General features: G+C 35.2%; 13 protein-coding genes, 1 long non-coding RNA gene and 2 pseudogenes across 23 annotated transcripts; 9 read left to right on the top strand and 7 right to left on the bottom strand.

Moving 5' to 3' along the window:
- Positions 1-8,336: 8,336 nt before the first annotated feature.
- On the bottom strand, positions 8,337-10,461 carry LOC110726478 (transcription factor TCP14-like). The gene has a single exon (XM_021905957.1). The coding sequence runs from the start codon at positions 10,013-10,015 to the stop codon at positions 8,663-8,665; it is 1,353 nt and encodes a 450-aa protein (XP_021761649.1). The 5' UTR covers positions 10,016-10,461; the 3' UTR covers positions 8,337-8,662.
- Positions 10,462-30,934: 20,473 nt separating this feature from the next.
- On the bottom strand, positions 30,935-37,204 carry LOC110726477 (NAP1-related protein 2-like). Of its 2 annotated transcripts, none has more exons than XM_021905953.1 (10): positions 36,935-37,204; positions 34,707-34,829; positions 34,489-34,539; positions 34,254-34,325; positions 34,008-34,121; positions 33,853-33,914; positions 33,125-33,179; positions 32,951-33,022; positions 32,803-32,847; positions 30,935-31,281 (listed from the first exon to the last, which is right to left on the bottom strand). In XM_021905953.1, the coding sequence occupies exons 1-10, from the start codon at positions 37,061-37,063 to the stop codon at positions 31,222-31,224; spliced, it is 783 nt and encodes a 260-aa protein (XP_021761645.1). In that variant the 5' UTR covers positions 37,064-37,204; the 3' UTR covers positions 30,935-31,221. The 2 variants fall into 2 exon arrangements, with proteins under 2 accessions (XP_021761645.1, XP_021761646.1); XM_021905954.1 differs by having other exon boundaries at positions 32,951-33,007; positions 36,935-37,202.
- Positions 37,205-53,848: 16,644 nt separating this feature from the next.
- On the top strand, positions 53,849-55,976 carry LOC110726568. Its single transcript, XM_021906051.1, has 4 exons — positions 53,849-54,120; positions 54,220-54,919; positions 55,002-55,326; positions 55,417-55,976. Exons 1-4 carry the CDS (start codon positions 53,849-53,851, stop codon positions 55,974-55,976), a joined length of 1,857 nt encoding a protein of 618 aa, XP_021761743.1.
- Positions 55,977-59,690: 3,714 nt separating this feature from the next.
- Positions 59,691-69,811, top strand: LOC110726476 (annotated as a pseudogene).
- On the top strand, positions 68,980-71,203 carry LOC110726567 (annotated as a pseudogene).
- A 3,184-nt stretch (positions 71,204-74,387) lies between these two features.
- Positions 74,388-79,769, top strand: LOC110726305 (2-isopropylmalate synthase 1, chloroplastic-like; the record flags this gene model as incomplete). The annotated part of the gene is given in 13 exon segments (XM_021905757.1): positions 74,388-74,899; positions 75,525-75,738; positions 75,826-75,906; positions 76,040-76,129; positions 76,221-76,307; positions 77,006-77,106; positions 77,904-77,937; positions 78,022-78,096; positions 78,383-78,466; positions 78,574-78,631; positions 78,634-78,707; positions 79,053-79,198; positions 79,287-79,769. Coding segments are annotated over 13 exon segments (1,716 nt in total), but the record flags the coding sequence as incomplete, so codon positions are not given.
- A 988-nt stretch (positions 79,770-80,757) lies between these two features.
- LOC110726304 lies at positions 80,758-83,986 on the bottom strand. The gene is made up of 5 exons (XM_021905756.1): positions 83,938-83,986; positions 82,516-82,592; positions 81,930-82,146; positions 81,656-81,720; positions 80,758-81,162 (listed from the first exon to the last, which is right to left on the bottom strand). The coding sequence occupies exons 1-5, from the start codon at positions 83,984-83,986 to the stop codon at positions 80,908-80,910; spliced, it is 663 nt and encodes a 220-aa protein (XP_021761448.1). The 3' UTR covers positions 80,758-80,907.
- A 2,288-nt stretch (positions 83,987-86,274) lies between these two features.
- On the top strand, positions 86,275-94,768 carry LOC110726474. 8 transcript variants are annotated; one of them, XR_002512374.1, is made up of 9 exons: positions 86,275-86,694; positions 89,738-89,819; positions 90,324-90,407; positions 90,479-90,604; positions 91,011-91,036; positions 91,758-93,044; positions 94,069-94,151; positions 94,238-94,326; positions 94,424-94,768. It is a non-coding gene; the product is annotated as an uncharacterized LOC110726474 (long non-coding RNA). The 8 variants fall into 8 exon arrangements; XR_002512376.1 differs by lacking the exon at positions 86,275-86,694 and having other exon boundaries at positions 89,262-89,819; positions 91,758-92,926; positions 93,010-93,044; XR_002512375.1 differs by lacking the exon at positions 86,275-86,694 and having other exon boundaries at positions 89,274-89,819; positions 91,758-91,889; positions 92,806-93,044.
- A 4,093-nt stretch (positions 94,769-98,861) lies between these two features.
- On the bottom strand, positions 98,862-100,762 carry LOC110726473 (protein PHYTOCHROME KINASE SUBSTRATE 3-like). Its single transcript, XM_021905952.1, has one exon. The coding sequence runs from the start codon at positions 100,297-100,299 to the stop codon at positions 99,094-99,096; it is 1,206 nt and encodes a 401-aa protein (XP_021761644.1). The 5' UTR covers positions 100,300-100,762; the 3' UTR covers positions 98,862-99,093.
- Positions 100,763-102,784: 2,022 nt separating this feature from the next.
- LOC110726241 (probable methyltransferase PMT2) lies at positions 102,785-106,282 on the bottom strand. Its single transcript, XM_021905700.1, has 6 exons — positions 105,656-106,282; positions 105,260-105,470; positions 104,818-105,097; positions 104,020-104,409; positions 103,732-103,809; positions 102,785-103,376 (listed from the first exon to the last, which is right to left on the bottom strand). Exons 1-6 carry the CDS (start codon positions 106,280-106,282, stop codon positions 103,178-103,180), a joined length of 1,785 nt encoding a protein of 594 aa, XP_021761392.1. The 3' UTR covers positions 102,785-103,177.
- Positions 106,283-107,939: 1,657 nt separating this feature from the next.
- Positions 107,940-111,573, top strand: LOC110726240 (cation/H(+) antiporter 14-like). The gene is made up of 4 exons (XM_021905699.1): positions 107,940-108,560; positions 108,965-109,933; positions 110,270-110,882; positions 111,001-111,573. Exons 1-4 carry the CDS (start codon positions 108,291-108,293, stop codon positions 111,525-111,527), a joined length of 2,379 nt encoding a protein of 792 aa, XP_021761391.1. The 5' UTR covers positions 107,940-108,290; the 3' UTR covers positions 111,528-111,573.
- Positions 111,574-113,881: 2,308 nt separating this feature from the next.
- LOC110726303 (cation/H(+) antiporter 14-like) lies at positions 113,882-116,870 on the top strand. Its single transcript, XM_021905755.1, has 3 exons — positions 113,882-114,124; positions 114,432-115,400; positions 115,658-116,870. Exons 1-3 carry the CDS (start codon positions 113,882-113,884, stop codon positions 116,804-116,806), a joined length of 2,361 nt encoding a protein of 786 aa, XP_021761447.1. The 3' UTR covers positions 116,807-116,870.
- Positions 116,871-117,363: 493 nt separating this feature from the next.
- On the bottom strand, positions 117,364-122,081 carry LOC110726472 (activating signal cointegrator 1-like). Of its 2 annotated transcripts, XM_021905951.1 has the most exons (5): positions 121,800-122,081; positions 120,154-120,786; positions 119,958-120,056; positions 119,244-119,632; positions 117,364-117,666 (listed from the first exon to the last, which is right to left on the bottom strand). In XM_021905951.1, the coding sequence occupies exons 1-4, from the start codon at positions 121,947-121,949 to the stop codon at positions 119,282-119,284; spliced, it is 1,233 nt and encodes a 410-aa protein (XP_021761643.1). In that variant the 5' UTR covers positions 121,950-122,081; the 3' UTR covers positions 117,364-117,666; positions 119,244-119,281. The 2 variants fall into 2 exon arrangements, with proteins under 2 accessions (XP_021761643.1, XP_021761642.1); XM_021905950.1 differs by lacking the exon at positions 117,364-117,666 and having other exon boundaries at positions 119,064-119,632.
- A 3,331-nt stretch (positions 122,082-125,412) lies between these two features.
- LOC110726471 (cytochrome P450 704C1-like) lies at positions 125,413-126,497 on the top strand. The gene is made up of 3 exons (XM_021905949.1): positions 125,413-125,504; positions 125,617-125,907; positions 125,990-126,497. Exons 1-3 carry the CDS (start codon positions 125,493-125,495, stop codon positions 126,362-126,364), a joined length of 678 nt encoding a protein of 225 aa, XP_021761641.1. The 5' UTR covers positions 125,413-125,492; the 3' UTR covers positions 126,365-126,497.
- A 1,241-nt stretch (positions 126,498-127,738) lies between these two features.
- LOC110726470 (putative pentatricopeptide repeat-containing protein At1g74580) lies at positions 127,739-134,120 on the top strand. The gene is made up of 4 exons (XM_021905948.1): positions 127,739-131,649; positions 131,757-131,854; positions 132,264-132,337; positions 132,624-134,120. The coding sequence occupies exon 1, from the start codon at positions 129,240-129,242 to the stop codon at positions 131,514-131,516; it is 2,277 nt and encodes a 758-aa protein (XP_021761640.1). The 5' UTR covers positions 127,739-129,239; the 3' UTR covers positions 131,517-131,649; positions 131,757-131,854; positions 132,264-132,337; positions 132,624-134,120.
- A 4,033-nt stretch (positions 134,121-138,153) lies between these two features.
- On the bottom strand, positions 138,154-142,114 carry LOC110726302. Its single transcript, XM_021905754.1, has 6 exons — positions 141,462-142,114; positions 141,044-141,377; positions 139,643-140,845; positions 139,086-139,490; positions 138,904-138,938; positions 138,154-138,793 (listed from the first exon to the last, which is right to left on the bottom strand). Exons 1-6 carry the CDS (start codon positions 142,112-142,114, stop codon positions 138,154-138,156), a joined length of 3,270 nt encoding a protein of 1,089 aa, XP_021761446.1.
- Between the last annotated feature and the right edge of the window lie 2,065 nt (positions 142,115-144,179).

The following is a 144,179-nucleotide window of genomic DNA, read 5'->3' as shown; positions in this document are numbered from 1 at the left end:
TATGGTGATTTTAGTGTAAATGGTGTAGAAAAGTTGTCTGGAAAGCATCATTTAAGCCAGAATAATCATTGTCAAAGATGAACGTCTAGTTATCTACAACCTATATGTTTGTTGGAACACTATGAGCTTGACTATGTCTATTGACTTCAATTTGCTTCACTTCACAATAATAATCAAACAATAATAATCAAGAGTAGCGCTGAAATTACCTAATATCGCTAAAATTCGAACACTAAAACCGCTGAAACCAAAAAATTAGCAATATTCAAACAAAAATAGGGAGAAAAAATACCTAAAATAGATGAAAATCACTGAAATTTCGAACCTAAATTCGAAAAAAATCTGAACCTAAATTCGAAAAAAAAATCACTGAAATTTCGAACCTAAAATCTGAACCTAAATTCGAAAAAAAAAATCACTGAAATTTCGAAAAAAAATCGCAGAAATTCGAATGAAAATCGCCGAAAATAAATGAAAATCATATTAGAAAAATAAAAAATCGACTTTAACTCATGCGAAATTCATGAAAATCAAATCAGAAAATTGCATGAATCAAATCGCAAAAATCAAATCACAAAAATCGCAAAAAATAAAATCGCAAAAATCAAATCGAAAAATCGCAAAATCTACTTGAACATCATGCGTTTTTCATGAAAATTTGAACAAAATCGGAAAAAAAGTACCTACTTTGAGCAATTTAGGTTGTTTATGCGAAATTTGAACAAAAATTCTTCAATTTGTAGCAATTTGTGTTCGATTTTGGGATTTGAGGAGAGAGAAAGATAAGAGGTTTGAAAGTTTGAGGAGAGAGAAAATTTTGGACGGTGGGTTAGGGGTTTGAGGGAGGATATATGTTTTAATCTTAACCATCCAAAGTAACTTAATCTTACGGCTGAGATTGGTTCCTATATAACTAGGGTTCTTATATAAGGAGGGGTTCTTACCGGATCCCTCCCCTATATATATAATGTACAGCTTTTAATCCAAGAGTCACTATTTTGCAAACAATAATTAATCAAGATAATCTGACTTTTAATGAATAGTCACGATTATCTTAGTCAATTATCCTTAGGAAAGTAACTACTTACACTCGCCCGATTGGGCAAATAAACAAACAAAACTTCCAACTTGGCTCGCGCCCGACCGGGCAAAGCACGCCCGATCACGCCATCAATTCTTTAGAAAATAAGTTTGCTTTCACGCCCGACCAGACTAACTTAGCCCTATCGGGCGAGCAAACATTAATTTTCTAAATATATGTTCATGGCCTGACCGAGGCAAAGCTCACCCGATCGGGCCCGTGGTCATAGTCTTTGACTCACGTTAAAATTTGTTATGCTCCAAATATTAAACTTGTACACTAGCTCCAAGCTAAACTTTTCATATTTAACCAATGTTGGAGTTTCTTCCCAACATCAAGTTAAATAGAATAGAGTAAGCTAATTTCCTCTATTCAACCAATTGTGGGACTTTTTCCCCAACAACAAGCTAAATAGAATTGAACAATCTAACTTCTTCTATTCTACCAATGTGAGACTTTCATCCCAACATTAAGCTATATAGACTAACCTATATAATCAACTTCTATTCTACTAATGTGGGACTAATTTTCCATCATTCACAACGCCTATTATGAAGACTACTCTAACATCTACGATGAACATATGCCTTAGGTTTAATTATAGTTAATCTAAAGTTAGAATTATTCTAATAAACAAATTAGAATTATTATCTTTGAAGTATATTGCGATATTATATTCAAAGTACTATTATTAATCTAAATTTTTCAATAAGGTCAAGCTTAGTAAGTATGGAATATGTTTTGATCATTAGAAATTTAGAATTACACATGATCTGCTCCAGCCGTACGTAATATCGTTTAGGAATGAATCTCATGCATGTGAAAGGAGTAAGGGGTAGGAAGAAAATTCAAGCCAAATTAATTAATAGATGAAGTTAATTGGTTAGATCTATTAAGCCATTGTAAGCTTGGTACGTAGATCCTTTTTTGTGCTAGAAAATTATCCAACAATACCAAGCAAGGTGCATTATGTAATGTTTGCCTTGTAGATTGTTTCAAGCAAGGTGCACGTAGTACGTACGTCCTATATTATTGGTTCTAAGCTTATAGCTTTCACTCTCTTTGATCTTATGGGTATCATTTATTTGTAACACTTTCCTTTATGATTTTGTTAGCTACGAATACTATACTCTTTAAATATCAATAAAGGCATGTTAAATTATTATTTTTTGTAAGTTAAGGGATTGTAAAAATGCGTAAGTATATAGAAATTTTCATGTACAAAATGGCCGGAATGAAACCAAGGATTTACGAATCAATTTTACATTCAAAATTATTTTTAACATTATTCATATTTAGGGTCTTCTAAAATTATAACGCAAAATAACGATAAAAGCGATGCAAAGTTGCTCACTTTTTACACCAGACGACACCAAAAAAATCTAGCTAGTGTCTTTGAAACGAGGGATGGTTACTATTATTAGACCACCCATGAAGACGAACTACCAAACGATATGTAGGTGTTGCCTTCATTTAGTCAACCTCAGTCTTATCAGATCTACTTCCTAATCCAACGAGTACATTTTAAATGGTCCTAACTTCAATATATTTTGACACGTAAAACTTTCATAAAATGATGTTCAAAAGATTTTTGTAATTTTTGAGATAAAATCCAACAATCTTTTGACCAATTATTATAGCTCCTTTAAACAAACACGACCAATTACTCTAGTGTTACATACCCATTGAAATCTTTAAACTTAAGAATTTTTCGAGTTGTAATAATGCCGTAAAAGTGGCAAACATATCAAGCTAATAAGAAAAAAAAAAAGTCAGTTTCACAGCGTAAAACTACACAATTAATCAATAATATTTTGAGTGCATTTGTAGATTTTACTCAATTGGGCACAACTTTGATCCGTCTAAAGTAACACGGTAGAATTGGTACAAAAGCAAAATTAATCAATAAGTGAGCATCAATGACAAAATTAATCAATGACAAAAGAAGTGTTTTAACTTTTAAGTATGATACAAAAAGCGTCAAACTAAAGTTTGATTCGATCATCTTCATAGCAATCGACTGTGAACGAAGCTCATATAAGTTACTAGTATCTAATGAGTCACTAAGATTTTATTAGATGGATATTAAGACGTGTATAATTTTTATTCCAAGTAGCTAGAATCACTTTAAGATATTATAAGACCGACTACATTGAAAATTTCTAGCAAGTGGTTAACTACGTTTATGATGATTTATCCAAGTGATACATAAGAATTATATGACGACTTTTCTTGTGTATGTGATGCAATAGGCCTCACTGTTGACCTCGATTAGTTTTGGTGACGACAAGCAAACTCGATTTGATAAAAGTGTATTAAGTGTGCAGGTTGTTTAGGCAAGTTCTTGTTAAGAACAAAGTTTTGGGGTTGGAACAAAGATAAGTCCTTAATCTACATATGGCATACACTATGGATAATTTGAAGTGAAGAAAGCAACGAAGGTTTTATACTTGGATGCTCTATTTGAAAAGATAGAGTTATCAAAGGTCCAATTGGAATATCGTATAAAGCAATGAGTATTACATGAAGACTAAAAAGTATGAGTTATTAGTTTTAGGCTTTATGTAAGTGTTTGATATTTTATGATTGGTTGGAACATAAGGAATATGAGAGTCAATTGGAATTAAAATTGAAACGATCAGTTTTATAAAATTGGATTTTATTTTATCTTATAGTTGGTTTTGGTTAAAATTATAAAAAGATATTTTTTTGTAAAATACAATTTTTAGATATTTTCTTTTTAACAAAATAAATATCTTTTCTGTAAAAAGATTTTAACTGATTCCTTAAATTACTTTCCAAGAAAAATATTTATTCAAACTCTCTAGCCACGTTCTATTGAACGACTCTTCCTAACCTCTCTCTGTTGCTTGAGTTAGTTCCTAATTTTTAGGAACACCACCTCAAGTAGTAGAAAATGTGGGGAAGGTGGTTGGGATGTTGAATCAGTATAAAAAGGGAGTTGAGTTTCAGTTTTAAGGCATCCTGATCGACAATCGTACAATATTCGAGTAAGAAATATATTTGTGTCAGTGAGAGTATTCCTTTGTTCCAACTATTGTAAGATCATCTAAACACGTAGAGTTCAAATTACTGAGTTGTAATTTGGGAAAGGGTTGAGTGATCCTTGTAAAGGCTTAGTGATAAGTCTTGAGTGCAGGCTTCGGAGTAGAAGCTAGAGTGAGCATTTGGGGTTGGCTTAGGTTCTTATTGGAACTTAAGTTTTGTCAGTTCCTTATAGGTTGTAACGGAGTAGTTGCCCTATTTAGTGAAGTCGTGTTCGAAAATTCCAAGTGATCGTGGTTTTTCTCCTTGTTAGGCACAAGGAGTTTCCACGTAAAAATCTTTTTGCATCTCTTTATTTCGTTCTACTTTTTTTATTTCCGCAAAATTTAGATATAAGTACGTTGAGAATTTGAGATACATCATAATTCATGATCATACTAGTAAAACCTACACAATTCAAACCCCCCTCCCCCTCCTGTGTGTTCCATCTGAGTTAACACTCACCAACAAGAATCGTATTGTCCACCACAATATAAGTACGTTGAGAATTTGAGATACATCATAATTCATGATCATACTAGTAAAACCTCTTAATTAGGCCTTATTCATTATTAATTAGCTAAACTAAACTCGGTCCCATTTATTATTGAATCTTAAGAAGTTCAAGACAATTAATCAGGTTTGGTCCACATGTTAATACAGGACTAACCATGTCTTACAATTTATGCTTAATTAGATATATATATGCATGGTCCCCTAGCTAAGCCCTAGGTCATTAACTTAGCTTAAGTGTAAATACGAGCTAGAGTGGCCAACTAAAATAAGTGATACGTGCGACAGTGTTACGCAGTTGTCAATGAGAGCTCATTTATTTTGGATAATGAATTTTGGAGTACAATAATAATTATGCTTAAAAATATAATTTTGTATGTTACTTTTAATATAGCACATCGATTTCAAATAAACCTAATCAATCTTATTAATATTTCACTTCATCGTTATAAAAGTTTTAGCAAACTAAATACATAGATATGGCCTAGGGCATTGTTTAGACCAAGAACTAGTTTATACAAATTATATATATACTTTACCAAGTAAAGTAATAATTAATTAAGTTATATTTAAAGATGACCTTAAATATTTACAGAGTATATTTTTAGCTAAATGTATTGTTTTTAACTCTCTATAAATCTAACTAAACTTAGGGTTAATTAATTCATTTATTTTTTTAAGTTTCTTTTTTTACATTCCAATAGGATTGATCACTAAGGAGCGAATTAAACTAGCTCAATTTGATTTAATTTTACCAACTTTGAACTTGAGCTTGCCTAGCTTGATCGATCTTTAATAATGCTCTATTCAAACTTAGCTTGATAAGAAATATTATTTGTGTTCAAACTCAATTCTAAGCTAGATCGATTCAGTAATATATAAAACATGTTTTAAATAATGTTTTAAATAATGCATATATAATAAAATATTATGCTGTTATTTGGCTTAATTAATTGTAATTTTATTCGACTTGACAAGTTGTGTTAAAATTCTCATTTCATTTAGGTTTTTGGGTGAAGGAAATGTAACATTCTCGCAACAACAAGTATTTTTCTTTACCTAACAAGCTTATGAGTTGAATATAATTGAGATAGAATTTGATTAAATTGATAGTCGAATTATAGTTTAAACGCAAACCAACTTATCAATAAACAAATTAATCAAGATCAAACTATATTTTGACTGGATCGGACCAACTTAGAATTGGTTATTAGACGTACGTTTTGTTCATGTCCACCTTTATGTCTAATAACTTCGTTCACACGTATGTACCTTCATGATACCGAAAAATAACTATGTTACATAAACATTGTACTATTCAATTACTATATATGCTGAAATCCGTAAATTTATTACTCCGTATATAAACTGTCGTGTAAATGTAATTCTATAATTTGAGTACTTAAACTTATATGCATCACTTACATCAAGCTCAAGGACACCAAAAAACTACAACCAACATGTGGACTCTACATAACATAAATGAGCACACCCTATAATTGGTTAAGGACATGAAGACAACTATATTTTTTATCATTTAGCATTTGTTTTAACATTATTATTTCTCAAAAACTATCATGCAAGTTAAAATTATTCAAACCCACAATACATGTGTTATATTTGTAAATTTCCAAAAAAATAAAAAATAATAAAAATTTATGAGTTGGCTCTCTATCTGCATCAGATAGATTTTTCAAACCCAATAATGCAATTTTTGTCTGTAAAGGATAACACTCAAGTTGCCAACTTCATACAAAAAAATAAAGTGAAATTTATAATAGTGTTACATACATAACTTTATGTTATTTTACTATTTGATTTTTTAAGGGAGCTTTAGATTATGTAAGTATGTAACATAAAATGCAGTAGTATTTTACCAGAGTGACCCCAACCCAATCATTCAGTGAGCCCATCAATACATGGCCCACAAAATTGATGGTATATACATGGGCCCATTATGGGCCCACCAAAGTAGGGTGATTTATAAACCCACCATTGATATCTAATTGTGCCAGCAAAACCCAAATCATAATATATTTTATTTTATATTTTTCAAAAAATAACCAAAAAGTAAATTTCTTTTCCTTATTTTAACCATTTTTTTTAATTAATTTTATTTTTAAAAAAGGTGAAGGAATTAATAAAAAGGGTGAAAGAATGATCCACCTGTTTGTCAGTGACAATGTACATTGGTTTAGGCAATGAGCAGCAAGCTGGGTCTCACCACCTGAGCAATACCTGGAACTGATAAGGTTGTGGGCCCTACCTTTTCTCTCTTTTTTACCCTTTTTTCTCTCACATTTTCATCATAGACCAGCTGTAATTGTAAACGTGTGATTCATTTTAACTGTAAATTCACTAAATATCACACATGATTTTTAGAGCATGCAGTAATTTTTGACAACGATAAGTTACTGTTCATGATTTGTTTTACCTTAATAATACTCTCTATAAGGGTTCATAATGGGACAAGTTTATGTTCTATGTCTGAGTCCTCCGTTGAGTGTACCGTACATTCAAGACTATACGTACATATATTTTAAAGAGAGTTACAAGACTCACAACATTTATATTTGTTTGAGTCTTATCGAATGCATAAAGCTCTTGTTGAGAGACTCACCCACCATAAGTTTGGTGTACAACCTGAGTCTAATTCGGATGTAATTGGAGCTAAACTCTGGTGAATTAGGTGGGGCAAACTCAAAATAACATTCATATTTGTTCAAAAGGAGGTTGTTAATATACAACTTTTTGTAGACTATTGGTCAAACTCTTTTGATCAACCAATGTGTTTAGGAAAAAATGTAGAATTGGTACAACTTTACAATGTATCAAAACTACTTTTCATTCTAAACTTGTACATCTTCATAAATGTATTAATGTAGACGGTGGAATAAATAGGGAAGGTTATTATCATACTACGGATATAAATAGTTGTACAGTTGTACATACACGGAAAATTTAAATTTAAATTTATTAAATGTAGAAAGTGACATGCTTTGTAATATTTTAGAATACAAAGAATTAATAATCATTATGTTTCTTCTTAGAAGTAATATTTTTGTAAGGTTATTTAGAAAAAATTATAAATCAAAACATGCTAGTTAAAATGCTTTAATGTCTAAAACTAACTAACAAAGTAACATGTACTAGCACATTTATGATAATTATTTTCGATCAACCAAATAAAGACTTCAACAATAGTACTGTAACGCAACGTAAAAAGCTAGTTAAATGATAGGATAACATAGAACACTATATGATACTTGAACTCAAATAATTGATACGTAAATACGCAATACTTAGTACTAAATTCATTTTTGGAGCGAGGAAATAAAGGGGTACTTTGGGGATTATAAATTTATTGATAAATATAAGGGTTCTTGAATTGGAATTAGCTCTATTTAGCAAATGGAATACCAACCCTAGCTTGGAAAGAGGCATAATTGGAGATATGTCATCTTCATCAAATTAATAAAAAGCCAAAAATTACAAAGTTTTCCTTTAGAAAGAATTGCACAAACAATGATGACTATTTTGGTTATGGAGGGACCAAAAGGAAAATAAAAAATAAAAATTAAACATAAATAATTAAGGAGATAGATAATTGATTTTTCCCTTGGGCAAAATATAAAAATTGTAATTACTAAAAAAATTAAAGCATAATCACTCACAACCAAGGGGAAAAAAATAAAAATTAAAAGGCCAAATGTAAAATATTATGCCTTCTTATCAAACCCTAATTAAACCTCTCATCATATTAATCACACTTTAAAAAATAAAAAATCAAAACCTCAAATTAATTTCCAAAAAAAGAAAAACAAAAATCAAACCTCACGTGTGCTACACATCAAATTAATAGCTACACAAATTCTTCTTCCCGGCGATGGTTGTTGTTGTTGTAGTATGGATGGTGCTTGAAATGGAGTAGTAGTGATAATAGAGTGATAATGGCTAAAAATGTTGATATACTTAGAGCTGTTTATCATCACAAAAAAAAAATAAAAATAGTATGGCCCCTTCTCAAGAATGATGACTATGACTGGTTGTATCGTGTCGGTCGTCGCCATGATGGGAGTGGGACCCGCTTGCTTGTGAGTCGGAGATCCCTCCTCCTTGTACGCTCCGATAAGGGTTGAGTCCGGTGAGCAGGCCCAGATGATGAGCCTGCTCACCAGGACTCATATTATTATGACCACTTCCACCGCCACCACCACTATTATTATTATTACCGGCCCCAGAACCCATTTGGGGGCCCAGTTGTTGACTAGGCAATAGTGCCATAGGAGTAGCAAAATTCATGAAATGTAACCCACTTGGAACACTCCCTCTATACAACCCTGCACTATTATTCACCGATGGAATTGTCCATATTGGATCACCACTCATTACAGCTGCTGCTGCACCTTGATTACCACCATTTGTTACCATCCAAAAATTAGGTATTTGACCGTACCCTCCTGCCCCCGCCGCTGCCGCCGCCCCGTATTCGCCTTCTAGCCTCCTCTTTCTACCTCCCCCGCCTTCGTCGGCCGCTTCCGAAAGATCAAGCTGATTGTTATTATTATTATTACTATTATTCTGACTGTTGTTATTATTACTGCTTGGACTGCCAGCGTTGTTGTTATGATGTGAATGGTGGTGGCTCGAACTCGTAGTAGTCGTACATTCCTGCTTAGCTTGGAGTAACCCCGGATTTAAGTTCAAAGTAGCGGTCTGAAAATTGAGGAGTGCGGAGGAGGGTGACGTGTCGGAGGATAACCCAATGCCGGCAAAGAAATTACGGCGAGAAGCCGACGCCGCGGTGGTGAAATTGGGGCTAAAGTAAGATGATGAGGATCGAAGTTGTGAAGGTACGGAAAGAGAAGAACCGGAACTTCGGAGAGAAATGTTAAGGGAAGTAAAATTGGCGGGGATAGTACCAGTACCAGTAGCAGCAATAACAGCTGGTTCAGCTTGTTGTAGAAGCCATTCGATTGTTTCGCCATCAGACTTATGCCCTAGCTCCCTCGTAAGTTGGAAAACCCGGGCAGCGCAAAGCGCTGGCATCCGGATTCTCCGGCCCCGCCCGTCTACTTTCGTGTGACGATCCTTGGTGGAGGTTCGTTTCGGGGCCGCTTTTTTAGAGTTCGGCCCCGAAGACGATTCCCCACCTCCAACAGGGGGCTGGGCCTGGGGAGGCCCAGCTGAAGTAGACGGGCCGGGGCCTGAACTACCCGAGGGAGCTATGGCTAGAGAAGGGTTAAACGGGGTAGAACTCGAACACGCTTCTTCCTCTTTCTTTTCTAATAACTGAAACGGGAAATTTGGCCGGTGGTGGTTGTGGAATTCGTGATGATGGTGGTGTTGATGCTGATGATGATGATCTCCATCCATAATTTTCTTTTGTTGATGTATAAATGAAGATAAGTAGTAGTAATGCTCTTAATTATCTCCAACTTCACACACTTTTTTTTTTTTTTTTTTTTTTTGGGTAATACCCTAATAAGAAGAGAAGGGGTTATAGTATAATTCCTATACAAATGGTGGGACTAATGGGATCTCTTAGATTATAAATATAAAAAATATTTATGTATCTATACCTTTCTCTTTCTATGTCATAATACAAGTGGTTTTGTTTGAGAATTGGAGGTGATGAGTGAGTGAGGTAAGGTAGGAGGGAAGAAGAATTGAAGAGAGAGAAAGAGGAGATAAGGAAGGGAGGAAGCTTTAAGGAGCAAAGATAATGAGTGGGAATTATGGAGGGTGAGCTTTAAAAAGCAAAATTTTTTTAGAAAGGAAATTGCTTTATTTGTTGTTGGGTATGGAGTTATATAATTCCCTTCAATCAATTCAATTTCTATTAAATCATTAAAAAAAAAAAATAACCTTATTATATATCAATAAAATTGGACAAATTATTTGAATTGACCAATACTCGTATGAGAAATTACACAAAAATATATTTCCAGATGAAAATAATGACTTCAAGACAGTAAGAACGAATGAGACCAATGATGGAATTTTATGAATTTTATTTTATTAATAAGGATATTTTTTTTTTAAACAAAATGATAATTAAAAAAATAAAAAAGATTTCCTGAAATTGAAAAAAAAAATGAAATAGAGAGGGGTGGTAATCAGGGAGGTATCCTTTAAATTGTGGTTGGACAGGCCCTTTGGTTCAGAATCCACGTGAGGTGCTCTTTTTATCATTCAATCCATAAAGACAATGGTGGCCGGGTAAGGGAAGGGTAATGGGCCCCATTTCCCAAGTCAAGTAATTTAATTTTTCAAAATTATTATTTGGAAAGATTATTAGGTGGGCCCAATCTCCATTCAAGTAATCATTTCAATCTACCTTTGGCCCTTTCTCCTTTGTTCTGCACCTTTGTTAGGGTAGGACCTTTTGTGAATTGTGTGATTCTTCTCTTTCTCTCTCTACAATTTCAACTTTCTCTTTCTAGACCCTCCAATTTTCTGGGCCTTTATTGGGCCTCCACTCTCAGGTGATTTTAAGGGAAGTTGCCCATATTTTTTGGGATACTTCAAGTTTAGATTTGCTTACTCTTATTAAGTCTTAAGCTATACCCTACTTAATTGATTGATTATTAGCAAAAACAAAAACCTAACATTATGTTAGATGGATGTTAACCTTTCACTAATTCTCTTCTTCTTCAAAAAAAAAAAGTTATCATTTTGGCCTTTCTTATTGATCTACTAAGGGACATGACTAGCTTGATTGCTAGTACTAATTGTGATTCTCTTTTTGTACCTTTTTTCTTGGGATACTTTAACTATGCTTTGACTATAGATTACAACTTTTTAATTTTTTGTTTTTAAGAGACAGGGTGGGGGTGGTTAGGTTGTATTAATCTCCCTAGATTAAGCTTTGATGTTCATTAATCATTATTATTGGTTGGTGTTGTACATACACATCATGCTATGTACGCCGACCACTGTCAAAGCCTAATAGGCCAACTATTCTCAATCTTTCTCGGAGTTCTTTGCTAATTATCTATACTGTTATTAGGTAGCTGACAAGAGGCCAAGTACTAATAGTAGTCACTCCACATAATTTACAATTTAATGAAAAATAATAAGTTAGGCAAGTATTCTATTAAAAGCAATATGAAATATGAAATTTCTAATTATTTATTGTAAGTCATGTCGTCATGTGACTCATGTCCATGTAGCTCTCCTACAACATGGGAATTATAAGATTACGAAGGAGAAAAAAAATTAGTATGAATAAATATGTATAGTACTAGCTTAGTATTTGAAACTTTTATTGTTAGTTATATCATTGTCAAATAAAAGGACAAATATAGTAAAATTAACATTAAATTAAATTAAATCCCACAATTAAAAAATGAAAAAGAAAGGTGGGCATGAGAGTAAACCTGGGCACGGGCCGGATTGGCCCGCGTGCCACCCGACACGGCCCGCCGTTCGGCGCAGTCCGGCACGGCCCGAATTCAAGCACGACACGGCACGAAGTTCAACTCCCGTGCCACGGGCCGTGCCACGGACAGGGTTGAGAATTCCCAGGCACGGCCCGGCACGAGCACGGGCATGGCCCGCCGTGCTGGCCCGTCGTGCCGGCCCGCAGGCACGGCCCGCGGGCCAACAGTAATGTTACCGTTTATTCTAGCTCCTTAATAAGCCTAAAAAACGGCTAGTTTTTTGCCCATTTGCTCCCCAAAAATTCTATAAATACTCACCTCCATTTCATTCCCAAATCACAAAATCACAATCTCTTCTTCTTATCTCTTATATTCTCTAAATCTCTAATAATCCTTATTTTCTTAAATTCTCTAATTATTCTCTTAAATTCTCTAATTATTTTCCTAATATCGGAAAAAATTAAAAAGTTCGTAATCGTAATTAGTGGAGCGTTGAAGCACGGTTGTAAGATCTAAACTAATCTTAAATTTATTATTGTTTTATTGTTATTATTAGAATAATCTTGTTTAATTATTATTGTTGTTAATTGTTATTGTTGTTGTTATAATTGTTGTTATTAATTATTATTATTGTTACAATTGTTGTTATTATTTATTTTTGTTGTTATTGTTATTGTTATAGTTGTTGTTATTAATTAATATTATTGATATTTTTATTGTTAAAATTGTTGTTATTAATTATTATTATTATAGTTAACCACTTTTTATTAAAAAATTAATTGTTAATTATGGCATCGAACAACCCATCATCTAGGTCTAGGGGGAAAGGCCGACTTATCCGTAGTAGTAGTTCTAGGGAACCACCAAATACAACGAGCCCCCAAATTACGAGTCAAACCAATGACCCCATTTACTTCCCCCTGGGCTATGAGCCATATAACACGTCGGGATTTCCAGCACCACCACTAAACCAATTTCCACTACCACCATACCAATTTCCACCTAATTATATCGGTGATCAACAAAACTATTGTTCTAGCCAAGGTAGTCAAGAAAGTACCCGAATTCCCTCCGGTTCTACCCCTTCTACTGCCACTCCCACTAGTCCCACTACTAACCATCACACACATCATGAATGGTTAACCGAAACTGAGATGCTACTTTTGAAAAACCGAAGGAGTGAGGTATGGCGTTATTTTGTCCTAAGTAAAGATGGTGAACAATGGGCAAAATGTAAAACATGTAATAGTGTATTCACGGCAGTTACCAAAAACGGGACGGGACACTTATCTAGACACATGAAAGCTTGTGCAAAACCAGCTAGTGATCCAATCCAGCCCAAAATTTCCCAATTCCATCCATACGGCTTTACATACAACTATGAGAGGGATAGGGATGAACTAGGAAAAATGATAGTACATGCCGAACAACCTTTTCTTTTCTCGGAAAGTGACGCATTCAACACCTACATTAACAAAGCACTACAACCCCAACATAAAAGAATCTCTAGGAAAACCGTTCGTTCCGCCGCAATGAAAAATTTCCTAGAGTACAAAGTCCGGTTACAAGCCGAATTGAGTAACCTTAACTGTAGAGTATCTTTAACAGCCGATTCTTGGGATAGTGGTTATAAATATCACTATTTATGTGTGACTTGCCATTGGGTAGATGATCAATGGATGTTACAAAAAAGAATAATACATTTCAAAATGCTGGAATACCCACACACCGGCATTAACATTGCTCACCATTTAATGCAAGCAATAGACGAATACAACCTTCGAGATAAAATGATGTCTATGACTTTTGATAATGCAACCTCTATGACATACACAGCTAATCTTATCAAACAAAACTTAACCGATGTACTATTAGACGGTGAAGCTCTTCATACTAGATGTGTTTGTCATGTACTTAACTTATGTGTACAGGATGGAGTTCGGGCAATTGGCCCATACTACAACAAAATCAGAGATGCTATTATGTCTATTAATAGCTCTAACATGAGATACCAAGAATGGAAGAGTTTTCTAAAACAACAAAAGATAAGGGTAATAAAAATTAGAACCGATTGCCCAACTAGGTGGAATTCCACCTATGACATGTTAACAAAGGCAATTGAGTACAAGGGCCCGTTAACATTATTTTACAACCAAAAATTTCCACAAAATGCTTTGTATGATGATGATTGGAATAACTGTGAAAGATATATGCAATTTTTACAGTTATTATATAACATGACGTATTGTTTTTCTACTGTTTACAATCCTTGTGCTCAAAACTTTCTTTCTAATGCATGCTTACTCGCCCAACTTTTCGCTGATCATCGCCATCAAAGTGATTATGATCAGTATCTTCCAGCAATGGAAAAAAAGTGGCGTAAATATTATAGTGAGATTCCTTTGATTTATATTTTTGCTTCCATATTAGATCCTAGGCAAAAGTATGAAAACACATTTATGTTAGTTGACATTTACTTTCAATGCATGTTTCTTGACGATGATGTAGAAAACTATAAGACTAATGTGAAGGATCAGTTTTTTGCTTTATATAGAGTCTATGAAGCCAAATATGGCACCGTTCCTCGCTCAGGGCCTTCCCAACCATCCAAAAACGTAAGTAAGAAGGCCAAACATTTATTTTCACAAGCTACTAACTTGATTTCAAGGTTTTCAGGTGATTCATCAATCAGGAAAACGCAAAGCGACGTCTCGGAGTTGCAGATGTACCTGAGTTACGACTTCACCAAAGGCATGGACGACGATGAGATAAACAGCCTCGACCTCCTTGCATGGTGGAAACAACAAAGCTCGAAGCATCCAACTTTGGCGGCAATGGCACGAGACATTCTTGCTATCCAAGTTTCCTCCGTCGCCTCCGAACGAGCTTTCAGCGCATCCGGAAGGGTTTTAGACGATAGAAGAACAAGTCTAAAACCCGAAACACTAGAAATGTGCGTGTGTTTCAAAGATTGTTTGGATGCGGAAAATCGCTCACAAGACCATTCTTACGACCACAACGACAACGAAGAAGGAACCTCCGCTTCCGGTTCGGGTTCGGCTAGTTCCCAATCTATGCAACTAGCCGATGACCTTGAAGGCGAAGGCGAAGACGAAGACGAAGACGAGCAAGAAGAAGGAGAAGAAGAATAGACAATTATTGTATATTGTACGATTTTAAAAATATCAATTTTATCATTTTCCAATTTTTGTTTAATACCATCATTGTATGATTTTTATCATTGTTATCATTGTACAATTTTCTCAACTCAAGTAATAATAATATAAAGTACGCATTATTCACATCCAAAGTCCAATTTGCCTTTTTTCCCCGTTTTGTTACAATTTGTAAATTCATATTAAAAAAAAATAAAATTATACCAATTACTAATAAATCATAAACATTAAATTTTAAAGTAATAGTATAAAGTAAATATATAAATATAAATATTGAATATACAAACTATAAAACATAAATATTCAACTTATAATTATAAAATTCATAACTTAATAACTTATAAGTTATAAACTTATAAGTTATAACCTTATAAAACTTATAATTATAATTTTATAACTTATATACATTATAAACTTATTAATTTATAATGTTGTCATATAAAAAAAATAAATAAATAAAAAATTATTTGAAAACTGCACCAGCCCGCAGGCCGGCACGTGGCCGGCACGGCACGAGCCCGCCAGGCACGAGGTCCGTGCCGTGCCGAGGGCTGGCCTGTGAAAATGGCCGGCACGACACGAAATCCTGGGCCCGCCGGCACGACGGGCACGGCACGAATCAGCCCGTGGCCCGCCAGGCACGGCCCGCGGCGGCCCGGCCCGGCACGGTGCCCAGGTTTACATGAGAGTGAGAAATAAAGTGGAGTGGTCATAGATGACAGCAAAGACAATAGTATAAATTGCATGTTGGATCAAGTGATAAGGTGATTAAATTGATCTGAAAACTTTGCCAGGTTTCAACTGTTTACTCCCACATGCTAATTATTTGTATGTACATATCTCACTATGTTATGTAATGTAATGTTATGGGGAAGAGAGAGAATATACATCCAATACAAAAATTGATCCCACATACCAACAATATACAGTATATTTGTGTATGTAAATTATTAATAATATAACCCAAAGTTTCAGCTGATCAAAGGGTTAGTTTGTTAGATTATACAAGTAGTATATTTTAGATTATAATTTTTATAAAATACATATAATATATACTGGCGGCCAGATATATATTTAAGGGAGGATCTTAAATTAGTTAAAACTTGGGTATATTATTATGCATGGTTTTTGTTTGCAGATAGATAGATCATAGATGAGATATTCCTTAAGTAGGGCCGTTTTTTTTTTTCTTTTTTTCTTTTTTTTTTTTTTTTAACATGCATGGCGGCTGGCCCCCTTAATCTGACCTCCTCAACCGTCGTAGCTAGTTCAACAACCTTTGCCTACAAAGACATCTTTTTTTTAGAATTGGAATACTACTACGATGACTAACTTAATCATTTTACTATATATAGAGATCCTCATATACATTGACATGGAAATATAATGGATTAATTAGTGTGTTTTTCTTTTAGATGGATAAGATTAAGAAAAAACAAAAGTAGAAATTCAAATAGTAAAATTACAATTTACGTTTATCCCTTCGATCTATGATTTAATACTTATGTATATTGAAAAATATTGTGACTTGTTCATAAACAATGATGTTATCATCAATAATGTTTATTTCATTCATTTTATATGATTGAATTTTCTAATACACCACCACTACGACGTAATTTAGGTATTTATAAGAAATTACAAAGGAATAGCTACTATAATGTATGAATGATGCATTTAAATATGTATTAAATCAAATTAACATAACGAAGTATATGTTTTAAAGCACAAGCTAGGGTTTTGGCGTTTTTCATTCTAGTCACAAGTTTTCCAATAGACTGTCTTATTACTTATTACATTGCAACCGATATAACTATTGTTTTTTTTTTTTTTTTTTTTTTTTTTTTTTATATATATATATTGGTTTAGCTAAGAATCAATATATTTCTTATATTTAGATGATATTTTTATATAAAGTAATAATATATTTAAAATATTGTGTTGATAATACTTTGATGAATAAGGAGGGAAAGAGGGAGCACAAATCAATCAAGAACAACTTTATTGAGTAGGAGGAGGTGGGGTGAATTGCTTTTTGTAGTGTCTAGAATGGATTGAAATAATTTAATTATTTGCTGTACAGATGGGTATCCCATGGGATCCAATAAGTGCACTTTTGTACCAGAAAGAAAGCATAACAAGGTAAAAATACAAAATATATAAAAGTTAATGGTAGATTTCATCATATTTATAATTTGTTAACTTGCTTCATCATGATCATGCATACTATAGGGAGGCCAAAAGGGGCCAACCTACTTGTTATTTATTTGCACGGTGTAATTTTTTATTTTTTGAAGATTTTAAGGTTTATATTTTTTTGATGTGCTCCTTTACCTCTCTTGTCCTTTTGCACTCACTTCTATCTACTCATACAGGAATTAATACTCACTTGCATGCATAATCAACTTGTTAATCTTATTAGGAAACACCAAACCCTACTTCTCCCACCCTTTGAAGAAAATGAGTTGTAAATTCAATCACATATAAAGTATAAATCTGTAATATAAGTACTTAGTTGTTTAAGGTAAGTAGCTAACAAGCTAAGACATTTATTGAAACTAACTACTAGTACGTATATGCTTGTAGTTTATTAAACATTAAAGACGTATGCACATACAGAAGTAAACATTACAAAAGTTGAATCGATGAATTAAAATGACACAAGCAGATTAGAGGCCATGATAATTAAGAAGTAGGATGCATGTTAAAAATCGTCAAATGATTTTTAACACCTAAGTACCTAGGGTTGTCTTGCCCATTGAGTACAAAATTCATTTATTTAACCATATGCAACATATATTAATGATAAAAAAAAGTTAAATTAGACAAATTATATGAAAACAAATAATGCATACATAAGTCCAATTTGAGCGAAACCGTCAATCACTATTACTTCTAGCTAGTTTGAATTGCCCTAATATGATGATGTTCATTGTTCAATTATGATTGTTGATATATGATGAAAACTTCCCTACCTTTAATTTTAATATGATAGTGACATTATGTGTCTTTATTTTAAGCATATACTTTGTATTAATCTTCGAATAGAACTATCTACAAATCTTAAATATTGCAATTATTTTTTTAAATGTACTTGTATATCCTCGTTAGTGTCTTATTGGGTATCAATCCATTGAATCCAAAAAATAAAAATAGCCGTAAGTCTTTCATATATAAATGTGAAGTGACAAGCTACAAAAATTAAATGGTGCGACTTGTCTATCTATGGTACCACAAACCTTAAGCCTGTAGATACATTGAAAAATAATATAGTAACTATTTCTTTTTGTTGAAATGTCTTACTTGGTGAAAGAATTAAACATCCCCTTAAAAATTGGGACCATTTAGGGAAACAGGCCCAAATAAATAGGGCACTATCACTTTCAACACTGAATTTTTCTGATATTTTTCTACCCATGACTTTTGTGAATTGTAACTTCTCCTAGCCTCAAATAATTCTCCTTCTGCCTTGCCCTCTTAATTCCTCGTGTGTTTTCCAGAGCTACTTCTGTCAATTAAAGCATATATCATAATCCCTAACTTACTATGAACTGCATGTAGTACTTGCAAAATTTTTACCGTAAATATTAGAGAATCTGTTGTGTCGGTGCGTGAGCTTCGCTTGATCTTTAAGGTCCGAATTTATTTATTGTGTTGTAACAGATGCAAGAAAGAGTAACATAAACTAACATTAAGAACAAACATTAACATATGTGGCTCATTGTTATTGTATTATTAGCTACGCTTACATGCATGTAAGAGGTTAAGAATTTGATTCTTATGACTTTTAAGTCTCCTTAAACCAAAATAAATAATTTAATTACGTACTCATCGAAATCGGATGTCAAGGTACGTGGTCCAAAAGGTTGAATAATCACACGTATATAAGATGGTATAATAATGGTAGGAAAATCAAATGTCTCCTAAACGTAAACTTAAACTCGTCAACTCTATGTTAATGAGGTTACACACTTAATAAGCTATCACCAAAATTAACAACATTTGTAGGCATTAGCTGCAAAAATGTTGATGTAGTCTGGGATCTAATTATTTGTAGGCCCTAATAAAATGGTGGCCTTTGTGCTTGAGATTATAAAACATAGAACATGGTAGTTGTTGACATGTTTGGAACTGTGTTTACAGCATAGATGATATTTTATGAGTAAGATGGGTTAACCACATTTGTTTATTTCAAGAGTAAGAACTAGTGGACTGTAATTATAAGTAATATATGGATCTGTCCTCTTCACCTGAATTTAAGGGCTTGCTATTATCTATTTATCTACTAGGGTATTTAATTGTTCAGTCTGGTTTGATGTCCGAGTTTAATTAAACTTAAAGTTTAATAAATTGGGATCGTTTGAATTGTTTCAATAAGTAATTTTCAAATATTTTATTTTCATTTATAAATTTTGCAATTATACAATAATCACCTATCATATACGAAAGTATATATGAATGAAGTAATGTTCTAGAGTAGAGTTGATACTCCAAATCTATATATAAGTGGTTATAATGTTATATATATACGGTGTATTGATTGCAGATCAATTCAAAAGACTTAATAGATAGGTATTTTTGTGAATCCTTGAATGATAGGTTTTATTTTGTTAGATATATCAAGTATTATATTAGATAAGAGAAAAACAATATAGGTTACAATAACAAACAGGATATGGTAAAATATTAGCCTTTAGATGATGATTTAAACTTATTTTGATGAACTAGAAAAATATTGATTGGATTGAGACTCAATTTTTTTAGTCCAAAATAATTTGAAATGAATTTGAACTTGATTTTTCACTCTATTTAAACTTATTTATGACTGTATCATAATTATTTTTACTATAATAGAATTAATCTGAATGTAATGTGTTTTAAATAAGTCAAAACAAGTTTGCACAATTCATGACCTTAGTCGATTGTAACTTAATCATCAATAATATTTGATTGATTTTGACTTACTCTAATATACAACTAATTAATTAAGAGGATTAGTTATAATTATTTTCATTAGGTTGGCAACGATCACATCAGAAGTGTATATATTGTATAAAACTTAGATTACGTTCTCATTACTTGAAAGCACCTTAATTATTTTGGCCCCAACTAAATTTAGACTATACATTATAGAGACATTTGTGATGCTCTTTGCTTTGCTGCTTAGCGAATCCCTTTGCTTTTATAAAAATTTAGTGTTAAGAGTCATGCCATTTTGATATGGAGTGCATCCATTAAAATGAATTAACATGTAAGTTCCGTTAAATACTAATCATGTTGTCATTATTTATCAAATTAATTAGAAAAGACATTTTAAAGATTGTAGTAAATTAATTAGTCTCTTTCATCCATGCTTAAGGTTGGAAATATGAGAATTTATGTTGACATTAAAAATTTCTTAACTGTCTAATTATGAGTTATATATATATATATATATATATATATATATATATATATATATATATATATATCCCACGTTGACAAAAAAATATTTAACGCCTCATTTAATATACTTCGTATTTTCTAAAAGTTAACCTGATACTATTTTGAAGTAAGAATCTTAAATAGACATCTAGTGTTACATGATAAATATACTAGTAGATAGAAAAGCACATTCGAATAAGAATCAATGAATCATACATTGTTTCACAAGTAAAATAACTTAGCGTTGTTTTTTCAAGCTGCATTGAACTGAGATAGAATAATGAACCAAACTTAGCTAAACTGAATCGAACTAAACTGAAAATATGTCCAAATGAAAAAAGTGTGGTGTAGAAAAATACTTGTATGAAAGAGAGTGTGGTGTAGAAGCATACAAAAAAAAGACGGGTGAGTGAGTATCCTAATTCCTAAAGCAGTAGGACTGAAACCCACGTGAGTGGTAACATTCTTGACTTATTGGCCAGTAATGGGTAATGGGTGTGGGACCCACTTTTTTAAGAGGAGGATAAGCTATTTATGGGCCCCCACTCCCCAACTCCTTACTGGCATACTGCTACCTTTTAAGAAACCACAGTGATAGAGAATGAATTTGAGAGGAGTGATTTTTTCTATGTTTATTTTTTTGAATGCGACGGCTTACCACAGTGAATTTCCCAATCAAAATTATTTGTACTTTCTCAAGTTTTTTTTGGTTTACATAATTTAATTGACTTTAATATTATAAGAGATGAGTCGGTAAGTGAAGTAATTGACATGTGAAAAAAATATAAGAAATAAAAATAATTGAGTTACAAGATCTATATTATTGAAAAGTAAGGAATGTTACGGAGTATGAGTGAAAAAAAAATACATGGTATAAAATATTTGTAGCTGAGTCTGAGTGGGATCATAAAGAAAAAAAAGTCTAATATCAGAATGTTGTGCTCCATGTTTGTCAAAAAGTTTTGACACTTTAGGCCCTGCCTGGATTGAGGGGAATGGAGGGTAAAATTTAAAGGAGTTATAGTCATGGGCTTGTAACCTTGGCCCTGTAAAAATTTCCCCTCAAATGGGGGTAATATATTACCAAGCCCCCCCTAGAGTAACAGTTTCCCGGTAAAATCATTTTCTCTGTTTCCCTCTTTTTGCAACCTGTTCCAAATTCTCTTTCTCCCTCCTTCCATACCCATGAAAGTGTTTTCAGATCTGGTATGTAAAATGAATTTTTTTTTTAATTCAATAATTTATTAATTTCAATTTTCATTTATTATCAGTTTACCTTAATTTTGACCTTGATTTTCAGTTTAAAAAAAATTATTAACTTGATTTTCAATAATCAGCTTATTTCCAAAAAAATTTACTTTAATTTTTTACTTGATTTCTTCAAATTTTTTTACTTATAAATTTTGAATTACTTTTCTTATTATGCTTTTTTTAATTTTTCTTTTGATGAGATCTTTTTTTCGTTTTATGCTTCTTTTTTTTTATATAATTTGTTTCTGTTTTTCTGTGAGATTTTTTTAAGTGATTTTGTTGAAAAAATGTAAAAATGTGATTCGTTTGTTTTGACTTCTTAATAATGTTGTGATAAATTTCATCTTTGTAAATCAGATTTAATTTATGATTTTTATTAATCAAATTTATAATGGAGAATATGCAGACTGCAGAGGAGGCAGTAGCAATACTAGCAGCTAGTGAGTGCTCCGTATAATACCAAACACAAGAATAAGTTTCCCTTGTAATGAGTTATCTTGTGTCAAACCTACTATAAATGAGTCCCCTTAAAAGTTTCCCTCCATTAATTACTTCCCCCTAACAAATCTTCTCCTAATCATTATCCCCCTAACAACTCTCTTTAATCCAGACAAGCCCTTAAAAAAGTCATATTTAATACTCAGAAGTGTAACACTTAAAAATATGGAAAAAATTAGAAATTTTGAGCTGTCAATATATATTATTTTTTGTGACCCGCTAACATTACCCAACCCAGATTTTCATTGGGGGTCCAATTGGTGAGTGTGTGTCGTTTTCATTAGCGGGGCTGGCTTGGTCTCTTTCTTGTTTTTTCTACTTTCTATTTGATGACAACTCCTCTTGGGTGTTTTGGTACTTGGGAGGCAGCATCTCCTCTTGTTTCTCAGATCCAGATTTGTATTCGGGTTTGCGTGTCGTACATTGGGTCATATTTATGCTACCGGCTTATGAATATACTCGAAAATTTGAGCTTGTTCAGGCTAATCTTCTCTCACAAATTAATACATTTGTTTTTGCGTCACTTTATAAGAAAAGTTTTTATTACGTAGTACTACAAAAATAAAAGAAAAAGATTAAACTGTGAGAAGAGATATGTTTGTAGGTTTGATATGTTTGTAGGTTTATCATAGAGATAAACTTTTGCCATAAATGAGTATCATAAATTAGTAAATACACTTCATCCGTTAGTGGAAAAACCAACATGAAGGTTAGTATGAAATGAATTATATCCACATACGTTTCAATTATAGTGACAATCTATGTCCAATTAAGTTTTGTTTTTTTTTTCTTTTTTTTTTTTTTTTTTTTTTTTTTTTTTTTTGAGGAAATTAAGTTTCTAGCACATTATTATTATTATTATTATTATTATTATTATTATTATTATTATTATTATTATTATTATTATTATTATTATTATTATTATTATTATTATAACAAACAAAGAGACTTACTTATATTCTATCACATTATTTTGGGATTGAAATTAATGTCACTATGTCTGTTTAAACTTCAATGGAATTAATTAATTCAAAAGACACTTCATAGTTAAGCAGTGCGAATAACATAATAACATCAATTTAAGAGTGGCTTTGAAAATTTGAACTTAATTAATTGACAAAAACAATTTGACAAATCTATATTACCTCTCTAAAAAAATAATTAAAATAAAAACACCAAAACAAGAAAAATCTTTTTTTGGTAGCTAGAGGAGATTTGTAATGTGTCTTGAATTTTGATGGGAAGAAAGGAACGTTGTCTAGAGAAGTTATGAAATAAACATGAAAAAGTCACATGAGTGAAGAACTATCATCATCGATATGGTTCGAACAACACCAATAATAATAGATTGATGGACAAAATACATGTTGATTATTTATTATAATATTTTTGTGAAGGGAATTGTATATGTCAAGAGGTTGTTTATTCATTTACAACCCTTCGAGCTTCAAAATATTATTGTTGTTATCTTATTCTCCACAAAAAACAAAGTAACAAATAAACATTAAATATACATATTGTTCAACACATAATTTGTCATACGCGAGTATTTCTATATTATTATATGAATAAAACATACGAATTATAATACTGATTTACAATCCTATATATTAACCTTTTATCTCTAGTTCCTTTTTTGTTGTAAGTCATAGAGTCAATTCACTAATTTCCAAAGTTAATGTTATAGGACTGCATGTAAGAAACTATATATTCTGTATAAGAAAAGATTGATAATAACGAAGCATTAATTAAACCCAATACATGTATGTTTGTTTTTGTCATAAATTCTTAGCATTGTGAGTAAGGATTGGAGCTTTAGTTGGATTCAAATTCAATGTTGTAGGATAAGTCCATCATATAGTGTTAGTTTTCAAATAGAAGCTTGTTGCCAAATGCCGCTCTTAATTGATTAGTTTATATATTTACACTAAACGTTGCTACTTTTTCAAATGGAAAACTCGTTGCCAAATACCGCTCTAAATTGATTAGTATGTACATTTGCACTAAACAATGCTACTTTTCAAAATGGAAAACTCGTTGGCAAATACCGCTCTAAATTGATTAATTTATTGCGCTAAACACTTCTACTTTTTAAAATGGAAAACTCATTGTCAAATACCATATAAATTGATTAGAAGTTAAAAATGATACTTCGTAACTAAATGTAAATAAGCTAGGTCGGAAACGTAATTAATTCAATTTAACAACTTATAAAAGATTGCACAATTTTAGTGTTGGGGAGAAAGGCCAAGGAAATCCCTTCAATATCTAAGTTGGTTAGTTGGTGGAATGGTGGATATTGGATAATCAATGTAAGAGGTATACGTGTTTACGCTAACAAAGTGATCATTCATACATGAAACTATAAAATGAAGGTATTTACATGGGCCATTATTGGGGTATGTGGCATAGTATGTGTTAGTATCTTTTTATTGAGCTTGTTTTTGGTGACCGTAAGATTGTTGATTCACAATATTATCAATTACAACTTTAGAATACATTAATATAAATAAACCAACGATTCACATAATCTAAAGAGCAAGACAAAGGTGGAATATTAAGCGAATGAAAATTACAATTTCATAGGCTATCACAAACAGATTTTTTTGCATGCATGATAGGTAAGGAAGACGTTATACACCTAATAAATATGTACATGCACTACATACGTTGATCAATAATCACACTATTCACACTTAATTGAAATTGCACTTATATTTATAAAATTAAATTTGAATCGGATATACAAGTACAAGTTTTTGTTTAACTAGAAATTTATAATTGAAAATTATTTTATTTTTAACTAGTTTCAATTTGAATTGAGTTTTATTTACTCTTCACACATGTTCATTTTGAAAAAAGATGTGTTCATTTAGGGGTTTTGAGAAGCTAAATATTAATCCACTCATCACTTAGAACGAGTTGAATATTCGGGTGTACGTATAATAGATGGTGTAGAAAACGACTTTGATGGAATGCACGGTGATTCAAAAGAAGTGGCCATACGCGTAAATAGTAATAGTGGCAAATGTCACATAAGTCATTTTCGTTGCCTTTTCTTTCCAAAAAAACTTGGCCTTCAGAATCAAAATTGCACCATGAAGATTAAAGACCACGTCAGAGTATCTTATCCTAACAACACCCTTTATTTTCCAATCAAAGTGCTCCATGTAGATCTCCTAAACAATGTAGGATAGACAGGATACATCTATATCCTAACTGCTCCCAACACTAATACTTTCCCGTTCCCGTTCCCGTTCCCATTACTAAAAAAAGTGCAACATTTTAATCAAACACATCTGTCAATAGTCAATACACAACTATGTCTATAATTAACGATGCAATTAACAAAAGTAATAAAAATCAATATTCACAAAAGTAATTCGGATTAAAATCGAACCGAACCGAAAACCAAATCGAGTTAGTAATTTTGTTTGGATTTTTTTTTTTTTTAATTCGGATTGGATCGATTTGATAAATTAAAAAAATATGGATTACGGTTTAGATTCGGTTTAGGGTTTAACAAAACCGAAAAACTGAATTACAAACCGAAATTTCGATCCATTACATTAAGCTCATTTCTTTTACAAAGTATCCCAACCCCTTTCCCCTTCTATATATAAACAAAAAAAAAACCCTAATTCTCAATTCTCCTTTCTCCTTATCTCATATCACTCTTTAACAAGAAAAATTTGAATGATTGCAGGAATTTTCTGGGTGAAGTTCGGGTTTTAGGTTTGAATGTTGCGGCGAAAGAAGGAAACAAATTTCGGTTTGGATTGGATTCGTACCGAACGGTTAGGTTTGGATTCTAATAAGAAAAACCGAATTAATTCGGTTTGGTTTGGATTGAACCGATCTTATTCGGTTTGAATTCGGTTTGCAAAATTCAAACCCGAATTAATTCGTATTGGATTCGATTTTAGCTAAAATCCAAACCGCAATCCAAACTTTCACCTCTAGATATTGTAAAACAAATAAGAAACAACTTTAAAAACACGCATGTCACTTTTTTTTTTTTTTTTTTGTTTGTAAAATAATGTAAGTATTACAGTATTACTCATGTCAATGTTTGAGAGTGGAAGAGTAACGAGGAAGATAAGAGAACCCCTACTCCTAAACATATAGAAACCATTTTCACTTGTCCACTAAACATGCTTGGTTATACTACTCGTAACATGCAATTAGTGTTGGGCATTAAATTCAGTTGATCATACATTCATACATGACCAAGTGGGTCCGAAATCAGGCTAAAAGCGGGCCATTGATCAGGTCATATTTGGTGGTGGATATTTCCAAAAATGTTGGTTTACCTTTTGTGTTCCATCTGGTAGATTGTGATAAATGATAAAATGATGGTAATACTATTGAAGGTATTGATGTGCTCGGTGCTCCAACATAATTTTGTAAATAAGTCTCTTGTCAATGTTCTCAGTAAGCGAACATGATCTCAAATAAGTTTTTCTATCCAAATACTTAATCTCTACAATTGGCATGCATAAAGACAATTGAAGAGAAAAATTGACCACTTTTATATGTACACATTATTCTTAAAATAAGAATATAATGCTCGTATTCCGTATTTTTTATGTCACTAAGTTAATGATATAATGTATCATTAAAATTAAGCAACTCATTGCTTTTTTGATGATTGAAAATTAAGCAACTAATTGCTAACAATAGTTACTGAAAATTATCATCCGCGGCACGAGACCAAACCTAGTTCATTATATTTTTTAGCGTAGTTCAAGTACCACTCTACATATCAATCCGAGTCTCAACATACTATTTCAAATTATTCATATTTAACTCAAGTTGAATTTTAAATGACCTAGTCTATCTTTAAGAGTATTGGATGATTAACCATACCCCAATCAAAGCAATCAACCTCAAATTGCTTAAAATAACTTTTATTATCTAAGGCAAAAGGGATTTATATCTAGGCTCATTATTGTAACCATGGGATAACTAGAGATTGAAAGCATTAACAAAGAAACAAAAATCAAGCGATAAATCTCATGATAGTCGGCCGTGAAAAAAAATAACACTAGATAGAGTTAGGTAAGAATACTACAAAAACAATCATAATTTGTCGAAATCTCTTTTTGATTTGCATCCCAATTAAGATTAGACTAAGAAAGAAGATAATGTATAATAAAAATTATAAATTAAAAAAAGAGCAAAAGAAATGAGTTGGTTAAGACCAAAAAGTAGTGAACAAGAAGAAAAGTTGTCAAAGTTAAGTATAATTTAGAAATCAAATCCTTTAAGCACTATCACTAGTAAGACTTTAAAAGATGAAGATCTTGTGTTTCTCTTTTTGGGGAAATTACGCTTCATTCCAGATTGAGACCCCAGAAAGTGACTTCTTTCTTTAAATTGAATGTTATTATTATAATTATTAATTATTTCAATTATGTTATTAATAATCTTGGTGGAACATCTGGATATACTTGCGGGAAAAATCATTACTAAGGCAACCTATAAATGGTTGTTCAACTTGCACCAAAAATATAAATAAATGAATGAATGTTTATTTTGCATTTATCCTGCTAAATAATTTATGAAGGAAAGTAGCTAGGGAGTTAATTTAATCGAGTATATGTCATGTATGATCGAGTGAGTGTGTTCAAATCGAGAGATGTTGGTTTGAGCCATGTACCTATAATAAGAACACGGTTCTCGGGATATGCTATGGAAAACCCTATTCAACACTCGACCTCTCGAGTTAATGTGAAGTATGAGGTAAACAGAGGTTTAAATTTGCTATGGTTCAAGACCTCGAGAATTAGGTGGTTTTACTTGAGATTTAGTCAAAGATTGACGTTAGGATATTCTAATATTTTCATCGAGGACAATTCGATAAATCTACCTGATGCAAATCCCATATATCTTTTATTTTTACTCAGATACGTAACATAGGTTACTTGTTACTTTTTCGTTTCACAATCTCACTCTAACTATTTAGAGCACGGCCAATGGATGACCAAAACACTTGGGTCATGAATTATTTTATGATTTCGCTCTCTTTCAACTCATTAATGACCAGTTATCCCTATCAATGTTATTAAAATCGCGATTCGGATCGTAAAATTGTACGATTCTACGATCCCAATCCACCTATATGATGTAAATCGTCGATAGAATCGCTATGTTGTATAATCGCTCATAGAATCAGTGGAATCCGTACCGATTCTACGATTCCATAACGATTCTAACGATTTCAGTCTTACAAAAAGTCTGATTTTCCGAAACACATAACTTTTAATTGCGAAGTCGGAATTGGGCTTGTAATATATCGTTGGAAAGCTCTTGAGGTCTACTTTCTAATAGAATTGGTACCATACCCATATCATTTATATATTTTATGTTATAGCCTAAAGAGTGTAAGGGTATCATAGTTGAGCCTAACTTTATTCAATGACTTATATATTATTCAATATAAATCATAATAAAGCTTATGAAACATCAATTTAAATAACTTTTATAATTCTATCCAGCCGTTTAGATTTTGTGGGCATAATAATGTATTCATGAGTCTTATGCACTCAACTTTGGACATATAAAAAACACGTTTACAACATGAGTTTGTTGTAGTTGTCATTTTTTAGTTATCTCGTTAAAACGAACTAACTTGACACTTAGTTTTCTATCATCATTGGATATTTTATTAGGGGAAATTTTTTATAATTTAACAACAATTGTCTTGTACTCTCGTGGTTAAGAATGTGTACCAATAATCTGACTTTATAGTTTATAGTGTACAATTTGAGTTATGCGCGTGCGAAATTACTTCTAAAATAATTTTATGTTTATATTGTCGATATTATGTTATCAACAATATTTATTATTATCATTCTCATTGCTTGAAAATTATGTATGTAGTCATTAGTTAGAAGCCCAATTTTACAATTTTGTACCATCGTACGATTGTACGATTTGATTTTACCGATTCAAGGTAGAATCCCGATTCTGATAACTATGATCCCTGTATAGTTGAACTTTAGTCACCATTTTTTCGCTCTTACTTTTACCATTGAGGAACTCGGCCCAAACAATATCTACTTTTGCTACCTCTACTTTCTCTACCTCTAGTTCCATCCACTTTTCTGATTGTGTATATATAGCTCAAGATAATCTAGGAATCTCAACCTTAGAGTTTTGCTAAAGATTTTAACTTTTGCTAGAATAAGGTAGCAGAACAAATATAGATTATTGGCCTTTTACACTTGCTTTGTTAAGAATGCCAAGCTTCAGTTTACGTTTGTCTTCATTTCGAAAGAGGTGCAACTGTGGCATACATGTTGCAAACTTGCAATGGTAATGTTAGGGATCAAGGCGAAGCCGAGGATCGCCTGAGTATGGTGCAGGAAAGATAGTCATTACTCAAGCTTTAAACTAAGACGTAGAATGCCGGAAATAATAACTTGATAAGGTAATTTATATTTTCTTCTGGGGAGATATTAAGTTGGAAGAGAAAGGCATCAAATTGGGCTTTACATATTAGAAGCAAGTATACTACATTTTACAAAGAGGTAAACATTATTTGACTAACAACACATGTAAAATGTAAAAACACAAATTCTTAGTTATTGTCTCTGTTGCCCATTTGCCCTTTCAATTGAGTATGATGCTCGCTACCTTTGGACTTTGGTAACTTGGGATCGTCACTAAAAAAAACAAGTAGTAATTTCATGTAAGTTGTTACGGCAGCCAACATTTTAGCTCATTGATCATGATGGTTTTCTTTTCACCATTTCGGTCTACAAATTCTTAGTTATTTCCAAGTACACATAGAGCTAAGCATACCCCAGCAAAAATTACTTCGTACTATTCATTTGGTTTGAATGAGCAGCAAATAGGCCCAAATGAGCAACTAATACAACATGTAAACTTTGTTAAGCCTTCTTCTCATCTTCAAAGGCCTTCCCTTCACGCATCTTCTTGACGGCAATGGAGTCTGTTTTGTGGAAAATTTTACCCCATTCTTTTGATAAAAACTTGGGTGATTTGTTTTCTTTACTAAGTTCAAAACTTTAAATTACACGTTATAACGTGTTTTCTTTACTATGTTCAAAACTTAAAGTTACACCGTATCAATTCTATCAACCAAAATTCTATTTGGTGAAGACCGAACTTTAAAATTCCAATTTCCGAAGTACATGCAACTGAATTAGCCTTTGAATACTTTTCGCGTTCACCATTAGCCTAGTTCATACGAAGTATAAGAAAAGTCAAATATCTCACCAAATCGATTTCGTGGTTCCCGTTTTAATCGGAGTAGAATAGAATGTTATAGGGCACTGAAAAAAATCATACCAAGCTTTAATCTCACAAGACGGGTGATTGGAGAGCTAGAAAGAGGAGCTATCACCTAGACCCGTACTCGAATAACCGCCACATCGAAAAACACATAATTTTTGCACTCAATGTCATTATATCCTATTCATTCATGAAGTATGATGAACATCATGTATGCAGACATGCAGTTCAGTCCTGCTAGCACAGCTACACAAACATCCAAGGAGATTGCAAAGAAAAAAGAGCACACTAAACACAAATATACCAGCATCAGGAAAAGCTTGCATATATATTATCGAGACAACAGACATATAAAGACTAGTAAACCCGATATGTTACTGTAGAAGTCAGATACCTATTTAAATTGAGCAGAACTAACACTGAAATAAAGCCACAATTTGTCATTTCTCAACCTATCAATTCAGTATCATCCCCACTAATAACCCACTTTACAAAAAAAGCTATAGTAATCCGAAAAGCAAAGCAAAGCAAAGCAAAATCTGCAATAGCATCTTCAAATCGAAGGCCCATCCACCACCAGCTACATTTACTCCTCATCCTCGTCATCATCCTGCTCGTCATCATCGTCGTCAGAGCCTTCTTTACCCTATGACATTTAAGAAAGATGTCAATTTCACAACATTGTCTAGATTTTCACAGTATGCTTTATATTATTGATTGTGCCCTGCTGTGTAATTCTTTACCCTTCCCCCTCTAAAAACAAGAACACTTAGCATATTAATGTCTATCCATCGCAGTATATACAGAGAGAGAGAGAGAGTACACACTGTGGTCAAGAGTTCTATATCTGAAACCAGAGTACACACTCCAGAGTAGTAGAAATTCGACCCTTATCAGTTTAGGACTGGGTTAGAACTTATGAAGTAGAATGTATATTTAAGTGATAAGTGTGAGAGGAAGGTGAAAGATGGTTAAGGTGAATAGAGTACATAAATGATAAGGTTGACAGTAATCAGGGAGTTGTTGACTTGTATTAAGGGGATTCTTATGTCTTGGTAAATTAATCAGTGAAGCAATTTAGGAATTTGGGGTAAATAAATTAGTGAGAAACGATTTAGGGATTTAGGGTAAATTAATCAGTGAGAAACAATTTAGGAATTTAGGGGAAATTATTTCTTGAGAGGAAGGTGGGAAGGTGGAAGATGCATATGGTGAATCAAGGACAACCATTATAGGGTTGACAGTAATCAGGGAGTTGTTGACTTGTTATCAAGGGGATTCTTATATCTTGGTAAATTAATCAGTAAGAAAGAATTAAGGAATTTATTTGTCTCCCCTTTTATCCCTTTCCTATTCATAGTGAATAGTCACCAAACATGTAAATTGGTGAATTTGATTTGTCAATATAATATTAATCCGATCCAAATTTCTTGCTTCTAAATGATGCAACTAAAAATAGAATGCGAAGCCAAAAGTAACGTAATTAACAACTCATGGCATGTAAATTCTGGAATAATAAGTGACAAAACCATACTTATGTTTGGTTTGATTATGGGATTAATGTTTTTTTTTTCTTTTATTTGATGAGATTTGATACCTAAAACTACTGGTATGAGCCAAACCCCACCCCCCCAACCCCCCCAAAGTTTCTAAACAGGGGTTTGAAACTCTTAAAATCATAAAACAAACTTAAGGGTATGGGTCTGAAACTCTTAAAATCATAACACAAATTTAAGGTATGAGTTTAAACCATTATAAACCCCTACTTCATACCAAAATTCGGTGAACCAAACACCCTCTCAATGAATGATAAGAAAGAAGATATCTTTGGCTGGGTCAAGTACGATATGGAAGGTGAACAATGTTGGGTCTTGGAGTAAAATTCTGTGAACCAAACACGCTCTTTGACGTGAGCGCACAATATAAAACAACAAAATTTGCCTATGTGCGCCTCAGGAGCACCTCATGCGCCTCTTTGAATGTGCCTCACCTAAAGCAAAAAAGGCACTCTACCCTAAATGCTTAGAGCCTCAGCGACTAGGCACGCCATTTTATACACTGAATATTATACGCCTTACGCCCTCATGGACCCATCATAAGCAATATTTCTACAGCTGAACAAGAATTCAATGAAGAAGGTGAACAAAATTAAATGTCAAAAATTTACCTCTTCGTCATCATCTTCAGCCTCAAAATCTTCTTCATCAGCCTCCTATAGTATAAATCAAAACGCACATTTTAAGTCATGATATGTACAAACATCATCAAATTTGGCCTATAACAAAACTAAAACTTAATGCAGGTTAAAATATTACATTGTTGAAGTACGTGAGAGGGTTAGGCCATAGGTCCTCCTTGATGATTTCAGCGACCTGCATATGAACCACCTAACTATCATAAGTTGCCAGTTCCATAAGAGAGGAGCTACTGATATATTTCAATTATTCTGGGCAAACTGACAAAAAAGGCCACCAAAATAACCCCGTTACCTCGTCATGGATGTCATCATCAGTTTGCTGAGTTTCACTGAACCAGCTGAAGAAGCTGCAAAGGTATAAAAAGTGAACTATAATGCATTGGCTTACAAAAATAACTAAATTACACAAAATGCAAATATCTCTGACTGTTAATTACTTTGACAGAAGACACAAACATAGTTTCATCAAGGCCAATTTAGTGATCATACACTGATACACCCAAGAGGCCAAGACTAAACAGTTATAATAAAGCACCAAAAGGAGTGTGAATCCCTCCCAATTACATAGCCAAGGAAGCATCAAACTAGATCCATCAATCAAAACATGATCAAGTTCAAATAGGGGTATAGAGAATATATACTGCCTCATGAAGGCTGGGGCTCAAACCATCAAAAGATCAGCTTATTGAGCCAAGCCAAGCATACTGCTTGAGCGACTCAGGTAGACCACTTATCAAAGCAAAAAATTTCCTCCTTAATTCACCATCTTAATTCACCAAGTCTACTCTCTCATTGCACTTAAGATCATCCACACAGATGCTTAGACATATAGACATCACTAAAAGATTAACCCCTCAAATCACGTCTACCACTCTTATGGCTCAACCAGTAACAGTCTAAGAAAACCAGAAAGCTAGAGTAGTAAAGCCACAAGTGTCCTGCTCAACAGAAAAAACAGGCAGAATACAACTAAAAGGCTAGTTTAAGAGTACAACTGAAGGTCATATAACAAAATCCTACCTTTCCTCAATATGGGCTCTCTTGTTCCCTTTCTTGTCATTGTCTACACCATTCGGGATTCCCTGCACATATGTGTCGCAACAAAATTAATTACTAAATCAGAGCATACTAAGCAGTGAAGCGCCTTTAGAAGAAAGACGGAAAAAGGACATTACCATGCCTTCTTTCCACTTAATGGAGGTTGCAGTCACTTTAGTAGTCCCTTCATCAAGAAATGTGAATGTTTTGGTAAGCTTTGTATCTTCAAAATAAGGATTGGGACTGAAATTCTGGATGCAACACAGAAGATATTACAGATGTTTAGTTGCTTTCCATAACGAGATGAGATTTATAGATAAAATCTAGAAGTCAGACATAATGCAATCAATGCCGCATTTAATACATGATTCACAAGTACTTACAAAGGTAATGGAGTATCCTGATTTCACATCTTTAGAATCTTCTACATCAATAGATGTTAGATGCTTGAAAACCTATCAGCAGAATGAAGTGAATTGAAATGAGCAACGCTATAAAATTTCTAAAAAGAAAACCGACATCCTCAAGAGATATATCTCAATAATTATCAACTTTTTATTTGCCTTTGAAGTATCCAAACATGTTAAAATATCCAGAAAGTTATATGATAATAGGTACCTTGTGATCTTCTTCAGTCACTAGCTCACTTAGAGCAGGATGACTAAGAAACTGCACCAGCATATAGAATAAGTTAGAATTAGTTATAAATTATAAAAGTAATGATCGGAAAGGGTTTTTCAAGGCAAAATTCTGGAAATTATATTAAAAAAAAAAAAAATAAAAAAAAAAAAAAAAATTAGAGGTCTAAAGAAGACTCAAGAAAGTAATGCACTTACAGCAGTCAACCAAAAGTCTGGAATGGACTTTATGATTTCATTTCTCCTATCATAAACTGGCTTTCGAACCTCATTGTACCTCTTTTCCACTTCTAATACTTCGTCACTAGCTTTCTCATTGATCTGGAAAAATAAACACAAGCATCTTTCTTTATAAGGTCTCCATTGTGCCACTCATATCAATCAATAACATCAAAAACGACAAATTTTTTTTAAACTGTTGCTGGCGTTGGCCACGTGATGATTAATGCTCACATATGACCAAATTATTATTGTGAGTTAATAAATGCATATTCAACCAATTAGATTTCTCTACTCACACTCTAGTAACATTAATTTAGCAGTATACTCTGCAAACTAACTATGTAGCACTTGTTCAAATCTTACTATCTGAGATTCTGAGGAAAGTATGCGAGGAAATAGTTTCTTGTTTTGAGACCATATTGATGGAATACATATCTGTCAAAAGACCACAGTATTCGTTGCTGCTCCAAGATCACAGCCAATAGTTTTAACTTTACCAACTACAAAGCACCATTTCAGAATATAGATCCTCAATTGGTGGGTGCTTAGTAAGGTAGCGTGTAGCCTGATACCTCACTAGTCAGTGAAAATTATATGACTTTTAACTACCACAATGTTTTTAAAATGAATGGCTGAGATTATTTCCTTTTTATTTATTTTTTGAGTAAAATTAAATCACTTTTTTCTTACAAAAAGCTGATTTTAAGAATCAAACCACTCTAATTTCAAAAAAAAAAAAATCATACCACTCTCCACTAAAACCACTCTTTCGTTTGCAGTTTTCCTACAATTTGGCTCTCATCCCTCCTTGCTCTTCTCTCCTTATTAATGGAGTCACAAATTCTGATGAATCCTCAACAACCATTTACAAATTGAACAAACATAAGATTTCGTTTTTTAGGGGTTTAAATTAAAATTACGTTGGGTAAATGTATTTTCAATTAGCAAACCATTTGAAACACAATTAATCACCAAATTGCAAGAGTAAAATTCCACTTAAAAAGTACAGCAATTGAATACTAAAAACTTTGTCTCACGTATTTACAATATTCGTTAAAATTAGAACATGTATCATATTCATAAACTAATTACTAACGAAATAGACAAATTTAATAGCCAAAAAAAATTGACTAACATTTGTGAACAATGTTGAAGATAGTTATGGTGATGGAATCTTTAGAACGATGGAGACGATGGAGAGTGATTTGATTTTTTTTTTTTTTTATTTTATAAAATAGAGTGGTTTGATTGAAATCAGTTTTTTGTAAGAAAAAAATGATTTATTTTTACTCAAAAAATAAATAAAAAAGGAAATAATCTCAGCCGTTCATTTTAAAAACATTTTAGTAGTCAAAAGTCATATGACTACAATAGAATCCCCTCACTAGTCAGTGGTCTAGACTAAAATGGGATACTTTCACCGTAACACAACGGGACAATGATCTAAGACATCGAAACAGAACTTTTTCCTATGAAACAGAACTTTTTGCTATATGTTAAAAGAGCATTAAAAGGCGCAAATCTATAATTACAAAACCGAATAAAAAGGATACAAAAGTATAAATACATTGACCCCTCCAGCTTGACAACATTTATGACTCTTTGGAATATCATAGTATTCCCAGTAACTCAGATATTAATCATGAAAATACAATATTTCAATTATTAATTCATGGTCATCCTACTCATCCAGCCCCTCAATCCAACCCCAATCAAATTCACTAACTAATTAATCAATCCAACTCAGTTGATTCACTAATATTCTTACACAAATGAGTCAAAATTCCAACCCTGTTACGAAGCGGATCATTTCCCAATCTATATATGAATTCAATGAACATCCACCACAGGACACAAAGAGAGAAAACCACTTTTATCTTACATCACTAAGGCAATCCCACATAAGCATCATCAAACAAATTGTCCTGTTTAAGCAAACAAGACGATTATACAGATAATAATTAGTTAATTTTCCACATAAATCAAGCCAATTAAACTTCAAAACAATCCACATGTACACAAAAATCAGCTAATCCTGATTACCCATCAACAGAAAACAAAACCCCATCAAAATTCCGAGCAAAAACCGGAACAAAAACACAAATTTAAACAAAAATGACATATTAAATCAAATACTGAAAACCCACATCAAAAATCCCTCATAAACCCTACAAAAAACCAAATTAGGGACAAAAAAATTGAACCTTTTCAAGATCATCTTGAATTTCCTGAAGCTTTTCGATGGAAAGTACAAGTTCGCTATCGATCTGTTCAGCATTCTCCTCATCATTCTTTTCAGTAGCCTTCAATTTCTTCCCTTTGTCGGCCACCATTTTTTGTTGTTGATGCTGCAGCTGCTCACTTTCTCTCTCCTCCGAAAAACCCTAAAACTGGATATCCTAAAACCCTAAAAAACGGTTTATGCAGGAGGCCCCTCTTCAATGAAAAGAAAAGAATAGAGGAGAGAGAAATTGGGTAACAAAGTTAGAAATTAGGGTTTTTGAGTTTGATTAGCTTGAACCCTAGCTAATGAAAAACTGACACGTGGTTAATCAAGGTTGTTTTTGTCATTACAAAATGTTTTGAAGGCGATTTTGGGTAATTTAGGGGGAGTTTAGTTGTTAAATTTTTTTAGCCGTTGGGTGATTTATGGAAAATTTTTGACACTTTTTAGGTGTTTTATTTATGTATGGGTTTGACACATGTTAAAATGTTTTATCTTTGGGTATGGAGCCCATTGAAAGAATTAGATTGAGCCCATAATTAGTTGTTTGCCATATGGCCCATATTTATAGGGTGAATTATTTATTTATTTTTTAGAATTTTGCTAACGAATGCCCGCAGGCGTTAGATAAGCATTTAAAATATTTTTTAAAATGGTGTAAATTTAAGATTGCATGCCAAAATCACGCATCGATTGGTGTAATTATTGTTCATTTGAATTTAATATTTCTACTTTTATTATCTTATCCAACGCCCCCGGGGCATTCATTAGCTTTTGCCTATTTTATATAATCCTTTCTTCGTTTTTTTAGTTAGCTATACTTTAACTAACTTTTGTGATTTATAGCTACGGCAAAACATACTCATGTGGGATCTTGTTTGAACCGTCCACTTTTTATGATTTTACAATGTTTATAATTAGATACTCCCTTCGTCCCTAAATATAGTTCTCATTTGACTTTTTACGATCTCCAAGACGTGTCTTAAAACGTCTATATCTCTATTTGCATATGCGTAAAAATTATAAAAACTTAATATTAATAAAATATACAATGTGACGAATCCAGCAAGATCCACATGAACATATAATCTATTATAAATTAATGGGATTTAAAATCAAAGTTATCAAAATTTGCCCAAATAAGTCAAATGGGAACTATATTTAGAGACGAATGGAGAACATAAATCTTTAAATTTGTGCATTGGCGAGCGTGATAATAGAATGGTGTCAACTAAAAAAAATAAAGGTAGTAGTTTTTTTTTATTTATTTATTTATGATGATCAGTGTAATGGGTCAAATATCTTTCTTTATTATATGCCCTAAGTATTTAGGCCGTCAAAAAATAATAAAAAAAATGTAATCATTTAGGCCTTTTATCTATAATTATAACTATAATTAAAATAAAACCGATGACATCACTTTCTCCCAAAATTGTACATGCATGTGTCGTTTTATTATGCAAATTTTTCCGCCTAAATGCACCAATGATGTCACTTTTTTTCTTTTCTAAGTGATGATGTTCTAATTTTTGGATAAGAAATATTACAAAACATAAAATGTGATGTTACTTTTCCCAATTATTTAACACATTCAAACTGCCCATAATTATTTGGCAAATTTGGCCTCAACAACACAAATTTTTAAAAGGTGTATGTAGGAACATAAACTTTAACTAGTAGCCACAACAATATTAACTTTTTCATTGGATGCACAAAATATCATAAATGAGATTCAGAACCAAAGATTACGTCAATGATGAGGTATCCTAATATTTTATTATTATCAAAAATCATCTTGGATTACGTGCTTTGATTTGCATGTAGGAAAAATGATCAAACAAGGTTTTTGGGGGTCATTTTAGTCTGTATGGGTCAATTTTGCGATCAAATTTAGCAAAATCGTACCTAAAACGCATTGATTTGCGTGTTATAAACATGTCGTGGTTAAGGTATTGGGTCAATTTGGATCTTAAGGACTAAATATGAGGTCAAAATTTGCAAAACGTTAATAAAGTGTTAAATATTTTGCGTCGTCGACAAAATCTTCAGTGTCGGGTTTCATTTTATGCTATATTGTGCAACTGATGAAGAACTTGGTGTTGTTCCGGCTACTAGTCAAATTTCATGCTGATACGTGCAACTTGTTAAAAGTTTGTGTTGTTGAGGTCAATGTTGCCTAATTATTTTAGTTGAAAGTCTTATATGTTTTATTTTTAATTTTTTTTTTAATTTTTTTTTTTTTTTGTAAAATAATAAATATAAAAAAAATCATATTGTTAGTCATTTCACTTGCTCATATATATTTTTTTTTTTGAAAGGACTTGCTCATATATTTTAATCATATGTGTTTTATATCTTTTCTTACTAGCACCTAATAAAATTATTTAAAAACATGCATTTCAATTAATTTTGCAAGTCGTGCATTGCACAAGAGTACAAGACTAATCTAATTATCTTTTAAAAAAATGTTATTTTTTAGAAAAATAATATTTTAAAAGATTTTAATGTCTTGTTTTAGGCCTTTTATTTATTGTTCCCTTTTATTATTGCACTAAAATCCTTATTAATGAGCTAAAATTTCGTTTAATAAAATTAATTTATTTTTAATGATTATATATATTATTTGGTCATGGTAACTAACCACTTATTTTTAATGTATTGAACTTATTTTTGTTAAATTTAACTTTTTTTAATTAAATTATTTTTACAGAATATTATTTGAATAATGTGAATAGATAGTCTTATACAATTTACATAAGTTATGAAAAATGCAGATGAGTAAAAATTATGTAAATAAACTATATTTATCGTAAACTGAATCAGTTCATGTCATCTATATGAAAAAAATTTCTAATATATATACTTACAAATAACCTAGATATTAGCTATAGTGTATACTTTTTTGTTTTTATTGTAAATAAGTTTAGTCACTTAATTTATTACACTATTAGATAGCTTTAGTTAATTTTAGAAAAACTTATATAAGTCTAAAATCTAAATAAAATAAATCGAATTTAACAAAGATAAAAGACTTTCTTTTTTAACAAAAGTCGACCTATTCAATTCAAATGTTCACGAGTATTGAATCAAATTGATCAACTATTCCTATTTCATTTTTCTTTAAAGACATGATGGCTGCTCCTCAACACAAGGCCCATGGCCAAACAAATTTCAAGGGTCCAAATTGAAATGCATAATATAATACTACGTTATTATATTTGTACAAAACATTAAATACACTACTTTGATGTTTGGTGGTAGAATACATAGACATTATAACTAGATAATTACATGAAATTATATATGAATTAACAATTTACGTAAAAACTTTTACAAAATGATTTTTCAAAAATCTATATACTATGTGATACTGCACATATTAAACTAGATTTTTTTGATTCAACTGAGATTCGAAATAATCAAGGAGAAGGAACAAACCAAACAACTAAAGCAGAAAGCAACAAATAAAAACGAAAAGCCAAAACAAAACTAGAAAAACAAACTAAACTACGGAGGAACTAGACGTGGTAAGGCAACACCCCTAGCATCCTCCTCTATAATACTCCCTAGCTCTGCCGGAATAGCAGTAAGAATAATCAACTGAGAGTCAAAAGTGACCCCGCGGTTGGCCAACCAATCCGCCGCTCTATTTCCTTCACGATACACATGTGCCACCTTAATTTGCCATTCTGTCTCCTTTATTAGCTTCTGACAATACTCGATAGTCTGAATTTTCCCCTCTCGGTACCTCCTGCTGTTGCAAGGCTTGCACACACGCTAAATTATCCAACTGAACCTCCAGACGTGACACTTGCAAGTTCTTGGCTAATTCCAGCCCCTTAGTAAGTGCCCTGATCTCAGCCTTGAAGGCTGAACATACACCGAAATTTGCTGCAAATGCTGAGACAAAACGACCCTCATGGTCTCGTATGATTCCTCCACCTCCTGCAGCTCCTGGGCATCCCTTTGCCGCTCCATCACAGTTTAGAACATACCAGCCAGGGTCAGGTGCATGCCATGTAACACTTGTTTGGACTCTTTGTCCCTTCCTGTATTCATGTTCATTAACATCTTCATGTATCACCCTTCTAGTTTCATCATAACGAACTAGTAGGAACGCACCAACATCTACTGGAATCTCTTCACCCCTATTGAAAACATTACAATTACGCCATCTCCAAATCCACCATACCACTACTCCAAAGTAGGTCGCCCAACATTCCCCATTTCGCAAATCAGATTGCTTTAAATTCTTCATGAGCCATTCTTTAAACGCACCATTAGCAAATTGCTCCCAAAGACTTTGTGGAACAACCTTTCGCCATATAATTCGAGCATTAGGGCAGTCCCTAAGGATGTGTAATGTGCTTTCTTCCCCTGCCCCGCAAACATAGCACTTTGCATCATTGGTAAGTCTTCTTTTATATCGATTTAAGTTGCCTAGGATTTGATCATGGCAAGCAAGCCATAAGAATGCACGTATTCGCTGTTGGACTGGAGCTTTCCATATTGTTTCCCAGCAATCATCATCAATTACATCTGTTTCGTGTCGCATAATACTCAAAGCAGACTTGATGGTGAATTTCCCGTGCTTGCTATCCTTCCAATAAATAAGGTCCCCTACATTCGAGTCCATCCTAAGCTCATAGCTCTGTATGATTTTCAATATGTCTGCCGAAAGGTAAGGGGCAAAGATAGCCCATCTCCAGCCTTCATTTTCTTCCCACATCTCCGCTATCGTCGCAGCTTCAAGCTCTAAAGGCAATGGCTGTGTAACTAGGTTGCTTAAAGGTTCATCCATACACCACAAATGATCCCAGAATAGTGTCTTCTCTCCATTTCCAACGGCCACTCTTGTGCCTCTCCCCAGAATGTTAGCGTTATCTGTAATTCCACCCCAAACATTCGAGCTTCCAGGCTTGGGCTCAAACATATCCACATCACAACGCCCCTTGCAGTACTTTGCTCTCAACACCCTCGCCCAAAGAGCATTAGGCTCGGTTAGCATTCTCCATCCCAATTTTGTTAGGAACGCAGCATTCGCCTGTTTTGCCGAATAAATACCAATCCCTCCTTGATTTTTCGGTCGTTGAAGTACTTCCCATGCCAGCAAATGCACTCCTCTTTTTTCTTCTTGACCACTCCATATAAACTTTCTGGATTTTCTATCAATTGCATCACAAGTTGATCGAGGAATTTTAGCGGTTTGCATAGAATAGAGGGCCATTGTAGAGATGGTAGATTTTGCTAGTGTAATTCTCCCTGCCAATGATAGGTATTTGGACTTCCAACCAGCAAGTCTCCGATCAATTTTCTCACAAAGATGCTTAAACGTTTCCTTAGTAACTCTACTAGTCAAAGTCGGCATACCTAGGTACATTCCAAGGTCATTAGTGGCCTCCATACACAATGCCTCGCTAATCTGAGTTTGCGTCTCGTATCCTACATTTGCCGAGAATAGACTCTGGATTTAGGGAGACTTACTTTTTGGCCTGAAGCCTTACAAAATCTGTCAAGACAGTTGCGGATCACATCAACTTGTTCTACACTAGCTTCTGCAAACAGTATAATATCATCTGCAAAGAAAAGGTTTGACAAGGAAGGTCCGTCCCAACTTGCACGAATTGGCTTCCATCTATTTTGAAAGATAGCCTCTTCAATGACTTGGTAAAATCGCTCCATGCACATAACAAACAAATAAGGGGAGAGAAGGTCTCCTTGACGAATTCCACGACTAGGCTTGAAACTTCGGGAAGGTTCACCATTCCAGAGGACTTGTAAGTTAGCTGAGGTTACACACTCCATTATTAGCTCGACCATAAAAATTGGGATGTTCATTTGCACTAGTGTATCTCGTATAAAGGACCATCATAGCTTGTCGTATGCCTTTTCAAAATCTATTTTGATGGCCATGTATCCCTTTACACCCTATTTTCTTCGCATAGTATGGATAAACTCCAGGACAATTACAATGTTATTTGTAATTTGTCGCCCCGGGACAAAGCTAGCTTGAGTGTTGGAGATCAAATGAGGTAACACAGGTTTAATTCTATTTACTATTACTTTGGTAATAGCCTTGTAAGCCACATTGCATAAGCCAATGGGCCTGAATTGCGAAGCTCCTTCTGGATTCTCAACTTTTGGAATTAGTGCAATGAACGCATCATTGAAGTGAGCAGGCATACCCTTGCCTTCCAAAATAGGCATAATTGTAGATACACGGTGTCCTCAACCAATTCCCAATTTTTCTGGTAAAATAGAGCTTGAAAGCCATCAGGGCCTGGCGCTTTTAAAGACCCTATTTCCTTTATTGCAGTCTCTATTTCAAGCTTTGTGTAAGGTCTCACCAACCCATTCAGTCACTAGTGGCCAACTCCGGGAATACATCTTGCGGTACCTCAAAACATTCTGGTTCCCCTTCTTCTGTGAACAACTTCGAGAAATAATTTACAATGTGTTCTTGGATCTCATCTTTATTCTGTAACCATTGACCCTCTTCATTTTTTATTGCAACGATTTTGTTTTTCCATCTTCGTACAATTGTACTTAGGTGGAAAAATCTGGTGTTGCGGTCTCCGGACTTAATCCAATCAACTCTCGACTTTTGATACCACAACATCTCCTCTCTATTGAGCACCTCATCAAGCTCCCTTCTAAGTCTTACTTCCAGTTTAATCATTCCTCTGTCAGCCTTCACAGTCATTTGTCTTTGAATCCCTGCAATCCGAGCCAAGAGTAATCTCTTTTGCCTGAAAATATTACCAAAGACATCCTTGTTCCAAGCCAAGAGTAATCTCTTAGACAGAGAAGTCATTAAATCCCTGCAATCTGAGCCAAGAGTAATCTCTTAGACAGAGAAGTCATTAAATCCCCTTGTGAATCCCATTTGTGTTCCACGAATTCTTTGAAGTTTTCATGGGTCATCCAGGATGCTTGAAAGCGAAAAGGTCTGTGAATAGACTGTAATGGGGTGAACCCATTTGGGGAGATAAAAATTGGGCAATGATCAGATTGAATGGCAGGGAGGTGTTTCATCGAGGCCTTTTCAACACGCATAGCCCATTCGTCATTGCAAAGTGCTCGGTCTAGTCTGGCACTTGCCTAGTTTCCGGGGTTTTTCCCCTAGCCCAAGTATGAGCAGCTCCTGTAAATTCTACTTCAATTAGGTCCATTTCCTCAACCCAGTTGTTGAAAAGAGTAGCTCTACGAGTAGTTTCATGGAAGCCTTGTTACGTTCTAAAGGAAATATCGTATCGTTAAAGTCTCCAGCCAACAACCAAGGTTTGTTGTGCAATGCAGCAAAACTTTTCAGCTCCTCCCACAGTTCCTTCCTTTTCATAGGTCCGGACTAGCATATATCGCAGAGAAGTACCACAGTAATGACCCTGTTCGAGATATTTCCATAGTGATATGCTGATTATGTTTCGTGATAGGGTTAACAGTCACACACTCAGGTCTCCAGAATATCCAGATACCCCCACTAAATCCCACAGCATCAACTTTTTCAAGCCCACTATATCTCAACATTTTTGCGATTTTGCGTGCATGATCCCCTCCCATGTGTGCCTCTAACAGAGCCAACACATTGGGTTGGCTTATTCTAACAATCTCTTTTAAAGCAGAGATAAATTTCGCATTACCTGCTCCTTGCACATTCCATATCATGCAAGTAATAGGTATCGAGTCATCCACAAAGTTTGGGAGTCTTTCCTCCATAGAAGATGGTATAGAGGGTAAGGAGGTCATATATGCTTGGCTTAGCAATGTTAGCAAACGCTGAATTTCAATTGACGGCTGCACCATCATCATTAAGTCTGGGGGGGTCGAGACCGGTGATAATAGTGACTCTATGTGAACCTCCATCATATGCACCAAGGGGTTCATTATTGCCATGTACAGCTGCTCCATTGGAAGTCCCACGCATAAGGTCTTCTCCGGGGGAATATTGACTGCGATTGGGGAAGGTGGACGAGACATGTGTGAGGGGCTTTATAAGGTCACTGACCTCCTGAGCTGGCTTCTCAGTTGCTTGTATGGTCTCCTTAATGCCTTGGTGATCTACAATATTGGTGTCTTCATATGCTGCTACGGAGTTTTCTTTGCCTTGTTTGGGGAGATTTACTTTTTCGGCAACAGGGGGTTCCGAATTAATTGAAGTTTACTTGAGTGGATAGGTTTGATTCAGGATTGATTTCTTCTTTTCTTCGTGGTAAGATTTTTAAGAAATCTTTTTTTATTTCGGTTGCTTTGCAAACATATCCCTTGCAGAGCGAGGATTTTTGATTGAACTAGAAAAATTATCTCGTTGAGATTTTTCACCCAAGTCAACTACACTTAGATCGTTTCCATCATTATCATGATTATCCTTTATCAAAAATTCTGTTTCCTTATTTATCTTTTCCATATTTTCCTCAGAATCTTCCTCTTGAATTTCCAAAATATTGAATCTTGACCCTCCCTCTTTCATCCTTGCTAGATTTCCCTGAAGTTTATCTTTTAATAAGCTGACTCCAATACCCGCGTCAACCCCTGGAAAAGCTCTTGCCACATTGGTAGTATCAGCTTTGTTACCCACTGCCCCTGGGATTTTGTCTTGCTTTGTAGTCCTTTGTCTACCCGGTTTTTTAACAAGCATCCATGAACCAAAATTCTCATGTTCCTCGGGGCGATGATCAGGTTTATGTAGTGGATTGTCATGGACTATCATATCAGAATGCACAGCATTTCCTGCTACAGGGTTACACTCGTCAGTTATGTGGCCAAGTTTCCCACAATTGAAACAAACCATTTTGATTCCCTCATATTGGATTCTCCATATTCGAACTTTGAGCCAAAATTTTGACAGTAGTGGCTTTGAAAGATCGATCTCCACGCTTAGTCTCGTAAATTGGCCTCGTTCTGCTTGTGTTGTAGTTTTATCCACCCTGATGACTTTTCCAATTTTCGAGCCAATTTTATTTAAAAAATTGACATCAAAATATTCCACCGGAAGATTTGGGATACGAACCCAGGCAGTAAGAACTTTGATTGGGGCATCATCCGGTATGAAATTTGGCACCCATTTTCTAATTGTTAAATAGTTGTCATCTAGGAACCAAGGGCCTTGTGTAAGCACATAGTTGTAATCGGCCTCGTTGGTGAATCTTGCAATATAGTAGCTGCATCCAATATCAGTAAGGGCTAGTTCTCCTTTTATGTTCCATTTTCTCTTTAAACGTCTCATTAGCCCCATATAGCCAAGTTTCCCACTAAACAGCTTAATAATTAGAGAGTTTTTCCATGGTTGTCTCAAGCGCTTCTTTTCATCCTTGGTGAGATAAATAATAAGGCATCTATCATCCTTCAAGATTTCCTCAGGGATGTCTTCCTCATCATCAGAGATATCAACATCTTCCTCTTTCTCCATCGAATCAACAGGTTGTTGCACCATCGGATTGCCATGCCCTTCTCTAATCATGTTGCAGAATGACAAGTTTCCCCGTTGGAGGTTATGACAATCATGATCTTCTTTTTCCCATTGATTTCCAGGAGGATGAAAATTCTCCCTAGTATTTGCTTCAGCCATTTCTTCATCTTGGGGGTTGCTTCCCCCAAAAATCACTTGAGTAATATTTCGTTTAGGTTTCTTATTTGATCGAATGAGTTGATCACGTTCCTCAGTAGAGGGATTGATTCCATGGATTTCCTTAGGGTTGAAATTAGGGTTTTCGCAAGGGTTTTCTCTAGAGAGCATTTTTTTTTATACTACATATTAAACTAGATGATTGGATAATTACATGAGATTGTATATAAAATAACAATTTACATGAAAACTTTTACAAAATAATAACTTATTCGAAACAAAATTATTTATGAATTATAATTCAAAAATCTTAGCAATGAAATATTTTTATTTTATCTTGAGCCTATAAAATGTCATGAATGACTCTTGTGGTACCCAAACTAATGCCGACGATTTGGTGTAATTGTTTCCACTGAGACAATCTCCACCATGCTTTCAGAACTTTTCCCACACTACATGCACCGATAGTTAAACACCACAACATTGTGTTTCTTATATTTTTTTCATTTGGACCCACGTTACCCGCAGCTTCACAATTGAGTATACCTGATTTGAAAGCTCTAAGAATATCCACACCCAAATCATCATCCTCAAAATATGTATGGTTCGCTTCGTCTAAGAAGCAGCATGATATAAAGAACGTGGATTCCATTACTGATGGCTTCATTGATAGCCAGTCGTAAAAGATTTGGGGTAGAAGTACAACAAGTACAAAAAAAGGCATATAAATGCAAATCTACTCTGGGAGTAACACTCCCGATTTGACCCTCACAAACATAAAAAGAGTCAACATCGCGTCTTCTATGCACACATATCCATGCATATTCAATGTCGCATTTTTATTGCATTTTTAATATGTTTTAACCTTTGGTAATCTGTTGGCATAAGAGGAAAGTAAATAAATCTGTTAGCTTTACCAAATAACGAGTATTTATACTATCGTAATTAGCATAATTTAAATAATCTATATTGCAATTGTTTGATTACAAACTAAAACTTTACAAGCATAAAATCGGATTGCTATGATTTTAGATAGAAAATTAAAAAAAATCATGATCAACGATTCAGAAAATTAAAGTACATCAATTACTGCGTATTATATATATGAATATTGCAAATTTACAATTATATACAAGAACTTAAATTATGAATACCTAAACGCTTTCTTCTTTATCTAATTGAGTGAATTAGGATCTAGCATTATTAAAAATTATAAATCATCGAGATATGAAATAATTGAAAATAGAATTTATAAGATCACAATTCTCTTCCCCACAAAAAAAAAAAAAAAAAAGGAAATAATCAAGATTCATCTTTTTTCATTATTACGGCGGCTGATGTGGCGTCGCACGCACCATAGTTAGCCAAGTTCAGGAGCTCTTTTGGTTCTAACTTATGTCACAAATTTAGTTATTGGCATCATTAATGGGGAAAATATGTAAACAAATATTTTATGGTATAAATATCTGCACACTATTCATAAGAGTTCAAAAAAAGAGGTAATTAATATTAATGAGGGCAAATAAATAAATATTTTAGAGGGTATAATTGTCCACACACTATTTATAGAAGTTATTTCAAACTTTTTAAAAGGTAGGGGAAAACAATAATCTAAATTCTTCTCCCCAATACTCATATGTCACACCTCACGTATTTAATTTTTTTTTCTTTCTTTTTATACCACGACCTCCACAAGGCCATATGATCCTCATTCCAGATTATATAATGAAGGGTAAAGAAATCATCAAGGGTTCTCATACAAGAACACTCCAACTCCAATGAACCCTCCACCACCACCACAACCCATTTTTCAATCAAGGGCACCTTTAAATCATCAACGACGCCAAAATTTGGCAGGCTAGTCGCGTACCTCTCAAAAATAAACCTAACTAGACCACTAACTATGTAGGCGGACAAGTAAGGGTCGGATCCCAAAAGTCTGTGGTTTAACTAATTATAATGACTCAAGCAATTACTAAGCAATAAATTAAACCAATTAAAAACAATGAGAATTCTAAACTAATAAATCAAATAGCACAATTAATCTAAATAATAAGAGAAATCAAATTATAAAAATATCCAAGATCAAGCATTACCACGAATATAGTCAATGTATAGTCGTTCTACCCCTAACATATAATTCAATCGACAAGAGGAAAAGTAATCCCTAGATAATACCAAAGGCCTCTCTCGAGTTATCAATGTCTTTCCTAATCACAATCAAGCATGGAATCATGCAAATTAAAGACATTAAGCACATTACTAAGCTTCCTAATCATTCATTCAACTATAATCTCGTGATGAACTTCAAACCCTTAAAGGCCTTAATTGATTTATTCAAACCCGTTAAAACCCAACTCTCGTTGTGATAAAAACAATGGACTAATAACAATACCAATTATTTCTAATCTAATATTGACATAAGCACAATCAATTAAGCACGTCAATTGCATCAATCATATTCGGGTTCCACAAGACCTTAGAATAAGGAAGCTACTCACTCGTGATGATAAAAATAATAACAAGAATTAAGGAAAATATAATTAGCAATGAAAGGAATTAAAGAGTATAAGAAAATACCGAATCTTGAAAGAGTAAAATGAAGAATCTTGAGTGTATAATCTTCAATTACAATGAAAAAAAAGTCTAGAGAGAAAACTAGGGTTCTAATATAATGAATCCTGAAATAATAAGGCTAAACAGTATTTATAATAAAGCTTAAAATGAAATAAAATAAGGAAAGAAATCGGATTAAAACCGACTATTTTCGTCCAGGCATGGGCGTGTCACACAGGACATGTCCGTGCCTAAGATAAGAAACTAAACTTCTTGAATTTTCAGCGAGACATGGGTGTGTCGAATTTTGACATGGGCTTGTCTCCTTCAATGGCACACAACATAGGATCATCACTCATAAAGGCATGGGCGTGCCTTGTCTTTGCATGGGCATGCCTTGCTGGAACTTTTTCACTCGATAGGACATGGGCATGCCGCATTCAACACGGCCATGCCTCCCTTAGCAAATAGCCGCTAGCTCGATTAAACTAATAGCACAATCTATTTGCCTTGTAAATCAATATTACTTCGTACTATCAAAAAGAAATATACCAACAATAAATTATGTTAATTTCCTTATTAGCTATTTTAAGCAATCACTTACTTAGAGTATAAAAAGACTATAATACACCCGGTCCACATTAATATTAATGTAGAATGAGTGAATATCACATGAGTTTTAGCACAGCTCTATTTTTTCCGCTTACTTTTATCACACGCCTCTTTCTCTCTTTTACTTTTGATTATTTTCTCTCTCTTTTTTCTTTTTTTTTCTCTCTCCTCCTTTGAGGTTCTCTGTACTACGCTTCAACTATGGCGAAGATAAGAGGTGAAAGTTCACCAAAATCAACAATGACGGTGAGAACTAGAGGTAGAATTTCATCAAATCCGAGTAAACGAAGAGGATTACAATTTACGTATCAAACTAAATGTGATTATAAGAAATAAAAGTTGATTATGTCAAACTAATTGTGATTATAAAAAATGTAAAGTAATTATATCAAACTAAATGTGATTATAAGAAATAAAAAGTGATTATATCATATCAAACTGTTTATGTTGTATGCATAGTTGTTAGGATCTGGATCCTTCTTTGGATCGGAATGGGGTGGTAGGATCAGATCGGTAAAATCGGATCGTAGGATCGTAAGATTCTACAAAAACTCGTAAAAGAGGTGATAAAAGATAATAATAATACTTATTATATATGATTCGGGGGTAAAATTGATGCTAAAACCAATAATTTTGAAATAATTAACCATATTTAAGACAATATAACCCAAAAAATATTTAGAATACTAAATTAATCCAAAAATTTAGTAGGATCACATAGGATCAAGTAGGATCATACGATCCTACACGATCTTACGTGATTGTATCCGATCCTACAGCGATCCTACCATACTTGGGCTGAAATTCCTCACCATTTAGTTGATCGGGTAGGATCGATGGAATCGTACGATCCTATCGATCCTATACGATCCTACCCGATCCTACTACGATCCCACCTTAATTGCGATTTTGCTGACGATACGGATCGTTTGGTAAAAATTGGATGTACGATCCTACGATTCAGATTGCGATCCTAATAACAATGGTTGTATGTGAAGCACTGTTCACTATATCAAAGAAAAATAAGTTTAAAAGTAATTTTACAAAGTAAAATTAAATAAGATAACACGATATTAGAGGTGACTATACCCAATCAAAACGGATTATACTAGATAAAAACTGATTATATCGATACAAAACTGATTTTGCTAAATACAAATTGTTTATAACAAATAAAAACTGATTATAAAAAATCTCTGCTTGAGCTTGTATTATATGTTGATTTTGCTCTTAAACCTGATCTGAAAGCACACCATTTTCATCCTCTACTTGTAATAAACCTTGTTCAACGTCTTCTATAATTTCATTTTCTTGTTGAATTCTAAATTCAATTGGATGATTATTTAAGTTTTCTACATTACAAACAATAACAATAATCAACAAATTTTGTATAATTTGAACGAATTTAACAACTATATTGGTTTTTACCTTCGTAATTCCTTCCGGTTGCATAAAATTCGTTCAAATCAAAGTTGAACCGTGATTGTAATTGTACATTGTCTTCATATATATACTGATTTAGATCAATTTGATCTTGTAATACAGAATTTGACATGTTTTTTGCAAAAAAATTATTGAGAGGAGAGAGAAAAAATCCCCAAAGTTGTTTGAGATGAGAGAGACATTTTCCCTAAAATTGACTGAGAGCAATTTTAGAGTGAGAGTGAAAAATAACGCCAAACCATGAGATCGATCTTACATGATTTTGTACCGTAATTATTTTCCTTTTTTTTTTGCTTGGGAAAAAGTCACATGATGGACTTCGGTGCACATTAATATTATGTGGACCGGATCCATGCAAGACAGATTGAATTTACATACCCAAACACCTTACATTAGACTATTGCTGAGCAGCTTTCGATTTTGTGTGATTCCTTGATTCAGAAGAAGAAATAGGAAAGTAATCATCAGTAAAAATTACATTAAATAATAAGAAAAACATATTATTACTTCCTCTGTTTTTTAGTTGCATCACTTTTATAGTTGCGGAATCATAAACAATTTTTGGAATAGAGAGAGATAGAGAGAAAAAATAAAGAGTGCCATATGATAGGAGAGATAGAGAGAATATATTAACTGAAAGGGAAAATGACACAGCTAAATTGAAACTTTGTCTCAAACATTATTTTTTTTGAAACTTTCATTTATAGAAAGTGATGCAACTAAAAAGAAACAGAAGAAGTATATAAAGTGTATCAAAATTCATGAACTGCTTAATCATGAAAGTGAAAACTTAGCTTGATATCGAAATACTTGGCTTCTGAAGCTAAAGCAAAAGCATCCACTGTCTTCCCCATCACAGCCTTACATATTTCGTACAGGGATGATTATACTATGTCATTCCTCAAAATTAAAAGGCACCATAACATGTTGACGTGTCATATTATGGTTGGTCAAGTTTTCCTAATTTATTTTTAAAAGGCCAAAATGTACTATAATGTAAGTATAATTGTAAATACATGGATTTTTTTTACAGAATACATAATTATAGTATTTGAAAATCGGATTTTTCATGAAATACCACTGAGTTTTTCCAAAATTCACGATATACCACACAAAAATTTTTAATACACCAAATACCATTGAGTTATTGTACGTTAACATAGAATGCTATTAATGGTAACTGCCGTTAGTCTGCCGTTTGGGGTAAATTACTAATATGCCCTAATACACTAAACTGGCGCCATTGTTAGGGTTGACTCTCCCAAACACAAAGTTTCAACTTCAAAAATTTGACCCCCATTCCTCTTTTCCATTGAAGCTACTCTCTGTTTGTTTCCATTGCTCTTCAACTCTACAAATCAATTAAAAAAGTGCAAACTGTCGATGGACTAAAGTGGATTGCAACTAGGAAAGGTAATTGGGACTTACGATTGAGCAAAGAAGCAATTTGAAGAGTGTTCAGAGACAGCGTGGTGTTCGTGACTGAATTTTGCATAAAGTTCGCACCTGGGTTGGATTAAGCATATGCAAGGTATTACTATCCTTATCGATTTGCATTTCGAGTTCTGATTTTGTTGTTGTTTTGCGAAATTGAGTTAGGGTTAGGGTTTCGTGGACAATGATCATATATGTCAATGTGGTTGCTATGAAATTCGAATTTGAATTATATGGAAATTATGTTTGATTTGTTGTATGCATATTTGAATGATGTTAAAGTGAAGTTTTTTGTGTTGTATGTGATTTATTGTTTGGATTGTAATGTAATGTGGTGTTGGTAAATGTTGTTGTTAGGATGAGTGAATTGTGGCTGTTAGTTCGTTCTCCAAGTGGTACTTTTGATGTGAGGGTGGATGACACTGATAAGACCAATTTGATGGAATTGTTTGAGTATATGTTTGAGGATTCAGTGAAGCATAATGTATTTCTCCCTAAATACTTCACCCTGTTTGTGAGTAAACCTAGAACAAATCGTAAGTTAGAGTTAGTTGATGATGGGGCAATGTTAAAAATGTGGGAGTGGAATGAAGGGAAGAGTGAAATAGAAGTGTTTATAGAAGAGACAGAAACACCATCTCTTCTGTTTCAGTCTGCAAAAGCTAGTTGGGCAAAAACTTTGAAGAAAAGGGCTGAAAAAATTAGGCTAATGGAGGAAGAGAATAGAAGGAAAGCAGAGGAAGCAGAAGCTGAGGAGCAGCTTTTGGCCTAGCAGGCATATACTGTGGCTGTAGAGGTCCCTGTTGTGGATGCTGATGATGATGCGATTGACTATGTAAGGGTGTTTGCTACCCAAGTAGCTGATGAGGTTTTTCCGGGGGATTCACAACCTCAACCCTCACAAACAAAAACATCTCAACCAAAGAACCCTACAAGAAGAAAAAAACTAACTCCAAAGAAGAAAAAAAAAACCCCCTTGCACAGTCCACTCAACAAAGACAGTCCACTGAACAAAGACAGCCCACACCTCCACCACCAAATGTTTCCCAACAACATCCTTCCCCACCACAAACACCAACACACCAACCCAGGCAGCCTACACCACCTCCCCCACCACCACCACAACCAATAGCAAGAGCACCAAGGCAACCAACCCAGCCTAAACAACAAACCAGAATTAAACCCAAAGAGTGGAGGGTGCCTAGAAGCACATCAATTAAGTATGGTCTTGATGTTGGGAAAAAAAATGCAGCAGGGAGGCAAGTCAACACTAGGAGAAAAAAATCTATGCCTCTTGAGGAAAGTGATGTTGAGTCTGATGCTTGGCCTTCTGATGATAGTGAAGATGATGATTATGAAGTTTCTGATGTTGAGGCTGATTTTGATATGGAGTTGGACATTGATGATGAGTACATTGTGAGAGAAGAAGATGTTCCTGATAATATACCTGAGAAGACCTTTGAGGATTACTTAGATGGGTCCCATGTGTTAGACAAAATGTACAAAAATGGTAAAATCTGGTCTCACTTACCATTTGGGTCCATTGAACTTGAAGAGTGGTTGATTTTTGAAACCAAAACACATTTTCTAGAGGTTTTCAGAGATTAATGCATACAAGAGGACTTCTCTGTTCAAGTTGACTATGCTAACAATCAAAGGTACATAGCAAGGCGTCTGATCAGAAATTGCAATTGGAGGATTCATGCATTAGTTCTGAAAGACAAAGTCAGTTGGGCCATAAAAAAGCTAGAAGGAGAGCATGCAACTTGTGGGAGGCTGGAAGAGAATCCTATGGTCTCTTCAGCATGGCTATGCAGACATTTGTTACAAGACTTAGAGGCAAACCTAGATGTCCCAGTTGATTCATTGCAGAGACTGTGCATGGAAAGGTACAGGATCCATGTCAAGTTGAGGTTGTTATACAAAGTGAAGAGTTTAGGCAGGGAGCAATTACATGGTGGGTTTGCTGAGCCCTATGCAGCTCTGCCAAAGTATGCTGAAATGATAAAGTCCACAAATCCTGGGTCATATGCTCTTGTTACATGGACTGATAGTGGGGATCAGAGTTTCAAATTCAAGTCCTGTTTCATATCTTTTTCAGCTCAAGTGAAAGGATTTTTAGGTGGATGCAGACCTATCATAGGAATAGATCGTGCACATCTAAGTGGGTATTATAAAGGGATGATGCTCACTGCAGTTTCAATTGATGGGAATAATGAGATTTTTGTGTTAGCCTATGGGATTGTTGACACAGAGAGCATAGATTCCTGGACTTATTTCTTCAGAAACTTGAGGTGCCTGTTTGCTCAATATGGATCTCAGAAGGATGACTGGACTTTTATAAGTGACAGGATGAGGGTAAGTTTCTTCTTTGCATTTAATTTGTGATGATGATGCTATTTACTAACTTAATCATGTTTTTTTAAGGGGGTTGAATCAGCTTTGTTTGAGGTGTTCCCAAGAGCAACCAAGAGAATATGTGTACTCAAATTGCAAGACTGCAGGATGGAGTGGGACAACATTTCATAAGCTATTTTGGATTGCTGCAAATGCATACAATGAATATGTGTTTGGAAAAGCAATGTCTAAGATAAAAGAGTATGATGCAGCAACATTTGATTATCTGACAAATGTGGAAGAGCAATGGAGTGTGCACATGTTTGACAGGACAGTTTGTTGTGATCATAACATAACAAACTTTGTAGAGTCATTCAATGCAATAACAAAGTCCAACAAAGACATGCCTGTGTTGACATTACTGGAAGGTAAACTGTTGTGCCTATTTTGTTCATTTCAATGCATACAAATTGGTTTGTTTGTACCACAATGAGCTGATGATATGTCTGTGTACTTAGTGTTGCTTTCTGTTACTTTCTTTTTTGGGAATAATTCAGCTGTTAGGAATTGGTGCATGAAAAGGATGGGTTCCAAGTTCGATAAAGCAGTTGATATGGAACCTAATGAGCTGACAGAGCATGCAAAAGGGGTGTTAGAGACAAGGATTGATGAGTCTTTCTTTTTTGGGAATAATTCAGCTGTTAGGAATTGGTGCATGAAAAGGATGGGTTCCAAGTTCGATAAAGCAGTTGATATGGAACCTAATGAGCTGACAGAGCATGCAAAAGGGGTGTTAGAGACAAGGACTGATGAGTCTAGGTTCTGCCATGTGACTGCAGCTGGTGGTGGAGAATTTGAGGTGAGGGATGGCCATGTCAAGTTCCTTGTCACACTTGGGAATATGACCTGTGGGTGTGGGAAATGGCAAGGATTAGGGATCCCATGCAAGCATGGTCTCAGGGTCATTTACAACCAGAGACTTGAACCCAGGGATTTTGTGTCACCTTTCTACAAGGGGGCTGCATACAAACTAACTTATGAAGACCACATCCACCCCATGGCTGATCCAACTCACTAGCCATCACTTGATGTGCCAGAAATTGCACCACCCGAAGGCAAAAGAAGTGCAGGCAGACCAGCTAAGCAAAGGAGAAGAGCCCCTCATGAAGCAAAAAAAGGAAAGAGGCACAAGAAAAACAAATGCAGCCTATGCAAAGAACTGGGACACAATGCAGTAACCTGTAAGGCAAGAAAGGCAGCAACAAAAAAGGCAGAAAATGCAGCATCCACTTCAAGGCAAGTCAACACAAGGGGGAAGAAGAGAAAGGCTGGTACTTAGCATTCTTGAAGCTGGGCTTCATGTGTAATTTTTTGGTGAACACTTTTGAATCTTTAGTGTTAAGTGTCAAGTTGTATGTGAACAAAATGTTAACTACTTGGTTTTTTTGGCACTTCTTTTGTTTCTCACAATTCCAAGCTATGTAATGCAAGTACTGAAATTATGTAGGCATATTCTTTTGACAAACAATGTTAGCAATTCAAGTGCAACTTATTTAAGCAATGAAATTTTTTGTCTAACATTTTTCATTTCAAGGCTACAAATACAAAACCCATAAACATAATTGCTCCTATTTTTATTGCTACATTTACTATCTTTTGCTGTTTTGCTACTCTTTTCTTCAACTCTTTCAACTCTTGCTTCAACACGATCTCACTTCCATGCGTGTCTATCCCTTCCCTGCTTTGATTTTCATAACCCCACGGGACATTTTGATCCATATTGCCCTTGCACCATCTGAATGTATCACATACATCACACTTATAGTATAACTTTTGTGGATTTTTTGCCGAATTAGAGCTTCTTATTGCAAACTTCCTACCACAACAACATGCTTTGTTTGGAACCCTTACATACGAAGAACCGAAAGAAGACGATGACGATGATAATCTCGAGATTGTGGACATCTTTGCAAATGCTATTAGAGGTGTGCCTTGGTACGTGAAGAACTACATTTATATACACAAACTAACCGTTATAACTGTTCAACAGCTATATTTAAAAAAAAACAATGGTATATCATGCAAACAAAAGTAAAATAATGGTATATGGTGAATTAGTAATTTACCCCAAACGGCAGACTAACGACAGTTACCATTAATGGCATTCTGTGTTAACGTATAGTAATTCAATGGTATTTGGTGAATTAAAAAATTTTGTGTGATATATGGTGAATTTTGAAAAAACTCAGTGGTATTTCATGAAAAATTCGTTTGAAAATCTATTTTATTTTTTAAAATCATTTTTGAAAATTAAATTATAATTAAAATTTAGAAAATCAAATATCCATCATTGTTCATCATCGTTCTTCATTTATGATCTTAATTAACCACCCCCAGAAGAACGGTAGAAGAAGTCTTCCTAGGCGGGGACATATGCAAATCTTGTATAATCTAGTTGGAGCTCAAACCGAAATTCCGACCAGCAAGTCGTCCAAAGATCGGATTTTTATTGCGTTTTCGAATCTGCTTCCATAATTCGTATACAATTTTCGTCCTTAGGGTTCGATAATTTTAATTTATGTAAAAATCAAGTTGTTTGTTAGTTTTCAGGACGGAAATAGCATTGGTAGCGTGTCTTATGATGATTTAAAACACATATCTTTCAAATTTTTTTAATGATCAATGGGTGGTAATGAGGTTGTAAAAGATATAGATCGAGGTTGCAATTTTTTTTTTCTTCGCAAATCCTGTTTGATCCGGAATAGAGATGTGAGATTTTTGTACTCTGTTTGTGGTTATGGTATTTACCTATATTTAATTTGGTCATTACCTAAAAAATGTAAGGTAATGACCAAAGTAAACATAGGTAAATGCCTTCAATACAAACATATTAAAAAAATCGCACATCTCGTTTTCGGATCAAACAGGGATTACGAACAAAAAATAACTGCGATCTCTACATCTTCTTCAACCTTAATACCCCTTATTCGTTGACAAAATTGAACAATTTGAATTTTAGGTCACCATAATATACGTTACCAACGTTGTTTCGAAATCACAACTAACAACAAAACATAAAAAAAAAAATGAATCCCACATCATATATTCGAACCCTAAGCTAGGGTGAATAACATACGAAATAATGAACAAAAACACAATTTATTTACTAATTTTTATTGGAATATAAGGCCGGATTTGAGAATACATTAACAATTAACAATGATTTTGGGAATGGGTGGCTAATCTATGACATGAATGAAGAACATTGAATTGATGAACAATGATGAATAATATTAAATTTGTGATTTTTAGTTATAAGTATAATTTCCAAAATTAATTAATATTATAAAAATAGATTTTCATAATTTATAATTATGTATTTCTAAAAAAATACATTTATTAAAAAGAATACATAATATAAAAACAATTTCAATATATTATGGACATTAAAAATAATTCAAAATGAAAATCAAAATACTAAATACGGTCAATCAGATTTTGCCATGCTAGCATATTTACGGTGCCTTTTTTGAGGAATGACATTGTATTATTCATATAGAAGATAGTTAGTCAAGCCAATTTTACTGAACAATAATCTACTACTAACATTATTGTGTAATTCATTGACAACTCTTTTCTTTCAGAAAACTACAGTCATCATCGATCATCGATGCATGTCCTCCATGTTTTAATAAGTGTTACACATTTACACATAGTTTTAGCCAATTTAATTGACTTAAATAAAATAAGAGGTAAATGGGGTAGTTGGAGTATTAAAAAATTGTAAAAGAAAGATAGTGAGGTTAGTAAATTATTGAAAAGTAATGAATGTGAGAGGAAATAAATAATAATAAAAAAATAACTAGTGGGTTTGGGTAAGGACCTTGAGAAGAGGGCAATATAATATTAAAATGCAGTTTTTGCTAAAAAAGAAAGTGTAACACTTAATTAAAATACGGAGGGAGTATGTCATGGACAATAAGATCATGAATGAGACTATAAGAAACGTATTTGTACAAGTATTTTACATGAAAACATTTGATGTTTTTTTTATTTTATTTTATTTTAAATTTATTTATTAGTATAAATATGCACTTAAAGTTAACAATCCATAGATCAATAGTGCAAAGGTCGTCAAGTTATATTAATATTGTCAGTGGCGGATCCTGTATGGATTCAGTTGAACTCATACTGGATTCAAAATAAAACTGATCAGATTTGAATCAGTATTAAACCATCTCCAATGGTGAGACTCATTAGAGTTTTTTTAGAAGGGGAAGGAGTATTTTTTGTACAGAATGTCAATAGGTTTATATCTAAACTTAGATACTTATAAAGAAAGTTGTTAAGTTTAGATACTCAACTTTAAGTCTCAGTTGACAAATATATAGGCCCTTATCGATTTTATTATAATTTTTATTTATTTAATTAATTTCTAGTCACAACAATCTCTAACAAAAATAAATAAATAAATAAATAATTAGAATATATTGGTTATAATGGAAAGTGACATTAGTATATTTAAAAAAGTCTCATTATTGAGAAATTATATTTTACATGAGTTGCTAAATTGAGAAGTGAGTTGGGTTATAACACCATAGTGTGAAACAACTAATTTTGCATTTCAATATTTAATGTTGAGTCTTACCATTGAAAATGTCTAAATCAATCAATAACATAATATTTAAACAGACACTAGAAATTATACGCGTGTCATTCCGGGTGCTGTTTTTTTCCTCCATCACCCCCTCCGTTTTCAGCAAAGATCTTTTATTTTTGGAATATACACTCTGGCAGACAACTGAACGATGAATATCCCGCCAACATGCTGAGCTTTTAGCTCCAATTTTATCCACTAAACCCCCTTAAACCCTTCTCCAAAAAACCTCTAATTTCTCTCTAATGGCGATTACAAATTCCGGAACTTTTGCAGTATCAGCTTCACCATTACACATTGATTCACAATCCAAGGTACGCAGATGCATCCCTTCTTATTGCACATTAGCTTCTTCATCTTCTTCTACATCAATTGAAGAAACTACTGTTGAAGAATCAACAAACCCTAAAAAATTTAGCTATAGTAGAGCATCTCCTTCTGTGAGATGGGCCCATTTGAAAATCGCTGAAATTCAACAATCTACGCAAACCCATTTCAATTTAACCCATAATTTACCGACCCATTTGGCGAAACCGGCGAATGATTCGGAGGAAAGTGAAGAATTTGGGGATGAAGATGATGGGGGTGGGATGGATGATGTTGGGGGTGTTGTAAATGATGAGAATTTAGAGGTTTTGGGTAGGACTAGTAAGACTAAGGTTAAGAAGATGACTAAATTGGCGCTTAAAAGGGCTAAAGATTAGAGGAAGAGGGTTCAATTTTTGACTGATAAGATATTAGGGTTGGGGCATGATGAATTTGTGGCTGATGTGTTGGATAAGAAAATGGTGCAGATGACTCCTACTGATTATTGTTTTGTGGTCAAGTGGGTGGGTCAGTCGAGTTGGCAGCGAGCTTTGGAGGTTTATGAATGGTTGAATCTTAGGCATTGGTACTCGCCTAATGCCCGGATGCTGGCCACGATATTGGCAGTGCTTGGAAAGGCGAATCAGGAAGGGTTGGCTGTGGAGATTTTTGCAAGGGCGGAGCCTTCTGCTGGTAATACTGTTCAGGTTTACAACGCGATGATGGGGGTTTATGCGAGGAATGCTAGGTTTTCGAAGGTTCAAGAAATGCTGAATTTGATGAGAGAGCGTGGTTGTGAGCCAGATCTTGTGAGCTATAATACCTTGATAAATGCGTGTTTGAGATCAGGTCCCCTAGGGCCGAATTTGGAGATGGACCTTTTAAAAGAAGTGAGAAAATCGGGTATAAGACCAGATACTATAACTTATAACACACTTATTAGTGCTTGTTCTCGTGAGTCTAATCTGCAGGAGGCGATAAAGGTATATGCTGATATGGAGGCTAATAATTGTCAACCTGATCTGTGGACATATAATGCCATGATTTCAGTTTTTGCTAGATGTGGGCTGGCAAGTAGAGCTGAAAGTATACTAGGAGAGCTGGAGGCTAAAGGGTTTCTCCCTGATGCTGTGACATATAATTCAATTCTGTATGCATTTGCCTGAGAAGGAAATACCGGGAAGGTAGGAGAGATTTGCGAAACAATGTTGAAAAGAGGTTTTGTAAAGGATGAAATGACTTACAACACTATCCTTAACATGTACGATAAGCATGGAGAACTTGATACTGCGCTGGATTTATATTGAAACATGAAATTGTCTGGGCTAGTTCCTGATGCAGTTACGTACACAGTTTTGATTGATTGTCTTGGAAAAGCCAATAGAATGATTGAGGCCGCAAATTTAATGTCAGAGATGTTGGATAGTGGAGTTAAACCCACTTTGCGAACTTTTAGTGCCTTGATATGTGGGTATGGTAAATCTGGGAATCGAGTAGAGGCTGAAGAAACATTTAATTGCATGCTGAGATCTGGAATCAAGCCTGACAAATTGGCATACTCTGTTATGATGGACATCATTTCGAGGTCTGGTGAGGCAGGAAAAGCCATGGTGTTGTACAGGGATATGGTTCGCAACAATTTTATGCCTGATCACAAACTTTACCTTTCTTTCATTCAGCTTCTTAAGAAGGAGAACAAAGATGAGGGCCTAAAAGAATTATCTTAGATATGCAGCAATTGTGTGGTATGACTCCAGTGGATATATCTTCTGTTCTTGTTCAAGGTGAATGCTATGATGAGGCTGGCAGAATGTTGAGGTTGGCTGCTGCTTAGGGCTATGATTTGAACCATAAAGACCTATTATCTGTCCTCAGCTCATTTAGCTCATCTGGTCGGCATGTGGAAGCAGAAGATTTGCTTAAATTTATGAGGGATCATGCTTCTTCATCTCAAGAACTTGTTGAAGAGGCCTTGGTAATTGTGTTTTGCAAGGCTAATCAACTTGATGCAGCTCTGGAACAGTACTATAACATAAAGGAGTCTGGCTTATTTAGTGGGAGCTGCATGATGTATGAGTCTCTGATAATGTGTTGCAAGGAATCTGAACTGTTTTCTGATGCATCTCAGATATTCTCCGATATGAAGGTTTTGGGAATTGAGCCATCTTATAATATATACGAGAGTATGGTGTGCATGTATTGTCATATATCCTTTCCGGAGACGGCACAATGGGTGGTTGATGAAGCAGAAGGAAAAGGCATTGTTTTTAAGGATGTTGGCATTTTTGTTAGTCTTATTGAGGCATATGGGAGTATAAAGGAACTGCAGAAGGTGGAGAGTGTTGTTGCTCGTCTAAGGCAAAGATCAAAAGTAGTGGACAGGAGGGTCTGGAATGCAGTAATACAAGCTTATGCTGCATCTGGTTGTTATGAACAAGCTAGGGCAGCTTTTAATACAATGATGAGAGACGGATCTTCTCCAACCATCGATACTATTAATTTGCTAATGCAAGCTTTAATTGTGGACGGGAGACTATATGAGCTATATGTGTTGATTCAAGAGCTTCAAGACATAGGTTTTAAGATTAGTAAAAGCACCATCCTTTTGATGCTTGAAGCATTTGCAAAAGCTGGAAATATATTTGAAGTAAAGAAAATATATAATGGGATGAGGGCTGCTGGTTACCTCCCAAACATGCATCTCTACAGGATAATGATTGGGTTGCTATCCCGAGGAAAACGAGTGAGGGATGTTGAGGTCATGGTTGCTGAGATGGAAGAAGCTGGATTCAAGCCCGATCTTTCAATGTGGAATTTATTGCTGAAAATGTACACTAGCATTGAGGATAATGAAAAGACTACTGAAGTGTTCAAGAAGATTCGAGAAGCTGGACTTGTTGCTGATGAGGACACTTACAATACTTTGATTCTGATGTATTGTCGAGACCGAAGACCTGAAGAAGGTTTACGTCTAATGCATGACATGAGAAGGAGGGGTATGGATCTGAAATTGGACACTTGCAAAAGCTTGATTGCTGCCTGCAGCAAGCAGCAGCTTTCAGATAAAGCCGAGGAACTCTTTGATGACTTACAAGCAAAAGGGTTCAAGTTGGATCGGTCTTTTTATCATTTAATGATTAAAATGTATAGAGATTCTGCAAGACATGATAAAGCTGAAAGGCTATTTAACAATATGAAGGAAGTTGGAGTGGAGCCCACCATTGCAACTATGCATTTACTGATGATGTCTTATGGAAGTTCTGGACAACCTAAAGAAGCTGAGATTTGATAATTTGATAATCTCAAATTATCAGGTTATAATCTTAGTACATTGCCATACAGCTCGGTTATTGATGCCTTTCTGAAACAAGGAGATTATAATGCCGGAATTGAGAAGCTCTTAGAAATGAAGGATGATGGTTTGGAGCCTGACCATAAAATATGGACTTGCTTTATCTATGCTGCAAGCTTGTGTCAGAGTTCAAAAGAAGCTATGGCTCTCTTAATGGCTCTGCAAGATACTGGTTTTGATCTTCCAGTAAGGTAGCTATTTGTGAAACGTCCAACCAATGACAATACTACATGATATTTTGTCTACTTAATTTCTTTCTATGTGATCAGCTTTATGATATATGCTGATGAACATGACTCCTAATTTACAGGCTTCTCACTGAAAATTGGGAATCATCAGTTACAATCTTGGATCATTGGATTGAAAGATTAGAGCCACTTGAGGACAATGCTGCATTTAACTTTGTGAATGCTTTGGAGAACCTGTTGTGGGCATTTGAACTCCGGGCTACAGGCTCATTGCTTTTTCAACTGGCAGTAAAGAGGAGAATTTATAAAGATAATGTGTTCAGGTACAAGTTATAAGATTTAAACATGTCAGTATGTTACTATGGTGCTCAAGAGATAATTGTTATTTTAATTTCACAGTTATGCCTCTACGGGATGTTTGGCAAGTGGGAATGGGAGTTTGGGGATTAGATGGTAGGAATGGGATTGAGAATTTAAAGCAATTCCCAGGTTTGGCTAGTCATGAGAATAAGTTGGGAATATATTACAAATTTACTGATATAGCCTTACTAATATTTTGTTTTTCCTTTCTTTTAAGGGTAGTTTTGTCTTTTCATAGTTAAAAACAAATTCCCAATCTTAATACCTGCCCCTCGTATTATTTTTTGGGACATAAAATCCCATTCCCACCCAAACTCCCTCCTACCGTATTTTGTTTGTAAAATAATGCCCTTATTAATTATTTAATTTAATTATTTGTTTCATTATTGTTTTGCAGAGTTGCTGAAAAAGACTGGGGGGCTGATTTCAGGAAATTGTCTGCTGGTGCTGCTCTTGTGGGCCTTACATTATGGCTTGACCTCATGCAGGCATGTTTTCCTTCTTGATTTCCTTTAACAAATTAACAGTGACCTGAAGATGATGAAGTCATAATCTTGAGTGTCTAATTTGTGAAGTTTTATTTCAAATTTGTCTTATAAGCAATGCCAGGTTAAAAGCTTGAAGACACTCTCCCCTCATATCTTCTTCCTGCTGCAGATTCTTTAACTGCTTGACTTATAGGAAAATCAACTAAGAAAGGAACCTAAATTTGACTTTCCAATAAGGGTCTTCCAATTTGTGCCACTCCCTATGTAAATGGACAAAGAATATTTCTATTTGGGTTCATCGTTCAGGCGTTCACCTGTAGGTAAAGGCAATGACCTATGTGATGTCTATTTACTCCATATCACTTTCTGCACTAATACTTTTGAACATCGTGAAATAATGACCTGGCCTAGTGGTTGTGCCTTGAATTCAAGGGCAGTGCACTAGGTGAGCTTGGTCTAGATTTTGCAAAGATAGGGAACTGATATTTTGCGATTTGCAAAGAAAGGGAACTCCCACCATATTAGTGATTTTGAGTGACATCTTCAACATTGCTTTTTCCATGGTTGATAATTGTTTGTCAATGCATGAAATGAGAGTATTAGAGAGGCCTTAATTTCTGTTTCTACTTAATTAGAGATAACATCATGCCATTTAAGCAATGGCTACAAGCCTACAAGTCTAATAATGGTTAGGTGTCTTGGCTGATTCAAGGACACTAATATGTCTTTAGCACACCTCATTCGTGTCTATGGACAACGGGATATATAGAAAGGGCATAACTCATGAGAAGCAAATGATCATGGAAAAGGTCAGATTGATAAACCAGAATACTAGATATTGTGAAGCTGGGTGCTTATTTCAAATTCAATGAAAACCATTTTGCAAAGTAGAGGCATGAACCCTGATGATGTGAGAACCCATGTCATATATCGATAATAGGGCATCTATAAAGTTGTATTTTTGTGTATTGGTTACTGGAATTGATCGGCCAATCCCCAAGTTCCAACCTGCGAGCCCCTAATAAAATGCCATTTTTTTAGTGTAGTGATTTCCTAACAACTAGGCATTGTGTTTTTCTGGTGGTGGTAGTGGTGTGGTGGCGGTGATAGTGGTTTGACTAGGTTAGAGGGCATCCTTATAGTTAAGGGTTGACAAGTCTGTTTGCATTCCTAAGGTTCTGGGAATCCATAATTAAGTATGGATAAAGATCGAACCCTTTAAACAAAGGCTATTTAGCCCTTTGGTTAAGTCAAGGACAACTCCGCATGGTTAGTTTTCATTTTAAATATTTTTGGGGGGTGGGGGGATGGAGGCGTAGTTTGGATATGATTTGAGGTCACAAAGAATCTTTAGATTGTATTTGCTAGCACGCACACATGTACATGATTTGGAAAACATGTATGTACGCCACTGAAAAGTGATAAATGCTAGTCAAATAGTGATCTAAGGGCTTAAATTTTGGAAAGATGGATGTATATTGGGTCCATTTCTAGAATACAGTATATTCTGTTGTTTCTAGCATGTGAACTCTGGAACATATTTGGGGTTGCAATATTGTCCTGTAATGTCTGCTGTATAACTGTTTGGTGTTGCACTGATGCTATGCCAAAACAGAGTAGAATAAGAGATTTGTGTGGCATTTTGTAACTTGAAAGTATCTTCAAATATTGAGGTAAATTTAAATCCACAATTTCGTATATATTTCAAAGGCGTTTTCAAGTCCATGAGATTCTTATGATGATTTGTAAGCTATTAGGCACCTCCAATGGTTGTAGCTAGGGACTTGCTTGCAATTTTCAAAAGTCTCTAGCTACTGGCTTGACTATTGGAGCTAAAATATCCAGTTAGCTTGCCCAAGATAATTTGCTTGTGAAAAAAATTTCCAAAAGATGGGAGATTGGTAATTAATAAAATTTAATTTAAAAAACTAAATAAGAAACTTGAGCTCATTTATATAACAAGCTAGTAGCTAACCATTGGGGTACAAACTAGCTATAAAGGGAATTAGCTTGAAATCTTATGTGGCATGGGCTAATTTGACAGTTAGCTTGCCATTGGAGATGCTCTAGTGTCTAGACTGTTCAGATATGGAATTTCTGAAGTATCTGACTTCATGGCTGATTGAGCTAGAAGTTTATATAAATGCATTTTTTTTCAGATGCACTGTTTTAAAACTTTCTTAACTGTGCAGGATGCATCACTGGAGGGTTCACCAGAATCTCCAAAGTCGGTTGTTCTAATAACAGGGACAGCAGAATACAATATGGTCTCACTAAACAGCACATTAAAGGCATATCTTTGGGAGATGGGATCACCTTTTCTGCCTTGTAGGACAAGAAGTGGACTTCTGATTGCAAAGGCTCATTCCCTTAGAATGTGGTTAAAAGACTCCCAATTTTGTTTTGACCTTGAGCTGAAAAATGCTCCCTCAATTCTACAGTCAAACGCAATGCAACTTATGGAAGGATGCTTCATGCGACGTGGCCTTGTTCCTGCTTTCACGGACATTGCTGAAAGACTTGGAGAAGTGCGACCGAAGAAATTTGCAAGATTGGCATTGTTGTCAGATGATAAAAGAGAAAAGGCTATTCAAGCTGACATTGATGGAAGGAAAGAGAAGCTAGACAAGATGAAGAGTATGGGCGGTGTAACTTTGAAAAGGAAAGTGGGGCACCAGAAAAGAAAGTTTGTAAGGAAAACAATGGCATCAAACACCAAAAAGATGCTTCCTTGGTAGTTGTTGCTTCCAAATAAGTGTGATTATATCTGTCTGTCGATGAGATATCTTTACCCATCCTTCAAGGGTAAATCTTATGCTTTTTGCAAGCCATAATTGGGGAAACTTGGGCACTGCGGCAAAAGCCGTTTCATAGCTGTTTCTGCCTTTCATACTTTCTGGTGATTGATGATCTGAGTGCTATCCATAGAGCTCACTTCAAAGGCATAGCACGGTGCTTTTTTCAGACAATTTTGCACAGTATTGTCTGCACATATATGCATAATGTATGAAGCCAAAGGACTGTTTCACACCAGAGCTGCTTCTAATATTTCAGGTCAGAGATTGTACTTAATTCTCATGATGGATTTGTATTTTGAAAAATTATAGTAGGGAATCAGTTTGCTGCGTTGGTTCCATAAATCTTGATATCTCTGCTGACTAATGATTTGATGTTCCTGTGGATCTATGTGGTGGGTGGGGAGTGGGGTTGTTCTTGTAGTGATAGTGATTATAATGCTCAGGATAGCAGTATAATTACTACGCCTTGTTCTCTTCAACTTACACACACACACACAAAAAAAAAAAAAAAAAAAAACTAAAAAAAAAACACTACTAATATAAATTAATTGTACAAAAAATTTGTTTTACTTGTAAAATTTCTAAAACAAAAATCAGTCTCAATTCGTAAAAAATTAATTGTACCCAATATAAATTTGTTTTACTTGGTAAAATTTAGTAATTTCATAGAACAAATACAATCGTGAATCATAAAAATCAGCTTTAATCACTAAAATTGGTTTCAATTAGTTAAAATATTTAAATCACGAACAATAATTCCAGTTTTGTTAAATCAGGTAAGAGAAACAGGTTTTTAGTGGCTTCATAATAGCCATTACATTGTTCATTCTCTTCCCCTTGTTCAAGTGGAAAAGTAACCTCATCAAAGTCCTGACATGTATGTACTGCAGAAGATAAAGCATTATATGCTCCAATTTTTAAAAATCTGCTGCAAATTTAACACTATTTGCTCCAGTTATAACCAATGTACCCATTTGGCTTTGATGAGTATAGCTATGGTCTTGGACTGGAGCAATTAGCTAATTTTCCTAGAGTGGGCATTTAGAATAAAAGATTCTTTCTGATACCATTTATACTGTTATTGGTTGCCCTCTTTAGCTTTCAGAGGTCAATATTTCTCTTTTGAAGGGTATCTTGGCCAGCCTGACGAAAGTGAAACTGTGGTATCACCTGAAAGCTTCTTGTAGCATTGTTACCTCGTCAATAATATCTGTAATTTTGGCCCTTTAATTTTCCTTGCATCACCTATGCTAGTTAATGTCTGATGTTTGTAGTTGACTGTGACATGTATGAATAGTATGATGCTTCAAAAACTATTTATTAAAAAGAACTTGATGTGACTATGTCAGGCACTTGTAACCAGCACCTGTATTCTAGTAGTGGCGGCTTGAGTATAACAGAAAATTTGAGCATCCTTTCCTTGCAGACCAGAAAAAGATTAACGTTTGGTGGAAAGGGTGGTGACTTGAGAATGAGTTGAAAAATCTCAGATGTAGTTGATCAATAAGGTATATCATTCTTTGCTAACTTTCCCTTTGAATTGTGTTTCCTTGATTCACAACAAACTTTCCGTTGAACTTATTATTTTTCTCTGAAAGGATCAACAGCAACAAGGTAAAGAATTATGGGAAGTGATGACCAGCGATGTTTCCAAGTGATTGAAAAACAAGATTGCAAAAAGCATTAGTTTACACGAAGTATAAATGATGAGATTTGGGGAGAACCCCATGTATGACCAGCCTGCATGATTCAATCTGGTATAAGAAAAAATCCAATTTGAGAGGCAAGTGAAGCACGACAAAGAGATCAATGCTAAGAAAAGATTGAGACAGCATTACAGGAAGTTAAGTAGATTTAAGTAGGTTTAATTTTCTACTCGTAGTGTATAATTGGATCATGTCTGTTTGCTAAGTGCTGTATTTGGTGCCAAAAATGGTGTAAATATTGTATTAATGGCTTATTGAGCAATGATCACGAGCCTTCTTTTTATTAACTCTACTTGTTTAGTTTTTCTTTTTTGTGTGGCCGTGCGTGTGTTTTGCTAATTCATCTTTTCCTTTTTATGATGTTCAGGTGGACAGTGATAGTTGAAAATTGGAGTAGTCATCTTGATATTCAGTCTATTGATTTTGAAGCTGACCTCGACTACTACTTGGTAAAAATGACACTGGGAGCCATTGATATTCAATTATTCTGTTGTCTGGTCACTCGCATGCTGTGTTCAGAACTCTGCTGTGTGAATATTGAGGACTATTGTTTGTATGAACCCATTTTCTTAACGAAGAACTGCCGTTTCGATTCACTAGGGGTGCAAATAGACTCAACACTCAAGTTGTATAAACGAGCTGTGCACAGGTTGCCATAACTAATGATGAGTTAGGCGCATTTAGCTATGTCCAAAACATGCCAGTGGAAAGTTTTATAGATCTTGAGTATACAAATTACATAATAGTGGCTAGGTTAAACCCCAAAGAGTTTCTTGTTATAGTCATTTGAAGGGGGCTAACTGATTCAAGACATACTTAACATCACCCATTTTTCTTAGCTTCTTTAATTTGTTTGAAGAGATAAATACTTAACACATTGTTCCTTATATTTATCAAAATAATTGAGTTAAAATATAAAAAACATGGATTAAAAACGCCCTGAAAATTACATTAAGGTTGAATTGTCCGATATAGATATATGCTCTAACTCTTACAAGTGACTTAATCGTCTTTTTATGACGTGAGTTTTTTTTTTTTTTTTTTTTTTTTTTTTTTTTTTTTTAACAAAATTATAAGGTGAGTTTTAACGAGAAATGAAATGACATTTTTCGTCTCCATACCATAATTTTATGATCCATGAAAGCATTAGTGATTCCACACTTCCCTCATTGAGCTCCAAATCTAAACCCCAAATCTTTTCAACCTTGACTAGTCAACTAGCCACGTAAGACCTAACAAGTCACATTTCCAGTAAAAAATCAAACATCGTTTCTTCATTGTTCTTATTTCAGCCGCCTTGCTCATCTTCTTCCATTAAAACCTCTGTAACAACCTTCAATACCTTCATCAATGGCGACTCTAACAACCTCAAATCTTTCTCTCTCTTCCACCACAATCTCAAAACCCCTTTTCCCCAAAACCCCATTTACAACCCTCCTTTTTCTCTCCTCCCCAAAACCACGTGTCTCTCTCCTCTCTCTTTCCTCCAATCCCACCACTCGTTTCGCCTCCATCACTCGATGCTCCGCAATCCCACCTTTGTACCGGACCCGATTACATCCCGGGCAAAATCTCCGACCCAAATTACGTCAGAATCTTCGATACTACCCTTCGAGATGGCGAGCAATCTCCGGGAGCGTCAACGACTCCAAAACAAAAATTGGAGATTGCTTGCCAGCTCGCCTGCCTCGGTGTTGATATAATTGAGGCGGGATTTCCAGCGGCCTCCAATGCAGACTTGGAGGCCGTGAAAACATTGCCCTTGAAGTGGGCAATGCTGTTGATGAGCTGGGGTATGTGCCTGTCATTTGCAGGCTTTTGCGGTGTAATAAGGCTGATATCGATGCAGCTTGGGCTGCAATGAAGTATGCGAAGCGGCTGAGGATTCATACATTTATAACAACGAGTGAGATACATACGGAGCATAAATTGAACAAGACTAGATAAGAAGTGGTTGAAATTGCTAGGAATATGGTTAGTTATGCTAGGAGTTTAGGGTGTGAGGATGTTGAATTTATCCCTGAGGATGCTGGCAGGTAAAGGTGGGCATGGGTCGGGCTGGCCTGCGGGCGGTCCGGCATGGCACGGTTTTCGGCGGGGAACGGCATGGCCGGAGGTGGTGGCACGGCACAGCACGGTGGCCGGCCGGCGAGCCATGGGCCGTGCCACGGTTAAGGGTTCTGCTTTTCCAGCACGACACGGCACGAGCACGGTGCCAAGCCCGCGTGTTGGCCCTCTAGGCACGGCCTGTGTGCCGGCCCGGCACGGCCTGCGTGCCAACGGCTCTAAAACGGCTATAATGCTGTTGCCCCCCTTTGTTTCTAACGGCCATTAACGACTAATTTTTCCCAAATTCCCAATAAATACCAAATTTCATTCACTTCCCAAATCACAAATTCACAATCTCTTCTCTTAATCTCTTATATTCTCTAATAATCCTTAATCTCTTATATTCTCTAATAATTCTTTTAAATTCTCTAATTATTATCTCTTAATATCGAAAAAATTAAAAGTTAGTAATCGTAATTAGTGGAAAGCGTTGAAGCACGGTTGTAAGATCTAAACTAATCATTAATTTATTATTATTGTTGTTATTATTGTTATAATTATTGTTATTAATTATTATTGTTGTTATTATTATTGTTAGAATTGTTGTTATTAATTATTATTATTGTTAAAATTGTTGTTATTAATTATTATTATTATTATTATTGTTAATTAGTTATTATTAAAATTATTATTGTTAATTATGACATCGAACAATCCATCATCTAGGGGGAGAGCCCGACTTGTCCGTGGTAATAGTTCTAGGGAATCACCTAATCCAACGAGCCCCCAAATTCCGAGTCCGTCCATTCCAACCAATGACCACGGTAACGTCCCCCTAGGCTTTGACCAATTTAGGCACGATGGTACTTCCGGTTTTCAACCCTATAACATGAATAATATGCCCGGATTTCCACCACTAAACCAATTTCCACCACCAAACCAATTTCCACAATTCGGTTAATTCCCACCTAATTTCTTTGACCCATAAATTTTTTATTCTAGCCAAGGTAGCCAACAATATACCCTAAATGCCTCCGGTTCTACTGCTAACCAACAAATCCCCGATTCTACAAACACACAATTCCCAAACACACATGAGGAATGGTTAACCGAAAGTGAGATGGTAAATATCAAAAGCCACAAAAGTGATGTATGGCATTATTTCCTCCTAAATAAAGACCAAACAAGAGCAAAATGTAAAACATGTGGTCATACATACTCGGTACAATTCAAGTCCGGGACGGGACACTTAAGTAGACACATGAGAAGTTGTGCAAAACCAGCTAGTGATCCAACCCAGCCAAAAATTTCCCAATTCCATCCACACGGCTTTACCTACAACTATGAGAGGGATAGGGATGAACTAGGGAAAATGATAGTACAACCGAACAGCCTTTTCTTTTCTCCGAAAGTGACCCATTTAACACTTACATTAACAAAGCATTACAACCCCAACATAAAAGAATCTCTAGGAAAACCGTTCGTTCCACCGCCATGAAAAACTTCCTAGAGTACAAAATGCGGTTACAAGACGAATTGAGTAAACTTAATTGTAGAGTGTCTTTGATTGCCGATTCTTGGGATAGTGGTTATAAATATCACTATTGATGTGTGACTTGCCATTGGGTAGATGATCAATGGTTGTTACAAAAACGAATAATCCATTTCAAAATGCTGGAATACCCCCACACTAGTATTAACATTGCTCACCATTTAATGGAAGCAATAAATGAATACAACCTTCGAGAAAAAATCATGTCTATGACATTTGACAATGCAACCTCAATGACATATATTGCTAGTTATGTCAAACAAAACTTGACCGATGTAATATTAGATGGTGATGCACTTCATACTAGATGTGTTTGCCATGTTCTTAATTTATGTGTACAGGATGGAATTAGAGCAATTGGTCCATACTACAACAAAATTAGAGATGCTATTATGTCTATTAATAGCTCAAACATGAGATACCAAGAATGGAAGAGTTTTCTAAAGCAACAAAAGATAAGAGCAATAAAAATCAAAACTGATTGCCTAACTAGGTGGAATTCCACCTATGACATGTTAACCAAGGTAATTGAGTACAAGAATCCGTTGACAATTTTTTACAACCAAAAATTTCCAAACAATGCTATATATGAGGATAATTGGTATAAATGTGAAAGATATATGCAATTTTTACAGTTATTATATAACATGGCGTATTGTTTTTCTTCTGTTTATAATCCTTGTGCTCAAAACTTTCTTTCAAATGCATGTTTACTCGCCCAACTTTTCGCTGATCATCGCAACCAAAGTGATTATGATCAGTATCTTCCAGCAATGGAAACAAAGTGGCGTAAATATTATAGTGAAATTCCTTTGATGTATATTTTTGCTTCCATATTAGATCCTAGGCAAAAGTATGAAAATGCATTTATGTTAGTTGACATTTATTTTCAATGCGTGCTTCTTGAGATGATGTAGATACCTATAAGAGTAATGTGAATGATCAGTTTTTTGCTTTATATAGAGTCTATGAAACCAAATATGGCACCGTTGCTCGCTCAGGCCCTTCCCAACCATCCAAAAACATAAGTAAGAAGGCCAACCATTTATTTTCACAAGCTACTAACTTGATTTCAAGGTTTTTAGGTGATTCATCAATAAGGAGAATGCAAAGCGATGTCTCGGAGTTGCAAATGTACCCGAGTTACGACTTCACCAAGGGCATGGACGACGATGAGATAAACAGCCTCGACCTCCTTGCATGGTGGAAACAACAAAGCACGAAGCATCCAACTTTGGCGGCAATGGCACGAGACATTTTTGGTATCCAAGTCTCCTCCGTTGCCTCCGAACAAGCTTTCAGCGCATCCGGGAGGGTTTTAGATGATAGAAGAACAAGTCTAAAACCCATTTTTCTTAGCTTCTTTAATTTGTTTGAAGAGATAAATACTTAACACATTGTTCCTTATATTTATCAAAATAATTGAGTTAAAATATCAAAAACATGGATTAAAAACGCCCTGAAAATTACATTAAGGTTGAATTGTCCGATATAGATATACACTCTAACTCTTACAAGTGACTTAATCGTTTTTTTATAACGCGGGTTTTTTTTTTATTTTTACAGAATTATGAGATGAATTTTAACGAGAAATAAAATGGCATTTTCCGTCTCCATACCATAATTTTATGATCCATGAAAGCATTGGTGATTCTACACTTCCCTCATTGAGCTCAAAATCTAAACCCCAAATCTTTTCACCCTTGACTAGTCAACCAGCCACGTAAGACCAAACAAGTCACATTTCCAGTAAAAAATCAAACATCGTTTCTTCTTTGTTCTTATTTAAGCCGCCTTGCTCATCTTCTTCCATTAAAACCTCTGCAAAAACCTTCATACCTTCATCAATGGCGACTCTAACAACCTCAAATCTTTCTCTCTCTTCCACCGCAATCTCAAAACTCCTGTTCCCCGAAACCCCATTTACAACCCTCCTTTTTCTCTCCTCCCCAAAACCACCTGTCTCTCTCCTCTCTCTTTCCGCCAAACCCACCAACAAACCCGCCATTCGTTTCGCCTCCATCAGTCGATGATCCGCAATCCCACCTTGTACCCGACCCGATTACATCCCGGGCAAAATCTCCGACCCAAATTACGTCAGAATCTTCGATACTACCCTTCGAGATGGCGAGCAATCTCCAGGAGCGTCAATGACTCCAAAACAAAAATTGGAGATTGCTCGCCAGCTTGCCCGCCTCGGTGTTGATATAATTGAGGCGGGGTTTCCAGCGGCCTCCAATGCGGACTTGGAGGCCGTGAAAACAATTGCCCTTGAAGTGGGCAATGCTGTTGATGAGCAGGGGTATGTGCCTGTCATTTGCGGGCTTTCGCGGTGTAATAAGGCTGATATCGATGCTGCTTGGGCTGCAGTGAAGTATGCGAAGCGGCCGAGGATTCATACATTTATAGCAACGAGTGAGATACATATGGAGCATAAATTGAACAAGACTAGGGAAGAAGTGGTTGAAATTGCTAGGAATATGGTTAGTTATGCTAGGAGTTTAGGGTGTGAGGATGTTGAATTTAGCCCTGAGGATGCTGGCAGGTATGATTGTTTAGCTTTGGGTTTTGTTGAATGTTAATTGGAATTTGAAATTTGTTATATTAGCTATAAAATTAATATAGAAGCTTTATGTTTTTAGAATTCTAGATGAAAGTTGTGAATGCAGTATGTTAGGTTAGAACCAGAATATGTTAGGTTTGTGAAAGCTGCCAATGCACAACTTTGTTTTGGTGGGATTTTCTTTAAAAGTTCTGTATTTGGGGGGGGGGGGGTGTTGAGTTATTACTGATCCATTAACCCTTGCAGGTTGTCATTGAATCACTAAAATAGAATGAGTCACATTGTACTGCTACAATATTGTATTATGGTTTCTGATTGGCATTATGATTACATTGGTGACTTAGCTCGTGCACAATTAGCCCTAGTCTTGTTTGTTAAGGTCTTTAGGACATGATATCGAAGACAAAATTGAGAGGTTAGAGTCATTGAGCAAGTTGTCAAGCACCTCAAAGTCAGTATTGACGTTGATCAAAACCCTAATGGCCTAATGTGCTAGTCAGATGTTGCACTCTTTTCATTTCTTCTATATAGAAGAAAGTATGGACTTTTGTCTCGCATAAATTTCTGTTTTGTAATTGGTTTATTCTTTGGCTTTGTTTCTTCACAGATCAGATAGAGAGTTTCTTTATCAGATTTTAGGAGAAGTTATTAAGGCTGGAGCAACCACTCTAAATATTCCTGATACCGTGGGTTATACAGTCCCTAGTGAGTTTGGGCAATTGATTGCTGATATAAAGGCTAATACACCTGGGATTGAGAATGTGATCATCTCTACACATTGTCAGAATGATCTTGGGCTTTCTAGTGCTAATACAGTAGCGGTATGTTATTAAATTTTTAAATATGTAATTGCATTACTATAAGAAAAATAGGAAAAAAAAAAGACCTCACGTTGTATTGAAATTCAGGGAGCGTGTGCAGGTGCAAGGCAATTGGAGGTAACAATAAACGGAATTGGTGAAAGAGCTGGAAATGCTTCACTAGAAGAGGTGTGCCTTTATTGAATGAGAATTAAACTTTCTTCTTATTGATTTAGATAATTGTGACTTGGGATTAAGGTTTAAACCATGCATTTAAATTTGATTATGTTCATTTGTTGTCATTCATCATTTTCAAAAGTAGGTTGTCATGACCATTAAATGTCGTGGGGAATCATTGGGCGGTCTTTACACCGGGATTCAGACAGAACACATTGTGAAGGCCAGCAAGTTGGTACTTTCTCAACTTCACTCCATAATAACTTTTCTTCATTATTGAATGCAGCTTGCATATAATTTTAATTCTCCCATTTTTTATTCTTTAGGTGGCTGAGTATTCAGGACTGCTTGTACAGCCTCACAAGGCTATAGTTGGAGCTAATACTTTTAAGCATGAAAGTGGAATTCATCAGGTTCGTTACGGTTCGTTTGGTTAGCAACTCATAACACTCCTATGGAAGCTGCACTTTTATTATAAAGAATGTTGTCTAATGACGCCCAATTTTCCTGTTACAAATCTTCATTTATATCCATTGTTTAGCTTAACATAGGTTGTTTACTTGTCTACATCTTCTACAATAATTTTTGGTTCCTGCTAAAGCTATGGAATTTATTAAACTACTCATGTACTCCTTTATATGCAGTAATATGCCACTAGTTGAAATACTAAAGATGATTCAGCAGTAATTTGCCACTAATCCAAGTACTGAAGCTATTTCAGCAGCAATGTGCTACTAATTGAAATACTGAAGTTAATAGTTGAATAATTCACCTTCTATTTAGTTGAGCTCATTTCCAAATATGCCGTGATGTGCCCTTGATTAAAATCCTGTAGTTAATTCAGCAGCTCTTATGCATACAACACTTGCCCCATTCATCTTTATATTCTTTACTTTCTCTATACTTTAGTTTTTTTTTATTTAACCCTCACTTGTTGAGTACTTGAGATGTTCTTTTCTTAACCCTCCTTCATAATTTAAAGAGTAGCCATAAACCCATAATATCTTAGCATCAAAATTTCATGTCCTTTGGACTTTATCTTTGTTCAGTTGGATACATGGTGAATTAATTTATACTGTACATTAATCGAGGTTTGTTTATGGTATTATAGCATGGAATGCTAAAACACAAAGGCACTTATGAAATTATGTCTCCAGAAGATATAGGGCTTCAGCGAGCTGATGAATCTGGTCTTGTTCTTGGAAAGCTTAGGTATGTAGTATTATGTGTGGCTATTTTCTTTTGATGGTCAAATTCCATTTAGTAGTAGTATTACATTCCTACAATTATTCATCCTATCTGAGTATTGTATTCATCTTTAGAGTGCATATTATCCTCTTACCTGTGTATTGTATTCATCTGTTCTCTCGATTATATCATTTCATATTTGACAGAAGTCATAGGCCTGTTCAAGTTAACAAAATGAATACTAGGAAGTTCATCAACGCTTATGTTGGCCCTAAGGGCAACAACTCCTTTGAGTCTGTGATGCAATTGATACTCTTTATAAAGATACATCTCAAAGATTACTTAGAGACTGGTGGAATTAAGGCTATATAAGGAGCATAGAATTATCTGATTTGTTCGATTGTAAGCTGTTGCTATGTAAGACGGAGACCCTAGGGTGCACTAGTACGAAGAGTGGGACCATGGAGGGGTTAAACGAGAGAGAGGGAGACCGAAAATGACTTGGTTGGAAGGAGTTCGGAAGGATATGAAGTATGTGGATTTGCATGAGAATGAGGCATTTGATCGTAAGCCATGGAGGAGGAAGATCTTTGTGGATGACTATACGGAATAATCACTTTTGGTTCATGTAGCCGACCCACTTATGGGATTAAGGCTTTGATTGATTGATTGATTATGAATCTTAATGAAGGAACAAAGGTGTGTGGAGTTGTATGCTTTATGCTTAACTTGATTTCTTGTGCAATTTTTTTTCTTCCCATTTTCCATTACTATTTTTACAGTAATAAGAGATTATTGATTGATTTATATGATTGTGGCAGTGGACGTCATGCATTGCAAAAAAGGCTTAAGCAGGTAAGTGGTTATTTAGCCACTTTGTCAACTGAACTTCAGTTTACTTATGCCTTTAAGTGTCTGACGGGTTTCCATTTCTTCCAGATGGGATACTCTTTTGAAGGCAAGGAACTTGATGATGTCTTTTGGCGCTTTAAATCAGTCGCCGAGAAGAAAAAGGTAAATAGGAATGTTTCTTTCTAATAAATTTTATGATGCTACCTGATCCTGGGTCTTTGACACGTTGCTGCAAGCAGTTGCCTGTTGGTGGACAATTTATTGAAATTTCCTAGATGCTTAGGTTGCAAATTTAAGTCTGTTTGACATATCATGTATAACTAAGAGTATTCGTTACTTGTAGACGTGATGCTATTCTGATGTTGGATTGAATATCCATCACATATATGATCTCATATTTTTCTTTAACCATCCTATGTTTATTGTCTTTTTTACACTAATTCACCAGCATGTCTTGGATGAGGACATTGAAGCCTTGGTAATCGATGAACTTTTCCAGCCGGAATCAGTTTGGTCACTTGGGGATCTCCAGGTAATTTGTTGAGCAAATATATGGCTCTTTGTTTTGCTATATTTCCTTTTTGATTCTGTGATTCTTGAAGAGCTCCTTAATTTGGATTTTCCTTGGGTTTTGGGTAGGTTACATGTGGAACTCTTGGACTTTCTACAGCAACTGTTAAGCTCATTGATGCTGATGGACGGAACATGTTGCTTGTTCAGTTGGAACTGGACCAGTTGATTCTGCATATAAGGCTGTTGATTCAATAGTCAAGGTTTGTAGCAGAGAATATCATTCGCTAATGTACAACAGTAGAATTTTACCTAGCTCACCAAGGATTCATATTATTTTTTTGAAGTCTCTTCTGTTTCCTTTATATATGGTATCAAAGCTAGCTAATTTGTCAACTGAACATGTTGATTGTTCAATATTTTTTAAGAAAGAAAAGGCGTATCATCGATACCTGGTTTATCAATATTATTTTCAATCTTAGAGAAAGCTAAGAGTGCTTTTTCTCCCCCCCCCCCTCAAAAAGATGGTAAATTAACAAAATGTTGGAATTAGAAGGTTTCCTTAGGGGTGCCTTGCAGTTTAACAATAGAGCTCTCTTCAAAAACAGGTACCTGTGACTCTACTTGAGTACTCACTGACAGGTGTGACAGAAGGTATAGACGCAATAGCTACCACCAGAGTATTAATACGTGGGGATAATGGTTTCACAACTACGCAAGCTACTACTGGGGAGCAAATTCGCCGAACATTCAGGTATGAAGTTGTAATTTGTTCATTTATTTTTGGTGACTTCAAATGCACTTTTTTTTAATCATTATTATTCTTGTACTCTTGACTGCAGTGGGAGTGGATCTGAAATGGATATTGTTGTCTCAAGTGTCCGAGCTTATGTTAGTGCACTAAATAAGATGCTAGCATACAAGAATAAACCTAATCGAAAAGTCTCGGCGGAGAATTCTCACGTTTCTGCTTCAGATGCTGTCCCTGCTGGTAGTGCCTGAAGAGTTTAAGATCTTGATCTCGCTTAGTTTCTGTACAAATGTGGGCTGTGAGCCTGCTTTTTGTCTACGTTGCCATGGAATGTTGTCACCCAGTGATTTTTGCTGTGAATATTGAGTATTTGTTCTTTGTTACTGAGAAGAAACCTCCTAGAAAGGTCCTTGACTCCTTGGGGACGGCATAGGTCATTCATCTGTTTGCCCCTCAGTGTAAACTGTAATCGTCCCTCCTACAGTCCGTTTCTATTTTTGTAGACTGTAATATGTAACTCGAGATTGCACTTAAGGTGGTTTTATGCAGAGGATTGTCAGAATTTTGAATTTCATGCCTAAGAATAAAATTAAATACTATATTGCTTTCTACTTTGTCATCTACCCACACCCCCTCTCAAGTTTAATGTGCAGCTTTAATATAGAATGGAGCAATACATCACCAGGTTTCTTGCCTCTGCTTCTTTAAGTTGCATCTATGAGAGGCTGAGAGCCAAAATTTGAGATAGGCAAATTTTAAACTTTATTCAAGTTACAAAAGTCTGGATAATTAAATACGGATATAATTTGGAATAGCTAGATAAGAGCTAGAGCTTGGCATGGGCTGGGCCGGGCCGGCACGAGGATCGAGGGGTGAGCCGTGCCGTGAAAAAAAAATAAAAATTCTGGCACAACCCATAATAATAATAATAATTATAATAATAATAAAAACTATAAATAATAATAATAAATATAATAAAAAGAAATAGAGTAAATTAATAATAAAAATAACGGCTGATTTGTGGCCCGGCACGACCTGGACCGCCAGGCACATGGGTCGTGCCGTGCCGCGGGCTAGAGCGTGTAATTTGAAGGCATAGCACGGCCCGACCCTTCCTTTGGCTCGAACTAGCATGGCCCACGGCAGCACGACACGACCCAAATTCCAGCTCTAATAAGAGCCATATTAAGATGAGTTTTAAAAAGAAAACTAGTGTTTGGACCGTGGATAATGTTCAGAGTTACTCCGTATTGCATTAATGCCCTGATTCAAATCTTTATTTACTACTATATTTAATTTTGAAAGAATTAACATAAAATATGGCAATATCTTAGCGATTAACATTTTAGTACTCAAACTTGAATTTGTTGGTCCAATTTGAAACATACTTCAGCAACCTATGCAGTAAATCTTGCAACCAACAGTTTGTTCTGATGTTATCGACAAGTCTACAAAGTTGGCCAGAAAAAACAAAAATTTTAAACACTTTGTGTAAATGTTATTGTTACAAAAGCAATATGTAAAAACATCATACATTTCCCCCAAAACCCACCATTAAGAAATAACGAAAGAATTATGGCTGACTTTACAATTGACATTGCCTTTTCAAACAAGCCAAGAGATACATTCAGGTGGTATTTTTCATGATCAAGTATAACTTCTTGGATCGAGATATTCACTAAGAGAGAAATGTACTCTTCTAAGTTATACTCTCACCAGGAGAAAGCAGGTACAACATAGGTGGGATAAGCGCCACATTTGGACGCCAGCTCTTGTACTTTTGAAGCTTCAGCTACTTCACCAAAATGGTGAAGTCCAAGTTCATCCGCATGGATGCCTCCTGTGATGAATACAGACTGCATTCCAGCGACATTTGCACCCATTATGTCATGGTGCAGTGAGTCTCCTACAGCAATGCATTCTGGTGCATCCACACCTGCCATGGCCATGGCTGATTCATAGATAATCTGTCCAAGTATGTTCAACCTCAGATTTTAGTTTTGAAGGCAATGAACAAGGGTGATCAACTGTGACAAACATCCCAATTTTGTTTGTCCATAGGAAAAAATAAGCATTGTAATTGGCAAGGTTTGTACTTTGTATCATCAATAGGGATGTTTTGTCCCTATCGTGTCTCATACAGTATTTATGTTCTGCTGTCCCTGAACCCGCCACACCATCAACATTCACCGTTAATTTAAACTACCCAATCTTAAAGTTGTGAAATCTAAATAGGTGGGACACAAGAACAAACACCAATCCCCCATATACAGAATTACAGGACAATTACATCAGAATTCAGCGCGAACATCTCAAGACATCAACTGGATGACATAAATGATTACCTCATTTCAGAGGATACTAGTACTAGTAGATGAATGACACATTATAGTTAGCCTCTTAAAAACAACAATATTCAATCTACCAAGATGACCAAGAGGATAGAATGGCATGATTTACCTTTCCAGGCTTTCCCATCCACTTGACTTCTCCGCCAAGTTGCTCATATTTTGCTGCAAGCGTTCCTATAAATGAAATCATAACAGGGAATTAATACATAAGAATTTAGGAAAAGGAGCAAGCAGACAGCTAACAAATCAGATATTGTATTGGGAATGCTAACAGTTTAACACATTACACTCAGGTCAAAACATTGGTTTTTTTAGCTAGAAATTGACATGTTGCATAAAGCAGTTAACAGTGTAAATTTGTTACATTTGAAATAACAACCTACCGGGCATAACTCGAAGTGCTCTGGCCTCAACAGTTACATAGTCTGGATTGGCCACCACCATAGGGATTTTTCTTAAAGCACATTGTTCCAATATTTTTTCAAGTTCTTCCAGTTGCTTTGGAACAGCAGATCCAGAAGAAAGCCCCAGTACTTCAGTGCCATGGACCAAAATGAATTCAGCCTCTTCAACATTATCCACAACTTTCAGGTCTAGACCCTGAAAAAGTTGCAGTTTGATTTTTTACCTAGCTGAGTAGAAAAAAGATACTACAATTCTGCATAAATGCGAATAAATACCTATCCATTCAATAAGTATAAAGCTGAGGTGATGCCAAGATAGAAAATTGACATAAGGAATTTGACACTCTATTCTTTCTCAGGTATAGTTGGAAATAAAAATCAATTCATCCTAAAAGAAACATTTCAGCAAGAAGATAGGAAAAGGAAAATAGATTTCGGTGAACAGAAAGAAAAGACTAAATGCTCCACTCCAAATTCTCTCTAATTGTATGAGATTAAGAGCTGGTCTTTTAATTTTAAGGGTGGGTGGGGGAAACAGGAATAGAAGATCAAATATGCAACATACATCAAGAGATATGGCACCCCGGTCACTCCAGGTCAAGTGGATGCATGACTTTCCAAGCGCTGCAAACCAAGGATCATCTCGTCAAAGAAGGGATATTTCAAACAAGAGTTTACACTTCAGAGGATGATCATAATGATTGAAAGTACAACAATAAAGCAGCCATTAGCAAAATCACCTCAAATGTAAGTGGGGTCCTAGCCAAAGTTCTAGCTAGTAAAAAGAGGAAGGAAGCCATGAAACAAGCCATGGCTAAGCAAAGAGAGAGGGGAAAGAAAATTGAGGAACCACCCGCTAATTCATCCCCTCCTTCCCAAGAGTCCCCACCTTCTTAATTTTTGTATCTAAAGTGATTATATATGTGTAAACATACATAATTAATTATTTAACTATAGACTCTAATTTCAATAATCTTTCATTTATTCTTTCTACAAGTTCATAGATATTTAAAGTTCAATTCATTCACGTGGAATATAGTTGTGTTAATTAGCATGAAGTTTTTATACTTTGAAGAGATCCTAAAGTATATCTGTCTTGAGTTGTACATGCTAATGCATTTAGCAATGTGATATATGATATACGTTGCGTTTTATCTAACATAGCATCTGTTGGTGAAATACTTGAGGTGTGGTATTTTACAAATTTATAAGTGAACTATTAAATGCATTTAGCCTTGTATCATCTTTGTAAAGTATCTTGATAGGTAAAACATTGTGAAATACACTAGCTTTCCGGAAAGGTTGTTTTGAAATTTTTCTAAAAGCAAGTGTTGATGATTGGTGATTGATGAAGTTAGTTCACTCATGTGGCTATGCTATTTACAAGGATTGTACTTGATTGCGTAAAACTTTCATATCTCAAGTTGTGAAGATGTCTCGTTGATTCGTTCATGTAAAAGTAAACGTGACATAATTTCCTAATCATTTGTGCATACAAGTCAATGTTGGTTTTCATAACATGCATGCTAGCTTTTCTTATTGAAAAAATATTCTAGCAAAGAGATTTGTGCATTATGATAAGGAAATAAATAAGGACATCCTAAATAGCTTGAGGAAATGTCAGAAGGGATAGGTTTTAAGCCCAATTGAAAATATAAAAGCATTACTGTCCTATCCCTAAGACATGTGTTGTAATGCTTGAATGAGAATGAGTTCTTTTGAACTTTAATGAATCAATAAACCATTTAGGTTGGTGCTATTTGAGACGCACTTGATTGGTCCACCGTTTGAGGTTGAGTCTTTAAACTCTTAATGAATCCAAATATTTGAGTGGACGCACTAAAACTTTGGAATTGCCGTTGTTTATGATTGTGGTGAGGTTGAGCATTAAGCTCTTAATGAATACATGGTCTTGTGGGGGTTAATAGCTACAATGTAGCATTTGTTGAGTTCTTATGAACATGTATTAACCCCATCGACTAAGTACTATTAAGAAGTGCTTGTGATTCACTTGTGTGATTGTAAAGACTAGCCATCTTCTATGGAAAAACTTGGGCGGTTTTCCTATAACTTCCACTAGACCTATGGTGAATTACTTGGCTATAAATAAATGCATCTCTTCATAGAGTTCAAGTAAATTTTTGGAGAAAGGTATGTGATGTGAGGGTCAGAATTAAATCTTGGAGTTTCAAGGTTAGTAGTATTCCACTAGACTTAAGATGAATCTACTTGGCTATAAATAAATGCATCTCTTCACAGAGTTCAAGTAAATTTTTGGACAAAGGTATGTGATCTGAGGGTCAGAATTAAATCATGGAGTTTCAAGGTTAGTAGTCCACTCCTTCATCAAGAGTCTAAGGGTTTCACCATGGCTCGAAAATGCGGCCACACCATCACGATTCGAGCGATTCGTTACGGATTTCGTTTTTATCGAACCGAGTTTTATCATCGTGGTGCAGATCTTTGAAATACAACGCATTTTTGGACTGAATGGTCCGATTCGACCGATATACTCATGAACCGCCCGTGATAACGTGCGAATCAGGGCTTTTTCAGAAATATTGCGAGATTCTTAAGTAGTTTTTTGGTGAGCTTTCGAGTTCTCCATTAAAGTCGATTGTTTTGCAGCATAAAGATATTTTTATTGAAAAAATAACATGTGGTTGGGAGGGGATTGCATGACAACTGAAAAGGTTACCCTTTTACTTTTCTTTGAAATTTGACCTGACCCCACCAGCTGATTACTAAGTAACAGGTGGCTCCCCCATATCTTCTTCTTTTCTTTTTGATTTTTCCCACGTGACCCCCACACCCTTTTTCCCCTTTTCAATTACTACTAGTCTACTACACACAATAGGGGGTTTAATTTTTAAAATGTACTCCATTTACAATAGAAGTAGTATTTATTAGAATATAAAATTTCCAAATATTATGAGAAAAATCATAATACTTTTATTCATAATAAACATAAAGAAATTTGTGTGAAAACCGCGATGCGATACGTGACTAACGCATCAATTTAACCGAATTACGCGACCGTTTTTGCGATCGCGACCGAAACCGCATTTTCGAACCATGTTGTCCACCCTTATACTTGTAATTCATTGCCTCATTTCACTAAGCACTAGATTTCAATTTGCATATGTAATATCTTAGTGTTATGTACTAATCTCCTCTTAAGCCCAATATGTAGCTTCTTATTATTTTTGTTGTTCTCTTCCATCTCTTTAGTTGGGGATTGTTGTAGTAAAGAGAGGAAGATGTGATTTGTTAGAATAAATAGATAAATGCCTTGGTTTTAGAGTTTAATCAGTTCACTCCACAAGTAAGTTGTGGCCTACCACGTTTGTCTACGGGTGGGTTGTGGATTAGACTTTTTCTTTTCTAAATTCATTCTCTTGATATTCTTCTTTATCTTGGATTCCCTTGTAACCCCCCATTAAAGTGAATGATTATGGTGACTTAATCAATCTCATTATTCTTATTTAATCATCCTTTTGATGACTAGATTTATTCTTTTCATCTTATATTCTTGCTTATGAATAGCTTGTTCATTTTTTTTATTATTATAATACACGAGAGATTAAAAACTCATAAGCTAAACAAATTCTCTTCTTTATTGGACATAAGTTATTTGGCTCCAACCTTCCACCCAAAAGGGCCTTTGTGTGGAAGTTGTGTGTTAACCTTAAGGAACGTGCCGACAAATACAATTGAGCACCCCGGTTGCGCCGAAATTTCGTTTTCAAGTCAGTGGATTTTAATTTGCTTCATGACACACCGATTTTATTCCATTGATTATAAGATCAAACTTTTATCTAATTGTTCACTTCTTTTTCGTAGTCAAAACTAATACTGTGGCATCTCTATAGAGAAAACAGGTCCTCTAAACTTTAATGATTCCTTATTGAAAACCTCTTATTTTACAACAACTATTACTAGATAACTAGATTGTTGGGATTTCGAACATCTAGTGGCCGCCTCTATGTGATGGCTCCAACCAAATTATGTTTGTTTGGCAACTCGACAAGACCAAGGATGTTGGTGAAGGTGTCAATCAAATTTTAAAGAGTGATACATAGTTTCATATATTTATGGTCAAACTTGTGTATTGGCACACATGTTGATCAAATTGTTGCAAGTATATCTTTAGGAACATAAAGTGTAACTCTTATTTGAACTTATTTTTCAAGGTGAATAGAACATGGCTTTAGTTGGAGCTAAAACTTTCATCACAAGTACTTATTGGTGTACATATCCTTTTTACACAATACTTATTGGTTCGGATGCCCTTTCTATTCTGCCTAGTCAAGGAGTTTCACTCGTTGGTGGGAAAGAGGAATCACAACATCCCAACTTTTGTCTCTTAACTCTCCCTCTAGCTTTGAGCTTGGTCTGCATCTTCCAAAGTCAAACTCAGAAGTTGATCTCATAAGTATATAGGAATAAAAGGATCGATAAATTTAAATAAGGTGAAGTGAACTACGCCTAAGTATATAGGAATGAAAGGATCGATAAATTCAAATAAGTTAAATTAAAATTAGTAATATCAAGTAAATCAAACGCACTCAAAAATCAAAAACTCAAAAATTGTCAAATTCCAACACTACCCTTCTTTGATATACTCTCTGCAAAGCATCATTTCAGGTGGTGGCTTGAATTGGAGAAGATGGTAAGCGTTTCAGCAAACGATCTTCAGTTCTTCTCTGGTGTTCAACACCTTGCCGAAACTCGTCGTTTCAAGGTACTTACTTCATCATTATTCACTCTAATTATTTTGCTAATCTCTAAGCTAATTACTTATTTCACAGCGTTTTTTCACTGCCAATTTGCCCAGAATTTAATTAAATTGTACTTCGTTATATACCCTTTGATTTGAATATGTGACTTTAAATTAATTTGGATTTCTGTATTATGCAAATTTGGTTCTTTTATCATCCTATTTTTATAATTATGTGGGTAATTTACATTTTATATCTGATAATTGAATATAGATTATTGGGTTGATTTTGATAATATGCACATTTTCTTTTAAGGGTAATTTACATTTTGTTTCTACAAATTTAGATATGGGAAATTTTGATTAATATATATATAAATATATTGAGAATTCTGCTGAAATACAAGTGAATTTTTTGCATCAATATCTAGAAGTTTTGAGCACTATTAGTTTGTTAATTGATGAGATGATTAATTTAAATCAAGGAGTTAAAAATGTAGTGTAAGAATTGCATACTAGTGCATCCATTGGTTCCTATGAACTATTTTAGCTTGGAACTTCTTTGTACATTTCATGTTGAACACCATCCTACACAATCCTATTATTTTTATACCCGATTATACGAAGTCATTTCCAGTTGCAAGCCAATCATTAACGGAGAAGTTTTTGTTAGGTGAAGAAAATAACTCCTTAATAAGTTTCCACTACTTTTCGAAAAATGTTTGTGGATCTTACACCACTCTTTTACAATGTCACAACATGACAATCATTTGCAATAGAGGATGTAGAATAGAACCAGTTTAGGCTTGTTAGAATCAAGGTATTAATGATTTCGATTATGGAACTGAATTGAAAGTGATGGAAATTGCTGAAACTGACCGATTCATGTAACATAACGTTTTCTTAAGTGTCTTTGAAGTTTAAGTGCATGGATAGCTGACAGAAACTATTAATAGTTGAAAAAAAATTGATTTTGTTGATACCTTGAAAGGTTGAGTATTTTCATTGTTTTGGTAGATCCTTTATCTTACTGCTCTAATCAAGTAATCATACACCAGTAGAACATATAAAAGATTGATGTCCCTTAAGAATTTGCAAGCCATTCATTACACTTTTTCATCCATTAGCATCAAAGAGTGTTTCTACATTATGCACTGTACCTTGCAGTCTAGCCTGTAGAACTTCTTCGAAGCTATCATATAGATGTATCCTCAAAAACTACTTAACTAGCTTATTGTAAAAGTATAGCAATATTGAATTGATGAATCGAGTAGATGTTAATTTGATATTAAAGGCTATTTTCAATAGGAACTTAGATCTAGTAAATTGCAAGAGCCTGTTAGACCTATGTTGATTAATAAATTGCGAGAGCCTGTTAATCATGTTAATTGCAATATCGATTGTTGATTGTTACGTTTTATCCCGGAGTATTAATTATTGGTGAACCTATGACCCTAGACCTTTTAGTATTAATTACTCTCTTAGATTAATTCATACAAACCTTATTTGTTTCTTGATAATTTGGATTATAATAATTTATTAGGAATAGAAGAACGCTGTTTCTTGTGGATTCGACCCTAGTTCCCTATCTATTTTAGCTAGTGGTTTTAGGAATTACTTTTGATTAGGTGATACGACTTTAGCCTGTCACTTGCTAAATCTAAGTATATTTAAACTAAGCATAAAAATGATAAAAGTACTTAGGTAATACTTCCTCTATTCTGTTTTACTTGACCTGTTTCTTTTATCACGCTTGCTAATGCAAAACTTTAACGATCAATAACTTTAACTATCAATAACTTTAATTCTCCATAAGTAAAATCATAAAATTTATATTATGATAGTACTTATTAAGACGAATTCAAAAAAATCTCGCATGAATATGTTTTTCCTTACATATTGTTCACAAAAGACGGTCAAAGGAGGGGTGGTGAATAATGTAAAAGTCAAAGCGGGTAAAGTAAAAAAGAACGGAGGAAGTAATTAAACTCAGCATGAAAACGATAAAAGCACTAGGTAGGTGTCCGTGCGATGCACGGTAGTAATAACATTTTTTTCTATAATTAATTTGTTATATAATATAAAAATGAGGCAACTTATTTGGAATAAACAAATGCAATGCATGTAAGAAAGATGAAATCATAAGGCAAAATTTATTAAAACTACAATTGAGGAAAAAAAAATTATTTTAGATTAGTTGTATTGAAAATATTTTAAAATAGTGTACATTATATTATATTAATGATGCATGTTATTCCCAATAAAACTATACAATATAAATGCCTTATGACATTTTATAAATGAATTAATTCAGTCCAAAAAAAAACTATACAATGTGCTTAAAAAAAAAAAAGCTAAGTAGATTAATTTCTTAAAAATAAAACTTAAAGCTGACATCATATATATTATTGGCGGGAAATTTTTTAATGATTGCTTGACATATGTCCAAAATGATCTATGTAAATAGGACCTGTTTTAGTAATAGTTAAGAGATTTTTTAAATAAAAAAAAATGTTATAAGTTGGTAAAATTATTACAGAAATATTTAACAGAAAACACACTTAATAATTATTATTATTTCATCAGATTTCAAATCGATACCATGAAAAAAAAATATTTTTTTTCGATTGAACCCACTATTGTACAACTATATAATGGTAATATAAATGTTAATATAGTATTTTTGGCCCTCACTGTCCATCATATTTCAACCTTCTCAATCATAGCTCATTCTCCCTTAATTAAAAGGTATTAAAATCTTGTGTAATTATTTTAAGTTTATAGAATATGAAATAAAAAGGAATACAATTACTATAAAGATAATATATAAGATTAGAAATAATATATTACTATAGTATAGTTGTATGATCCAAATATTTAAAAATAAAAAATTAAACAGCACCGAGAAGTAACACCTTGGATTATCGCACGCTATAGTATTATGTTATTGGTTAACTACGACATAAAAATCACGTCGGATTATCGCACGCTATAGGATTACTAGTTTTATAAAGAACGGGATGAACGTACCTATCTGTCCTCTCTTTCTCTCTGTTTCCTATTGTAGCGCACTCAACTTTCTCCAATGAAGCGCACTCCACGTAGGCAACCTCTGATATTTCTATCCTCCAATTGAAGCAGCTTTAGAGGTAAGTTATTGTTTTTTTTTTGTAGTCATCGAATATCAATTTCACAATCTAGGTTTTATCGTTGATTTAATTTAATTGTCACTATAGTTAATTTAGGGTTCGAATTATTGAACTATTGGTTCTAATTACTAATGTTATGAAAGATTATAACAAGCGATTTTGTTACTAGCCTAACATGATAATTGAATCAAATGTGCGTTTTCTCCCTAAAATTACGAACCTAATTTGATTATTGAATCAAATTATCAGGTTGCTAATGTGTTGCAGAACCTTTTAATTGTTAGAATTGAACTATGATAATTGTATGATTGATTAATTAATGTAATAAGTATTGCAAAAAAATAAAAATAAAAAAAAATGAATAATTATACTTGTGCAGATTAATGAATTTGAACGTCACTATGGTTGTCCAGCGCATTATTATGAGTCAATCGTTTTAAGGAGTTTTGTAATTTGATTATATACAAGTATATACTTTCCTAATTTTTGCGTTTACTCGTGTAGTTTGGTTTGGTTTGGTTTGATCAGTTTTAGACTCAAAACCACGTCGAAATGCTGCTTCTTCTTCCAAGAACTTACATGGCAAAGGTGAGGCGGAGGCATTTAATCTTTAAAATTATCATATTCCTATTGATATTGATAATTGATTTTAATCATAGAGGAGGATCGGAAACGGAAACAAGTACTGCAACCTCTTGGTGCCGACTAAAGGGGTAAAGGAGGTTCTCTAGAGTCGTGTTGTTCTGATGCTGCCTTGTCCGATGAATCACCTTCTGAAGGCAAAGGTGAGCTAGCTTACAGAGGTGATTTAATTACGTTTATATGTTTCATGTTTCCTGCATCATTGATTCTTGTTGATAAATACCATTTTATATTAGATTGATCCTTATTGAATAATTAATCTAACCTTAGGATATAGAGTACAGACACCCCTACCATTAGCACACAGGCAATTGTAATTCATTTTTTCTTTCTATGGGAAAATAAATTAATGCAAATTATTGACGAGGAACTATCTTATAATGCTTTTGGCCAAGTTTGTTAATGTTGATACTCCGATAATATGTGCTTACACTTTATGATGCATCATGTTCTACAATCTGACTGAAATTTTTGTTACAATTAGAGTTAGCTTGACTTTGCATTTGTGATCTTTACACCCAACTTATTTACCTTAGCTTATCTTCACAGGATCTTCTACTTCTGGCATGGAAGAGGTATGTCTGAAGTTTGTTTGTATTTGGTTCATCTTTTGGTAAATCCAACCTCTAATGTTAAGTATTTTTTTTTTTCATTTTATCTATTCCCCCCTAAGCCAAGTCATATTTGGCCTCCCTCAACTTATTCTAACATCCCCTTCAACCCAACTTTTCACATTATAATTGAAATATATATATACAAGCCTTTGAAGGCCAATGTTTTTGTTTTCAGACTCTTTGATAATAAAATTAATGAATGTAAAATATTAAATGTTCAAGCTAGTCATACATATTCACTATCGTCAATTGTGTTAACTGAACTCAACACTCAACAGCCACCTTTTCGTAATTGTGGGAGGGGAGCCTTCTTAGGATTATACATTCAATTTGTGTAGTTTGATCATTTTGATGACGCCAAGCTCATAAAAGGTTTTTAGTTTGAGATGAGTTCATGTTTTTGTTCCAACATGATAGATAAATTAAAACTTAGTCCAGCCATGTTTGAGTTCGGTTCGGTATGTTGCTATCTCTAGGTAGATATTGTTCCTCATATTTTTACTTGTCAGAATGACATTTAATTTGTGTAGTTTGATCGATATGCCTACGCGGGTTTTTGAAGTAGTGCTCAAGTGTTGATTCTCCTTCACTACAAATTCTTTTCTTGCTTAAATTAAAATATCTACTTGCTAATAAAGGTTTCTGCTCTTTTGCTGCATGATGTTAAATTTTGCAAATCCAGAAACGCAATCTCGAACGTTTGTACTCACATCAGTAGATTGTGATGAGGAAATCGATCGGACATTGGAAAAGCTAAATGAAAATGGCCCTCATACTGATATAGAATTGATTATGGATCGTATTGGTTGGAGCTGTGAGTGTTTAATTTAATTTCTATTTTTATGGACAAAGGTTTTGGAAGCTTCTTTACTTTGAAATTGTATATTGGTAGGAATTGCTAGGTTGCTAATGTGTGATGTTCATTATTTTAGTTTCTATATCTTGAGGATTCTTTATGAGTTGCTACACGGTAATGAATTATGGTCTTGAAGCTGTTTTTATTGATTTTATGTCTTAAAGTTGGTTAGTTGGGCTATGTGGTATAATGATATTTGTCAGTGAATTGGTGTACTTGGGAAAGGAAAGAACTTCGTGCTATTTTCTTCTTATCAGGAACTTGATAGTTGGGACTAGTGTTTCTTTTGAAAAAATTGATGAGCTTGAACTGACCACAGTTTTGTAAGTCCGTCACTACATATTTAAGTATAGTTATTTAATACTTTGTCATCAAACTGTATAGTTCTGTCTTTATGACTAGCAGACTAGTCTCAACATAAGATAGTCATTGGTCCTTGTTACATTGTTTGGTTACTGAGGCAAATAGAAAATCATGCTATTCTTGTTTAAGCTGTGGGTGTGTGCGTGTGTGTGTGTGTTTTTTTTTTTATTTTTTTTTAAGAAAAACCATTCTATTAAACTACTTAACATATGTCAAACTTGTTGCCATAATTGGCTTGTCTTTCTAATGCCATCTAAGTTTTGTTCAGTGTTCATTGAGTTACAATTTGTGACCTACTAGATTTATTTTAATTAGTACTTTTTGAAGATTATCATAGTGTACTTCTACTAATAGGTATTGTAGTGGAGAAAAAAAAAAAAAAAGTCATGTTTACAAGTTTTGACCACAAAAATCGAACGTTCCCCTTTAACAAAAGGATGTTTTGTTAATTTTTACGCCATTTGTATGAATGTATGATGAATTCATGGATTAACTCTCGGATCATTTGCAGTTGTAGTAAGCTCAAAAACCTATACAATGTTGCAAAGCGGGCTAGATTTAATACCATTGTAATGCCAATTATGGTTACTTCATAATATTGAATTAATCTTTATCTACGGGCCTATGGCTGGGTAAGCTAAACCTGTTGTTATGTCACCTTGGTTGTCATGTAGGCTTTATATTGACTAACTCATTTTTTTTTTCCTTGTCACAGATATGACTCCTGAAGAATGCACTCGTAAACCACAGGTGTGAGTTCATGCCTATTACTTGTATTGTTATGCTTGAAATTTTTTGAAGATTTTGATAGAGAACTTCATGCCAAAATGGTCCATGTGTTGTGTTCATATGTGATGCTCAGACTTGTCAGTTGACCGAGCTGTACCCATGTTGAAACCACCCTAGTGAAGATAAAAGATTCTCAAACTTGGGAGTCAGCAAACCCATACCTGTCTTACATGATCTTTGTTTCCCTAACCAAGGATAATCCATAATTCCAGACACTTGAAAACTCTAGTCTTGAAAACCTGCAAATTTTCAATCTGAAATTTGAATGACAGATCAGACTTATATGGATTCCAAACGCAACTTTAAGGTTTCCCTTGCTGGAGGGAGTACCGAAGTAGACCTTTCCCTGGTTCTCATTTTCAATTGGTTCTTGGTCTGGGGTTGGCTTGGAGTAGTGGAGAGATGCATGTAAGGAAAGAGATAAGAGTTATGCAGCAGGTATTTGATGTGATGGGTGGTGAGGAGGTTTGTAACCTTTTAGTGGTAAGAAGTTGACTTTCATATTCAATCTTTCCCCTCCTTTTCCGTTCCTCTAATGGCGGTGAGGAGATTTGTAACCTTTTAGTGGTAAGAAGTTAACCTTTTAGTGGGTAATATCTCTAATATCTTCCAGGAGTGTACAGGTTTTGTGGGTAATGGATGAGTTCTGGTTGCAAGTACTCATTATGTGAGTGATTTGGTTGGAAAAAAGTTTTTCAGGATTTGCAATATTAAGGTGTCTAGTACATTTTGTGGTAAGAGTAGTGCATCTAGTCTTTATTACTAGTACTATAAAAAAAAGTACAAAAAGCTTTGCACTAGTGCATCTAGTGCCCTTCTCTTTGTTCACTTACCCGACAGACTGCAAAAATTGCTCGACTGGGCATTGAAGAGCTTCTGTTTTTATTCTACATAGTTAATTTGATTCACATTTGACCCCAGTTTTTTTTTTTCTTCTAGCATCTGATCATCATTTTTGTGTGTGATTCATATATGCTAATTTCAGCATATGTAGATATGTCGGATATACGTGGAAGGCAAGTCTTGGGAGAAGTCTGACTATATCAAATTGCTGAAAGAAATTGACTGGTAAAACATCTTATTTTTAAGTTCAGATGGCTTTCTATTATTCCAGATGCTTCATTGTGTACTTGTGTTAACATGATTTATGTCAGTGACCATCGTTTCCTTGCTTGCTCTCTTGAGAATTCTTCCTTTGTATTCTTTGCCAAATTAACCAAGTCAGAGGCTGCCAAGCTACAAGGTAAGTCACAAAAGGTTGAAATGAAAGCAAAAAAAAAAAAAAAAAAAAAAAAAAAATGATATTATTCTCATGTGCTAGTTCACCTTTGTTTTTTCAGGTGTCAAGAGAGTCATTCAAGTGTATATGTATGAAACTTTCATACCTTCATACCGATAGAAGGCCTTTTTTGATCTGGCTTGGAGTATTGCATTTTTAGAGTTTATTACTTCTTCCGTTTACTATTACTTGACCCACTGTAAATAGGTACACATTCGTACATAGTACATACCAAGGAGTGAAAATGAAATCCAAATGACAAAATTACCCCTACCTATTAACTTTCCTACCCAAATGACAAAACTGTATGAAACTAAAGGGACTGTCCATTCTCACTCCATTATAATCTAATGACATTTTATTTTAGTTGAAATTTCAATACTCATCTTTACTACAGTTTGCATAATGGTATCTATAACTGAAATTTTATGCAATACATATATTTTAAAATAATTGATGTAGTTTGACTAAACACGTGAACACTCATGCAAATAGACAAGTCTGGCTATTTATGTATGAAAATATATGTTAGTAAAATTTATAAAAAATACTTCATCTGTTTCCTTTATAGTTGTAACACTTTTTTTTTCACGTTTGCTGATGCATTATTTCCATCGTTAATATTTATAATTACCAATGTTTAAAAGTTATTAACATTTGATGTTAAAATAGTATAAATCAAAATAAATCTAACAAGATTTCACATGATTATATTTTTACACGACCATAAGCCTATAAATCATCTAAACTAATCAAAGTGGAATACATGAATTGTGTAAAAGTCAAACTGTTGTGACTATAAAAATAAAACGAAGGAAGTACATATTTTGAAAATAGATATTAATACTAACATAACAGTATTTTACATGATAGCATTTGAATTTTTGAAATTAGTATAAAAATACCGTTAAGTTAATAGATCAATTGTGCAAATAGTCAAATTATATCAATTATTGTGAAATATATAGAGAAATAACAGTAGTATAAAGAGATTCGAGAATCACAATGGACAGCATATGGCTCAACATAACACAATTCCATCACTCAAACTGGTTAGGAAGGCATTAATATTAGGGTGGTTGAATTGTTAAAATCATCAAATGGTTTTAGCCAAGAATGATTTAATCATCGTGGTACCTCTATGGTGTGGTCCATATATAATATATAGGGCCTTTGATTGTTTATAGACCAAAAGATTATATTATGGTGTGTTGCCATTATGTAGAGCAGTTGGCCCCTTCAGAACATTCCTGGTTGTTTATGTCTTGTATATCTCTTCATTTAAGTAGTTATCTTTAAGCAAATTAATACCAAACATTGTGTAAAGTATAATATAACAAGGTAAAGCATATGTCTCTACTTTGGAGAGAAAAGATGTAAGACAAATCACTATCTATTGAACATGGAATATTTAAGACTCTTTATTCTATTTTCGAGTATTATTAAGTGTTATCTATTTTAAATACAATACTTTAATTTTTACGCTATTTAAAAGAAAGCCTACCTAAAAACTTTCACTCGCCTCTTCCTATCTCCCTCTCTAAAAAAAAACCCTAAAATCTTTGGCAGCCGCAAGGGGCTACCATCATCATCTCTTTGATGATGGTAAGCCCCATTTCTTTCTTCATTTCCTTTATTTTTTGTTTTTTAGTCATTAATAATCCTCCTTACTCTCTTTTTATGAGAGTTTTCTTCCCAATTTTTGGGTTTGTTCTCTCCTTTTGTGAGAGTTTGGTGTTTGTCTTTCTTCTCTTCCCTTGTGGAAGATTGAAATTTATTTTTAGGGTTTTATTTGAAAGATTGGATTCATGGGTTGTTATTCGTATAATTTTGCAATTGGCGTTAGAATTGAGGATGCGATCGACATGGTCAAGTAATGAATTTTCTTCCCAAAATTATGTCAAGAAGATGGACTCCCTCACAGAAGGCGACATAATTCAGCGAACAATCGGGGACTTTGCTTCATCGTTAGATCTAGTTTCTCATCATCATAGTTTCTTTAAAGAGGATTTTTACTTGATTAATTTAGATTGTATTTTACTTTTCTATAATGCTTATTGTAGATGCCGTATGACTTTCAATTAATGATATTTTATCCTCCCCTTCAAAAAAAAAAAAAAAAGTGTTATCTATTTTTGTTGGTTCTTATTAGTTTCTATTAGACCCATTTTCATTTTTCTTCTCCGTTTATATTTTTTGAGATATTTTTGAATTTACAATATATACCTTTCAAAAATCAAAGAAGTATAAACCTAATCTCATTTTAGGTATATTGAGATATTTGTAAAAAAACAAAAAAAGAGTTGAATTTCAATATTTTCTGAACCAACCAAAAGAAAAAAGTTTGTCAATTATTGGGGTATCTTACGTTTCTTTCAAACTTTTTAAGAAAAACTTTTTGAAGTTGTGCTGCATTTAGTGATTCATGTGCTGCATTTACACTTACATTTTACCGTTTAATTTTCCACATATACAACTTCATCACTGAAAACACAATTACTGATAACAGTGACATACTTCAGTAGTGAAGCTAGTGTATTACAAACTCTATGGCCCATACATAACCAATATATTGTAACTTCACTATCCAAATTCTTATCTTCCACCACTTCTATACATACTATGATCACTTTCACCTGTTACTATAACAACTTATTACTCTATGAACTTGTTTATAATAAGGTCCATATATATGTATATATATGATCATCACTTGAACCAACCTGTTTCAAAATCAACCAATGAAAAAAGTACACGTACAATATACAGCCCGCGCTTGAATTTAGTTGCTATCATGGCTTTCAAAGCAGGGCACACCCGTAAAGAATACGAAGTATAATAGAGCAATATACATTCATATTAAAAAAATTTAAACTTAAATATATAATTAAAGAGTAGATAAGAGATTTTGAGATATATTTGTAGTATACTTAAAAATATATCTGGCTGCTATAGCATTGTGGGTCGTTTTTGGGACATTCTTTAGCAGCTATTATGACTAGTACTTTAGTTGTATCCTCCCACCCCAACTCCCACTCCCACCCTCTTCATTCCTTCCCTTGTAATTAATTAAGGCTCGTCTCTTACCTTCCCTCACTTATCCCCACTTAGAATTGGCAAAGGAATAAGTGTCGAACGCCTTCATTATTATTGCTTGCTAACGAAATTGCTCGATTTGTTCTTTTATGGACATGTTTATACTTCATACAAACATAATTGTGACATTTCAAACATTTTTGAGTTTTTCATGGATAAATAACGTACTCTTTTAGCTTAGTAGTCTAAGTATGAAATACTACCTCAGTACCTCTGCTCACATTTGTTAGGTTTACAGTGATTTCAATAAAAGAAAACACTTAAAAATTGTGTGGGAACAAAACCTAAATTATATGATTGCAAAATAAATCATAAAATCAAATACAATATAATGTATTACAATCAAGTATTAGAAAAGTCAAGAAATTACTAAAAATTACAAAGACTACACTAGTGTGAAGAATCAAACTTGCCTTTCCTCCAAGCCGACAGAAACGAACATGAACATGAGAATGATGATGTCCCGTAAGACTCAAACCTTGATACACTGTCAAAGGCGTGTATACACTTTCCTAAAGAGGTTTATTTCCCCCACACGGTGCTTGGGTCAAACCGGAAATCCTCTTTGAGATACAATTGACGACAATTTCGTTCTTAGCACTAGAATGGAAATACGATGAATAATTCACGAGGAAGGCTAAATTTCAAGAGTTTTCAAAGAGAAGATTGCAAGTTTTCTCTATGAAAAGTGTGGAGAATTATCTTAGAGAAGAAGAACAAGAGAGAAAAACTGATTATTCTCCTTTTTAATCTCTCAATCGAAAAACCGCAACTGCCAGAGGGTCGCGGGCTTGGCAGCCTAACCTGCGGGCGCGGAAAGGGTGAACTTCATTCACACCCAATTTTCTGGAGATGCCTGGCCGCGCCCTTAGAGAGGGCGCGGCACATAAGGCCGCGGGCGTGGCTTTCTGTGGCTTCCCAGCAGCGGCCTCTCCTCAAATAAGAGAGGGCTCTCCCCACATACACTCTAAATGTCTAACATTATTTGGCTGTTACATTACTAGTTTAAATTAGACTAGCAATACGTTGGTGACGGTTAATAGATCAAAATGGTACTACAACTAAGATTTAAAGACTCTCCATCTCCACCCACCTATGCCTACCAAAAGGAATTGAAGAATAAAAATTCTAGAACGTGTGAGAAATGAGTACAATATATAATCGGTAAAATAATGTGACAACTCAAGAAAAAGCCAATAAAACAATTTTGGCAAAGAACCAATGTGGTGTGGCAATGTGGTTAGGCAAATGTGCATCTAGAATAATAGGTCCATCAATTTTATAAAAAATTATGAAAGAAAATAAATAATCCGGGTTCCCAATTTTTGTCCCATGAAATGCTCTAACTTTGGTTGACAAGAAAGCAAAGAATAAAGCTCTTGTTCATCATTGCCATAAAGATATTAGAAATCTATAATTATATATCATTCTCATAGTAATTTTGGTAGGTCTAATACATGATTTCATAGCTCTAATTCAATAATAACAATATCTTATCTTACCATATCACTAAGGAACTAATCATCATAAAAATGCCATACATTGACATAATTGTACGAAAATCATACTAAAGTGACCATTTTAATAGATTTATTAGGCATACACCAATAACAACAATGCACGATTGATGTCGATTCATGGTTGATGGTAGTTTCTTATAACATCGACGGCTTTGTGACTCGTACACCCTAGGAACATTCCACCCGAATTTGAGTTTCTTTGCACCTTTTTTCTCTCTAGGGTGATGTTCTTATGACTTCTATGTCGAGGGATGGTGCTTTTGTGATCATCGTCGTGGTCAGAAAAGGAAGAGAAGTTATCAGCCGCGCTAGCTGTAACTACGCTCCACTCGATGCTCCTTTCACTGGGTGCATAATAAGGGGTTGATGTTTGACTACCGGGAACACCGGAAAGATTTCCAATCTCGAAAAGATCGGAGCTTGCATCACTACATACATCTTCATCATCTTCGGTTCTTACACTAGGACTAGTTGTTTTCTTTGCTAACGAGATGGTGAATGGAGTGGTAGGGGAGTTTGGGATCGCGTCCCATGATAGGATCGAAAGCTTTCTTTCGAGGTTGTGTTCGATTTCTTGCTTGCCTAGTTGGTGAATTCCAAACACATCTATTGATTTCTTAGGTTGATCTAAGTGAAAAGAAGCCGTGTCTATGATGGGGAATGCAAAGTGTTCTTGATGATGAGTAGACCGGCTTTTTCGATAACCATTCTCATTCCCTTGGTATGACTTGGGAGAAGATTGAGGTTTTTGGTGAGTAGTGTTTGTAGTATAAACAGATTTCTTGTCAAAACAAGAACCTTTACATTGAAAACCGGAGAAAAGTTTCTTAGGCAATAACAACCCAATTTGGCTATTAAAACTTCCTTCGGATTTAAGACTTGGAGTTGGTGACTTAAGACTACTAGTACTACTAATATTACTCCTTGATGATTTTGTCCCTTCTAACAAATCATCTCTTTTCTCTCTTCTATGGTGCCTATGCCTATTGATCCCGCCACCATGACCTCCACCCTTGCTTGGTACGACGACATGACTCCTACCGCTTTTTCTATCATCACCAATCTTTTCGTTGAAGTATCTCTCGGCCCCAAAAACATCCGATTCACCACTCCTTTGAGCTCGAGAATTGTTCCTCCCTACGATCATTGCTCGTGGGGTGGAAACTTCTCGAGATGGAGTGGGACTATTATTAATAGATTCCGCTAGAGTCCTAACAAAGTCCCTCTCGGCTGTATCAAGGTACGAGGAGAACGATGCATCTCGAGGGTACGTTACACCACCCTCGTTACCCTTGTAAGGTGAGTAAATCGCCGTCGCCATAGAAAAAAAAAACAAAGTAAGTGTAGTAATTTAATTGAGACTTTGTGAGTGAAGATGAGAAGGTGATGAGATAATTTAAAGCAAAATGAAGTTGTATGTTAGGCCCTTAGCAATAAGTTAGTGCAAGTGTTGTATATAAATAGAGAATTACAAGTGATTTTGATTAATGGATGGTAAAGTTGTAAAATAAGTGGGGTCAATATGCTTGAAGCTTGAATGACAGTTTATCACCTTTTTCCTTACCTCCAGATGAAATGCCTCCAAGATCTATCTTTGTCTTTCACTATAATATTTCCCCCATAAAGGACACAATCTTCTATGGCTGCTCTACCAAACCTTTTTTTTTTTTATTTTATTTTTTATTTTTAGGTATCCTTTTTAAAAATTGTTTTCCACTGTTTTTTGGTAGGTTCTTTTCTTTAAACTAAGTGCACAACTTCTCTGATTCAAAAAAAAAAAAAAAAAAAAACTAAGTACACAACTTCTATGTTTCAAAAAAAAAAAAAAAAAAAAAACAAGAAAAAAAAGTACACAACTTCTCTCTTAAAAATAATAATAATAATAATAAAAAAAAAAAAACCCCTAAGTATACAACTTTATTCCCTAAACTTTTTTATGTTTCATTTCTGATTTTTCTTGGTTTAGATAGTCAATAATGTGTTGAAAACACTTTTCCAGATCATTTGTAGAGCATAAAAGCTAGGTGCATTTTAGAAAAAAATATACAGCAATTAAGAACATAATTAAGTGTTCTGTATAAGACCAAGATCATCCGATCCTGCAGTTGTATTAGGTAGGATTTATAATCTTTGTAAGAACTGTTTATGCATGAAAGAATATATGTGACTGTCTTGATTAGAGGAGGTTTGATAAACTATTGACACTTTTCACATTGTGTCAACTTTGTTTAGTCTAAAATCATTAATCAATTGTTATATTACGGTTTAAATAAAATACACGAGTACTTTAGAATCGACAGGGTTAGTAATTGAATAAAGGTAATCTCAAATTCCTAAGGTTATAAAGTAATTGAATAATATGAGTCACTCCTTAAGCTAAAAAGTGTAATAAACTCTCTATTTTGATCGCTACTCACATAAGACTTTTCATAAGTTTCGAATATTAACTCTCAATATTATCTGTATGACTGTATGAGCAAAGTATTAAAAGATAGTAATGTAAATAAAATTCAATAGCACAGATTAAATTGCCCTCACTCCTTATACACGTTGTTATAATTATGCTATTCCCAACATTACGTTAAAGGCCACAAGATATGAACACGGTGTGTAAACAACACATGATCGAATTGTCCTCGTACACATAATATATTATATGTGCTATTCCCAACTTTACGAGTTTCCCTATCAGAAAATATAATGGATAATATAACGACTCACCATGTCCAAGACTAGTGACAAAGAGAAAGAGTTGATGGCTAAAAGGAGGCTAGTCAATTGTGATATTGCAAAAAAAAAAAAAAAAAAAAAAAAAAACGAAAACTTAGATACTAAAAAAAGAATAACACTATTTAACATTATAATATATGCTTTAGTAACATTATTATTATGATAACAGTAGAGAATATAATTTTATGCACTTGTTGAACAGGAGATATAATTTGACAAGGGGGGACATCATAGGTTATATAACAAGTGGTTAGCAAAAAAGTAGAATATTAGCCATTCATATCTAAAAATAGGGTCCCTTTTTCACAAGTAAATGACTTTGTTCGCCATAAATAAGGAATTTAAATGGGTTGATTGAGACGCTCGAATATGACATTGATTTTGAGAGTTTATCGAAGTTGTTTTTCCACAAAAAATTTGCTGTTTGAATTAATAAAGTGGCCAACATATAGCATATAATCTTAGTTGTTGATTGGTTAACTGTCTTTCAATATGTAACTTTTTTTAAGAAAATATTGTAGATCCATCTAATCTTAACTATAGATTAGATTTTACACAGTATTATATGGATTCTTTCGAATATTTAATATGTCTAATGTGAATCTTTTCATTTAGGTCTATCTCAAAAGGTTTGGTCGTTTGGGAATAATCAACGTGTCTAATATTAAACCTCGAATTTTTTGTTTGACACAAACGTTATGATGCAGCATCTACATGTCTAAATACTTGTACTAAACAAAAACAACAATGACATTTAGATGCTTCCTTCCCCAAGTTCTATAGGATCAAAAAAGGATGCAATTGATAGGGCATGCATTATGATTAAAGTTTGTAATTAGAAACATGAAGCTCAGATATGGTGTAATCAGAAGCGTTGGGGTGTGTCTTTCATCAGATGTTCGAATGATATAACACCGTATATATCTAAGATGGCTCACAATCATCAGCCATGGTCATCAAATGAGTAACGAGAGATCAAAAGTCTGTGAAACAGGGCTAAAAGAAGTTTAAGAGCATGATTTGATTAAACAATGTAGCTAACAAAATAATTGACTGAAAATTCATAATTTGGAACCACAGAACTCTCACTACTTATAAATTAGTACAAAGTACAAACAAAACTATCACAAAAAGTACTCCGTACAATATACTTCTTAGATGACAAAAGCAGATAAAACTTAGCTGCTTGGCATCTGTATACATCAGAAAACTAAAAAAACAGGAAGCAAAGTCGCTCACTTGCAGATACGCGTACACTGCATCTGCAAGGAGTGCAAGAAAGTTCGACAGAAAAATGGTGGGAAGGCTTGCTGCACATTGAGGACCTTGCTTTGATATCCATACTCTAGTGAACAAGAAATTACTCCAAAATTGTGGTTGCCTGGCCTGTAGTATTGGTAACTGTACTAAAATTGTTTCTACTTACAGACTTACAGTTAAACAGAAGTGGAATTGTTTTCACCGGCAACTTAGTATTGCTTGACAACAAACAACACCTTTTCGGTGAGGAGAGGACCATCTTCATGATCCACCATTTTGGTGTTCCATCTCATGCCGGCTGCTATTCTCTTCACCTTCATAAGTACATCTACTTCATCTCGGAAGATCACTGCCCCTTCAGGCCGTAGGATGCGATCCATTTCTAGTAGGATATCGTCTGCATTACATCTGCTTATGATTCACAACAGAGTTGGCACTGAATTACATGAGTTAACTATAGGATCATTTGCTGCATAACGCAAACTCAATAGACAATAGGCCTAGTTTGTGACCGAAAACCTCACTAAGGGGTGCAACACACCAACTATCCAGATTATGTTTCGCAGTTCTAATATGGTGGACTAATGACACAGCTTATACAGAGGAGTTGAAAAATTGTACTTCGTATGTATAAGAAGCTGTTGAATGATTGTTAATTAGCTTTTTGTTATACATGAACACTTTTAACAACGAACAATAAAGACAGGTTTCCTCTATTTGTAATGAATTTAACAAAAAGAATGAAAGATGAAACGATTCTTACTTGTTCTTGTACAAGCTAAAAAGACGGTTTGCATGTATCAAGTCATAAGTCCTGGGGTATGTAGAGAAGGCTTCACACCTGTAGACACATACAGAACGAAGCTATCAAGTTATTAACACAAAAAAATTAAAATCTCAAGCAGTTAATTGATGGAAATTGGTGGGAAGAAAGAATAATAGTAAGCTAAGATGACATGAAACAGCGCTACCAAAACATTGACACAAAATTCGCACACAGGCATAGCTAAGTCCAGACCTAACAGAAAACAGAAGTTTACAGAAGGCTTACCAGTCATGATATATTCCTATCAGACCTCGCTCATAAACAACACCCAAAGTATCCTTCTCTGCAATAGTGGGCATAACATTCATAACCCACAGACTTGGGGAATCAAGTGCTGCAGCAAAACTTCCAAGACCAGCATTCATATCCATGATGTTGCGGTACCTTCCTGTATCAATCAGTTTGTTCACCCTTTTATAGTAATCAATGTGTTTTGACCAAAGTTTGATATCATCCTGAAACGTTACAGCTGTGACTCCAGGAACAGAACCACTCTCTATTCTGTAAGGAATAGCATTAAGCCTGTCTGGAAACTGCTTCCACTCTCCGCCAGAAACTTCATCAGGAGAACTTGTTTCAGGGTACGGAGTTATGCATGCCTCCATCTTCTTATACCTGTTATGCACAAGCCAAACGATGATTCTAAGTACTGCAATTTGAGAGGTAGAGCAAAACTTCTGATTATGAGAAGGAAAAAAAAAAAAAAGGTTTTTTAAGCACACATTTTCAGGAATGAGTTATAAAAATGTAGTTGGGTGAATTATATCGAATGGTGTATGTTACTCTGACTCTTCATTTCACTTCAATACTTATGTCACATCCTGAACACTTTCAAGATGAAATGGAGTGTAGTCATTTGACAATTCATTTTGAACTAAAAACATGGACATATCTATGCCTGGCACGAGTACAGGACTGCACATATCCAATTAACATAGCTAGCTAGAGGTCTGGTACAGGTTCATTTTGTTGAAAAATCTACCAATAAAACAGCAAAGAAGAACAGAACACATAGAAATCTACCAGACATCAGTGCTGTATTGTGGATCACACATAGTAGCACGAGAAACACGTTCCCTGCAATTTTCTCTTTTTCTCCAAATAGCAATTTCACCTTTCTGAGATTTTTTCTCCCAGCACAGAAGTTCAGCAATCTCTTCAATTTTCCTTTGTTCTTCTTGAAGCTCCTCCTTGGGACGCTTCCATGCTGCATAATTGTTTTCCCAATTGATGGGGGGACCGGAGAGTATCCAGTAGCCCCCGGGTCGAAGGACTCTATCAACTTCCATCATGTAAAGTCCTCCTGCAGAAAATCATTTCCTTAATAACTTGTAATATTAGACAAACTATAAGCAACAATTCATTCATTCTGTTTTCTTTATAGCAGCAGGCAGCTTGGGGTTCAGGCCTTTATTCGGGTTTGTAACATTCCGTGTTAGTAGAACAATTGACAAAATCCACTTACCATTTGCACCCCACGGAATCAAACACCTAGAGCAGTGAGCCATATCGAATGATCTAGGAGGATAAGCGAGCTTTATAGTTCCCAAAACACCAATAATAGCAGGAACTCCTCTTTCAAGAGCAAACTGAACTTGTGCCTCGTGTGAGTCTCTAGGTGCAATTGACATAGCTAGAACATTTTTCTTGAACAAATATGCTCCCCAACTTGCAACCTAGCTAGAAATTTGTCAATTACTCATATAAAACATGTAATCATCGAAATTGCTTACAACTCTGCATAACTCCCTCCTTCCCATATTAATCTATGGCATACTAGTATAGACTAATACAAAACGGAGGGAGTATAATATATGGTTACACCACACCAAAAAAACCAAATTAGACAAATCAGACTTACCCCACAGCCAGTATCCAGAGCAGTTCTAATCATCCCATTATCTAAAGGAATGACGGAGGCTAAATCATTAATATAAGCATCTGCACCTTGAGGGAACTGCGTTCCTCCACCGGGGAACCTAAACAAAGTACCCTCATACTGTATCCAGTTCTGGACCGCCTTCTCCACTGTCAAACTCTTGTAAGGCGCGTTTGCATAAGGTACATAGTCGCGACTCTTTGGCCAAGCAAACGGGGTCACATACCCCTTAGGTGCAGGTATCAGACAATCCAATTTCTCTTCCTGTGGAGGACAATGTCTCTCCCTATAGTTCATATTCTCTCGAGGAAAGGTCATTGCTCGCGCCTGGTCATGACAGGGTGTGTAATCGATGAAATGATCAGGACATGGTTTAAATTTCTTGACTTCATTAAGAAGTTCACCTCCATGATGTGTTTCATAGCTTAGATCAGTAAGAATACTGCAGTCTGTCTGCTGTGTAATCTGTACCGCGATTCGATCACCCTTACCGAAGCCACTACGCTGCCATGAACCCAATAGATAGAAAAAACAACACAATCCAAACACAATGATAACTGATAAAGGGCTTCTGGCTTTATTGTCTCCTGAGTTTCCTTTTGTCCCCATTTTTTAACCTATATATATTGACAGTTAGCAGTTCATACATCAATGTTCGCACTTTAACATTAGAGCAAACAATGAGCATAACTAACAAACAATACAGAACACCGCAGTGGATTTACGTTGTTCACTAACAATGTGTTAGCTACGCCCCACAAGCATATGTCAATTATACAAAATAAGGCGAAATTTCGTTACCCCAGTAACTCAAGGTATCCCATTAACAATAAATATTGAAATTTGATCAAAACAACATAAGCAAAAATTCATTTTGATGATTCTCAAATCATACAAGACATTATTTAATTCATATTTAGATACAAAGGAAACAATATCACACCAATTTAATCTGGATTATTAATCCCACATAACGTGTTACGTACATATAATTAGATTAATAAATACACAAAAAACATTTCAGAATAAAAAAATGTTACTCGGATTCAATTTCCGAAAAATAAAATTACAAATTTAACTCACAAGAGAATTTGGCGAGTGGTAGTTATGATAAATTTCTTCGTGTTTTTCAATTCAACGAAATCATAGTCACATGATCATGATCTAATATTTTCTTTTGGAATGCAATTCGTTTAGTTTGTGATTTTAGTTGAATTTTCTATTTATAGAAAAAAATGGAAAAACATATAGTGGTTTTTTTTTTTTTTTTTTTTTTTGGATAAGTAATTTTTTTTGGATAATATTCTGCTGTAACATGTTAAAAAAAAACTACTTGTATACTATTGTATGGTTGGTGCACCCGGGTGCACCATGCGCATGGTGCACCCGAAAAGAACAGAAGGTATATTTAAAAGAACATGGACAAAAAAAGAACATTATATATATTTATAAAGAACATGAGCATAATATGTTCTTTAAGTTTGATGATTATGTTATTTGAGTTTGAATTATATGTTCTTTATATTATACAATATGTTCTTTATATTATACAATATATTCTTTAATGTATGTACATTAAAAAAAAAAAAAAATCAATCACTCGAGTAACCAGAAAAAAGAACATGTTCTTTAATGTATTATCATGTTCTTTTTGTAAAGACTTTATGTTCTTTGGCTAGAGGTGATCAAAGTTAGAACGACCCGACTCGATTTTGGACGGGTTTTGGGCAGAATTTTTTCACCCCCAAAATCGGGTCGGACCCGCCCTTAAATTTAATTTATTGGGCGGGTTTGGGAATGCGTTTTATGCATTTTAGTTGATTTTTTTACTCGACCCGAAAAGCCCGCATGGCCGGACAATTTTGGGCACAAAAACTTCGGCCCAAAATTTGGCCCGACCCGAGAAGTGAGCTGATTTTTTAACCTTGGCCCGACCCACCCAATGATCACCTACATCTTTGTCAAACACGAACATGTTCTTTTTTGTCAAATATAATGTTCTTTTTTAAGCACGTTCAACACCTAAATAACCATGAAAAATAACATGTCATTTTTGTAACGACTTTATGTTCTTTGTAATGTCATGTTCTTGTCAAACACAAACATGTTCTTTTGTCAAACATAGGTATGTTCTTTTTCTAACACTAGCATGTTCTTTTTTTTTGCCCATGTTCTTTAAAATATGTCTAATGTTCTTTCCTGATGCACCATGCGCATGGTGCACCCGGGTGCACTATACTATTTTCACTTGTATACATGTATTTCCAACAAAAATAATAAAGAAAATGAAGTCAAGGTATATTTTATATTGTTTGGAACACGTAAAGCCACAAAAGGTAACAAATCTTACGTAATTCTGGTAAAACCAAACTGTACACCCTATTTTTCCATTGGGCATCCTAAATTCCTAACTATAGTAAATCTACCAAAAATTCCTCTCTCTAGCAAGCTCATAAACATTTCTCTCTTACTTATGTAAACCTCTTTTTAACACTTTTTTCTCTCATAATCTTTCTTGAATTTGCTAACGCTACCCACCTACAATAGATACGTCTCAAAATCGATCTTTACATACACAACCAGGAAAAATTAGCTACAAAAAGAAAGCCACTCGCCCATGGACCCAGGGGCCGCAGAACAATTGACAATAAAATCAAAATATGATCCCTTAAAGTTGTGGAGTGCGGGTTCATGGAATGGAACCGATATGTTATGCCAAGAACGACCTATATATTTAGGGTCTCCAACCATATGGTCCGACCGTTTTTATCCTCATGGTTCAGATTCATCAACATTTATCCTTCTATTTTGCTTAATCTTGCTTATTATTACCCTTACTTCCTTCATCCTTAAACCTATTGGTTTGCCAGCCATGGCCAAAATGTTTGTAAGTTTCACTTCCCTTTATTATGTCCTCATAGATATATTTTATTTCAGCACAATGATATAATTTGGACATTGTTTTATGAATAAAACAACAATATTTTAAAAAAAAATAGAGAGTATAGATGCTTGTTATTTTTTATAGAATTGTGATTCCCCCAGAAATTAGCTTACCAGAAATGAATATGACCTGTAGCATCGCTCAGACCAATAACTACTTACTAAAAATAAGAGAAAAACATCAAGTATATTATTCCAAACTTTATGACCAAGAATATGTAATAAAATTAGAATAATCGATAGTCAATATTATTCATGTATTTTAAATCTTTTAAGTATAATTTCATTAAACATACAGTAAAAGTTTAATTTCCTAACATCAATCTTTCTTGTTTATGTTATGTGCAGGGTGGATTCTTTATTATTGGACTATTATACTCAAAAAATGCCCTTGGCTTTCAAACATTAGTCCCCCCAACAGTTTACTACTTCATGAACAGTTTCTCACAAATAGGGTTCATATTTTATACATTCATATTTGGTGTGGAACTTAATTTGTTAGCATTAATTAAAAAAGTAAGAAAGAAGGCTATTATCATATGTTTTTCAGGCTATTTTACATCATTAGCACTTGGTTATTCCGGATTAAAAGCCCTAAATATAAAGGAAGATGAAGCCGGTTATTTAAGGCAGATGATCCTTAATGCTCAAACCTTCTTCATGGTTACTTGTAGTCATGTTAACGACCTTGGCATAAGCAACTCGGAAATTGGTCGTTTAGCTTGTGCAATATCTTTAGTCATCGATGTCTATGGAATGTTCTCGACTTTCCTCATTTTCAATGTTTACTTGCCTTTTAAAGATGGAAATTTTGTGCTACCTTTCTATGTTATCGCGGTCTATCTTTTTATGTTCTTCATATGTAGGCCGTTAATCTTGGTCATTATTAGTTACACTCCTGAGGGACGTCGTATGAAAGACTCACATTTCTTGGCCATCATCGTGATTATTCTTGTACTAACAATTCTTAGCTTGCTAGTTGGTCAGCCCCTTCTAGTTTTCTTATTCGCGGTGTTCCTACCAGAAGAGCCACTTACCTCGATTTTAAACGAACGATTAGATCTCATGAATTCTAGTATCTTTTTGCCGGTCTTTTGTGCTATGCATGGATTTATAGCAGATTTTAACCACCTCGGCAAAAAATCTTTAATAATAGAGTTCATTGTCTTTTTGAGTATCAGTGGCAAGTTCTTAGGAACTGTTATATCTTCAAGGCTTTTCGGTGTACCTTTTTGGAGCGCCGTTTCCCTTGGTATCATCTTATGTTCCGGCGGTTTCCTTGATATTGTAATGCTCGGCATATTTCGCCATTCCGGGGTAAGTCATGCTATCTTCTCTATATTATCCACATCATGATATAATGCTAACAAATTAGGCCATGTTCACTTAACTCGAAAAATCCAATTTCAGTATAAATCAGATTCGATTTGTAAAAATTCTGTTTTCATCGGTTGATTGTATGTGACAAAAACACGAGTAAATTAGCACAAATCAAATATTAAGAATCGATCAATTCAAAATCAGGCAAAATGAGCTAGTAAAGTCGTAAAATGTTGCATTTTATAACATCTAGCTACTGTACTATGTACTAATTAAATTTTCATGTGTACATTTGTAACATTTCTCGATTGGTGCGTGTCATTGAAACTGCAGGTAATGGAACCAGAACACTACACCGTAATCGGGATACATATTTTGTTCTGTACATGTGCATTTCTGCCTCTTGTGAGGTTCATGTACAACCCATCAAGACAATACTCGACAATATTAAGACAAGGTGTGATTGCATCCGCTGAAACCGGAACTTTGCAAGTATTAGCATGCATTCACAAGGAAGAGAATCTACCAGGAATTCTCCGTCTCCTCGAGTCTTTCAATCCTACACACGAAACACCTCTTCCAGTCATTGCTCTCCAACTCATTCAACTCACTGGCCGTGTCACTCAACCTATCCTTGCCCCCTTCCATGAAATTCAGTCCTCAGCTGCTTTCAGATCCAACATTGGTCGTTGCAATCGTATAATTAGCTCGTTGTTGAGCCTCGAACGCAGGACTGATGGTGCTGCTCGTTTACAGCACTACATTTCAGTGTCTGCATATGCTACTATGCATAACGATATATGCAGCCTTGCGCATGAAAAGAAAACCAGCCTTCTTATTCTACCTTTTCATGTACAATGGACTGCAGATAGAGAAGTGGAACACTTCTCTGAAGCTATAAGAGATGTCAACAAGATGGTTTTCGAAAAGGCACCGTGTTCTGCAGGTAGGGGCGGAGCTATGTTTCAGGCTCATGAAGTCAATTATTGAATTTTTTCTCCAGGAAAATTTTAGTTATTATGTTCTTTAACTTACCAATCCCCTGTTTAATTTGGACTCTGCAGGCCTGCTAGTCGATCGAGGGGATAAAGATGTTACCATACTCGATGTTGAGTATCGTGTTGCTATATTCTTCATAGGTGGGGCAGATGATCATGAGGCTCTCGCGTATGCCACACTATTTGCTAGACATCCTAGCATTAGGCTTACCGTCGTATGGTTGAAATCGAAAATGTCAGAGAGTAACACCCACAGTTTTGATGACTATGCTGTCATTCAGGAATTTCACCATAAACTGCAGGGCAATGAGAGAATGTCATTACAGGAGATAGTCGTCAGTGATGGGGCAGAGACAACGAATGCTGTTATTGCCTTTAAAAATGAAATCGATTTAGCCGTCGTAGGTAGATATCATGAGCCTGGATGTACACCCTTGTTTGGCCTTACAGATCGTTGGTGCGAGTACCCGGAGTTGGGGATTTTGGGGGACATGCTTGTCACACCAGAGTTTAACTTCTCAGTTTTAGTCGTGCAAGAGGAACCTCATAAGACAACAGAAAATGATGATCTAATTGATGATTTTGTAATGTGATAATTATGCTTGATTTCATCATACATAATACTCTATTTATTTTAGAAAATCTGATAAATGTATGAAGTACTAACATTGAGTGTAACTAATTTTTTTTTCCATTATGCTTGATTTCATCATACATAGCACTGTGTTTATTTATGTATGATGTACTAACACTGAGTGTAACTAAATTTTTCCATGTTGAACTTTGAAAAATTTGTGCATCATGTTCTTATATCAAGCTTTAAAGCTGGCACGAAGCTACATAGTTCTTCGTTTCGTTCTTTTATTGTTGCAATATTATGTTCACAACATGTCTATATTTTTCATAACATGTCTATATTTTTCACAAGGGAACACAACTTTCATTAATGTACGACTAATTAATAAGCAAAAATCGGTGGCAATTACATCTTCAATAATAGTAAGACACACCCAGGCCGTGCACATATATGTGCCACTTTGTTAGCCTCCCTAAAAAACATTTGTAGACATAACAGCTAAACAATTAACAAGCGATAAAATCTCTTTAATAAAAACTTCTAGGTAAGACGCATCACAAGCACCATCTTTTGCCTTTGTTGTGCGACAACGGAAGTAAAGATCGAAAACAATAAAGAAAACAACAAAGAAATTCAATGCAAACAATAAGAACAACACCAAGAATTAACGTGGTTCACTATCAATGTGATAGCTACGTCCACGGGCATCGAGATCAAAGTATTTCACTATAAATCGCAAAGAATTACAAAGATGAATCAAGTCTTTCTCAAGAATGGCTCTCTCTCTGTCTCTCGTAACCCTAGCACTAATATCAGGAAGTTTTTATATTAATCCCTAATTGAAAGATACTCGGGCTTCAAGATAATAAAAGATAACTCTAAAAAACCGCAAAAAACGCGTCTCTATCGTATTCCTCTTCTGCCCGGTCAGACCGAGCATGACAGCTCGGTCGGGCGCGCGAAGTAACATCCAATACGAGCCATTTTGCACTGCTTACCCTCACTGCCCTGTCTGCCAGGGCATGGCATGCCCGATCGGGTAGTGGGGATTGCAAGATACATTGCATACATATCCTCTCTGCCCGGTCTGCCAGGGCATAGCATGCCCGATCGGGCGAGGAAAGCTGCAAGATTCGAGTCACCTAATCATCAACAACCTTCTTAATCATTTGCAAGGTAGCATACTCATTTTCCAAGAGCAATTGACAAATGTGTTACCTAGGGTTCCTTTCTCACCTGCCTGTGGAAAGATTAAGGACTAGCAACGATTACGATTGGGTGATGAGCACAACTCCCATATAGAATCGAGTTGCGTTTTTTCATACCAACCAACCTAGCAGCCACCTCCTCCATCTCATCGAATTGAAGGTGTTTAATACACAAGTTGACCCATCCCGCGCATCACTTATCCAATAATGCAATCCTTCCATCAGGTCATGTCACTTTGATTAAGCCCAAACATTGGCGACAAATTTGCAACTCCATATAGTAAGTACAAACCATGCATCCTCCTAAAAGCACTCACATTGACATCCCTACATAAAAGTATTTTCCGTCGTTTCAATTATTCTCTTAGCTTGACCTTCACTTTGTATCATAGCTTGAAGCGAGCCTTAAACCACTCGTGTCTGAGACTCTGAGCGTCTTGGGAACACTATTGTTCGGGTTTGTTAACTATTACCTCCGTTACATATTAGTTGCAACTTTGGAATATTTTATGTCTCTCAAATAATATCCTAAAGTTGCAACTAATATGTAACGGAGGTAGTATAAGAATATACGTGTAATAATAAGGATGTATTGATTAATTATTGTAGTGCTAATTACACATCAAAGTTTGTATGAGGAGACATTTGGTTATTGGAATCAGTTGATGTTCATCGTAATCTCCAGCTTGCATTGCGTCTCACTAGTCTACTCAGTTGTGACTTTTAAGCATTGTGTGTGTCGAATTATTGATGGTTTAAGTAAATTTAACTCAGTTAAGAATACCAAGCAAAGCCAGCAAAGAATTTTAAGTCATTTATTTTAGAGATATTGTTGGCCTGAAAAACCTTAGAAATCGTTGGTGCATGTCATTAATCTAAATTTAGATTCATGCACGCCAAATATTACAACCATTTCCAAGCATGGTATTTCTTTTTTTAGGAAGCTTAAACGAACAAATTAATTATTTCTTATACCTAATTATTCATCCTAACTTCATACACAATGCATTTCATCATAATTATAAGAGCTGAGCCTATCCCTTTCCTCACTTTTATTCTTTTAAAATCTTTACAATACACTTCTAATCTCAAGCATATTTTCGCTCAAAATTTCTTTATATTATGATGTGAAAAAACAAAACTGAGTTACAAATTAATAAACATGGCATCAACCTCAAATGGAATACTCCATATGTGGAGTCAGGCTACTTGGAACAACACCGTGATGATGTGCCAAGAATGGCCATTCTTATTAAGAACTACGAGTGTATGGTCCAACCCCTATTATCCTCAAGGTTCAGAATCATCAATATGCATATTGCTACTTGCTATAATCTTGCTTACGATTTCAACAACTTCGTTCTTGCTTAGACCTCTTGGCTTGCCAGTATTGTCTAGGATGTTTGTAAGTTGTTACTAAATTTCCTTTACAATCTGAAACTTTACATACATTCCCTTTCTTAAGTTTCCTATGTGTTACAATCAAATCCAATGCAATCATCCACTAACTTTACTTATAATAGCAAACATTACAAATTAAGGGAGTGTTATCCCATAATACATCTTATATACCTCTTTTATGCTCCTAAAAATCCTCCTGCTATACTTTCATGTTTTGTAATCGTTTGTGACTAGTCGTGTATCGCCTTTCCCCCCATATTACTATGGTAAACTATTACCTTACTATGTTTTTTTTTTTCTTGTTCATACAGGGTGGATTTTTTGTAATTGGACTACTATGTTCCAAGAATATTCTTGAATTTCAGGCATTACTCCATCCGACGATCAAGTACTTAATAAAAACCTTATCATATTTAGGTTTCGTATTTTATTCGTTCATATTAGGAGTGGAAACTAATGTAGGAGCATTATTGAAAAGAATAGACAAGGAAACTGTCATCATAAGTTTTTCTGGCTTAATCGCGTCATTGGCGTTAAGTTATGTTGGAGTAAGAATGCTTAACTTTGCTGATGGATTAGAAGGAATAATCAAGGTGATTCTACTCAATGCTCAAACCTTCTTCATGGTTACATGCAACCATGTTAATGAAGTTGGCATAAGCAACTCGCAGCTCGGTCGCTTGGCTTGTGCAACCTCTTTGGTCCTTGATATCTTTGGAATGTTCTTAACTTTCCTGATTTACAGTCTTATAAGTCCTGTGCTTGCTGGCGACTTTTGGCACCCAGTTATGGTTTCTGGAACCTACATTTTTATGTTTGCAGTTTGTAGGCCGTTAATCATTCATATTGTTAGCTATACACCCGAAGGCGAACGTGTAAAAGATTGCCATTTCATGGTTATCCTCTTGATTGTTCTTTTATTAGCCTTCCTTAGCTTACAAGTTCATCACCCTCTCGCAGTTTTCTTGTTTGGATTCTTCCTGCCAGAAGAACCACTAGCCTCAATTTTGTCCGACAAATTAGACACCATTACTTCATGTGTTTTTTTCCCTATCTTTTGTGCTATGCATGGATTTGAAGCAGACTTCAATTCTCTCAGCTCAAACTCTTTTACAGTAGAGATTATTATGACATTGGGCGTATGTGGTAAGTTCTTGGGGACTCTTGTTCCCACCATGTTTTTCGGAGTTCATGCCAGGACCGCGATTTCCCTTTCAATCATCATGGCTTCTGGAGGTTTGCTAGATATAGTTATGCTCGGCCAATTTCAAGAACAAGGGGTGAGATTCTTACTTCGTTCTTAATTTCACTATTACTCCTTACCTAAACGTACCTAACGTTATTTTTTTCCTATTTAAACTTATCACGACTTATTTAAGTTGCAAGTTTAAGTTTCAGTATACTTATTTAAATTTATATGAACTTATTGTCTCTTAGTTGATATCTTTTGAACTTATTATTCCTACATTTTTTAAAGGTGATAAATACCGAAGCCATGATTTATTATTCCTAACATGATGTATGCATAATACTGCAGATATTGAGCGGAGAACACTACACAACATTGGCGTTACATATTCTGTTTTGCACTGGAACTTTCTTACCCCTAGTGAAATACATATATGAACCATCAACACAATATTCAACAATTATAAGACAAGGTGTAATTACATCAGCTGAAACGGGCACTTTACGAGTATTATCATGCATATACAAGGAAGAAAATCTACCTGGAATTATACGCCTTCTTCAAGCTTTCCACTCTACACAACAAAAGCCTTTACCCGTCATTGCCCTCCAACTTATTCCACTTACTGCTGGCCGCGTCTCCCTCCCCATCCTAGCGCCCCTACACGAGATACAATCCTCATCTGCGTATCGCTCAAACCTCTCTCGTTGCAACCGCACAGTAAATGCCTTGGTGAACCTTGAACGTAAAACTAATGGCACTATTCGCCCACATCACTACATTTCAGTGTCTTCATACACGGCCATGCACGATGATATATGCAGCATTGCACATAGCCAAAACGTGAGTCTACTCATCCTACCTTTCCACACACAATGGACTAACGATATGGGTTTCCAACATGCATCTCAACCCATAAGAGATGTCAATAAGATGGTTCTAGAAAAGGCGCCATGTTCCATAGGCTTGCTAATTGATCGAGGTGATCAAAATTTGGCACATCTTAGCGATGTGTATCACATTGCTATTTTCTTCATAGGTGGGGTAGATGACCAAGAGGCTCTAGCATATACCACCATATTCACAAATCATCCAAACATTAGGCTTAGCGTAATTAGGTTAAATTCGCTAAAGCCTCAACATAACACCTTTAATGACTATAATGCTATCCAAGATTTCCAATGCCGGTGTAAAGATAACAACAGAGTGTCATTCGTAGAGGTAACGGTTAACGATGGCGGAGAAACTACTGATATTGTTGTAAGCATGAAAGATGAGATAGATTTAGCGGTAGTAGGAAGATACCACGAGCCTGGCTGTACTCCCTTATTCGGGCTTTTGGACCGATGGTGTGAGTATCCAGAGTTAGGAATTTTTGGAGATATGTTAGTTTCTCCGGAATTTGAGTTCTCGGTTTTGGTTGTGCAAGAGCGACCTCATAAGACAAAAAAGTGTGGTGATCATGATGATATTGAAGACGACGAGGATGATCTATGATGGTTTACAAATCTGATGGCACCGGAAGCAACAAGGATGACACACAATGTTTTGCAAAGAGTGAAGTTGGTTCCTAGCCATAAACGGACAATTTTTGAGGGTGAGATAGGTGTGGCATAGTCAATTATCATCATACATTAAAGGCCCATCTGACCCAAGGCATTTCATAAACTAACAGTCACAGGCCTTCAGAGGAACAGCTAAGACAGTCCAGCCTAAAGCTTACAAGATAGCATCACCGCATCGGCATTTTTTGTTCAGATCTTATAGTCGGATTTGATCTCAAACTTTATTTTATTTGTTAACAAAATTTTTGACACTTTTCTATGACATACTTGACCATTTAAATCTTGACATCATTAATCGTACAAAAAAATTGATATTTTGTACACATAATGTGAAATTAGCATAATTATACTTTCACATCTGTTTTTTAAAATACAAATCAAATTACTAGTATCATTTTCTCATGTAAAGAAATTTAATGTATGCCTACTAATTGATTAAGAACAGAAGCATAACAGAGCATCCAAATTAGAATGAATTTTTCTAAAAACTTCAATATCAATCAAATAAGCATAGAATAAAACCAATTTACTTGAATTTTAGGCAGATGAGAAGCATATATATACCTCAAACCTTAAACTTAGTAATTTGATTCTAGCGATCATGCAACAATCAACTAACACAGTCTAGCACTAGATACAATACGTAGTTACATACCTTGATCACCAACCCTTAAAACATTAAGCACGTCTTTAATCCTTCCTAGCCTTCTTCAATATCACAGAACTCGCGACAAACCCAACGGAAAAGCCAACGTGCATTGTGCTTATTGTAATGGAGCTGCCTGAAACAAGCTAAAGATCCATAACAATAAGCACAAAGCACACTGGCTATAGTTAGGGAATTTAAGAGCTACAAATTTGACCTCCACAAAAAGAAGATGCTCGAGTTGACTTGGTATATGCTAGCAAAAACTCTCATACCACCAGCCACACATATAAATAGACGACTTTCATAGACAAAGTTGAGTATCACATCAATGACGAATAGTAACCAAGTAGCAAGAGTATTATAAAACAAAGCAGCTGATGATAGGTAGAACATGGGACATATTCCTAAAATTAGAAATTTAGTACTACGTAGTTGGAATCAAAGTTAAAAAATTAATGGTACTACCCCAAAGAGATGTAGTACATCAACTAGTACTTGTACTACCCAATTCTATTGGATGAGAGTGTTATTGTAATCACAAGATGATAATGATCAATGGTTACTAAAATCTTATGGCATCTACTACAAACTGTAAAGGTTGGCATACAATTCTTCCCCGTATCATATTATATAACAATCATACTTAGATATCATGTCAATTATGAAATTAACATAACAAATTAACTTAGGTCATGAAATGCAAGATAATATCATACCACAAACCTGTGTATGTAAAGTTTCTAACACTATTCCTTATCCTTGGACTACTCTGTAACACAATATTGAGATTTGCATGTTCCATCATGCTCTTCTGCAACCATTCTCGGTTGCTAAATGCCCAAATCCCTAAGACAACTTACTACCTACAAGTTCTACCTTGCATCCCTTCACCAAGGACAGTCCAAGGCTAAGTGTGGCAACACATGGGACTTTGGGAGGCCCAAAGTACTTGTCGACCTTGGAATATTCTTTGAAAGACAAGAGTCACTCAGCACAAGTTTTCAAAAAAAAAAAAAAAAGGTGTCGAATGCCTACCCCTAGGGCTTGCAATCCAATCGGCTATCCTGAAAATGGAATTCAGTAGTAGGCCCTGCTTATTACTGAAGAAAAAAACACGGTATCTCAGAAGAACTACTGGTATAACACACCCTCCCCCTTAATATTTAACCTGATTCTACAAGAGCTACACAATCTCTTATACATGTCAGCAGGACAGCTAAAAAATTAACATTAAAATATTATGGTACTGAATTTGAAAAGAAATTTTCGAATTGAGGAAAGATAAAAAAGATGGCCTATGTGGAATGGCAAATTAAAGATGATTAACAACAGTAATACTCGTCTAAAAATAAATTTTCAACTGTGGGGAAGTAAAATACTGTTCTTCACTAACTGCAGACCAATCATACGAACATCTGAACTATAATTTTCCTAGTGAATGCAAGGACTGGTAATTAATGTAAGATGCAAAACAAAACCAAAACCTGAGAAATGCAAAAGCCTTCACACACAGCCATACAGGTAATATGACAGCTACAGATTGGTATGACAGCAAGACTTTGAGTAATGGCCTGGCAATCTATTTCATACATGATTGGATACATTAACTTAGTGCACACTAAGCTATGCACAAGTCGTAAAATTCTGGAGAAATTTGCCAGGACAACAGAATATACACTTGTATTGATAAACAAGTATTCAAAGCAGAATGAGCTCATACCACAGTATAGTTAGGGGCCTAAACCTCACTATGTAATCCTAGTATGCAGAGCATTCAGCATCATCTTCCAAGTGTGTGACACCATTCCAAGATTGCCCTTGCAAATAATCATTTGCTGAAGAAGATCCAAGAGGCTCCTCCACAAAATGCTTGAAATCACTGCGATCATGTTGCACCCTTCCACTAATCTCCAAACACAGTCCCTTGTTAAGACCTTTGCTAGAGTGCTTGGCCTTGAGAGGCTTTTCCCTAGGGCCGGGATCAATGAAAACTGGTTGCACCTGAAGGGTGGGATTTGGTTTGACTCGGCTTGCTTCTCTCTGATCAGGTGGCCTTAAAATGTTGAGTCCAGATTCAGGTTCTGAAGCGTCATCTTGGTTCAACAATACCTAAGCAAACACATAATACAAGTCAATGAAAAGGTCATTTGAAACCAATTATCTTATGCTTACTTCAAGAGATGGCACATAAAGTAAAGCTTCTATGACCAAATAGAGATCCAACTAATTCTTGTCAAAGAAACCAAAATTTGACCCAATACCGATTCCATTATCCCAGATCATTTACACTACAAGAATAAGAAATCCTGAGCTCAGAATTGAAAGGAACCAAAGGGGTAGCTAGGTAAATGTCCATCTGTCCCATAAGCTTGAGAACACAAGCCAGCAGAAATCAACCAAATTTCATCATATATTTAAAGGGAGATCAACTTACCCTACGGCCGACCAAGTCAAAAGCCACAACTACTCTCTTTCGTTTTGCCTCCTCGTCAGCTTTAATCTCCTCTTGCTTCTTCCTTAAAAGTTCCTTTTCCTGCAAAAGGATATATTATCCAATGAAAATCTGCATTCATATTCATGTAGAATGAAGAGGGAGGATATAAAAGTATCTGTAGAATTTGGTCATATACCTCCATGGACAACCAGCTGTTACCCTCATCATAGTAGTCACTTTGGTCATCAATAACACTTGTGCGTGCAGCTGCATTCCGATCAAAATCAACAAGCCTCTTCGCATAAGCATTTGCAGCTACCTCAGCTTCCGTTTCAGGTACTGCAGACACCTCCAAACCAGCATATGTACTTCCTTCCTTCAGGACTAGAGCCCCACAAAAATTACAAGGCCCTTCCCCTTCCTGTTCACATACTATTTTACCGCAAGATAAGCAGTTGCTCACCAATTTATGTCGACGTGCCTGGCAAGAGCATGGTTTGCCTTGCTGATATACGATAGATCCCTTGGCAGCTTCTGCAAGTGATATAACCTTCCCACCCTTTTTCTTTCTAGAATTATTTTGTTGCCTGTTTCCCGACTCTGCAGCCTCTATTTTTACCTTACTATTTTGGTTATTAGAAGCTGAAGCCTCTTTCTGTGCCCTGGATGGTTTCTTGGCTCCACTGGTCAAGCCTTCATCAGCACTTGGCTTGACATATGCCTGTAATTTGGAAGCAGGAGCACCAACTGCTTCAGGTGATGGTGAGTAGCCCCTTCGTCTTAAGTATTCTTGTATGACAGTTTTGCCTGCTTCCTCACCAACGATGTTCTGACGACATCATAAAAGAAAAAAAAAATTAAGCCAGAAGCTTAAGCATTTGCTACAACCAATCTATTTCTTTCAACATTAGAAATTCTTAGTAATCAACAAATTAAGAATAATAATTCATTCTCCATTTTATCAAAAAATCCAGAGCTCTCTACACAATTGCTTCCATGAGCTTTCCCGACATCTGATAGCTTATATATTTGGGGGAAAAAAAAAAAAAAAAAACAAACAAACCTACATTGTATCTACAACTTATATCAGTAAATGTCCAATGCTTCAAAGGATTGCATTCCCATCAATCTATTTTTGGTGATCATTCAATTTCATGAGTTAAGACAAGGGATTTGAGAGTCGAATTCAGTTCATATGTTCCAATGCATTCTAAGACAAAGAAGAATATGGCTAAACCAAAAAAATGACTGACAATCTAAACCCCCAAACTCTGATAATTTTACCATTCCAGACCATTAATGGTGTCCTCTCATTGCTCATAGAAATTCAAGCCTACACCAACAAGGCAACAAGTAATAAAAACACACAATCTGGAATTCAGTTCATATGTTCCAATGCATTCTTTTCCTCAATTCAAAAACAAGAGAATATATCAATTTCCGATGAACTATGCAGACATACTGAAGCAATACAAACAACATTTCCCGGTCTTTTGACATAATACTTTAAACACCCTTCTCCATATTTCTGATGAAATTTGCAGATTATTTCTATTATCTTAACCTATCTTAATCAAACCATGTTCACAATCAACAAAAGATCCATTGACGACCCCATCCTAGCTTTTTGATTGACAAGATTAGGTTTTTACAAGAAATCAAGATAAAATCATAGCATAAAAACAATAAGAAATCATACAAGAATTCAATTGTACAATTACAGAATCACCCCAGTATAAAAAACAATGCAAACGAACAAATTGTTAATTTCCCCAAAATTACATAAAATTATAGAGGGAAAAGAGTAGTGATAAAAATGGAAGAAATGGAAGATGGAATTACATCAAGGTATTCTTTGGCGTCGAGCGGAGGAGCAAATTCACAGTAAGAAACGAGGCCGGAAATCATATCAGAATCAAAGTCAAAAGCAGTGTCTACTTTTTTGCACAATTCATTCAATTCCTTCTCTAGCCATTGCCCCGGCGACTCCATTCTTCAACTACAGAGGCGGCGACGGCGGTGGCGAAGCCTGGTTTTGTTGTTGATTAGCGGTTTTGTTTTTGTGCTTGTGCGGTTGTGCCTGTGCCTGTGCCTGTGCCTGTGCCTGTGCCTGTGCGGAGAGATTGTGCTGGTTTGTTTTAAAAATAAAATTGCTATGTTAATTGTTACTCCTAGGGGTGTACACCGGTCCAAAACCGGACCGGACCTGGACCGGACCTGTTTGGACCGGGGACCTGAATTGGGTAATTATGAGGACCGGGGACCGGACCTGAATTAACAGGTCCGGTTCCGGGCCAGACCTGAAAAATCAGGTCCGGTCCGGGTTTGGACCTGAATGGACCTGTTTTGTGTCTTTTTCGTTTTTTTTTTTTTTTTTAATACAAAACCTGTTGGACCTGCATATGGACCTGCATATGGACCTGTTTTGTGATTTTTAGACCTGTTGCATAATTTAATAATTACATACAAACCAAAATTATCAATTACAAAACTACATAAAGTCTATAAAGTCCCGATTCTCAAACACCAAAAATACAAATGAGTCCACCGAAAATACAAATAAGTCCACGAAAACTCATAAAATTACATAAATTCTCTTAAGTCTCAACTCTCAACTCTCAAGTACTAGGAATACATAAATTCTCCAACGAGTTGTTTTCCCTTTGATCGCGTGATTCACACTAATGAGTCCACGAAAACAACTTCATCGTCTACATCGTTAGATTCACCACGTTGCACCTCTAAATAAAATACAATATAGAATATATTAATGATTGATAACAATGAAATAATAAATTTGGTGTAACAAAATTTCAAATACATAAAATTATTACTACCTTTCTCTATTTCCTCTAACTCTTTCAAATTTTCTTCCACATCAACAATTGGCACTTCCTTAGCTCTAAGCCAATCTTGTGTGCAAAGTAACGCTTGAACCATCTTCAATACAAAAATATTACACAAATATGTATAAACAAAGTCATATTAAGATATAAACAAACTTGATTTTATAAAATAAAAAGATAACGATGCATTACCTTAGGAGTTAAAGAACTCCGAAATGGATCTAGAGTACGACCTCCCGTACTAAAAGCAGATTCCGATGCAACGGTCGACAATGGGATGGCTAGTATGTCACGTGCCATGCGATTAAGAATCACATAACGCTGACCATTCTTACCCCACCATGTCAATGCATCTTGTTCTTCCTCCTCCGGCCCTAATTGATCATTTAAGTACCTATCCAACTCACTTATCGCATACCCACTTGTCCCCTTCAATCGTTTTGCTCTTTCTTTTAGTTTCCTCACATAATCGGAACCCACTCCTTTACTATTATCAATATCCATTGACATATTATCTCCACAATCTGGAATATTAGAAGTAGCATACATTTTTCTATATTCCTCAAATAAAGAGTAAGCGAACTCCTTCACATCATTAGCAAGTTTTGTACCCTTTTCCGGTCCATGCATATCCGTTAGTGTCAATTCAACAATGACCATCTTAGAGTGAGGGTCGAGAAGAAGAGCAACATAAATGAACTTATTCATCTTATCCACATCCCCCCAATACTTATCAAACTTTTTTTTCATTGCAATGGCCATGGCTTGAAAATTCAAGTCCTCACTTTGTTCCCAATTATTCAACATATCATACATAGAAGCAATTTCTCCTAAACCTTTATTAGCTGTCACATAATGGGAACCAGAAATTCGTTTAGTTAACAGATAAAACCCCCCTAGAAACAAAACCAACCTCTCCACTTTTTCCCAATCTTCGGGTTCGGGAGGCCTTTCATTGTCATTCAAATCCTCTCCATCAGGAAGAGATAACCCACTAAAAACACGTCGAAACTTCAAAGCCGTTTCCAACATTATGTATGTGGAGTTCCAACGAGTGGGGACATCAAAGGATAAAGAAGATTTTGAATCTATGTTTGCTTTTTGCACAAGATCTTTGAATCTAAGTATTCTTGCAGGGGAATTCTTAACATATTTCACAGCATTTCTAACTCTATCAATGCACACACCATGTTCTCTAATACCATCCCACACAATTAAATTAATGATATGAGCAATGCATCTAACATGGAGATTTTTTCCATCATTTATACATCCTGTTCTTCTAACCATTCTACTCAAGTGTGCACAAGCAACATCATTTGAAGAAGCATTATCAACAGTGACAGTAAAAAGTTTATCATCAATACCCCAATACTCTAAACATGCCTCAACTGCTTTTCCAATAGCCTCTCCTTTATGACTAGAAATTGGACAAAAATTTATGATCTTTTTATTCAATTTCCAGTCATTATCAATGAAATGAGCTGTAAGACACATATAATTAATTATTTGTATTGAAGTCCAAGTATCAGTGGTCACAGAAATTCTTTGACATGTCTTAAACATTTCTCTCAATTTCTCTTTTTCACTATAATACAACTTTAAACAATCACGAGCAATGGTAACACGAGATGGAATGTGAAATTGTGGACATGCAACTTGCACAAAGTGCCTAAAACCGGATTTTTCCACATGCTTAAATGGTAACTCATCAACAATAATCATGTGAATCAATGCCTCTCTAACATCATTCAAGTTAATAATCCTACTCCCACACTTTAATTCACTACTCTCATGTTCTTGATCAAAATACAATTTAGTTTGCTTTTCTTTGCCCTTTTCTTTTTCTATATTAATAGGATTACCGAGACATGATTCTGCATGGTTTTTAACATTTTTTGAACCATTAAGATTACCATCAGCAGCAAAAGTTTTAGGACAGAACTTACATTCAGCTCGTAGTTTTCCATTCTCGACGTACTCTAAGTAATATTTCCAATACTCAGCTTTCCTCTTACTTTTTCTGTTCCATATATATTCCCGCCCCGCTTTTAGCTTCTTATCAGGAGGCAAAGTAGATTGCAATTCTTCCATATCCTTTTCAGAAAGTGGCTGTGACGTTTGTTCAGAAAAAGAAGCAGACCGTTTGGATTGAGAGCTCTCCATCTACAATATAATTATATACAATATAAGTAATTTTAAAGTAACAATTATATACACATACCATTTTATAAAAAAAATTTAAGAGCAACTTACATTGCAAGAATAAGAATCCGTGGTTCCTTGACTTCCTTCACTCCCTGCAAGAATAAAAACAAAAATAAGAACCCCTGAACTACACACAGGTTAGCCAACTTATTTAATCTTAATAATCTGAGTCCATACTTTTAGCAGCCTAGCAGGAATAAACACAAATTTTAAAGTATAAGTTAGCTTAAAAAGTGTCCATATATACACATTAGAAATATCAATACACATTAGAAATACTTTCAACTTTCTGAAATTTATGTTAAGAAAAAAATGAGAGAGGCATTGCCCACACAACACAACACAACACAACACAACCAACTTTCTGAAATTTATGTCAATACCCAGATCCACCACTGCCCACACAACACAACACAAGTACACAACCAGCTTCATTGGCAGCCCCACCCCTAGCCGCCTTCCGTGACACTCCACCCAAATTATGGATATTCAGGTAAGATGGTGTTTTACTGGTTGTATTGGACAAAAGTGTTTTACTGATAAGATGAGCTATGTACTTTTGGAGACTTTGGAGTAACGAACTAACTTGAAATGGCTTTCTATAGGACTTGTTTATGAAGTCAACGTTAGATTCTATTTTCAAAGTTGCATTTGGAGTTGATCTAGACAGTATGTGTGGCTCAAATGAAGAAGGGAAGAAATTTGGCCAGGCTTTTGATGATGCTAGTGCTTCAACCATGTTACGATATGTAGACATCTTTTGGCCTATCAAGAAATTTCTCAACATTGGCGCAGAGGCTAAACTTAAGAGAAGTGTCAAAACTGTTGATGATTTTGTTTACAAATTAATCAGTAACAAAGTGGAACTAATGAAAAGTTCACAAAGCAATGTCTCAGTAAGTGAATCATAACTTAGAAGTCTGTAATCATATCGGTTTACTGAGGAGATTAATGCATTCTTTCTGTGTGAATTTGTAGGAAATGCAGATGAAAAAGGATGATATCTTGTCAAGGTTCCTGGAGCAGAGCGACACTGATTTGAAGTATCTGAGAGATATAATCTTGAGCTTTGTAATTGCGGGTAAAGACACAACAGCAGTTACACTTTCATGGTTTGTTTACATGCTTTGTAAACACCAGAATATACAGGAAAAGGTTGCTGAAGAAGTAAGGAAAATTACGAAAATGGAAGGAGTTGGAAAATTTTCAGAACTTGCTGCTAGTTTGACAGAAGAATCACTTGAAAGAATGCAATATTTACATGCTGCATTGACAGAAACTCTCAGACTCTATCCAGCAGTTCCAATGGTAATTCTAGCTAGTCGCAGTCAGAAAATTTCATTGCTCTCATAATCTCATTGTTTGTTCTCTTCCTTTTTATTTTTCTCTTTTGTGTTACACGTTACTTGCTGAAGTTTATGTCAATTTCAGAGGCACATTCCAACTTATCATATATCAACCAAGCTAATTTCTACCTTTCTCTCAATTTCTAATTTTGAAATCAAAATAATTGCATTTTCTCTAATTTCAAAGTCCAACCAAAAGGAGTCTAAGAAATTTAGGTACTTGACAAAAATAAACAATGCAATCATGATGAAAAACTAATTGTCCTCTGCTACAATCCCATTACCAAAACATAAAAATAAATAAATTCGAAGATAAACCATACTTGTTATCAATTCTAAACATTAAACCCTAAAACCCTAAACTTTAAACTAAAAAAAACCAAAAAAAAAAACATAAATTCGAAAGAAATTCGAAAATAAACCAAAAAAGAAAAAACATAAATTCGAAAACATTGAAGTAAAAAAAAGAAATTCAACATGCAAACATCAAATAATCATTATAAGCAATTGAAACATGAATAAACATATAAATTCTAACACTTAATTCATTATTTCGAATACAAAATACCCAAACATAATTAGATAATTTAGATTTACATTAAAAAAAAAAATAACTTACCGGAGAAATGGAAAATCGCGCAGTAGCTGTCTCATGCGGTGGTCGGTGGGCGCCTGGGCTTCGCCTGAGAGAGTGAGGAAGGCAGGAGGTGTCGGCGGTGGGCGTTGCCGCGTTGGGCTGACTCGGCTGAGACTTGCGTGACTGCGTGTCTGCGTGAGGGAGAGGGGGAGACAGCCTGTTTGTTAGGGTTAGAATGAAATGAAAGAGAATTCAAGCGTCACTCAAGGCCTCAAGCTGTCAAGCAGCAGCATTATTTTAATTTTTTTTTTTTTTTTTTTTTTTTTTTTTTTTTAAAAAAAAAAACAATTTTTCCGGGTTTCAGGTCCGGACCTGAAAACCCCGGGTTTAGACCGGGTCCGGACCGGAACCGGGAACCTTGATTTTTAAGGACCGGGACCGGACCTGAATCAACAGGTCCGGGTCAGGTCCGGTCCGGATCAGGTCGGTTCAGGTCCGGTTTCAGGTCCGGTCCAGTTTTTGTACACCCCTAGTTACTCCCTCCCTTTCGTATTAATCGCAACAGTTTTCTTTTTCATTCGTTTCATATTAATCGCAACAGTTTTCTTTTTCATTCGTTTCGTATTAATCGCAACAGTTTCCTTTTTCATTCGTTTCGTATTAATCAGAACAGTTTCTATATTTGGAAAAGGAGTCATCATTGTTTTATAAACTCTCCTACTAACTCCACTTTTACAAATATTTTATTATTTCTCTTTCTTACCAACCCCACTTACACTACTTTTTTTTTTTTTTTTATTATTTATCTCTTCCAGTAACAATACTTTATATTATATAAAATCCTTTTTTAGACTCCTCCCTAAAATTTTCTTAAACTTTGTGAACACCCTATTATTGCGATTAATACAAAACGGAGGGAGTAATCACTTTGATAAACCCTTGAAATTAAGGGGTAAAGACGTCATTTCTGATATATAGTGAAGGGTATTTGTATACTTCTTTTGTTCTTTTTTACTTGACCTATTTCTTTTATCACAATTGCTAATATAAAATGCAAAACTTTGACGATCAATAACTTTAATTCTCCATAAATAAAAATTATAATGTGTCGGGTAAGCTTGTAACCGGAGGTACCCTCAAAAGTAACGTCATTGGATGATGTTATCTTCCACCCAATTAGGGCATCGCAAGAATTGGAGAACTTATTCTTGTTTTCTTTCTCTTTCCTCCCCTTCCATGGTCATCGTTAATCTTAATGGAGAAAGCGCACAGGCAGCTGCTATAGTGAGATCAAAGTACACTTTTAGTGAAGGATACATAACTCAAAAGCCTCTTCAATGGAGAAATTAGAGTAAAAAAAATTTATATAAAAATAAAACGAATGGTTAACACCAAAAGGATAGGTGTTAGTTGCTTGCTTGTGAGCTTTCTCTCCTCTATTGATTTCTCCATTAAAGGTACTAGTGAAGTTCATTGATGAAGTATTGTCGACAGTGGGAATTACGATGGGAACAATGTATGGATGATCTGTGCGTTGGGGGATGGGTAATTAGTTGTGTTTGATTCCTCTATCTAAGAATAGTTTATCTCGACAGTGGGAAATGGGCTGGCTACTCCCCAAAAAATTAAAGATATCAAGTTACTTAAATGTATGACTCAATTTGTATTGTCAAATCTTGATCACTTTGTTTTCCTGCCCGGGGGAATTCCCAAATATAGAAAATAAATCCTTTTAACTACAAGTCCGAACTCTTGAATTTAAACTTTTTGTGTTCGGGTTGGGACTGAACAGTTTTAAATACAATATAATCGCAAGTTCTGCCGTTGTATACTTTGTGACTTTGTGTTTCCCTTTTCTAAGCTTTCTCTAGCCTCTGCCTCACTCTCGGCAGTGAGCATCTATTTCCACCTTTTAGCAATTTAATTTCAGTTCATCTCCCTTCATTCATTCGATTACCCACTTTCTTTTATTGGTATAAATCTCACTACTTTAATTCCAGGTACATTCTAATTTTCTGATTCAATTTTGAATTTTCACCTGCCTGTTTATCAATTTTAAACTCGAAAACTCCATATTTTACGAAAATCAATTTATATGCGTTCAATTTAATGTCTAATCAAGAAGAAATAACTTCTGGGTATTGCTAATTTAGATTTCTGTTGCTTTTTTCTTATTTGGAATTATGCCCACCACCTGTTCGATGAAATGACAGTGGTTCTGTTTTACTCAGTTTCATGGTATTGGTTTTGAATTATTAAAAAGGGTGTAGCTTGAAAATTTGGGATTTGGGAGATTTTCTTTGTAATGAGTAGACCCTTACTAACAAAACATGTAGCAGCTGTTATAAAACATCAGAAAGATCCTTTGAAGGCGCTCGAAACGTTTAAATCAGTTAAAAAAGAGGAGGGGTTCAAGCATAATTTGCTGACATATAAATGTATGATAGATAAGCTTGGTTCACATGGGAAATTTGAAGCTATGGAGGCTTTCCTTTCGGATATGAGAATGGATATTGATAATAGGATTGTGGAAGGAGTGTACATTGGGGCCATGAAGAATTATGGAAAGAAAGGGAAACTTCAACAGGCTGTTGATGTGTTTGAGAAGATGGATTTTTACGAATGTGAACCGTCAGTAATGTCGTATAATGCCATCATGAATATCTTGGTTGAGCATGGTTACTTCAATCAAGCTCATAAAGTTTATTTGAGGTTAAGAGATAAAGGGATTTGTCCTGATGTATACACCTATACTATCAGGATTAAGTATTTTTGTAGGACTGAGAAGTTTAATGCTGCTTTGAGGCTTCTTAAGAACATGCCTTCTCATGGGTGCGACGCCAATGCAGTTGCATATTGTACCCTCATTGGTGGTCTTTATGAACAAGAATATGGAGTTGAAGCATCGAAGTTGTTCTGTCAGATGCTTAGCCTTGGAATTTGCCCTGATATTTTTACATTTAACAAGCTGATACATGTCCTCTGCAGGAAGGGTGATGTCCAAGAAAGTCAAAGGCTTTTAAGTAAGGTTTTCAAGCGGGGGACTTCACCAAATTTGTTTACTTTCAATATATTTATTGAAGGCTTTTGTGAGGATAATTCAGTCAGTGAAGCTGCTGGTTTACTGGATAGCATCATGACTGAGGGTTTTACTCCAGATGTAGTGACATACAACTTACTGATACGTGGACTTTGTAAAAATACGGGGGCTGTTGATGCTGAACGCTATCTTCATCAAATGATTAATAAAGGGTTTGATCCAGATTCTTTCACATACAACTCCATCATTGATGCTTACTGCAAACTAGACATGGTACAAAATGCAGAGATGGTACTCCGTAATGCAAAATACAGAGGATTTACACCCGATGAATACACGTATTGCTCTTTAATTGATGGCTTATGTAAGAATGGTGATGTTGAGAGAGCCATGGTCATATTCAATGAGGCCGAGACGAAGGGATTGAAGGCAAAAGTTATTGTGTACAACACATTGATCAAAGGCCTATCTCAGCAGGGTCTGATTCTTGAAGCATTACAGATGATAAATGATATGGCTAGAGCTGGTTGCTCCCCCAATATATGGACGTATAATACAGTGATAAATGGACTATGCAAAATGGGTTGCTTGTCTGATGCGAATAACCTGGTAGATGATGCTATTGCAAGAGGATGTTTACCTGACATTTTCACTTTTAATACTCTAATTGATGGGTACTGCAAACAGTTGAAGTTGGATACGGCGATTGAACTTGTGGATAAAATGTGGGATCATGGTGTTACTCCAGATGTGATTACATACAATACTCTGTTGGACGGGCTTTGCAAGGCTGCAAAATTTGAAGCTGTAATGGGAACTTTTGAAACAATGGTGGAAAAAGGGTGCATTCCTAACCGTATTACATACAATATTCTTATTGACAGCTTCTGCAAGGCTCATAAGCTAGATAAAGCCTTAGCGTTGCTGTCGGAAATGAGGTGCACGGGTCTGACTCCAGATCTTGTAGTTCTTGGCACATTGATAAATGGTTATTGCAAGAAGGGTGATTTGGATGGAGCATACCAGCTTTTCAGAAAGATTTACCAACAATATGGACTTTCACATACGACAGCAACATACAACATTGTGATCAATGCATTTGGTGAAAGACTGAATATGGACATGGCTCAGAGGCTTTTTCATGAGATGATTGAGAAGGGCTGCCCTCCAGACAGTTATACTTATCGTGCATTAGTAGATGGGTTCTGCAACGCGGGTAATGACGATGCTGGCTACAAATTCTTCCTGAAGAAGATTGAGAAGGGATTTACGCCATCACTCACAATATGTGGAAGGGTACTCAATTGTCTTTGCTTGAAACAAAAGATCCATGAAGCTGTTAAAATTATCCACATTATGGTGCATGAAGGTATTGTTCCAGATATTGTGGAGGGTATTTTCAGCTCTACGAAAAGGGAGATAGCAGCACCAAAGATTATTGTGGAGGACTTGCTAAAGAAGAGCTATATAACTTATTATACATATGAACTCCTATATGATGGTGTTCGAGACAAAAAGCTATTGAGGAAAATTCTTCCATGAAGGCTTCTGAAGTGTCTTCCAGCAGAACATTCCTGAGCATTTGATATTGTCATTTGATGATTGCACTCGGAACCTATGCACAATTTCCTTCATATGCTCCTGGAACACAAAAAACTATATCATGAAGATGGGGGTAATGCTAACATTCGTTATCTAATTATATCTCCTTTAGCTGTGGTTGTCTTGCTTGTATCTTCAAAATTCAGCAACCATAATTCACTGCCGTTTCCTTGTATGAAGGTCTTTTATTGGTTGACTTTTTTTCCTTGGAGAAGCTACCATGACATTAGCTATCATGAAAGGATCTCATTGTTGGTTGGTTGAAGATGTTCAAATAGGTAAATATCAACAATGCCATTTGTGCATGAATTCCCTTCTAGAATTTTCTTTCCAGTTTGATGAATATATTGGCTGTGTTGGACCTGGTTGCCATGATTTGGACCCTTAAAGTTGCTTCCGATTCTCAACCACTTATAGCATTGTACACTGCTTAATTTTCTTCCTTTGTTCAGCTGGATGGATACTAATATGGTTTAACTTCAGAACTTATGGTATCTTCTTAAAAGAAAAAGGTCAATTGCTATTTGATAAGGGACATTTACTGATTTTAATTTATTTCTCTTTCAAGTTGCATTGTCATATGAAATTATTAAGAGTAAAAAAAATAATATTTGAGTATAGAATACCTAATTACTTATAATAAATAGACCTGTTTTGGAGTACTGTTGACCCAGTTTTGGAATGCAGAGGCTATATGGAAGCTGGAAACTAATGCTGTATCAACCTGTTTGCTTCCGAGAATTACATTCTCTGTACTTGAGGTAACTGCTACTTGATGCTTTGAGCGTAAGTGCATTCGAGTATTACTAAATAATTTTGGAGTAAGGAAAATCTGTGTTATAAGACTGTTTACAAGCCTATGGAGTATCAGTGGGGAGGTCATTTGGTACTATTATCTCAAACCATGAGTTTGTGGGTTGAATCCCATTATCATTGCATTTTGTGTGGAAATAATTTTGTTGTATGGGCCCTTAAGGCTGAAGTCCCTCCCCACTGTTGTCTCATTTTTCCCTTTATTCCGATCTGATAATTATTTTTCTTTGTCAGATTCCGTGCTCAACTGTTCACCAATCGATGTATATGACCTGTTTGCCAGTACATGTTGAAACAAACAGGAGGAAAGCACAAGCTACTCATATTTGAAGACTGCTTGATCTCCATGGGTTAGATCATCTGGTTAATATGGCTAACCCAATTCTCTGAAGCAGCATGGATTGACAGCATAGCAAGTTCAGACATTCAAATTTGGTTCTGCAGCCTAAGCAGATGCAGCAACCCATACAGGTATGCTAGAGGGCAAAGCTCATATCTATCTGCATGATGAGATGCATATAATTCTCTCACTTTATGCTGTGTTAATTGTATGCTATCTATGGCTAGGGTATTGGGTAAATTAGCTGAATACTGCTTACCACACTTCAGAAATCACTAGTGCTTTGTAAAGTACTTGCTAAGAATTTAAAAAATAGGGCAAAATTCAATCCTTGTAAAGCTAGTCAAAACAATTCTCTGAATAGTGATTACCACATGTCTAAAAGATACTTTTTTTACAAGATTTATTTGGAAAAATAATTACGTTATGGACAGCCAAGCTCTCAATAGAAGGCTGTAGTTTCGAGACATAGGAAGCTCTCTCGAAGAGTAAACTAAACCTGTATTTGTACATTAACTCTTCAAACCGGAAAAGATTTCTAGTTTCCAATTGTATTTCACAACTAGATACTTTGTGGATCGGAGGGAGTACTAGGCCAACAAAGGTCAGTAATGCATAGTCATAGAGCTGTCAAAAGTTGATCCGATCCGAAAAACCGACCCGAATCCCATTATTAACCGACTCGTTTAAACTCGGAAAAATGGTGACCCAAACTTGATATGATCCGACCTGAAACCAACCCTAGACCCGAGTTAATCCGAGTATTTGAGACCTAAACTCGAACATGAACCGACTTGGAGATGACCCGATCTGAATATAACCCGTAAATTATTGACCTGAACCGAACCTGACTTGAATCGAGATTGACCCAAACCCGTTTTAACCCGTTACAACCCGAATTTAACCCGACCTATTACTAAACCGACCCGAATTTAACCCAACATGTTACTACCTCGACCCAAATTTTACCCGACCTATTACTAACCCGACCCGAAGTTCAACCCGATCTGTTACTATCCCGACCCGAAATCAACACGACTTGTTATTGACCCAACCCAAATTCAACCCGAATAGTTCCTGACCCATTTCGAACTCAACCTAACCTGTTATTGACCTGATCCGATTTCAAATCAGCTTAAATTCAATTTAGACTACATATTTAATATTGATCAAAGTATAGTTATATAGTTACGTTGTCACTTGTGCAGTTGTGTGCTTGTACAAACGAGTTTTTTTTCTCTAATTTTATTATTTTTTCTAATTTTATTATTCATTGCCTATTTAATCTTATTTAAACGTTTTAAATAATGTCATTCAAATGTTTCGAAAAAAAAAAAATAATGCCATTAAAAAAAATGTTAACTCGGAGATGAACTTATAAAAAATAAGCAAGTTTAGATAATTTCAAAGATAATTTTAATATGAACTTATAAAAAAAGAAATTGATAATGATTAAATGTAAATTTTAGTACATGTAATGTTAACAAATCGACCCAAAAAATGTACCCGAACTCGATATGACCCGACCTGAAATCAAGCCGAAATCCATAACCCAATATTTGAGACCCGAACCCGAACATGACCCGACTTGGAAATGACCCGACCTGATTGTAACTCGGAAATTATTGACTTGAATTGAATCCGACTTGAACCCGAGAATGACCCAACTTAAAAATGATCCGACTTGATTATAACCCGTAAATTATTGACTTGAACCGAACCTAACTCGGACCCGAGAATGACCCGACTTGATTATAAACCGCAAATTATTAACTTGAACAGAGCTCGACTTGAACCTGAGAATGACCCTAACTCATTTTAACCCGTGAAAACCCGATCTATTATTTATCCGATCCGAATGTAATCTGACTTGTTATTGACCCAACCTAAACCTGATAAGATGTATGACCCGATGTGAGCCGACTCAAGCATGACCCAACCCGAACCCGACCCACGTAGATTACTACATTAACCCGAATTGACCCGACCCACACTTACCCGACCCGTTTACCCGAACCAGTTTACCCGAATTGACAGCTTACTACTAAGCACCCGGGCAATCTGGCATGATGAGCTGCGGTAAAAGACTAAAATCACATCAAATTAAGACATATTCTTAGGTGACTGACTTTGAGGATGTAACCATTTTACAATGGCAACCCATTAGGCCATAATAACCATAGACATTAAGCTTAATCTTTCATTAAAAGCCAAAATTATAACATTAGAACATACTTTTTGACCAAAACATCAAATTTTGATTTGAACATGGAAAACAACCTTAAGATTCAACTTTAATCGAGGAGAATTAGATTTTATTTATTTTTCTTTAAAGTAACTTAATTCCACACGTACTGGATGACTTTGTTAGTTGGAACTTTAGAAGACTTCAAGAATTTCTTTTTTTACACATTTAAAAAAAAAAAAAAAAAAAAAAAAAAAAAAAAAAGAAAGACTTTACTTTTTTAAAAGTTGCCATACTACTTCTTTCACCCTAAATTTCACTCAAGCAATGCATTTCCAAATGGCAGATGCTTTGCTTCGTCAAAGTTTGCTTTATACGGAGTAAGAGTTACTCCTATATTGCAACGAACATTCTATAATAAATGTATGATGTATCATTATATACTATTAGTGAAACACAAAGTAAAAGTAACATGCACTACTACAAAAAATGCATTAGGAATTCCAATAATAAAGAGGGTCTCTTAATATTTTCTTTTTCATCACCTATACATACTCTGTAAAAAAAGTGACATGCACCACTAATTAGTTACCTTATAAATTTATGCATTCTCGAACCGAATTTGGAGGTTTTTATAGTTCATAAATTGTGCAATGATACAAAAGATGGTTGCCGGAAAATAAAGGGTGTACAATATTAGTCCAATGGTTGTTATACTAGTATGGTACATACCCAACATACCAATTTTTCTCTAGCTCCATGTCGGGGGAGCCTCCCATGCGTAGCGGATACGCTGATGATTTTGGAATTTAAGATGTACTAAATTATTACAAGAGTGTATCATGGACCTATATTTGTTGTCCATTTCCCACTAGTCCACATAACACAATTTAATAAATTATTTAAAAATGGTTAAAACTTGATAAAAGAATGCATTATTGGTTTTTCACCTAAAAGTTTTACTACACAAGCACAACAGTTTAGGTGGGTTTGATCAATTGAAGTATAGTACCAATTTTGGACCATCCCATTTGAAAAGGGGTATCCAAAATCTTTTGTTGACATTGACAACCAATTATATTTTGACTATTTTATGTTTGTGTTCTTTAGCTAATTTCATTCACTATTTTCTTGATCGTCTATATCTAATAATACTTCTACTCATAATATTTTGTACTCTGTTTTTAGTTTTGAGGATGTAGATTAATTACTACCTCCGTTACATATTAGTTGTAATTTTAGAATATTTTATCTTTCATAAATAATACTCAAAGTTGCGACTAATATGTAACGGAGGTAGTATATTGAATTGAATTAAGTTTAGAAATATAATCAATCAAACACTAACTATGCTTTATATTATTCTACCCTACAATATTTTTAACTATGTATCAAAGTAAATTACTATTGTGATAATTTAACATAAAGGCTGAGATTATAACTATACACAACATGGGACAATGTTTAGCATTAATTAATTTTGAGTCAAAAGTTGTGACGGTATAAACACAATCTTAATGATCTGAATTTATTTTCTTTAACATTTTTGCCAATATAAAAATGTAACACTTTAACATTTATAATTACATGAAGATAATAAAGCCAACCTTAGCTTCCTTGTGGGGGAATAAATGTGAAAGGCTCAAAGACATCAATTTAGTTTCTTTAGTAGGTGAGGAGTATCATTGAAGTTTGATCTTTCCCTAAAAATAACATGCTTTTGTAAGACATATTAGGCCCTCACCCTAAGGAAACGAGCAAATTTATTCACCTTATAAGTCTAACTCTATGACTATGTTTAGAAGATTGGGACCCATGAAAAGTTTAAGTCATTTCACATCCTTTTACTTTTTTTTTTTTTTGGATTATAAAAAGTTTCATCAATTTATCAATTACAAAGTTTGGTTATGAGTGTACACTTGGATTATGTGCAATAATTACCTCTTTAATCCCTTCATCAAGGTGGCTTAATGGACTTATTGTCTTCAATCATGAGAACATAAATTTACCTTATCAAGTACACTTAATGAATGCTAATAAGTTGCAATCAGCCCTTATCATCCACCTTTTCTTTTCTAATTGCCGTGGTTTTTGGCTTTAAATCAATGCGGACCTAATCGCATATGCATGTAACATTCCTTAAATCCAATCTTGCAAACCAACCACGTTCATAAACATAAGTAATTAGTTATTTGATCCGTGCAATACACTAATACTATAGGGTATAGGCTGATATGCATACTATCATATAGTAAAAGAGACAAAGTAAAAAAATTTGGGTATGTGAGAAAGATCAAGTTAAGGAAATTTATTTAGTAATAAGGTGAACAATTTATGGGGTAATAGGGTAAAAAAATGGTTGAAAAAAAAAAAAGTAGAAAAAGGTAGGGAAAAAAAAATCCCCTAGACAAATAGTGAATAGAACAAAAGAAAAATAAGGCAGAATTTAGTATATATTTTTATATTGGCAAAAGTGGAAAAATATAACAGAGAGGAGTGAAGTTGGTGTTGTACCTCTAACTTGATTCAATGTCATCTTTACCTAAATTTGCTTTTATATTGCGTATTAGTACCTACTTACTCGTGCTAATAATTATTTGATTAAAAGGTTAAGAACCAAACTTATACATAATTTTCTTAAAAAATGCATGTAAGCATGATTTTATGCTAGGTATATTGACACGTAGTTAATGAATAACCCAATCTTTTTTTTTTTTTTTTTTTTTTTTGACAAGAATGAATAACTCAATCTTAAATACAAAGTATATACAGAGTAGTAGATGACTTTTTTTTTTTTGGTTCTTTTCATGTTAGTTTAATTATAAAGTATGTTTTCATTATATCAAACTTTCATAATTTCAAAAAAAAAAAAACATACTATGTAATTTATATCTAATTAAAGGAACTTTTGTTTACATTGAAATGATCATTTTAATCTTGTGTGATTAGAATAAAAATTAATGATACGGAGTACTTTCTTAGAATAAGGAGCAAGAACATAAAACCTCACGAGTCACTACTATTTTCCGAAAAACTATTGGCGCATAGCGTCTATTGATTTGCTAATGTATAGGATGGCAAAGTTGTTATTAAGTGGAAGTTTGTCTCATGAAAGTGGGCCAAAGTGGAAGGAATTTTGGTGGAAAATATAATGGTAAAAAGTACCACTATACATTATACATGCATAATAGTACACATGAATGTACCTTTTTTTTTTTGAGGAAAGCAGTAAGAAACATTTAATTAATAGACAGAGAATCCAAAAGTACATATGGGGAAATCTCATTTGGAACAAGATTATCCCAGAGTTGTTCACTACCATACGACACTAATCTAGCTAAATGATGGGCAACAAAGTTTCCCTCCCATTTTACATGAGACCAAGAAATGGAAGAAAAACCCGTACAAGCATAGACAATGTCTTCTAAAATGCCACCAACAGCCGCCGGAGAGAAAGACCCCTTCTTAAGCTTAGAAACAAGCAATAAAGAATCAGACTCTAGAATAATATTGGCCAATTTCTTCTCCCTTGCCTTCTTTATGCCAAATAGAGCTGCTTTGCATTCAGCCACCAACGGTTCCCATCTCGCCCTTGTTCTACACACTGCCGAGAAGAGGATGCGCCCTCTGTCATCACGAGCTATAGCTCCTAAACCCACCCAGCCATTTTCTGTAATTGTGGCATCCACATTAACCTTCACAAAGTCGATAGGAGGGGGCACCCATATTGGACTACCTACTGGTTCGCCTGGAGAAGTAGTATTCCCATAAATTCTCTCAGTATACTCACCGAAATCAGTCACTAACCTGCTATGCCTGAGAAGGAGGGCCACATCCGAGTCCCAAACACTTTCAAAGACCCATTTATTACGACGAAACCTTATTAACCATAAGAGAAATAGACTTTTTTGATAAGTCTCTGTTGAGAGATTTTTAGCCCAATCAAGCAGCATTTCTCCAAAAGAATTCGGTATACTTCTGTTAAGCACCTCATGGCAGCCACATCTAATCCATAATTGTCGAGCTTTTGAACATAACACCACAGCATGGATCACGTTTCATCATCCATTCCACAACAAGGGCAGCTTTGGTCTTCTGTAAGATGCCTGTGATGTAATAAATTTCGGGTGGGCAGGGAGTTCGAGCTACATCGCCACAGGAAATGACAAACCTTTGGAGTCACCTTCGCCTTCCATATCTCGACCCAGAATAATTCGAAGTTATCAAGTGCAAGAGATTTTCCCAGGATATATGCTGTTTTAACACTGTAGAAACCGTCTTTAGACCATGCCCAGGAAAGACTATCCTTCGGCATGCGCTCACTTAAAGGGATAGTGAGGATGGCCCGCTTATCTCTTTCGTTAAAGATGGTCTCTACTTTGTTCGAGTCCCAACAATGGTTTTCTTTATCGAAAATCTCATCCACCTTCGTACAGAGGTCCTGCCGGGCTTCCGTAGTCACAAACCGACTCTCATCATCGATCAGCCAGGGGTCAGTCCATACATTAATATTCTGACCATCCCCAACTCTCCATAAAATCCCCTCCTTAACTAGAGCTTTGGAGCTCCAAATACTCTGCCAGGAGTAGCTTGAGATTGGACCCAGAGCAGCCTCAAAAACAGACGTATGGGGGTAGTACTTGGCCTCGACGACTCGGCTCACCAAGGATTGCTCATTTGTTGCTAGACGCCAGAGCTGCTTACCTAAGAGAGCTGTATTAAACACACCCAAATCTCGAAATCCCATGCCCCCAGACATTTTGGTTGGCATAAAGTGTCCCAATTTTTCCAGTGAATTTTCCTCCCCTTATCATTTGAACCCCACCAAAAACGAGCCATCATGGCATGAATTTCTTGAATTAATCCTTCCGGAAACCTGTATACCCCCATTAAATATGTTGGGATAGCCTGGATGATTGATTTGAGGAGAACCTCCTTCCCTGCTCTTGACAAGAATTTTTCCTTCCAACCTTGCACTTTCTTCCAGATACGATCCTTAACAAAGGCAAAAATCGCTTTCTTCGATCTCCCCACTACAGTTGGCAGTCCAAGATACTTAACATGATTATCAACCATTTCCATGCCAAGAATAGAGCTAAGAGTGATCCGAGATGGCAAATGAACACCTTTACTGAAAGAGACCTCCGACTTTTCCAGATTAATTTTTTGCTCGGAAGTTGCTTCATATTTGTTGAGAATGTCGACAATTATTGAACATTCCTGTCTGGTGGCCCTGGTAAATAAAAGGTTGTCATCTGCAAAGAATAAGTGAGTGATTTCCGGACCATTTCTGCTAGCCCGTACTCCATGGATTAGATTCCTCTTTGACGCCGTCTGTAACATTCTAGATAAAACATCAGCAACTAAGATAAAAAGATAGGGGGAGATGGGATCACCTTGACGGAGTCCTCTAGAGGGAGTGACCAGGTCCGAGGGAACACCATTAATAATGAAAGAGTATCGAACCGTAGTAACAAATGCCATGATGGTATCAACCCAGGCTCCGGCAAATCCCAATTTAACCAACAATTTTCTCAGGAAGCCCCACTCCACCCTGTCATACGCTTTGCTCATATCTAATTTCATTGCAATCGATCCCCGACGACTCTTGGATCTCTTCTTCATGGTGTGGAATAACTCTAGGGCGATCAAAGCATTATCTGTGATCAAACGCTTAGGAACAAAGGCACTCTGATTCTCAGTGACCATTCCCTGAAGTAGCGGCTTTAGTTTGTTCGCCACAGATTTTGAGGCTAACTTGTAAAGCACGTTGCACAGAGCAATTGGACGAAATTGGGATATACAAGTAGGTTCTTTCACTTTCGGGATAAGAACAACATTAATACGGTTTATACTATCAAGAGGAATTCTACCAGAAATAATATTATTAATAAATCTAGTCACATCATCACCAACTATATGCCAATATTTCTGATAAAAGATTGCATGAAGTCCATCAGGGGCCTGGAGCCTTGCATGGGCTCATCTGAGAAAGTGCAGAGTAAATTTCATCTTTGGAGTAAGAGCGACATAAAGATAAGTTCATACCTTCTGTCACCATAGAGGGGACATTATCAAGCACCTCATCTGCCAGGTCCTCGTCAACTTCCCCCCTAGCGAACAGGTTACCATAAAAATCGAGGATGACTTTTTCAACATTTCCTTCCCTGTTTGCCACTCGCCTTCTGCATTTTTTAGACCCTTAATTCGATTTTTACTCCGTCTCTGGCCTGCCTTATGATGGAAGTACTTGGTGTTCCGGTCCCCATCCTTGATCTCAGAACCCCTCGATCGAAGATACCAGTATGCCTCGTTCTTTTCATGGAGGTCATCAAGGATACCCTCCAATCTATTACATTCGGCATAATTACTGTGGGAGCGCACCTGGTTTTGAAGTTCCTTAAGAGCATCTTCTGTTTCAGCAATTCGTTCGCCTAAATTGTCAAACTTGTCTTTGCTCCACCTGGTTAAATCATGGGCAACAGTCAGCAGTTTATTTGGCATGTCTAGATGACGCTTGATCCTTGGAGAGCGAAAAGGGGACTACACTGGATCTGTACGGCTTTCCCAAGAATTCCGTATCACATCCTCCACCCCCTCTGCCAGCAACCAACAAGTCTCAAACCGGAACCTCTTTTTTCTTGACTTTTTCTTCGAAATTCTTCTAGCCTCCGTATCTAGAACAATACCCACATGATCCGTCCTGAATTTTGTTAGGTGAGTCACATGAGCTTGATTGAACCATGCACACCATCTTGGGCAAGCCACAAATCTGTCAAGCCTTTCTCTAATAAAACCCGTTTGATCATTTCCACGTTCCCAGGTCACCCACGAACCATCATGGCCAAGGTCCCTCATATTACACTCGTCAAGGACCTCCCTGAAAGCATCCATAGCACGCTGCTCCCTCAAAGCACCCCCAGATTTCTCTTCGGCACATAGAATCTCATTGAAGTCGCCACCTAACACCATGGGATGGGGGGAGTTCTGGTAAATATCACGTATAAGTGCCCAGGTATTATGTTTTTGAGCCCTGTCCACCCACCCATAGACTCCAACAAATCTCCAAGTCCGGCCCCCATTCTCAGAAAAGTCACCGCAAATGTGATCAGAATATGAAACCAGCGAAAAAGAAATCCCCTCCCTCCAATATACACAAAGACCTCCTGACTTACCAAAACTATCAACTCCAAACGCCATAGAAAAACTAAACTTATTTTTTAAATTTTCAGAATTTTTTCTACTAATCATAGTTTCACACAAAAAAATAAAATTCGGGCTTAACTTATTACTCCAATGACGGAGAGCTCGAATTGTACGAGAGTTGCCCGCCCCTCGACAATTCCAACAGAGAATTTTCATTGTTTTTCAGGGGGTTGGACAGCCCCAACACCCCCTACTTGATTTACCCCATCATCAACAGAAGACAAGGTTAAAGTTTTTTGTTTTTTAGTCATTTTGTGCAGCTGAACTCAGGTCATCACTAGAAGTACTTTCCATACGTCTCTTTTTAGCAGTCGCTCTACTAACAGTATCACCCCCATGCACCATGAAGTCCCCTTCAACTACTGCCTCCCTTCTTCTGATGGTCACTCTCTTGCAAGTCTTGGTCACAGGAAGATCATGTTCCATTTCCACCACATCTGGATCATTATTGATACAAGTGACATTGTCTTTGCTTCCCACTCCTTGTTCCTCAGTTGAATCCCCAGCCCCAATATCACCAACAACCCCTTCAACAAGGCTCTTCAACCTCAACACTTGTTTAGATGTTTTGGGGTCGATAACTCTAATCAATTCGGCTTCTTTCGGCTTCTTTCGGCTTAGGGGGTGGAAAGTTTAGCTTACGAGCTACCCCTGGGGGCCCTAGTTTCACAGCACCCGGGTCATTATAACACGGAGTACGGCCTTTCCTCACCGAGAACAACCCCTCCTTCCATCTCCTCTCCTTTGCAATTTCATTCTCAGATTTTCGAATAAGTCTCCTTGGTGATGCACGCAACCAGGGACCATATTCGAAGACAACTTCATCCCCCATCCCTCTTGTCTCCTCCTTAAAAGCACAGCCTCCTTCCGTATGATCCAATCTGCCAAAGTAAAAGCAGAAATCCTCTAACCTCTCGTATTTCAGGGATATCCACTTCGAGGCCGATCTACCGACTGCCAAGAACAATCCCCGTCGGAGCGGTTGTTCAATGTCTATCATTACTTTCAGCCTCAAAAACTCACCCCAACCCAAGGGCTCCGATTCATCCAGCTCCAAGAAGATCCCCAAATAATCACCTATCTCAATTAGGGTCTTTCGATTTCTTTTGCTAAAGGGAACATCAAGAAGTCTGACCCACATCGGGGCGAACCTGAAAACCACCTCTGATGGTTGTTCCTCTCCATCGATTTCCTTGAGTATAAGTAACTTGCCATCAAAGAGCCATGGACATCCGTCAAGAACTTTCTCCTTATCAACCTCGCAAAGGAATTGGAACACAAATAGATTTGTCTCTAACATTTTAATTATCACTTTGTCCTGCAATCTCCATACTGTCATTAACGTACGTTTCATCGCTTCCACATTGAAAGGTTTCGAAGTCAACAACTTCCCAACCAATGATAAAGCAATTTGATTTTGCGTACCATCATCATCTACTTCTACCGACCGATCCCCAAAAACCTTCGATTCTTCTTCTGTAAGTTTAATTTTCTCGAAATCATGCAAAAGACCTTCAGCCATAATGAAAGTCGATGAGAATTACGTAGAGAACTTGAAAATTGGGTGAAAATTATGGGAATTAGGGTAATTTTGTGACAAAATTGCTAGAAACTGACAAACCCTAGGCGAGGGACTCATCGAACCCTACTCGAGGGACTTGTAGATGCAAATAACGTTTAATTGTTTCCACACATGAATGTACCTCTGTAGCATAATAGTACACATAAATGTACCATTGTAGCATAATAGTACACATGAATGTACCACGGTAGAAAAAAATCAAACGAAAAAAAAATTGAAAACCCTAAAACGCCCTCCTATATACATGCTAAATCAATAGGTGCTATGCGCCTATATGCATCCCTATTTTTCCACTAAAAATAATCTCTATTACGTATGTCAAGGGCAAGGAGTGAGGTAATGGTATCCACCTAAAATATTTAAATGTCATTAAGTTTCACTTATTCTTTATAAATAAGGAAAATTTATAAATCCGTTTTTCTCGAAATTAAAAAATATCACCCATAGAGCATCACTCTTTTCCTATTTCGGCCAGTA

This window comes from Chenopodium quinoa, unplaced genomic scaffold (assembly GCF_001683475.1).
Source record: "Chenopodium quinoa cultivar QQ74 unplaced genomic scaffold, ASM168347v1, whole genome shotgun sequence".
In the NCBI taxonomy this organism is placed as follows: Eukaryota; Viridiplantae; Streptophyta; class Magnoliopsida; order Caryophyllales; family Amaranthaceae; genus Chenopodium; species Chenopodium quinoa.
This window is presented reverse-complemented; position numbering and strand designations above follow the sequence as displayed.

What these genes read in the sequence shown, in the direction of transcription:
- LOC110726478 (XM_021905957.1), bottom strand. Translation starts at nt 10,015, where the DNA reads ATGGATGGAGATCATCATCATCAGCATCAACACCACCATCATCACGAA.
- LOC110726477 (XM_021905953.1), bottom strand. Translation starts at nt 37,063, where the DNA reads ATGGTGGCCGACAAAGGGAAGAAATTGAAGGCTACTGAAAAGAATGAT. An exon ending in TGACTGAAGAAGATCACAAG is followed by an intron (nt 34,326 to 34,488) that starts GTACCTATTATC and finishes TTCTGCTGATAG; the next exon opens with GTTTTCAAGCATCTAACATC. An exon ending in CTGAAGATGATGACGAAGAG is followed by an intron (nt 31,282 to 32,802) that starts GTAAATTTTTGA and finishes TAAATGTCATAG; the next exon opens with GGTAAAGAAGGCTCTGACGA.
- LOC110726568 (XM_021906051.1), top strand. Translation starts at nt 53,849, where the DNA reads ATGCCTCTTGAGGAAAGTGATGTTGAGTCTGATGCTTGGCCTTCTGAT. An exon ending in TCCATTGAACTTGAAGAGTG is followed by an intron (nt 54,121 to 54,219) that starts GTTGATTTTTGA and finishes TAACAATCAAAG; the next exon opens with GTACATAGCAAGGCGTCTGA. An exon ending in TTATAAGTGACAGGATGAGG is followed by an intron (nt 54,920 to 55,001) that starts GTAAGTTTCTTC and finishes GGGTTGAATCAG; the next exon opens with CTTTGTTTGAGGTGTTCCCA.
- LOC110726304 (XM_021905756.1), bottom strand. Translation starts at nt 83,986, where the DNA reads ATGGCTAGTCTTTACAATCACACAAGTGAATCACAAGCACTTCTTAAT. An exon ending in AGCACTTCGAGTTATGCCCG is followed by an intron (nt 81,721 to 81,929) that starts GTAGGTTGTTAT and finishes TTTCATTTATAG; the next exon opens with GAACGCTTGCAGCAAAATAT. An exon ending in GGATGGGAAAGCCTGGAAAG is followed by an intron (nt 81,163 to 81,655) that starts GTAAATCATGCC and finishes ATACTTGGACAG; the next exon opens with ATTATCTATGAATCAGCCAT.
- LOC110726473 (XM_021905952.1), bottom strand. Translation starts at nt 100,299, where the DNA reads ATGGCGACGGCGATTTACTCACCTTACAAGGGTAACGAGGGTGGTGTA.
- LOC110726241 (XM_021905700.1), bottom strand. Translation starts at nt 106,282, where the DNA reads ATGGGGACAAAAGGAAACTCAGGAGACAATAAAGCCAGAAGCCCTTTA. An exon ending in CAATACAGCACTGATGTCTG is followed by an intron (nt 104,410 to 104,817) that starts GTAGATTTCTAT and finishes TGTGCATAACAG; the next exon opens with GTATAAGAAGATGGAGGCAT. An exon ending in TTTAGCTTGTACAAGAACAA is followed by an intron (nt 103,377 to 103,731) that starts GTAAGAATCGTT and finishes AATCATAAGCAG; the next exon opens with ATGTAATGCAGACGATATCC.
- LOC110726240 (XM_021905699.1), top strand. Translation starts at nt 108,291, where the DNA reads ATGGACCCAGGGGCCGCAGAACAATTGACAATAAAATCAAAATATGAT. An exon ending in GCATATTTCGCCATTCCGGG is followed by an intron (nt 109,934 to 110,269) that starts GTAAGTCATGCT and finishes TTGAAACTGCAG; the next exon opens with GTAATGGAACCAGAACACTA. An exon ending in AAAGGCACCGTGTTCTGCAG is followed by an intron (nt 110,883 to 111,000) that starts GTAGGGGCGGAG and finishes TGGACTCTGCAG; the next exon opens with GCCTGCTAGTCGATCGAGGG.
- LOC110726303 (XM_021905755.1), top strand. Translation starts at nt 113,882, where the DNA reads ATGGCATCAACCTCAAATGGAATACTCCATATGTGGAGTCAGGCTACT. An exon ending in CAGTATTGTCTAGGATGTTT is followed by an intron (nt 114,125 to 114,431) that starts GTAAGTTGTTAC and finishes TTGTTCATACAG; the next exon opens with GGTGGATTTTTTGTAATTGG. An exon ending in GCCAATTTCAAGAACAAGGG is followed by an intron (nt 115,401 to 115,657) that starts GTGAGATTCTTA and finishes ATAATACTGCAG; the next exon opens with ATATTGAGCGGAGAACACTA.
- LOC110726472 (XM_021905951.1), bottom strand. Translation starts at nt 121,949, where the DNA reads ATGGAGTCGCCGGGGCAATGGCTAGAGAAGGAATTGAATGAATTGTGC. An exon ending in ACGCCAAAGAATACCTTGAT is followed by an intron (nt 120,787 to 121,799) that starts GTAATTCCATCT and finishes TGATGTCGTCAG; the next exon opens with AACATCGTTGGTGAGGAAGC. An exon ending in ACAGCTGGTTGTCCATGGAG is followed by an intron (nt 120,057 to 120,153) that starts GTATATGACCAA and finishes ATCCTTTTGCAG; the next exon opens with GAAAAGGAACTTTTAAGGAA.
- LOC110726471 (XM_021905949.1), top strand. An exon ending in GTTCACAAAGCAATGTCTCA is followed by an intron (nt 125,908 to 125,989) that starts GTAAGTGAATCA and finishes GTGAATTTGTAG; the next exon opens with GAAATGCAGATGAAAAAGGA.
- LOC110726470 (XM_021905948.1), top strand. Translation starts at nt 129,240, where the DNA reads ATGAGTAGACCCTTACTAACAAAACATGTAGCAGCTGTTATAAAACAT.
- LOC110726302 (XM_021905754.1), bottom strand. Translation starts at nt 142,114, where the DNA reads ATGGCGTTTGGAGTTGATAGTTTTGGTAAGTCAGGAGGTCTTTGTGTA. An exon ending in GAAAGCCGTACAGATCCAGT is followed by an intron (nt 141,378 to 141,461) that starts GTAGTCCCCTTT and finishes TGATTTAACCAG; the next exon opens with GTGGAGCAAAGACAAGTTTG. An exon ending in CATGGGATTTCGAGATTTGG is followed by an intron (nt 139,491 to 139,642) that starts GTGTGTTTAATA and finishes TACTCCTGGCAG; the next exon opens with AGTATTTGGAGCTCCAAAGC.